This window comes from Falco rusticolus, chromosome 7, assembly GCF_015220075.1.
Source record: "Falco rusticolus isolate bFalRus1 chromosome 7, bFalRus1.pri, whole genome shotgun sequence".
Lineage (NCBI taxonomy): Eukaryota > Metazoa > Chordata > Aves > Falconiformes > Falconidae > Falco > Falco rusticolus.
The window spans coordinates 62055094-62199272 of NC_051193.1; the positions used below are offsets into that span (position 1 = coordinate 62055094).

At 40.8% G+C, this 144179-nt stretch overlaps 1 protein-coding gene and 3 long non-coding RNA genes across 6 annotated transcripts; 2 read left to right on the plus strand and 2 right to left on the minus strand.

Moving 5' to 3' along the window:
* The first annotated feature begins 5678 nt into the window (after positions 1-5678).
* LOC119151128 lies at positions 5679-61286 on the plus strand. The gene is made up of 3 exons (XR_005105316.1): positions 5679-6903; positions 59026-59312; positions 60991-61286. It is a non-coding gene; the product is annotated as an uncharacterized LOC119151128 (long non-coding RNA).
* LOC119151127 lies at positions 44660-56965 on the minus strand. Its single transcript, XR_005105315.1, has 2 exons — positions 52515-56965; positions 44660-46197 (listed from the first exon to the last, which is right to left on the minus strand). It is a non-coding gene; the product is annotated as an uncharacterized LOC119151127 (long non-coding RNA).
* A 54231-nt stretch (positions 61287-115517) lies between the features above and the next one.
* On the plus strand, positions 115518-119948 carry LOC119151171. The gene is made up of 3 exons (XR_005105330.1): positions 115518-115612; positions 115705-115807; positions 116445-119948. It is a non-coding gene; the product is annotated as an uncharacterized LOC119151171 (long non-coding RNA).
* On the minus strand, positions 119171-135214 carry LOC119151170 (MAP3K12 binding inhibitory protein 1). 3 transcript variants are annotated; one of them, XM_037394738.1, is made up of 9 exons: positions 135042-135214; positions 130737-130856; positions 128818-129039; positions 128620-128716; positions 127044-127109; positions 125201-125353; positions 122584-122681; positions 121195-121233; positions 119171-120053 (listed from the first exon to the last, which is right to left on the minus strand). In XM_037394738.1, the coding sequence occupies exons 1-9, from the start codon at positions 135159-135161 to the stop codon at positions 119946-119948; spliced, it is 1023 nt and encodes a 340-aa protein (XP_037250635.1). In that variant the 5' UTR covers positions 135162-135214; the 3' UTR covers positions 119171-119945. The 3 variants fall into 3 exon arrangements, with proteins under 3 accessions (XP_037250635.1, XP_037250634.1, XP_037250636.1); XM_037394737.1 differs by having other exon boundaries at positions 119171-120056; positions 135042-135213; XM_037394739.1 differs by lacking the exon at positions 135042-135214 and adding an exon at positions 131645-131743 and having other exon boundaries at positions 119171-120056.
* Positions 135215-144179: the final 8965 nt, after the last annotated feature.

Sequence of the window (144179 nt, forward strand, 5' to 3'; positions counted from 1 at the left end):
ATTAGAAGGGAAGTTGCTATATTAGAGGAAAACAAAATCATGAAATGGGGCTGCAATGGTAACAGGAACAGTGGTCTCATTTTCTTCATGCAGTGTGGAAATGGATGAAATATGAATAAGGTCAGTGTCGAATGTATTGCCGTGAATGAGAATCTAATGAAAATGAGGAGTCTAATCCCAGGAACAGGCAGTGTAAGTGAAGTACAGATGCTTTTATAGTGTACAGGATGGTGGATCTCTCAATCCTCCATAATCATACTTCTGACCTTAAGTGATGTATATGCATGGGCAAGCCTATGTGTACAAATGCACATGCGCAGTAGGGATGTGCATTGTCATAACTACTTGTTACAAAGCAAAAATTGCCATCCGATCATTTCGCACAACAGAATCTCCTGTGTCAATGGTAGCTCCTATGGATTTAATCGAGTCAGCAGGTTCTGCCTGTATTGCCCAAGGCATGATGGCAGCACCTGCCAGCAAAGCACCCCAGTGTCATTGCTCCTCGCACCCTCTCTTGTATCTGACCCTGGAACCTTTGATTTTGAAAGGACACTGTTTTCTGCCAGACTTGAGAAATTAGGATTGTACCACTTGCATGCTCCACCTTCCCTACAAATCCATTTTTTTCTTTTAGAATAGTTTGTTTTCAACTCTTTTTTGTCTAATGTTTACAGACATGGTGTGAGTATCTAACCGAGGATGCAGAGCTACATCATTATACTCCACTGTATCCAGCAAAACCAGTTCCCAATGCAACTTGGAAACCTGAAAAAACCAAACTGCTTTCCCTACCATACCCCAAGCTTCCAATGGTATGTCAAAAAATTCCAAACACTCAAACCTATCTGACATAAGACTGTGTAACTCTACTGCCTTAAGTCAAGCATATTTTAAAGTATATGATGACCTTGTGCTAGGACTCATAGCCTGAGCATGTAAGGACATCTGCCTTAATCAGATAAATATCAATGTTTTCAGTGGGTTTTGCACTGGTGGTAGCTCTAAAAATCTGCCTGTTGGTAAGCTGTCATAAAGAAATTCAGTATTTGCCCTGGTTCTTCAGTTACTTTGTTTAAAACCAGCCAACCAATCCACAAACCAATGACCAAAAAAAGCTGTCTCCCTTGATATGTTATTTTTTAATCCACATTTTGATTACATTATATCATTTTTCCTGCACAGAAAAAAATAGTGTAGGGAAGTTTTAGAACACCTGTGCTGATGTTAGCTAGACACGTAGGTATGTCTGTACCTGCTGCTCTAGATGGTTTGGCTCTATGTCTGTGTGCAACATGGGCTTTGACAGTATTTCTGTATTTATGTGTTATATTTGATCATGAGGCAGTAATTTATTAAGCAATGACAACAAGGGATATACCTGTATAAATAAAAGGATGAAAACAGAATCCCTAGATGACTGCAGAAACATACAGAGATACTCCGAGCTCTCTGCTCTTCCCATTGTCACTGACAGGAGATGGTGCTATGCTGGGGATTTGTTCTTAACCACAAAACCATAAAAAGAGTTACTAGACTTGTCATATAATCATTATATTGGATAAAAACATACAGGTAAATTCAATAAATAACAGCCATCTTCATTTTTTTTCAGTTTCCACTAATTCTTCTGTACAAATAGGTATTTAAATAACATAGGCTATAAAGCAGCAGCAACCAGCCAGAGTGTATGTGTATAGAAACTCTCCAATATAAATTAGTGCCTTTTAAAAATCACTGTAAACTCTGTTTTCTGTAATTATAACAAACACTAGAGTTTTACACATGTAATAGTAATTTTTTAGTGTCTTCACCATTATTTTCCTTTTGATTTATTTAACTAATCTAACTTGAGCAAACAATGTTAAGTGGGGAAACAGATGTGGTTAAATAGCCCATAATTATGCCTTTAGTCATCTGTTACCATCACAAGGCTCCTCCTGCTACTCTGACCAGAAAAAGTGACCTAACTGATTTCACCAGCAGCCTTGCCAGTGCCTGATGCAGAATAGATGGCCTTATTAAGCAATCAGAAAAAAAAAAATAAATAAAAATCAACCATTACAGTGGAATAGTAATCAGCAGTGTTTATACTAGCCCCACAATGCACAATCAGAACCATGAATTCTGCTAATTGGGTACCTTCTGCATCCAGAGGTGCCTGCAATAGGAAACAAAAGGGACTTGAAAATTAGTGTTTGTAGCAATTAGTTTCTGCCTAAAGGCTTAGCCCAGTTCATGGAAGCCATGATTCAAACAGGGATTATTATAGTAACTATGGTATTTAAATGTCCTCTGTCATTATTTAGCATCAAATTTAGCATAGCAAGACTAATTTGGATTTACTCTTTAAGACTAATTTGGATTTACTCTTTAAAATATGATTGTTGGGAATTTTTAAAGTCCCAAACTGCAAACCATTTATTTTATGCTTTTTTACATTTCCCACATCAGTTGTTTTCTTTTAAAGATTATGAGCCTGTTTCAGACTAACTGTAGAGGTGATTAAATGTGTTTGCTATTGAATGGCTGAGATTTAACAAATGGTATATTGGAGACTGTTGGACTATTGTTTTTCACAGAATGATCTGTGCTATATTGGCACGTTGAGGGATTTCATACTTCATATAAATGTAAAGACTGCAAGTTTATTGTTTGTAAACACAGCCACAAATTCACACCAGTGAGTAGCAGTATACAAATGTCTAAGAAGAGAAATTTAGGTATGCAATTTTCTGAGTAAACTGCTAGTGCATTTACAGATGGGCCTCGGTGAAAGCTCAGTGGATTATATTAAATTGGTTACAAAAAGCCTTTTGCCCTTTTCTTTCCTTTGAATCTTTAGCATTTCTGACGTAATAATCTGATAGACAAATGTCCGTGCTTCAGTTCTTACCATTATAGACTCCCTGCTGTAGGTGCTTAAAGGACAAATTAACAGTAGCACAATTCGAGTAACCTCTTCACCTTTTCTATCAAAGCATCAGCTGCATGTTCTTGCTTTGCTAAAGCTCTCCATATGGTTACAGCAGGACTGTGACAATAGTATACAAAAAAACCTTAGAATTCAGGGGGGAAAAAAACAACTCGGGAAGAAATAGGAAAAGGGAGGCAAAAAGTCTTTAAGTCAACCCTTAGTCTTAGCTCTGCTCTTTAAAGGTTACACTGAATAACAGAAATGTAGCATCTACAATTTATTAATAAGTTGCCATCCTCATTAGTTAACTGCTGTTTAATCAGTATGTGATTAACTGTGTGACCTTAAAAAGATTGTTATTAATACAAAACATTACATTACGAAACCATTAAGTTATAGGAAAATATTGGTACTTTGAAGACAATCAGAATGATAAGTGTGATAGTTTTTAGAGATACTGTACCAACATTTCCTCTGACTGATTGCATTACATATTGATATTAGCAAGTATCAGTATGTAGTGCAATCAGTCAGTGGAAAATGAGTGAAATGTGAACTAATGAGAGCTAATTGTCTCATATAATAGCAAGGACACAGAATTCTATCAATTAAATTAGTCTGAGTTGGAACAACTATCAGTGTAATAATGTTGATAATATCAACCAAATTAGATGTAATGAAATAAATGGTATGCTAAAGATCAAGGATACCCATCGGCCTCGACCCCCACCTCCTGCTAACTCGTGAGCAAGCCTCCTGACTTTGGGCTCAGTTTGCTCCGAGTTCTGCCTGACGCACAGCCTGAAACGTGCGGTTCTGCGTTGGGAGCACAGGTACAGCAGGCAGTTTTACAATTCTTGCAATTTGCATCTGGCAAATGGGGGAACCCCTCTGGGAAGGCGAGGCAGTGAGCAACAAGCAGTAGAGTTATGCCATTAAAGACTATTTCTAGCTTCGGCACAGCTCTTGGTGAAACCAGGGGATGTGTTGGGTGAGAAATGCTGGCTTGAGCACACCGGGTGTGGAGGCTTTTGTTTTTCCCTTTGGGAATTACAACAGAACATCTGCATTGCATGACCAGTAATGACTCATGGTGATCAGCACTGTTTTCTCTCTCCTTGCTTAGTCCCATTCCTTCCAGTTGCTGTTGGGCAAGGCTACTGAAGGTGTTCCACAGCTGTTCACAAACAGGTCCCAGACTCTAAATGCACACAGGACACTGAATGGCCATTTTCAGAGATGCTGAGCATACAGCAGCTCCCACTGAGGCAGAGGGAAGAACTGGGGCCATCAGTCTTTCAAGTCTTGGTATTCAGGAGTTCAAATGGACCTAGAAGCCTGACTTCACCAGCTTCTGAGGTTCCAGCCTCTGAAATTTCTGTTTATTGTGTATTTAAGCACTGTATACTGCTCTGTTTCACCCCCCCCACTGTCAGTCTTTCTAATTCTGTGATCACTATGACCAAGAGATGCACGTTGAAAGACCAAGTAATCTATCAGTCGCTCCTGTAACAGGGCTTGGGATTATTAACAACATGAATTCGCAAAAGGAATAGAGAACATTGATCTGGGTTTATGAAATGAGACAGAAAGACATTTAATTGATTTTAACAGTCCTAATCACCTGTTAACTGCAAATCCCTCCTCAGTTAACACCCTAGAAATGTATCCTGATAAAATAAAAAACAACTAAGGCCAGAAATTGGATATTCAATGGTCAGAGACATTTTCAAGTTTAAGATAAAGACCAGACCACCAGTTTTTGACTCACATAAAATTAGTTTCAAATTGTTATAACAGAGTCACAGCTTCTGGACTTTCTCAGAAACATGTGAAACAACTTGATGTCCAGACTGAGTGTGAGCACCATGAAGGGTTAAAAGGTGAAAATCCCAAATGAACTTTGTGTTGCAGTGAAAAATTATCTGTAAAGCCCACTTGCTGCTGCAAGGCCTTTGGACCACGCTATCATGCAAGTATTTGAGCTGGTGAGATATGGTTAAAAGTAACTCACATATAAAGAGCAGATACAGGACAGGGACCATAGAAGCAAGTGAGCTGGTAAAGGTTGGCAAAATAGGACAGAGAAAATGCATGCAACTTGTGAAGCGAAAAAGGGAGAAATAATAATAAAAAGGTCTGTGAGTCTAGACTTACCACAGCCTTTTTTTCTGGCTGAATATCGTAAAAGGTGAACGCTGGCACTGTTGCAGAATTCACTTTGCCAATCTGCATTCCTTCCTGGAGCTACTCTCAGTCTAGGATGGCAGAAACACGGAAAAAAGTCAGGGCCACACAGGCAATCAGTTCTACCAGGGATGTGATGCGTGCTTATCTGAAATTGCAGCTTGGGAAAGCATGATAGAGAGAGAATGCCCTAGCAAAATTGCAAGGTTTGTCCAATGACTGTTATGTTATCCTTTAAAAAACCTGCAGCTGTGTAGGAATGTTTAAAAATCAGCCATACAACTGGATGAAGGGAATTTTTCTAGCCATATCAAATGAAGTGGACGTAAGAGTGTTACAACTGAGCCATCTCACTGATATCCCTTTGAGGTAAAATTCACCTCCCTGTATTACAGGATCACAGGAGGCAAATGCTGGAAATGTCACCGTGCTACAGAAAGCTTGTGTCAGAGAAGGGTAAGGCACCTAATCCATGCGTGGTGCTGAAACCACATCACTGAAAAACATGACTGCCCACTAGCTGCATGTTTTATTTATTATTTATTATTTAGAAAGCATTTGACACCTTTCTACCTCAAAGGCTTAGAGGGATGCTGGCAGCTGTCAAGATTCAACAACACACCACTGAACTCACCACAGATCTCTGCTGTCAGTACCAAATCCCAGTGTGAAGAGCAACAGGTGAGACAGGTGAGATTGGGCTGGGCATAAACCCCCCACCATCTCAACAGGAATACTGAATTTATTTGGAAACTGCTGTGAAAGGATTTTGACATATAGAAGGAGCAGAAGTTTCCATTGGTGGGACTGTCCTAACTGATCTCTGACACACTAACAGCGTGATGACTGTACCACAATGACTGAACAGACGTGAACTGTCCTGAATATGTTGAAAAGATCAAGCACATACACTGACATAAGTTGTAAAGATACAATGCTTTTTAGTAGTAGAAATACGGTTAGAGAAAAAGGGACTCTGCCAAAAACTAGCTGATAATCTTACTTAAACTTTGTATGGATGGGAAAAAAAATCAGGAAAGGAATTACAGAAGCACTAAGGGTGGAAAGGCCTAGGGAAGGCTAGCCGACATGAAGATCAGATAGATGATGGATGGACTGGTGAGGCCACAAGGATACCAGTCTGACTAGAGAAGTACCTGGAAACTCTGCTACAATATCATCACAGGTCATGCGTGAACACACAGATGTATTTGTTGAAGTTATAACAATCAGTGAGTGAATAAATTTGTCAGCTAATTCTCTTAATACATAAGGATAAGTGAAATATTTAATGTAGAGTCTTACATGTGATTACCAATGGTTATTTTCAGTGGACCTTCCAGGTCCTTATTGTTCCTTCTACTTTTCATTTAGGAAGACTATTATCTCATCCATTTTTGAGTTGCCATTAATTTCACCCCCCTCATCTGTTAATGGACTTTCTTTCTCTTTTGTATTTACTTCCCTAGCCATAAAAGCCTTTTTAATCCTCCCGAGCCCCTTTTTATTCATTCTGGGATTGATTGTAATGCTACGCTGTGCCCTGGGTAAGTAGCTACATTGCCCCAGGAGCAGGCCAGAGAATTAACTAGGGCTTGGAGCTCTGGTCTCTCCCTGCGCTCTGCTCCTGAAGGCAGGGCTGGGTTGTGGCTATGCAACTTCCAATCTAACCAGTAACTTCGGCTGGCAAACCAGAGGGAAAAGCATTTTGCAGATACAGTGCCTTCTTTTGCTTGCAGGCGATGGGTCCTGCTCTCCATGCCAAACCTCTTGCTGCACAAGAGAGCAACACGCAGCCGGTAATGTAACACTTTTCTGTCTCTGTTAGTCTCAGCTTCAACATTTTAATTTTTCATACCCTTGAGCTAGACAAAGAAGTTGCGATGCTGTGCTGGTCAGCAGGCACACAGGTACTATTAAAAAGCCACAGTCGGGCAGCCTAGGTAGGGAAACAGCATCATGTCCTGGTGCATCGTTGGTGGGTAACGCCTCAAATAGTTCACCTTCTGCTTTTTGGCTCCCCATGTCAACTTTCTCTATTTAAGTCTGGATGTTTTAGATTGGTTTGCTAAATGGACCTTCTAGGATTTGACTGCATGTGTGTGTGTGCAATGTCTGTCTGCCTACCTTTTAGATATTCCTGTTCTCCCTTTCTCTCCTTCCCTCTCCTCTGTAGTTTGCCAGCCTTTCTTGCAAATCCATTCACACAGGAATCGAGAATCCAAAGGTGTTAGGGACACAGGTGATCAGGCCAGGACAAGAAATCCTGTGAATGCCATCTCTGAGGGAAGTGCTGCAGCCAGTGCTTCATTAGGCATGAGGGAATCCACTGCTTGGTGAAGTTCTACCTCCTGTATGGGTTGTCTGGTATCTAATCAAGGGAAACTTCTGTTTGAAGCTTTTCCCGTGGCTGGGCTGCCAGTAAGGGCTTGTGTATGTGCCTTCTCTAACGTCAAGTAAGCTCATGCTGTATGTTAACATTAACTCTGTCAAAAGAGCAGTTGGCCACAACACAAAAATCCATCAGCTTCATTAGTTTAGTTTAACTGTGGGCTGAACAACTGCTTTCTTTTCTACTTTTACAACTCTTTATAATCTCAGGTATATCAGCAATACTTCACAAAGGCAGTGTTTAGGTTTCATTTCCCCCTGCCCCCAATTTTCTTTTTCACAGGAGCTATCTGTGGTACATACATTAATTCAAACTTAATATTCACCTTTTTTGAGGGCTCCCTTGCCATCTTTAGTACGTTTGTTTTTATGAAATCAGATAGCTTTTAATTTATGTCTTACTGGTATGTTTTCAGATCGCTTCCGATGGCTGTTTCTTTTTCTCTAGGAATTAACGTGGTTTCTTGTTCTGGGTAATAAAAGTTTGTAACTTGAGAACCTCCTTAATACATGTGTGATTGTATTTGTTATCCAACAGAGAGATGGGAGGTCAGGATTTCTCCATAATGGTTTTTACAGGCTGGAGAAATAATTATCCTTCCTTGGCTCCGTGCGCTTTGTAGTAGGAGCTGTTCTTCCCTCCAGGTTTGCTCAGTGTGTGTCATTCCCCATGCTCAGTGGGGTAGGAGGGTTGCCATATGTGGCCACTAGTCTGCCTTGTATAAAATCCAGCCTGTTGCACTGCATTGCCATAAAAACCTGAAACGTTGTCTGTATAACTGCATGCAACTTGCAGGGGAAAACCAGTGGGACTAGTTAATCTGTAGAATGAAAGAGGAGAAACTGGTTGGGTATTTTCTCCGTAGTTATTAACGATCAAAAATGATGGTATGGAAATGTGTCACAATATTTATGAAAATGAAGGATAAAATTGCAGATAATCTTTACTTGGCTCTTTCTACATTTCTGCCTTTAGCCTTCTGTCCCGAATACTCTTGTGAAATACACAGCAGTTATGACATCTGAACATGATGGATTTAATGACCAAAAAAATATGCTATTGTTCACAACTGTAACTGCTTTCAAGTAACCTTCACATTTGGCTGCTGCTATGTTTTATCATGTATATTGTGAGTCTTTTTTTTCTCCCTTTGCTTTTGTATTGCTTTAAAAAGACAACAGAACATGCTGTGAGTTAATGTTTCACTTGTAAAAGGTTATGGATTAAGCTCAGCTGGTTTCTCAGGCTGACACAGGGTTCATGATTAGAAGAATGAAAACAAACATGAATTGAAAATGTCACTAACCTTTATTGGGCCCTGAAAATCCCTGAGCCTGCATGACAGGAGGCTTTCCTGTTTTCAACAGGATAAAGAAGATTGAAACAAAACAGCACGGATCTTGGCTATTTACATCTTTTAATGAATGCTCTTCACGTTTGGGTCCCTTTGTCAATCTCCCAGTTTTCAAGGGTTTAGCTGTGAAAAGTGCGGATGGTATCACATACTCTTATAAACCATGGAGTAGACATCTGTCTAGGATGCTTTTTCCTCCAAATTATGCTTAGTGTAAAGGACCACGTTTTAAGCTTCATTTACGACTATGCATGTATAAGGTAGCCAATTATCCAGTCTGAGTGTTCAATAGCAGAAAGGCTGAATAAAACCATCTTTAAATAATGCAGTGAATTTTATTTTATTAAATTAAACCAGAAAAAAAAAAAAGTATGAATTCTAGGTAGTAGTGCATTTCAAACTTTAAAACAGTTTGATGAAAAGAATACCCTTTCACTTAAAAAAACGAATCGGTCTTGCTCTAGCTGCTGTGGAAGAACTTGCCCTGCCTTAGCCAAGGTGGGAGGAACTCAAAGCCAACTCAAACTGGCCATAGTGGCATCCGAAAATGCCACTGACCTGGGGTGCTGTGTTTTATCAAGAGCACAGATTCTGGCCCAATGTCTTAGACCTGCAAACTGAAGGAGCCTATTGCACAGTATGACCGCCCTTCCCATGCATTAGGGAAGAATTAAGCATCACCCTTGGCCTTACAGACCCAGATATTCCCTGCTTCTTTATTACCTTACACTGCTCAGCTGACTTTTTTCCCAGTCAAATTACTGAAAACAAAAGAATTGTCAAGTGTTTTTTTCATCTAAGCTGTGAAGAAACAAAGTGTACATTTTTATTTGTTTTAAAATTTTTAGCTGCATGTTTTAGTAACAGCTGTGCCATTGCTTCACTGATTTCATAGGTAACCTGAGAAAATGCTTTATGGAGGAAGAACACCAGGGGATCCTGCAGCCAAATCTGTTTCCTTCTCCTGATCTATAAATGTCTGGTGGATATGGAATTTTTGCCTCACAAAATCACATTTACCTTTTTCACAAAGTGAAGTGAGGCAATATAGACCCACACTTAGTACATAATTATTTAACATATCCCACTATTTCATGGTGCAACTCTGACCTGTAACTGAGATTTAATGAAGTGCTTTGGCAAAGAATTAATATTAGGGGGAACATAAACCTGCAATTTTTTAGTCTCACTTCATCCAATTATAGTTTGTTCTTGCATTACATAATCTATTTTAGTTTTTGGTGTAGGGGCAGAGTGAGATCTTACAATACTTTAATGAGGACTAAGTTTTTTTATCTCTAGCTATTTCAGTCTTTTGCAAATATTGAGGAATGTCTTATCTGATAAAATTTCCTATGGTTTCTTAATGATATAGGACCCTAAACTACAGCTTCAAAATCAGCCCAGGCCTCAGTCTCTAAAGGTATGTGGACATGTGAGTCCTGTTTATTGAAAGTGATAAGCCAGATTGATTGAGTTAACTGAAAATTAAGGAAATGGCTATCAGGTGCTCAAAACCTAGGCTGTTAGCTCCTTAAATGGGCTTAGGTTGACAAAGGAGGTTTTGCAAGGCAACATCCAACTTTTAGGTGTCTTGCTATGCAGTGAACTTGCATCTATAACTTTGTGTTTTTTAAATATGTGGAGAAAGTAGGGAGCACAGCAGAGAGCTACCCAAATTACCTGTGGGAAGAAATACCAGCAAGTACTAAGGATGTGACTGCATCTTATGCTGCCAGGTGAGTACAATGCCTTGCCACCGACTGAATTTCCTCTCTTTCACCTCTTCAAAGTCAGCTTGGAGAGAAGGAGCGTGAGCCTCTTCTTTGTAACCCTGTAAATCCTGAATTGTGTATGAAGGGTGAGGTGTGCCTCTGACAGGCTTCTAGAGAACAGGACAGCTTGCTGCAGTTTGACAGTTAAGATGCTCACATGGAGAACAGGATTTTAAAGGGGTTTGACCCTGCATCCCAAGGAAACGCTTCTGATGGTACCAATGACTGGAATGAGATGGGTTGGAATGAAGGAATGGACGGCTTCTCCCCCTGGCTGTGTTTTGTCAGAGGCTAGACGTCCTCAGCATGTATCTGATGCGTCAGCTCTTGAAGATAAAGCAAGTGGTAGAAAGTCTTGTCTGGGAGCATCAGTGGGTTTAGGTGTGGGATAGACACCAAATTGCCAAGTGCTTTCAGGACCCAAGCACTTCTGCTTGTTCCTCATGCAGAAACTTAATCTCCTTGGAGATTTCTCTTGCAGAAACTTGAGAAAGTTTTGAGGGTCTGAATTTTTGATTTGGGTGCCTAAAGTGGTGTTAAGATGCTTGCGTTCTCCTCTTGAATCTAATTCATGGAGGCAACTTTTTTTAAAGATACACAGTGCGTAAAAGTACATGGAAGTGCTTTATTTTGATTTGTCAAAGGTGCATGGGCAATTCTCTTTAATTTTGGTGCTATTTGTCTGGAACACATGGGGATTTTCAGTAGAAATCAGTCAGAACTAGACGCTTGGGCCCTTCAGTATCCTTATCTCTCTATGTGCCTTAGTATATGTATAGGCACTGTATACATTTGTGAAATTAGCCATAAAAGCCCAATGGGCCAAGGCTCCAAAGGCACTTATGTGCCTTTGGAAAAAAATTTTATGGCATTTTACTGCTGCATTATCTGTTCTGTGGTAACACAAGATGCAGAAAAGAAAAGAGTAAGTGCTGGCTTTTTCATTTTGTCTCCAGCTATAATAGTTAAAATCATATGTTACTTCTCTGGGGAAAAAAGAAAAGAACCACGCTGAGAGCACTTGGAGCAATGTAAGATTGTTTAGTTTAATTTGCTAAGCTCTTGAGAGCAGTTTCACTTAATATATGGTGCTATATAATGTCTTGGCTTAGCTTGGACTGTGTGAGAGTGAAGCATGAACTCGGACATAACTCGGTAACTGTTGTTTTTAGTTTTGAAAATACATGGGCACACCTGATTTATAATCAAAGTGAAGAGCTGGTGATACTTGGCATGTGGAAATTGCCATTTAGCTTGCTGCCAGTTTCTGCTAAACTCTCCAATGTACTTTTGTCTTGGCCCCAGTACTTCTGACTGTTCAAGCAGAAAGGTTCCCTTCAGTGGAGAGCTCAGCCAACTGTTTAAAGGGTGTTTTTTTCCCTAATAAAACTTTACAGCATTTTTATGTGAATTTAGTGTTTGTGAAAGACTCTGCACTGACAGCCCAGGGAACAGAGGCCCTAAGTTCACTCGCGGACCATGCGCAGTGCAGGCAGGGGTGCCAGCAATGCTCCTGCCCTGCCATACTCACGTGCCCTTCGCAGCCCAAACACTATTGCCTGTGGTGGGTAAAAGGTTGATTTGGTCTCTGATGCTCTTCAGCCATCTGATTTTCAGCTGAGACTGTCACAGGGCTGCAGTCTGATTCCAACTGTGGAGAGGTTTTGTGGTGGGAACGTTTCCACGTTACCTTCCTCTTCACAAGGTGAACAATAGCTTTTACCGGGTAGTATTTTTTTTATTTTTTTTTTTACTTTAATACTGAAACCAGCTGCATTTGTACCAATTATTTGTAGTAAGTGGAACATCTTTCATTTAATAGTCCAGCTCTTTAGCTCAGTTGAAATGTGACAATTAAAACAGTGGAGGAAATGTCCTTATGCACTAGAATTAAAATAAAAATACTTATGTAGGCATCAGCAGTGCTGGCTCTAACACACAGTCTAGGGGTAAACTTGTATTAAAATGTATTGAAATCAGTATGCACCTCAGAAGCTGCTTTTGATGTATTCAAAGGCTATAACTCAAGCCAGCAAAGATGCTAGAGGCAAGGAGCCCTATCAGGTTTAGTTGGACTGCACATACACTGAAGCTTTGTTTGATGTACATATCCCCTTGCTTTAGCTGGACAGGCTGCCCCACTAAAGCCCCATTCTGATCCAAGGAGGTCACATCACTGCCTTCCTCTAAAATGAGAGGAGGATGCCTGCTGTTCATCGAGAGCCTGGCACTGGGAGTGATGCTCAGGAACTGGGGGAGAAAGGCGTTGCCACCACCACCGGTGTGGGAGGCATTGGGGACCGAGTGGAGCCTTGAGCATCTCAGGCAGGAAAATCAGTATGCAGGTGGTTCAGCAGAGGCATGGTACTTTTAGGTATCAGAAATGGTATGGCTCTGGGTATCTAGGGCACTTTTGCAGATACCTTGAAGCTTTATGCGTTGAGTACTGATGCAAATGATGGGTGAGTTTTGTGGACTGCTCTTAGGAAGTTAAGCAGAGAAATTGTGCCATTTCAGGCTTTGTTCTGTCTTCTCTTTGAGCAATTTTGAAATTACCCAAATTATGGTCTGTGAAACAGTTATGGTGAGGTAATTAATGTTTTCACTGGGGCTTTAAAATGTAGGAGGAATGAAACACTTAAGAATGGAAAATGCAGTTCTCCTGGTCTGGCATGGGCATTTACTGGAGCTCACAGGAATACTTTCTAAGGGGGTGTGGGATATATATAAAAAAAATCTTGTTCTTTGAGGGGGTGATATCACGATGACTGGTTCTCTTGGGGAACTATCTCATAGTGATCTGAGATTAAATGCCTCACTTCATGTTTCCCTGGCGAGTCAGCTCTGTGTCTTCATTAATAATTTCCCTTAAAGAATAATTAAAAACTATTAAAACTCAATTGATTTGAGGCTGAATTCAGTACAAGTGATTATTTAGAATTAAATGCAACAATACAAAGAACTTCTCTCACAACAGCGTTGCATTTTGTGATGATATTATTTCAGAGTATACACAAAAATATGGCTGATTATTTCCTTATTTTTTTCTATGCTATGTTTGTACTTCTCAAAGGCCTACTGGAATTGTATTAATTTTTATGCTTATTTTTGCATATATTGAGAGAAGCAGAAGAATTTGATAGAATTAATGTTATGTACCTCATTCAGCTGTCCACCAAAATCCCACCAATGAAGCATGCTTCCTAAATGGCACTGAAATCTCTGTGTTTCCAAGCTGCAGCTTGTCTTAGACAAGCTTATTTCATTGCATTTCATTTCATGGTTCCCTCCAAATGCCTTGTACATAGTACTCCTATATGTTTTCTCATTTAGAAAGACTTGCCAGAGAAGTTAAGATATTTCAAGTAATTCTGTTCGTGATCCACAGCAGGATTATTATAGATTGATGCGTGACGGTATCTTGGATTCCTAATGGAACAACGTCCTTAGGATATGAACCTGCATACGCACATAATACTGAGAGGCTAATTGTATTTGGTTTAACAACACTAATTTATTGAAACAGGCTTATTATCTGCCCTATAATTTACAACCTAAGTTTAATGAGTCCTTTTCTCTTTTATTTCTCTTTTCCCTCTCTCCTTTCTTTCCCTCTACCTCGCTCCCCCATTTTATTTCTCTCTCATCCCCTTGCCCCTGCCCTCTGTCTCCCCCTAAAAGCATGGACAAGCAGTAGAACCCTGAGCCACCATCATCCCTAGTCTGAAAGATGAGCCTGTGCAGATAACAGTCCCTTAAAGTTGTGTAGCATCATCAGTGGCTTTTGGAACCTCATTGTCCTTGGGACACTTCACTGAGATGACTGAGAACTCCTATAAATCTGGGCCACCTAAAAATAGGGCAGCTACTTGGTGACTAAGTGCTCACTGTGCTTTGCTGCCCATAAGGGGCGAGGCTTAAGTGCATTAAGGCCAGCAAAAAGTCCCTGTGCACTATTTACCAGCCTCAAAATAGAGCTCACACTGCACGTAAGTGGTTCCAAAGAGTTATCCTGGTCCTCTGTACTGGAATGACTGTCGTGCAGCACGTGTGCAGTGACTGCCTCCTGATGAGGAGTGCTGTCATCTGATGCTAAATGACAAGGGAGCAAACTGAACACAGGAAGGTCTTAGCTTGCTGCAACAGCTGCTTCTGCTGCTAATTGATGCTGTGTATCTGTGGCATCATCCCAGTGCCTATTTTAGGTTGTTTCCAGCTGTGAAGGTTTTTGTCTCACAGCTAGTGGTATCTCTGCAGCTGGCAGAGCAAGGTAAAAATAAACACAACTAATTCAGCAAAGCAATGAGGAAAATGTACAAAGAAATGTAAAAATAATATAAGCCAAGGTTATTTGGGAGAGAGATCTGAGTTTGTGTGAGGAAAGGCTGATGTGGCATGGAAAAGGGCTGATCACCTGCCAGTAACTACCAAGAAAAGGGAAATATTTTAGTGTGAATGTTGGGCTTATGAAGTGTGTTGGGTGCTGAAATTTTCTGGAGACCAAGGTCTGATGGCACTGTTGGCAGTTCCTCTACGATGTCCTATACATATATTTACTGAAAGGGAGGCGTTTTGAAGAATAGGAGTATAGTTATTAATTTGTCATTTTCTATAAACTCCCTGCCTCTTTCCTGAGCAATAGTTAACTACCACTAGTTAGAGGGCTTTCTGTTCCCTCTTAGTTTGAATGTTTCTCTTTCAGAAATGAAACTTGTACCACCAAACTCACCTTGGTTTCCTCGCATTTCTTCCAGTAGTGCCCACAAAACCCTGCTTAAATTCCTAACAGCTTTAGGGATGGCTGTACAGATATAAGGTAGCACCATCCCCGCTGAGACCCTAACCACGAGCTTCCCCTATCTACAAGGGAAGACAAAACCAACTGGCTTTGTTCTACGGTTTAATATATAACCTGTTTGAATCCAGCTCCTGTGAGGGTGATTTTAGATAAAAAAAGATCAAAGTGGATTTCCGACTAATCCTTCATAATATTTAGAGTTCCTAGCTGTTGTAAGAACTTTGACTTTGGAAAATTCTCTGAAAAGAGGAAATCTGAGACACAAATAACCTATGCCTCGGGTACTGTGTTTAGGTACTCTTAAGTGTCTTATCCATTGGTCAAAAAGCTATAAATACATGTAACCAGAATAATTTTAGACTTCATTAGACATTTTAATGTAGGCACTTCTGGCAATTTGTCTTGAATTTTAGTGACAAGAAGCATAAATCATTATAAATATTAAAAATAAATATATTCCAACAGTACCTGCCCTGGTGTAGGTCTCAGTTAAATCTAGGAAGTTTTCCTCTTTAAAATATGATTTGATCTATTTTATTTTGGTAAGTTTTCTCCAGATGTATTTGCATTTATTTGAAATACTTATAGTTGGCTACAGTTTTGTGAAAACTTGTGTAGGTCATGTGTGTGTTAATGCCAAAACCACCATGTCCTTTCTATAACTTAGGAAATTAATTTTAGGTTTTCCAAAGGAAAATTCTGACTACAACCCAAAATATTTTTAATTCTCTGGCTGAAGATCTGTTTTTTTCTTCCTTTGCTTCCATGTTTCTAAATATTTACTCCTACTGTTTTGCCTTGGTGTTTTGGATACAACATCATGAGCTGTGTATCTGTACTGTGGGTGGGGGGGACCCTACTGGAATGGTGCCACATTCTAGCCTGGAAATTCTAACCCCTGCTCATTTTTTAAAATCTAATAAATTTCTTCCTGCCTGAACTTGGGGAACTGGCATTCATGAGTCAGTCACATTACCTAGAATGCAAATATATTCTACTTGTAGTAGTGAGGCATGAACTAACAGAAAGTTAAAATAAATGAACCTTACTTGCTTTTATCAAGTTAGCTTGCTCAACTATTCTGTTTACAATGCAGTTAAGTGTTTCGTAATATGTTCTGAACTGTTCCGTTTCATAAGGACAAATGGTACCTAGAAACACAGAAACAAACATTGCAACAGAAATGAAGCAAGTTTGTAAAATAATATTTGGTTAATCTGCAAATATAGAGCAATTCCTACTTTGTCTCTGTTTCAGGATATCCATTTCTGAAAGTTTCCTGTAAATCTGGATCTTACTAGAGAGCCATATTAATACTGTTGAGCTATATTAAAGTTGTTACATGTCAGTAGAATATGTAATGAAGTCATATCTATTTATGTAAGCTGCAAATTGAAGCAGCCTGTCCATCGTCACCATGTTTGGTGAATTTTAGTATACAATACAATTTTTAAAATTTGCTAAAAATCAGTGAGTTTAATATTCTACCACAGTGTCCACTTTGAAATAGTATTGAGTAGGAAGGAAATTTGTCACATTTCACTCAAAAGAATATCTTAATGTTCTCATTTAGGAACAGCTCAGTTGTAGGTATGTGAGTAAATAAGTAGAAGCTATATAGTCACTCTTATTTCACATTCAAACATCTTCGGTTTAAGAAAAAACAAAGTCCTTTCTTACTTTTACAGAAAAGTATATGAGTAAAGCTGACTGTAAATGGATTTACACTGAATGAGCCCCAAACTGGTAAATGGGACTTTGTCTCTTGGGGAAACTGTGTGCAGTGGTTAAGCTTTCAAAAAACACTATTAAAATCATTACGTTGCTCTGGAATCTTTTTTTTTTTCAGTGCATGTTTTGTAATGCGTCCATTTCTTAAACCTGGACAATGTTCTTCCTCTTAGTGAAGCTTTCAAGAATACTTGTTTGCATAGCTGGAGGACAGATGACATCTCTGCCTCAAGGGGAGGTTTTGTCATTAGCTCCATCAAGACGAGTGTTTTATTCAGTGAGTTTGCATTTTGCTGGAGGTGGGAGTGTTGAGTTGAGGGCTCACATAACAATGCAGCTCCTGTAAAAGTCACTTGCTGCCTGCCAGGCTGCCGTTTTGTAGCCAGAGAGAAACACCATGGCCGATAGGAACAGAAAAGCATCAAAGTGTAATCTACATCACTCCTTAAATTCTGACTTCTGTTCTACAGTGCTTTCCAAATCCTGTATCTGATGGGGCTGTATCTCACCTGCTTGCGCCACGCCGCCAAAAGGCAGCAGAGAGATATCCACAGCCTTTTCTCACAAGCCTGAAATTGCTGCAGTGGAATCCTGCTGAATGAGAGGTCTCCCCATCGCTAAAACACTATCCTTAATGCATCCTGTCTCAAATAAATCACTCGGGAAGATTTCCATGGATGTCCTACCTAAAGGAACAGTGACCCAAGGGGGGAAAAAAAGCCTGATTGTTGGGGAGATGAAAAACTTTCTAGGATAAATAAGAAACAATGTGGGGTTTTTTATTTTTTTTATTTTTCTTAAAGCATCCCATTCCTTTTATCAAGCCACCTATGTAGATTCTTGAATCCACCTCCTGGAAAGGAGGCATAAACCTGCTGCCTGAGCTGTCTTAAGAGCTTGAACAAGCAGTGAGTTAAGTGTCTTTTACTACAAAGAAACTACAAGGTCAGAAGGGGAAAAAGTACTGACGAGATGATGATTATGAGCATTAATCATAATAATATCAAGGTCTTATATAGCACTTTTCATCAGGAGATTTTAAAGCGCTGTACAAGAGAGATGAGTCTCATTATCTTCATATTTTAGATCTAAAATGTGACCTCCAATGCCTTAAGGCTTGTTCTCTGAGGGGGGGGGGGGGGGGGAAGACTTCTGGAATCAACAATACTTATTCTCTGTTAAATTTCTAATCACCACAATGACAATTTTTTAAATCTACTTGTTCTGTGGGCTCTGTAATGGAATTTTAATTGCTTTACTAGCAGCTTGAGATATAATGAATGAATAAATGTAATTCTTATCAGGACGCTGCCATCAGCTGATTGAAGCAGTACATTGGCGTTTGCAGGGCATATTCAGACAATTACGTTAGCATGTTCAATTATGTTGCTGGTTCTTGCCTCATTTGTTGGGGAATGGTAATTGAATTTACAGCTGTTACAATGCACATTAAAATGGATCAGCTTAAACTACCTTCAGAATGGGCTTAAGACAGTCCTTCTCCTTTGCCTTTGCAAACAACTGATGCATAGATCTTTCAGAGCATCCTAAGATCTTGCAACTAACTAGCAACTCAGAGGTGTTTTTTTAATTAAAACAGGCTAGCGCTACCACAAACAGCTAACTATGCCCTGAATGCCCCACTAAATAGTTAATGCTGTGCAAAACAATTTTGTTCCTCTCTGGGGCCAAGAGTGAGTCTTAATGAGAAGAGAAATTTTTCAGAGTTGTGGGGAGTTTTATGTATCAGGAAGGAAAGTCAGACAAATAAAATTTCTCTGTGTTCAGACAAATGGCACTAGTGAGGCAGTATTTGGGAAGGTTTAAAAGCCACCCCATGGAAAATGCAGTTTTGAGACCTTTGCTCCTTAGCAATGTCATTTCACAAAATAGTTTCTTTTAAGAAAGTCAGTTTTGAACAATGATGTGCACGTGGGCTGTTAAAGCTGCTGCTTCTGATATAGGGCTTGTGCCATTTTTGTTTAAGCAAAGAAGATTTGAGATGTGAAGTACATGCGGAAGAAAAACTGCTGGGATATGCTACATTTCAGGGGATTACCTATCTTCTCCAAAGGGTGAGACCTTTTGTCTAGGAACTGAAACATTTGTATCTAATAGCGAGCTATCATGTATTCTCCTTTTGGCTAAAAATAACACTAATGACAGACACAAGGCCTGAAGTACCATCTGCTCATTTTTATTTAGAATTTCTCTTTTCATTTGGATGACTTTTGTTTGCAAGAATAAGGAATAAATAAGACTGATCACTTAAAGCTGTGTTCATCAGACTTGTCAGCTCTGTTGGAGCTGGTGATGGACCTTACAGATCCTGCACTGTGGCGAGGGTGGAAGGACAGAATGCAAGAAACAAGAATCAAAAATGGTGGGGCAAGTGCGGTGTTTTGTTAGCAAGAGTCATGGTTTAATCTGGCAGGTAACTAAATACCACACAGCTGCTTGCTTACTTGGTACATCAAGTGGGGTAGGGAAAAGAAATGCAGTGGAGGAGGAATTGAAATTCATGGGATGAGATAAAGACAGTTTAATAGGAAAGAAATAAGAGGAATAATAATAAAAGAATTAGAATATACAAAACAAGTGATGCACAATGCAGTCACTGACCTATGCCCAGCCAGTCCCCGAGCAGCTTTCCCCCTGGCTTACATCCTGAGCATGATGGCATATGGTATGGAATATCCCTTTGGCCAGTTTGGGTCAGCAGCCCTGGCTGTGTCTTCTCCTAACTTCTTGTGCCCTTCAGCCTACTCACTGGTGGGGTGGTGAGAGAAGCTGAGAAGTCCTTGACTTAGTATAAATACAGCTTAGCACCAACTGAAACATCAGTGTGTTATCAACATTGTTCTCATCCTAAATCCAAAACACAGCACTGCACTGTACCAGTTACTAGGAAGAAAATTAAATCTGTCCTAGCCAAAACCAGGATAGCAAGGCAAATGGAGTGTTAATGGTTCAACATTTTTTGTTTTGGTTAATAAAATAGGTAAGGACTGTATTACTGGTGGAAACTGGGAAATCACACACAGAATCGTGCAGAATGGTCAGGGTTGGAAGGCACCTCTGGTGATCATCTAGCCCAGCCCCTGCTAAAGCAGGTGCACCCAGAGCAGGCTGCACGGAATCACATCCCAGCAGGTTTTGAATGTCCCCAGAGAAGGAGACCCCACAGCCTCTCTGGACAGCCTGTCCCAGGGCTCGGTCACCCTCAGAGAAGTTTTTCCTCATATTCAGATGGAACCTCCTGAGTTGCAGTTTGTGCCCGTTGCCCCTTGTCCATCACTGGGCACCACTGAAACCAGCCTGGCTCCATCCTCTTGGCCCTTGCCCTTAAGATATTGGTAGGCAGTGACAAGATCCCCTCTCCATCTTCTCCAGGCTGAACAGGCCCAGCTCTCCCAGCCTTTCCTCATCAGGGAGATGCTCCAGTCCCCTCATCATCTCTGTAGCCTCTGCTGGACCCTTCCAGTAGTTCCCTGTCCCTGTTGAACTGGGGAGCCCAGCACTGGACACACAGCACTCCAGATGCACCTCCCCAGGGCAGAGCAGAGCAGAGGGGCAGGATCACCTCCCTCGACCTGCTGGCCACGGTCCTCCTAATGCCCCCCAGGGACCCGCTGGCCTTCTTGGCCACCAGGGCACACTGCTGGCTCGTGGGCAACTTGCTGCCCACCAGAGCTCCCAGGTCCTTCTCTGCAGAGGTGCCCCCCAGCAGGTTCCCCCCCAGCTTGTACTGGTGCATGGGGTTGTTTTCCAGGTGGGCAAGTCAGAAATTACTTAGCTGCAATTCTTGTTTTGGAAGCTGTTTGTTTAAGAAACCATGAAAACAAACCGTGAACATCCACATAGAGCAGAAATTTTGGTTTTCAGAGGACAAGGAAGAAAACACTGATTTCATTAGGAGCCCATGGCCCACAGATTTCGTGCTGTTATTGTCCCTTGAGGGCCAGGGTGCCACATCCCATGGCAGTGAAGTGACTCTGGAGAGGAATGAATCACAGCCTGTCACACCACAGGGTGACGAATGACATCAGACACCCTGTGCTGACTTAAGTGGACAGCACCAAGTGGAGCTGCCAGCTGTAACCGCTGAGGGTTTTACTGTCGATGGAGGCTGGCACTTTCCTGCTGAAGCTAAAGCCCAGCCTCTTTGAGCACTCCTTGGAGGATGACAGATAGTGTCTCTCATTTTGTATTACCTGTAGCTTGCTCTTTACCACCTCTCAGAGAGCACAATCCCTCTTGAGCAGCCTCTCAACTATTCCTTCTCCTGGTTGTCTCTTTGGAAAGCAGGTTTTGGGGACATCTGCTGTTTCCTCCTCCTATTATTATTCCATCTCTTTGCAGAGTCTTACAATGCACCATTAGTTACAGTTCGTAAGTGAATACATACGAAAACATTATATCTATCCTGGGAGGTCTCCATGCCGTTTATTTAAGCACAGTCAGTATTGACTTTGACCTTATTTCAATATGATATTATATCTCACTCAACCTGTGAGAATTTGCAGCTGTGAATATTTAACAACCGATTTTCCAAGCTGGTGATGTTGGTCATCAGGTCAGGATGCCATGGTGTCTTGATTAGTTTAGTGTGTCTCCCCTTTCTTTGTTTGATCTGAATGATGATTGCAGGGTAAGTACCCTGTTTTGTCACTGTCCCAGTACAGCAAATTATGTTCTTGTTATTTGTCATATTGCTAATTTTTGTGAATGGATGGCATTGATGAAAAACTACTTAGCGAACAAGACTTAATTTGTGAATGTAATAAGCTTATTCTGGAAGAAATCTACTTTTTTTCCCCCTGCTCATTGGATAAAATATGCTAAACAAAATTAATTCTGCTGTGGTGCAATACTTTGACAAATGCTGAACTCCTTATATCTAAGACAAAGGTACAGCTAGATTTGGACAAGTGAAATAAAAATGAACGTGCTCAGAGAATTAGGTCTTAAGGCCAGATTATTCACCTTCTAGACTCACATTCTTTTTGTTCAACCTATTTAATTACAGATTTAAAACACTGAACAGATGTGCAGTGCACATGCACCCCAGGTCAGACTCAACTCGTTAATAACTCTGAAAAAAATTAAATTTAGCTCTATATCTTCAAGGCTGAAAATGAAAGTTGGGCTCTTTTAGACCAGTGGTTTTGGATCTCTCTCACACATCCCCACAGGAATTCCTCCGTGGTTTGTTGTGCACCCAAAGACCTCTAGACCTGGTCAAGACTAGACATACTAGGCTGAAGATGTTAAGGAGAGGTATTGAAGCAATTGTAAATAATACAGCAACAGGTTGTGAGTAAAAAAGTAAAAAAAAATTAGAAATCGTTAGTGCATGTGTTGGAATCTCCTGAGTTGAAGTTTGAATTTCTGTTTCACAACAGCTTTTAAGTGGCTGGAATAGTTGGATGAAGTTTAGAAAAAAACCAAAACAAAACAAAAACAAAAAAAACCACATCACACCACTTTAAGAGAAACTTGGTCTAAGTTTCCTGCAGCATCCAAAATGGCTTTTCTACTATTTTTCTCTTTCTTTGTCAGGAAACCTGATGAACAATTAGGGCCATGTTTTCTTCCAAAAGTGTTTTGGAAAATTAGTTTTTTAAGACAAAATTTATGAGTTAAGTATATTTCTTGATACCGTACTAGTGCACATAAAAGATTTTTCTGGGTTTTTTCCTCCTGTTTCTGTGCTTTCCATGGTTCCCATCTCTCTTAGCAGGCAACAGACCGCTAAAACATCTGATTGCTTTGCTACTTTTGGGAAAATCAGGTAGATTGCTTTTCTGTGTGCTGAAGAAACGCAATGCAAGTTTTCACACCACTAAAACTCCTTCTGTGAGTCAATCCATTTCTTGAGAGTGTACCTGAGCATGCTGGTTAATTCACTCCAATTGCTACTACTCGCATTTTCCCTTTCTAGGTCTTCTCTCCAATTGTAATCAGCTGCTCTGAGATAATTTGTATCAAAGTGAAATGGATGTAGCATGATTTTTTCTCTTTTTTTTATTACTATTTATTTATTTATTTGTCCCTGTGTGTTACCATTCCAAACACCAGCAAAAAGCATGCCAGGGTCACAGAGACATTTTGGCAGTTCTTGGAAGGCAGAAGGAAGATACTAGGCTTTAGAAAATACGTTACGATAAGCCTTGCTAAAGGAGAAAAAAAACCCCAACAAACCCAAACTTTCTTCTTTCGACATTTTTCAATGATACATTTACCACCTAAAACAAATAACAGAAACCTACTTTATTGCAGAGCTGACCATATGAAAATAAAATATGTTTTAAATTGTTTAAAAAACTTAAGCTTATGGAAGGAAGTATAGTGTAGTGTGAAAATTATCAGGGAAAACCTGTCTGGGAGCAAATGTTTCCCTATATTCCAGCTGCACCAGAAAGCATTGTGTATTGAAGACGTAAAATCAGACCAGACAAGCCCTATCACACCAGGGAGGTTTTGTCATATAACACTAAAGGCATTACACTACTATGTTTCAAGAGCTTATAAGGAGGATCAAGACATCCCATCACCTTCTGTTCCATGGAACAATGGAACAGCACCTGAAAGAGAAAGCAATCTTATATGTGGGGGACTTGACAAGTTTGTTTCTGTGGTAGTCAGTCAATTTTCAGCCGTTCTCCAGCTTATCTCTGGTACCCTTCAATCTCTGATAGCATGAGAGACTCTTTATTCACTGAGGAGTTGTTGATTAATGAAATTATGCAAGGAGTTGTCTGAATTTCCTTCTTACAATTCAAATACTCTAATGCAATTATTCTGTGAAAAATATACATGCTCTCTCTGGTGCTGATCGCTGCTGTGGTTGATGTGCTCTGGTAAAGTCCAGTGTTTCTAGGAATATACTTGGATCTAAAGTAAGAGTTTTTTTAATGATCAGTGAAGACATGGAAGGTCATAGTCCTAATGCCAAGATTTTTTTGAAGATGATGCTAAAATGACTTAAGCTGTAATCGTGTTAAAAATTCTGGTATTTTTTGGAGTTTGCCCTCCAAAGTACTAATCCAGCCAGAAACCTGGAGTTGAACTAACCAAAGTGGTGCTACCTTTGGCTAGAGCGTGGCAGACCTGGAGAGGTACGGTGAAGGTCAGTTGACCAAAGAGTCACATAGTCCTAGAGAAGGTGCAGGCATCTCCTGCCGCTGCATCTGCCTGCCCTGGGATGCTTGGGCTCTGATGGGCTCTCAGCTGTGGGCTCTGACATTTAGGGAACTGGCTGGTGCCCTCAGTGCTCAGCAAGGTTTGTGGTCAGACCTTTGAATGCATAAATCTGCTTAAAATAAATGAGCAGCAGAAGATGGCCAAAATCTTCATTTGACTGCAGTTTTGCTTTGGTTAATTGGAGAAAATGAGCAGAAAGCAAAAATACAGAAAGTAAAGCACATGCAATGCTTGCTCTTTATATGCAGGTTTCCATTTTGCTCTTCTTACGAATGATGGTGCCATTCTGAATTTTTTCAATGCCAGAGAAAGAAATGTAAGTTTGGGGGGGTCTAGTCCTGGTAGAAAGAAAACATAATATAATAGTTTTGAATAACATTTGAATGCTACATATTTTAAGAAGAAACTTGCTTTCTTCTTTTTGGTGAGGTTTCTTACATTCATTTTTTTAGTGCAATATCAATAACTGAACCTTTTCTTCTTAATCTCCACAGTATGATTTCCTGTAAGTACTCTGTTGTGTTTATAAGATTAAAAATCAGATAAAAAAACCTTATCAGACTAGGTTTAGGAATAGAACTAGCCAAAAATGGGGAATTTGTACTCCATAAGAAATTCTGGTACTTTGAACATTTTTTTTTTGTTTATGAAAATACACAACACCAATACCCCAAAATTGATGTTGGTTTCTTTTGGATTAAATATTACTGTATGTTTTTCTGAGGTTTTCAAATGCTCACTGTGATCAGGTGGGGTGCTCAGAGCTGTACTTCTCTGGGCATCTCATGAAATGCAACCCAACAGTGGGGAGTCCCTCCACATAGGGATGCAGGGGCTATAAGGAACTGACCCATGCTTCCTGCAAAGCCCAGTGGTAACTTAAATAGATGCATATATGCATATTTCATATGAAACACAATGTTTGTTTGCAAAAAAACCCCTAACTCTTTTGACTGGAACCAGCTTGAGCCTCACAGAAATACTTTTCAGTGGAAAACAGAAAATGAAAACAGGACTGAAGTAATCGGGCTAATTCCAGTTCTGCAAAAAAGCCATTTTCCAAAATAATAGTATATGTAGGAAAGGGCCTGACCAGCTCTTCTTTGACTGTCTTCATGACATGACATATCTAAATTTTACAGAAGAATGGAACATTTCCCCCAAAACCTGCAGGGTTTTTGTTCTATGACAATCCTGAGAGGTGAGAAGCAACAGAGAGGAAAAAAAATACAAACCAAGATTAAAGCTGGAGGCTCAAATCTTGCCGTCAGTTTACGCACAGTGCAGGGCTGTGCAGAAAACACCCAAATACAATGGGCACAGGGAGAATCTCTTCCTTTAAAGTTCAACCCAGAGGCCACAAGAATCTCTATTAGATTTTAGCTCAGGCAAAACTGATGTAACTTTAACGAAGGGTAAGTCACTTGAGTGTATTTATATATCTATCCCCAAATACACTGAATGAAATTTAGAAGATGGAAAGAGGGAGAAACTGCAAACATGCATATGAAGAGTTTGCCTACTATCAGGTGAAATTCAAAGTTATAACTGTTTGACTTGGGAAATGTGATCTTTCTCTTTAAGTTCGTCCTTAAAATTTTAAAGCATAATTTGTTTTGATTTAATTTCTAATGTTAATTAGTGAGGCTTGCACAATTAAAGGCATCAAGGACATATAATTATGTTCCTTATAATTATACCATAATTGTTTTAGTACGTTAAATGATCTAATAGATTTTTTCCTGTTTCAACAGCAGCATTGCAGCAATCTCTGTTTTATGAAATAACTGGCAAACATTCAGTAGGTACTTCCAAGCATTTTAAGTAAAGTTTTGATGAGTATTCATCTACTAATGAAATATTCATGCATTATATTTTTCTCTATTACAAGTGACTTTCACTGAAGCCCCTTAATGCTTGGTTTGCGTAGACAGATATAACATTCAATCAAACTAATGGAAACTGTGGAGTACTGTTATACTGGATATTATTAAATCAAATGCGCTTGATAAATATTGAGTCTCTGATGTTAAAAAGCATTTCTAGCATGATGCATGGATAGTAAAACAATACTCTGGCCCCTTGTTAATAATGTTAATATTACAGCTGTCACCATTTGACAACTAATATGATTTCCTACATTCATAAATGCCTTATTCTTAAGAGCATTAAAATATACTGTCCATATGTTGTTTAAGATTTTCCACCTTGTGTACGCATTCACTCCCCATGCAGAGCAGTTGGGCAAGTTTGCATTACCAGCAAAATATGTATACTTTGTCTGCTTAAAATTTAATATTTCTTTAAATAGTATAACTTGCACCCACACCAATAGGAAGAGATCAGTTTTGGTAATTTCATAGGCAGGAAGCTAATGATCCTCTTACAAAACAATTGCTAAAGGCCTTTGGAGAATTGTTTGGGCATGTTGATGCTCTTTCTCCTACTTGTTCTCTGGATGCTAAATTTCATTACATGAAACTAAAATAGATCAAATGTTTTCCTGCAATACTTTTCCACATGAGTTCTTTTGATGATTTTTGCAAGAAAAACAGGGTGCAAATGTGAAGTGGTTGACAAAACAATGAATAAAACATGCTTCGTGCCAGGTTTTTAATGAATAAAATTAAAGATCAGAGCTTAATATTATGCTTAGTTTTACCACTTCTGCATATGTGAAAGTTGTGACTCCATCAACTTAATATATCCCCAGTCACCATGAACTCTGAGTTCATTTCTTTTTCGATGGCACTGTATTGGCTTCTTCCAGGGACCAGAAAGGACTCGTTAGAGTAAGAGCCAGCTCAGCTGGGAAAGTGGCAAGGGAATACTGGGAAAGAAGATGCAGAGAAGATCAGTAATGAAATTGCACTTTTTAATACCAGTTAAAGGAGTGACCAGACATGTAAAAATATTTCACCTGAGTCACCCAGAAGGTAGACACCTTAAGTGACACTGGCTATAAATACATACAATTCACAGGCCCTGGTGAAAAACCTGTCCTTTCTCCTCATGTGCCATGAAGGTGTATGGCTCTCTGCCTTCACAACAGATAACGTGGATGTCGTGCATACGCAGTGAGCCGTATTCTGGGATCGGGCAACCCCTGCTCAAAGTTACAAATAAGATCCAGATGTATTCTGAGGTCTGTATGAATGAGCTTGGAAAACTGCCTAAAGTCTAAGTTACCCTATTGAGTCACCAGCATGTGGCAGCCTCCTTTGCCACCCTGCAGGCTGGTGAAGCAGTGAAAAGGCGTCAAAACCAGGACTGAAACATATTCCTTCTTGTGGGCCCAATTCCGTCATTTTTACATTGAGTTATTTGATTTAAAATACTATTATACAGTACTTGGGGACCAGCTGAATAGTTCTTTTGAGATTGCTGGTTTATTTTTTTACATTTAATTTTAGAAAGGCAAAGCATGGTGCTAGGAAAATTAGGAAATGTGTATAAAATTACGGAGCAGTGACTCTGTAGGGAAAATGTTTACTCTGCAGGCTTTTCTCTTTAAAACACAACTGCTTTAAAGCATCACATTAAATTCTAATGTGTGTGTATTTAGAGAAGGTACAATATATGTGAGAAAAAAGCATATGAAGTGCGTGAGGTGAGGCTGCTGTGGCTAAGCACTCCTTGTAGCAGAATACTGCAGTGGTGCCATGAAATCCTACGTAAGTGGTCAGAACACAAGTAAGAGCTGCCTGTGGGTAGTCCCGACCTATTCACAAGCTCTTTTGAACAATTTTCCTACTTTTGTAAATACTGTTTTTGGCAAACATTTGACACTTGAAATACAAAATGCATGAGTCACCTACTGGGATAGGCCCAGTATGTGGTTTATTGAATTTAGCTAAATTGTGAGTCATCTATCAATAGTCTTCATAGTGAACATACTTGTAATAATTTCACACATTACAAACAAGAGTAGGTATGATTTTTCAAGATTTTTTCAATTATTTTTTATTTGGAGTTTTTACTCTCTTCACTGTGCTCCATTTGCTGCTGTAGAAAATTGTTAACTTTTTAGTGATGGAGGATAAAAAGAGAAGGTAGCTTAGTGCTCGTCAGTTTAAACAACAAAGACCAGAAATGCAAACCCTGACATAAGATAAAATACTGTCTCACAAAGCAGAGTCCTCAACGTGAGGTTGAATGAATACAAATTCTTCTCAAACAGCCATCGAGATGTACTCTTCTACCAGCATACCGATTTCTGTTGAGATCAATAGTTTTAAAATTCAGAGGCAGTGGTTCTGAGGGGGAGAGCTGCAAATTACGCCAGATTCTGACTTGCCAAAAACACATGGTAATTTTTGGTGTGGGTTTTTTTTGGTGTTTGTTTGTTTTGGGGGGGGCTGTTGCTTTTAAGGGAAAAACTAGTTGAGTAGAAGAGAAAGAGGCGAAAAGTATGTATGTACACAGTAGCATCGTAACTGTGGTCTGTTGGATATGGGGAATTTCATCTCTTTACCACAGAAAAACACGAACATTCAGGCATAAAAGCACAGAGGAGCTTTCCAAAGTCCTTAGAGGACCGGGAATTCGGCATCCCTGTGATACAAGCGATTGAGCGGTCAGCCCCCACAGCCCCTCCCTTCGGAGCCAGCCTGGGGTGAGGCCCTTCCCCTCGTGGGCACGGGTGGTCCCGGGGCAGCGGGGTGAGGGCTGGGGCTGCGAGCCTCTCGCTCAGGGCTTCTCTCCAGCCCCCGACTTCGCTCCTGGAAGACGGGGCGCCCGGCGCGCGCAGAGCCCTGCTGGCCGCGCACGACCCTCCGCGAAGGGGTCTGCCCTGCGGGGGGGGCTGCTCTGTTAGGGTAAACCCGCACCTTGCCATAAAATCCCTCCCGGAGTTACGTTTTTCCGTGGAGGGAGTATTTTTTTCTCCTGCCTTTGCCCTTGCGCTGCCGGCGGGGCTCTGCCCTGGGCCCCTCGCCTCTAGCGCGGCTCCTGTGGGGTTTTGCCCCGCGGCCGGGGCGCCGGGAGGGGAGGGAGGGCGGCGGCGCCCGCCGCAGCCGCCAGATGGCGCCCTTGCACAAGCCACGGCGCAGCGGGGGCGCGCAGCGGGGGCGCGCAGCGGGGGCGCGCAGCGGGGGCGCGCAGCGGGGGCGCGCAGCGGGGGCGCGCAGCGGGGGCGCGCAGCGGGGGCGCGCAGCGGGGGCGCGCAGCGGGGGCGCGCAGCGGGGGCGCGCAGCGGGGGCGCGCAGCGGGGGCGCGCAGCGGGGGCGCGCAGCGGGGGCGCGCAGCGGGGGCGCGCAGCGGGGGCGCGCAGCGGGGGCGCGCAGCGGGGGCGCGCAGCGGGGGCGCGCAGCGGGGGCGCGCAGCGGGGGCGCGCAGTCCCTGCGGTGCCCCCCGGGCCGGCGGCGGGGTGAAGACCCCCCCGCTTCTCTCGCGCGGCTTTATCACCCCGAAGCGCGCGCCCAGTCGGCTTTACGCAGCTCGGCTTTCACACCGCCTCCGCCGCTGCGCACCCGCCCTTTCCTTAGGAAACTGCAGGATGCTTACCAGTGTGGAGGAGGAGCGATTTGACAGAAGGGGGGGATGAGGCTGAAAATGAGGATGCAGGTCTATATTGAGCAAAGTGCGCTGGTGATCCATAAATGGGGAATGTAGGGAGGAAAAGGAGGGGCGAACCAAGCCAGGGGGATGCAAACATCAGGGTAGCACCTCTGCACAAACCCTCTGGCACGCTGGTCATGCAGTGCTTCTTGTTTTATTAATTAAACATATATATCTTCTTTTTTCTTGCAGTCACTGTTAAAGAAGATGTTGCTAACTATTAGTGCAATTTTCTGCCCAGAATGTTATTGCTGAATTGCTAGTGTTTTATGTTCTTTCTCTTTTTAACTCAGCTGTAGCTGGTTATCATAGGAGCCAAATAAATCCTTGTCTGGTTTATGTTGGGGTTTTTTTGCTTGTTTTGTTTTTAAGAATTAATAACTATTGAGTTACTAGAGTGAGTGAAAAGGCTGGTAGAATGGTTTGTGTGTATGCATAAATACCTGCGCACTTAAATCATAGAGAAACTCAAGCAAATGTGGCTACTCCTGCTGGTTCTGTAGCCATCGGCATTGAAACTTGAATGTAGTGTGAGTAGATAGAAGAAAAGCAACATGAACTTCTTCCCTTTTTTCCCTATTCAGCCTCATCTTTGACTCTTTTTAAATTTCCTGAATTTTTAGGCACAAATTGTCATGTGGGTAAAGCACTTTACCTTTGTTAAGCAGCATGGAGATCTCAGAGGAGGTGAAGATAGCGCAGGGACCTGGAGGACCACAGTTAGACAAGCTGTTTGAAAAACTGAATTATAAGAATCAGGTGAAGCTGGCTTTTACGTTTGTAAGCTTTACTCTTTGTATGTCTGTCTTATTTCATGCTGGGTTTGAGTTGCAATAAAGAATGCTTTAGGAGACAGAAAATGGTTTTCTGTTAAATGGCTAAGTCAAAACATAAAATGCAAATACTGTGGTGTTGAAGGTACAGGTCTCTGGTTAACTTGGGTGGGCTTCTGTCAGTAATTAAAATCCTGGCTGATAAAAGTTTTGGACTGTGTGCTGTAGAAAACAGGAGAGTTCAGACATGGGAACATTTAAGGAAACCATGGCAACAAATGGCTCAGTAGCTCTCTACAGGTAAGAAATGCATGAAATGTATTCATAAGAGAATGAGGCTTAGGAAAAGAAAACTCTGCAGCCATAGGGAACCAGGGAAGTAGCTGATACCTGACAGACAAGACCAAGAGAAAAAAAGATCACATCCCCTTAGGGTATTTCCTAAGAAGACTTCACACGCCATCTCTTTCCCAGTCAGGGTTTATATCTGCAGTGTCTTGGGTGTGCTGTGAAAGCACGCGTACATTGCCGGTCAGAACATCAGAGCAAAGAGGCTACAGATTCAGTACCAATGCTCCAGCCTTCCCCAGATCCGTGGGACAAGAAGAGTCTTGGAGGAGAAGTTATGCTGGGATTTGTTGCACAAACATGTGATTCACCTTCCTGGAGAAAATGTCCATTCTGAAGGACGCCTACAATGATCCTCTGACCTTTAACTTGTTCCTTAGCTGTGCTTAAGGGAACTTTGTAGCTCGGCAGGCCTTACAATTTGTCAACAATGTTTTAAACCGGAATATTCATGGCTTCGTGGCATAGATTTCAGGTTGTCTGGTGTGAATTGGTTTTGGACTCCATTTCCTGTTTTGAGGAATATATTGTCGTCTTTGAGTACTTATCAGTGTGGATCCAGGGGCAATGTATGCTTTGTGTATGAGAAATCAGACTTCTGAATAGCAGGGTCTTTTGAGAGCATGTATATAATCCCTGACTTTCATGTGTCCATGTGAGGCTATAAAGAACACAGAATTCATAGCTCTTCCTCAGCACTTTTAAGATGCAACCCAATGGCTGCTCAGCTCATCCTTTTTGAGAACTTTAAAACCTGTAAAACCTTTTTACAAAGGTGTGAAGAGCTTTTTTGCTTTCCTTATTTGAAATGGATATTTTTTTGAAAGGTTATTATCTGACAGCCCTGGCCAATAGGATTCAGTGTTTTCCATCCATGATGGTTTCTATGCCAAGTTCTAAACCTTTGGGATTCATGTATAGGCATGGTCTGTCCTCCCTGGAGAAAGTCAGGCCCCAGAGAAGTGTTCAGCATGTTTGTCTTCTGTCTGAGAATTCAAAACTTTGGGTGTTCTTGGCCTAATATCCTTAACACTAGTTATCTCAGTATTTTTTAAATGTAATTCTAACAACTGCTGTGCTGGTAGTGTCAGATCAATACCCAACCTCATGACACTGAGGTCTCCATGAGGTAACCTCTGGTGGAAAATAAACATCATTCCAAAAATCGTTGTGAGATTCTTCAGAAAGATGACTAAGAACATCATAATGCTCTGAAGCTAAAGACTCAGTGTCCTCTTTGTGACTTGCATGGAGACACATGCCAGGTGATGGGTGCAAAGGGAAGCTTGGTACCAATCCCAACCTCACGGTCCATACTGATAAACCAGCTATGGAGCAGAAGCCAAATAGATGATTTAACACCTTGTCCAACAGTGTCCTCCACAGTCAGTTGTGTCACTTTGTAAGCCCATACCTCATCAACCCCACTCAACTAATTGTTTTCAATTGTTTTCAAGTGAAAAATCTTCCCGCTTCTTTGTGGAAAGGAACCTCAAGGAATTTTCTGTGGATCCCACTGGAGTGATACTGGAGATGACCATTCTGGCTGCCAAGGATTCATAAGCATTATTATGCACAAAGGGTGTGATCCTACTCTAAGGTGCTACTCCAAGCACCTCCCTCCTTTGCGTGAGGCAGGTGAATTGTGTTTGTCAGGCATCTGCAGTGGGATCTACCCTGGCACGCACACAGAGAGGTCATTTATCCCATGGTGGTGCTTTGAGATGCTGCAGCCAGCCTGGACATCCACCCACATCACCATAAGTTTTGAAGGTTTCCAAGAACTTCCAGTACGACAACAGAGACGCTCCGAGCGCATCACCCACCCCAGTGAACGCAAGCCCTGGGAAGAGCCCATCATCCTGCACACCTACAAGGCTGAGAGTCCAAAGAGTGCCTGCTACGGCTGGGTAACTCGCTGCTCTACTAATGCTTTACCCTAGCTGCCTCTGTGCTGCCTAACCAATGTTTAGGGACTGAAAAGAAGAACTGGAAGGTGTTCAGCAGTTGCAATGGTGCCAGCGGAGGCTGATAGCTGTTGTCACAGATGCTGCGTGTAGGTCAGAAGCATGGCCTGAAAACCACAGAAAATGCAGGTGAAGTGACTGCAAACTTGGGCAGAGGAAAACAAGCTTAAACAAGCTAAAGGCTGCAAAACCACGGGGAAAAGAAAACATTACTTCTTGACACTGGATTCTAATCTGAATAAAAACAGAGTTCAAGGCTTGCTACAAAGGATCAAAGAGATCAGATGACTAACTGGCAAGAATGAAAATGAGGATTAGAAGTGGCAGACGGGAACCTGAACTGGAAAGCAAACCAAAGCTTTCTGCAGCTGAAGAGGCTTGGCAAAAAGGATCAAACCATCACGGAGAATGAAAGCTGCAGGCACAATGAAGATGAAATAATGCCTGCAAAATCCCAGGTTGTGATAAAGGAGACTGATTGCCTAAAACCATACCTAAAGTGCCTGTCTCTGCGCTTGGCTCTTTTGTGGAGTATTTTTGATGAATTAAGGTTTGGTTAGTATATAGCATTGAAATTTCAATGGTGAACTAGATAATACATTTTCTTGGAATTTGAATAATTTAAAAGATGCATATGCTAAAAGCAATTCCATCTATTACAGATACAGCATCTCCAGGGGGGCTGGTGGTTTTGAGGGGATGGAAACTGGGCAGGAAGACTAAGTGGGCCTGAGGCACACCTTCACGAACAGGTTATGTGCCGCTCTCTTTTCACAGTCGGTATAATCCAGCCAGCCTAGCGTGGGGGGACTGTGTTCTTGTTGGCTCCATTAATTCAGTTCCTCATTAGCCAGTTGGTGCTGCTGAATCGGTACTCACCCCTTAGCAGGGAGGCTGCTAAGGTATTTATCTTTGCAAGGATGTGTACGTATCCGATGGAGCCGGTCAGGGCGGGATGTGTACTTTGCCTGCTTTTGACAGCTCGGTGGTGCGCTGGGACTTGGGCTCTTTACAGCTCCTTTGCAAGTGCTGGTTGCTGCTTTGTCTTTCTGGTGTCATCCCCTCATGTTTTCTGGGATCTTGGGGGAAGCTTCCCCTGTTAGCCGGAGTCACAAATAAGCAGGAGAATGTGCCGTTACTGGGGACAGCAAGGAGGAAACTCACAGATCCCAGCACAGACTGGGAATCATGGAAACGCTCACAGTAACATCATGAGAAGGCTTGGGGACATCTCTGGTTGCACCAGTAGTAGCTGGACCGGCAGATACCTGTTTCCCTGCAGAAATAGCTTATCCTCAAGATGCCATTGTAGTGATCTGAGGATCAGAAGTCATAACAGTTAGCCCATTACAAAGAGAAACAGGAGCTTCTGATGTTTCAGTCACACCTTTGACCCTTTCTGCAGGATTTTATAGCATTTCTGGTCCCAGCTGTGGTTACCTTGCACGGGTTCTCTTCTTCCTGGCATCATTCTTCATTTGGCATGCTGTGGTGGGGAAAGGTGAGCTCAGACTGCTGCTTCGCCACAGTTGCCTGCTGTTGATGGGACAGCCTTCTGAGGCTCGTTGCAGATAAGCAATTCAGAAAAAAACTTCTCTAAATTGTCCTGACAACTGAACTAGCTCCTTGCTTTTTAGCGTGTGAGAGATGTGGATGGATAACAAGGGTGACAGAAAATTACCTTTTTCCCATCGCTTGATCTGGTCCTGAGTACAGCTGGGCTGTAACTGTGCAATAGAACTGCCGTTGGGATTGATTGCAAGTTATTACATGATCTTTCTGTAAAAATATTACTGAGCTGAGCCAGGTGTATTTCAGCAGGGAGGGAGGGAATGGCAGAAAGAGGTACTGTTTCTAGGGGGGGGATCCTTTTTATATTTAAAGTGTCTCTAAATACAGTTGCAGAGGTTGGTCCATGAATTCTGCAGTCAGGTGCAAATGTAAACCAGTGTGAATAACAGAGTGAATGGAAATAAGTATTTTTTACAAGGTTTGTTGAAAACTTTTGCTTGAAACAATTCTTCAGTGTCAGGTAAGATAGTCAATGATAAAATTATGATTATTTTTTTCCTTTTCATAATATTGTGTGCTTTCCTTAAAAATGTTGAGATGGCAAAACCCAAACCAGGGATTTGAAGTGGTGCTTTTTTTGGTGACTTGAAGTTGTCACGGCTGGAGTTGAACAACACTTCAAAGTAACTAGAGAATTTTAGTTTTGGTTGGACCAACACCTTAACTTACTACTAAAAGTATGCATCCAGGAATTCCCACCTGGAAACTGTGTGTTGTCCATCTGCTTTTCTCTCTGAGTTGGATTCCCCTATCTGGCTGGCTTTTGTAGGGCACACATTAATTATCAAGACTGGGAGTGATGGGTGTTTCAGCTGGAAGGGAAACTGCCTTGTACTGAGCCCAGGAAGCCTCGTCCCCAGTGGTGAGTGGCAACATGAATCACAACATGAATTTGGCAACATTTCCAAATCTGAATTTTCTGAATTTGGCCAAAAGTATTTAACTAAAATTTCTCATACTTTTCCACTGAAACTGAAAAAATACTCCAGGGAAAGTGCAGTTACACAAGTTGCTTTTTTTCATCCCAGTATTCCAGTGGATCTTCCCTCCCCTCAGCCTCTATCCAGGATTTCTGTACTCCTTGCAGCTAAAGTGTCTGTCCCCTTCCACTGAAAAGCAGAGAAGCGTGGAAATGCTGCCAGATGGTTGTGCTGTGCCCTGCTCTAGCAGCACACTGCAGCTGCAATGTGCCGATTACCTGGGAGCTGTGGAACCAGCAAGTCCTGGGTCAGTGGGATGCTGCAGCTGGGACCAGCAGGTACCACTGACCCAGTGCAAGTTTCCACAACCTGAGAACAGCTCTCTGGTAGCACGGTTAAAAATTACATAGAACCATAGAGAAATTTTGAAGAATTTGGCTTATACTGTTGTATTACTCCATGACCAAAGTTGTGAGGTGCGTCTTTCTCCTTACTGATTGTTGCTTGGCCTGTTTTTGAGCCTGGCTGGCCTTGCTTTTTGTTCTGAACAGCAGCCCAACTTTGTGGCAGGATCAGTGCCTCCTCAGATCTGGGAACCTCCTTGTGTGAGAGCGCCTTTTTGACTTCCTCCAAACATCGGTGCAAGGGTGCGCTCTCCTGCTTGAGGTATCTTTGGCTGTGTCATCCCTTGATATTTTTCAGTGACTTCTTGAGTTTTTGATGTCACCTTTTGGGTTTTGTTTGATTTTTGTTATATCCCAGATAAAATATGTAGCGTGGGAAGGGCTAAACTTCCAGTTTACGTTGTGATATATGGAAAGAATGTCTGTGCTTTTCAGAATGTCTGATTATGTTCAGATAGTTGACTTATAAACTGAATAGTGGCAGGGCATGCAAAAGGAGGAGGAGAAGGAAGAAATGTTTGCAGGTAAGCAGAGCCATAGTCTTATATGTTTCATGATTTGAATAGAGACAATGTGGTCTGATAACCCTAAGACTGGGACATTGGTTTCTTCGTTTGTTTTTCCTGCAGTTCTAACAGTGACTAACTATGTGCCCTTGGGTAAATTACTTTCTGAATTTCTTTCCCTTTCTACTTTGCATTTGCTATTTGGTTTGCAGACTCGCCAGGGAAATGGAGACATATTTGTACAGCACTGAACTCAATCGAACCTTGTTCTTAATTAGAGTGTTCAAATATGGATGTAATACAAGTAATAATAATAATTAATTAGGCATTTAATCATCATCAGTATTTACATAACATTGTCAGCATTTCATGTGATGTTCTATCCAAATATTTTGTGGGAGTTTTCCTATGTATTCTTATCTCAGTAGTGCTAGACATCTTCATAACGGAGAAACAATATTTAGGTTTTTATGGTTTTGAATCTTTCTCTCCCTCAACTAAAACGTAATATTCTTTCTGGCAGCTAATAACATTTTCCCAACCATTTAAAAAGACTCTCTTTTGTTGGGGGACATTGCACATGAGACCATAACTAAGCTGCCCCTCATGGCAGTTACTGTCCTCATGAAAGCTCTTCAAGTAACCTATAGGGTAGATTTCCACAAAGAATATATTGCAGGTGCTGGAATGCACAGATTTATCTAAATGTTCTTGGTATAGTTTGTTCAGCTGATTCTGTATAGCATGAACTTGATTATAACAAGCTGAGCATGGTGTTATTCCAAAAGATTAGCTAGCACATACTGTTCCTAATACTGGTGAAAAGAGTGTACAAAAGTGCCAGATCTCAGGCTGGTGGTCAAACTGGAAAATTATTCATGTGTATGACATTGCTTTGTGGCAGTTGAAAGAAAAAAAGACAAGATGGGAAGAAATAATGCCAGTACTGTAAATGACAAAGTCTCATGAAATGGCAAAGATATATATGGTGTATTGCTTGGGCAAAAGCAGTTTTGATTGTATCAATTTGACACTGATGGCCGTGTTAACTGCCTTGGCCTGAGGTCTATGTTACCACTGGATAGGATAGCAAACCAGAATCTGTTATTTCCAGCACAACATAGAAGAAACGTTGTCTTGGGCAGAAAAGCAACACGTTTAATTATTGCAATTTGAGTTTGAACCTGAAAACTGCCTAGCTGCCCAGCCACCAGAGCAGTGTGGCAGGAAAGCACACATAGGGAGCTACAAGGCTCTTTGCCCTCTCTCTGTGGCAAATTTACGTGTGGTCTGTAGGGAGTTCCCAACACCCTGGCACAGGATGAGTAGTCAAGGCCATCTTATCTGAAGGGCTGGAGCAAGGACTCATATTATAAATGCTGGTTGCAATGAGATTGCTGTGGCCTTCGAGCTGCCCTCTTCTGATGGAGGTGTCATTCTTAGCATACTGCCCTCCAGAAAACATGGTCAAAATATGCTGAGGCCTGGCTGGCGCTCTCATTTGGAGCTAACACAGGGTTTGTTAGCAAAGGCTAGATGGATATGTAGAAAAGACAAATATACATCTTAATTTGCATAATATCAAATCAGGGATTAATAAGATCACATCTGCTGTTTGCTCTGTGATAGCTGGCATATGATGTTTGCATTTCCTGTTTCATATGGTGGTTTGGGGGTTTGCTGGGAATGGTTATTTTCTATAAATTTGGTTCACTGGTCTTTATTACTCAGAAGGATAGTGAGACAGTGTCCCCTACCAGACCCATTAATCTGCTTCCACTCCTGCCACACATTTTTTCCTTCTCTGCAGACTAGAGCAATTTCCAGAATAAAACCCCCTGCACATTGGTTGTAGTTTTAACCACTGAATAGGAGTGATGTACATGATGAAGGGAGGAGAAAGAAGCTCTGTTTCCTCTCTCTTCTCCCTTTTTTCAGTGAGAAGCTGTTGAGAAAAAGGTCCGTACTGCTACAATCCCAGGCAGAGCTTCTCAAAGAATCTGGAAACATTGTAGTCAACAAAATACTGTCCCTCTCTCATTTTTCCAATGCTTGCCAGCAAGGCTTTGACAAACTTGGACAACAAAGTTTTTCTCTGCAAACCTAGGATTCACTTCTTGCAGGAGCATCAGACACCTTCTTGGAAATGTATGCACTCCCCGAGTGAATGAGGCACCCTGTGCTACTAGGTGGTCCTGCTTTATCACAACATTTAAGTTAAGAAAGTAATTTTGCTTCACTCCTTTAAGATAAGGAGTAAATAATACGAGATCTGCAATCACGGGAACAAATACAAAAGACAAGGGAACATAATTTTAGGTTTTTTGTTAAACGAGTTACTTTTTTTTTGCTGCTTCAGCCTCTCAGCTACCTTGAAAGACTGGCTCTTAGCTTCTCCATCCTACACCAGCAGGGTGCTAGGCGCTCCTAGGGCTACACCTTACCTCTATTTTCACTCTGCCAGGACATCTTTTCACTTTCCCTGCACTGGAATATCTGACTTCCAGAACGCCTCATAGTCACTAGCCAACATCACCAGTTATTGTGGTGGATTGACCTTTTGTCTTCCTCAAGTTTTCTCAAAGAAAGCTGCTATTGTGCTGCTTAATTTGAATGTCTTTCCTTGCCTGGCTGGCTTTTCTGGTTATAATTTCCTGCAAGCATTTGTGAAATTTCCTGAATTGTGTATCTTGAAAAATATCTTTTTTAGACTTACTTTGGTATAGGCTTCATTAGAAGATGAAACATGCTTCAAGCCACTGTGCCATGGATAAGAGGATATTTGGGCTAAGAAACAACTATGCACTGTTAATTAGGTGGGGATGAATCAGAGGTGTGTTCAGCAAGAGATCTCTATTCCGTATTCCACTTGGACAATGAACAGGTCTGTGGCATTGAAGGGGATGATTTCCAGCAAGCTTCTTTTTGGCAATCATGGCCAAGCTATTTGGCACACAGGTTCTCTCAATTCCAACTGAACAGAAAACACAGTAAGGCTCCTTTATGAAAGCAAACAATGAAATAAGACAAGCCTGTGCCCAAAGAAGAAAGTAATTAGAAATATTGCATAAAAACTATCTTTGAAAGACTAGGTGGTGGTTTTGCGGGGGTGGGGGGTGGGAGTGGATTAGCACTGTCTGGTAACACAGAGCAAGAGCAGTGGGTGGAACACAGCTTGTGGACGTTTGCTCTGGAAGCGGAAAGGTAAGAGCTGCAACAGGAGAGGCAGGAGCACTCGGAGCAGCATTGGCCTGAGAAGAAGCCAAGATCAAGCTTCTTTTGAGCTGCCTGGTGTTTGAAAATCCACGCTTGGAACTGGCCCAGATGAACTGTTTCTTGTCTGTTCCTGTTGCGCTTGGGGAAGCGGAATCATATGTACATTCTTTGTGTATAAAAAGGGTTGTAGCAAAGAAATACCTGACTTGTATCACAAGCCTTGCCACCTAACAGAAACAATTCAGCAAGTCCCAAACACTGTCTTACAACTAGAAGGGAAAACAAGAAATAGACGTAGGCAGGTATGGCTTTTCCATTAGAACTGTCTACTGCTGGAAAACACTGTTTCTAGTACATGAATAATTTTCATTAGAAATCCCTTCTTTGTCGATGTGTTTGCTTTAACTAAATGTTTTAATTAGGGTTGGTTTGATTCTAGGTAGAATGCTCTGTTTCAAGGTGGTTTGATAAAATATAAACCTCAATTTCCATGGCATGAATTGCCTCTAAGAGTAAATGTTCAAGTCCCCACCAGGTCTCTATTGCATCAGCTCCCTGGAGGACTACATCTCTCCTCAGCCTGTCTCCCTGTGAGTTGCATGGCTTTGGGTGCATGCATTCCTCCTGCTCCCTCCCTGTGCCCCGTGAGAAAAAAATCTTTGGAAAGTCTCATATATATTGTAAAATATATACAAACACTGCTCTTTTTGTGAGACTGAAATGCAATTTTTAGCTGATCCAGTTGTTGATCAAATATCAATCTTTTCTAAACAAGCATCTAACAGAATATGTTGCCATTATAAAAAAAACTGAATCCAGGCTGTTCCTATATCCCTCAGTTTTTATTTTTATAATTACTTCTTAAATTAACATTCATCATAGATATGGTGTTTTGTTCTATAAGGTTGTCAGTTGCTGCAAACTACTGAATTAGTCTCACAATATTGATATCAATCTTGTCTGTAATGTCCCACAAATCAGCATCCTAATTCCAACATGAAGCTGCAAGCTCCCCCAAAGTGCACAATAAACGAAGTAGTGAGCTTGTTTGTTTATTCCTCTATTCGTGACATTTGGTTAAGTGGCCCAGAGAACAATGTATTAAAAGCAATTTAGGTTGAGCTGATGCCCTAGGAAATGCTTTTTAGGCATTTTTAATGGATTTTCAAGACAGTGGAAATATCTTCCTTCAATTAGAAATTTCAAAATTTTTGTCATTTCAAAGCAGATATTTATTAGAGTTTCAACTTTGGAGAAAAAAATAATCATTCAAGATGGGTTGCCCTGAGCTCAGAAAAAAATCTCCCTCTTCCTTCAGGATGGTTGTTTCAAGTTGCAGTCAAAGTACTTCAGTTCTAACCATCCCCACCTCTGGTCTTCCCAACGCATCGTGTATATTCTTCGCTGGTTTGTCTGTAAGCCCTTCAGGGAAGGAAGCATAATTTTTCCTTAGCATCTTCTGAGGCACGGTTAGAGTTCTGACAATGGTAATGGTAAGAACAGTGCCATTATTCATCCATCTCCTACCTTCTCCCCCTTCTCCTCAGGCATTTTGTGTCATTTGACTTCTCTTTTAACCATGCTGAGGGGAGACATCTGTAAGTTTAAAGCTGATGAAGAAGGTTGTAGAGGGAGTCAGTCACTGTTGTCCAGCATTAACAAAAGCTGAATGCCAGGGAAGCAAAGGGCTTGTCTTCTTCACACATAGGCACTGACACTCACTCCAGATGGCAGGGACAGTTGCCTGTAGTTAACAACAGAGTTTCAAGTCCTGATGGAAATTCCTAAAGATGTATTCATAGCAGAGATGTCTCAAAAACTGCTGAGGCTGAGGACAGAAACGTGCAACTCCCATCACCAGGACAGTGACCTAACCACTGAGAAACACGGGGCTCTCCTTTTCCCTTTGTTGGAAGCTGTCTGCTGTGCTGAAATACATGCAAAATTCTTGGCATCTGAGAAAGCAGCAGCAAGAAGCTTGAGAGGCAGACAGTAAGGGAAGAGGCCTTTTTTTTTTTTTTTTTTTTTTTTGCTGCCATGCAAATTTTTTTATCTGGATTTTTGACCTCTAGACAGTCTGTCCATTTAGATGTGGCTGCTGTTCATTTAAACATAAAATAACACTGCAATGGCATAAGGAAATTCACAGTTCTGGGAAACACTTTCCCCCTATCCTGCATAGAGTTGTCTTCTGTATTAGCCTTTACTAGATCATTAAAATTGTTCAAGAAGGCATATTTTTGTGTAAAAGGAAGAACCACAGTGCTAAAAAAAAAAAAAAAAAAGTAAATCAGATCAAATCTGGTGCAAATTTTGGACCCCATAAAAACTGAGGGAGAAACTGAAATACCCCAGTATTTTCCAAGAAAGAATGTGACTTACCATTTTGAAATGGCTTTTGGATTTTGAAATTGGCACATTTTTAGAAATTCATTAAAAGGCATTGAATAGTCTGAAATATTAAAACAAAATTACTTGCCCATATGTTGCAACTTTGGATATCTTATTATACAACTTCTTTGCTCTTTGTCAAAAATATGTAATGTGTATTGAGACTTATTTCTTCTTCAGATCCAGATAAATTTTAAGCAATCCCCATTCACACAAAATCTTGTGTGCCCAAATCTGCCTCAAACACGTCTCACCTTTCTTCTGGGAACTTCAGCCAGGCAGAATTTTTTTCAGTGAACATTAGATTTGCTGAAAATGGAACATTAGTAATAGGAATAAATAAAAAAAATCTATAAAATTAGGTCAAGTTTGGTAATGAGTTTGGGCAAAAAGAAGGTGGAAAAGAAGTTGAAATTCTTTCAATATTTTCAGAAGTAAATAATTTGATGTCTCATTTTGAAACTGATTTTGAAGTCAGGCTGCTGAACCTGGAAGTGATTTTTTAAAATAGGCTAAAATAGGCAAGTTTTTGCAAACAGAAAAGTAACTAATTTCCCCTATCTTTCAGTTCGGCCATTGAACTGGACAAATAGAATTCATTTTGATGGTCCGAGTCCAGTTCTCCTGTCCCTGAAAGTGGCAGACAATCTCAGCAGGTATTTCTTACAGTCTGAAATGGCAAGCCTAATAATTTTAGGTGTATAATAATTATTCTTTCTGATATTCATCCCTCTAAACTCAATAGTAAGGCTTTACCTACACGGTGCTCAGCCTCTGCCGCCTTCACCAAACTGGCAGGAGCTTACTCAGAGCAGGTGATGTCTCGTTTTCCCTGCTCTCCAGCACCCAGGTGGGCATCATCCTGCCTGGGCCAAGGGTCTCCTTCCTTACCTTGGTACCTGCCTTCTGCTGTAGCCTAGGACTCCTTAATTTTCCCCAACCATTGGCTTTGGTTAATTGTTTTCTCCGCCTCCTTTCTTTAAAATAAAGCTGAAGCTGGTTCTTTAAGTGCTTCCAGCTATTACAAAAACATCTCCAGAACTATCTCTGTGATGTAGTGTAAGCAGTTGCTCTGAGGAAGCAGGTAAAGTTAAATTAGATCTTTTGTTTCAATCAGGTTAAAGATTTTGTTGTTTTGATGGGTTTAATATTCTCAGCAGCTGATTTAAAAGCTGTAAGCAATTAATAACTGGTTCTACTAAAACCTCTTGTATGCCTGCTAATGTTAAGTTCCTATTTCAGTTTGAGGTGAAAAGAACTTTGTGATGAAGTCCAGTTTTTATGCTGTTTAATGTAAGGTGGGCTTTGCTAGGGGTGATACATTTTACTAATGACACTGCCAGTCACTCCTTATGATCTGGAGTGATTTGTTTGTTCTAGAATGAGTAGACATGACAAGTATCTCCTTTTTTCCTAGTGGTTAACCTAAGACTTTGGTCTGAGAAAAATCCATTTAGAAGTAACAGTCAGGCTATCTTTATCCATTGCATCAGAGGAGATCCCAGACGTGATCATTTGGGAACAATTGTAAACGGCAGTAGAACTGGAAATGATTTGGAGGAATCCTTGCAGAAAAAGAAGCAGGCTCCGTTCTGAGAGGTGTTAATGGGAGCATCAGGTCACGGACCTGAGGGGTAGTTACTCCTGCTGAGTACTTTGTCCAGCTTTGGACATGGTGCTTCCAGAACAAAGCAAGTCACGGGACAGAGAGGCCACAGCAATGATGAAGAAGTCATATTTGCTAAACTGTTCGGAAAGCATGATGTGTCTGCATCAGTTTATGCTAAATGAAGGGAAACAGAAAAGGGAACAAGACAGTTCTTTCAGTGTGTCACAGGCGGTTATGAAGAGGATGACGATCAGTTATTTTTGATGTCTGCTACAGAGAGGACAAGGAATTTCAGGGTTTTCTTCAGATCGGTCACTGATAATCTCTGCATAAACCCACAAGGCTGAAGCATAGCTAGAACAATAACTGCCGTTGATTTACCTGCTTTTTCAGCTTCTGGTACTGTGTTAATCATATTACTTCATAGTCTTACTGTTTAATCTTCCTCACTTTCGTAACAACCTGTCCTATTCATAATTTCATTATTTGCATTGTTATTCATAATCTGAATATATTTCCTCACTCAGGAGATGTTGGAAAGTTTGATTAGACTCACCCAGATAGCTGGCAGCTGTGTCATCCTTCTCATTTTAGGGTGTTACTCATGGAGCTACTAAAAACGGCCACTACCACCGCATGGCGGACAGTGGTTTGTACCACCTGGACCAGAGCATCGTGGCACCACCATTCCCACTCCCTGAGCTCAGGTGGACGAAGGTGGGTGCTGGGCACCCTGCTGTGCAGAGCACAGGTGTTCAAGATGTACAGAGGACCCGTGACGTTCAGCAGGGTTCTTGGTTACACAGGGAGCGCTCAGTATCAGCCGCTGAGCAGGGGTAAAAATTGCGGGTTTTAAGTTTGGCACTTGGAGTTTGCCTGAGTTTTGAATGATGCTCTGGGTTCTGTCATAAGCTTAGTCCTACGTGTTGAGCAGTGAGAGATTTGATAAGGAAAAGGCTGTAATAAAATCACAGATTATGCTTTTGGGGACATCTCTGTGATGAGGTTATGAGCATTTATACCAAGAGTAAGATTTTATGTACTTTTTTATTTTATTAGAGGATCAGTCATATTTAACATTTTACAGAGTAACTTCCACACGATAATTCCATGCATTATGTCCATCTTAATTAAAATGAAAAAAAAAGGGGAAATTCTATTCACAAAATGAATATGAGAAAATTGAATTACAACTGATACTCTACCTGATTTTTTTATTTTTTTTTTAAAGATTATTAATTCCATTGACCAGGCTGAATATAGGCTGTACAAATAATACTGAACATTAAAGAACTCTGTTAAAAAGCCTAACATTTTTACAGAAAACACTGGAAACATGATGCACGGCATCACACACACACACACCGGCACAAAATTACTCCATTGCTGTCAATGAAAATCTTGTCATTCACTTCAGCGAAGCCAGGTTTTATCTGCCATTTCACCTCACATTATCTTATAATATGAAAATAAGTTTCTACTACCTAAATAACTAGAGAATTAGAGTACAAGATAATCCGCTCTGTAAAATGGCAGGCTTTTGTTCAAAATATCTACATTCATTGGTTTTATCTGCCTTATCATCTCTTTTTCCTCTCTGATGAATGCAAACTGTTTGGGTAATTTGCTTTGACCAGATCTGTGTCTGTGAGATCTTAAGTGGGAAAACTATTTGCATACTTAAGAATCCTGAGAACAGAGAGTGGCATTATAGTTTGGGATTTGGCTGGGGGGGGTTTATCCCCTGTGCTGGGCCAAGAGAGACACTTTACATTTATATGTAGCAATTACCATTCCTAATTTTTGTAATTAAACTGCCTTGTGAAAATGTAGCATGTAAAATGGAGGCTGCCAGGCTAAGCTTCCTTGCTGTTTGCCTCCTACATTTTTAATGTACCAGCCCGTAAAAGTTTGGGTTTCTGTTTCTCCTTTCTCTCCTCTTCTGACTTTTTGGAAAGAATCTTCTCTCAAAAAATGTGGTCTCTGTAGAAATGGTAGTTCACTGAAACTGATATGCAGAAATGCAAACGGGTTGCTTCCACTAGTTTTTCTAAATTAGTTCTAGAAGTTAAGTGTCTCACACATGTACACACCAACACACACACACACACCCCCCAACAGAATGGAAATTGCAGCTGCTACCTTTCATCATTTGTTGATTGAAAATGTCAGGACCACTAAAGAAGACTGTGAAAGAAGTTACTGGCAAAAAATAAATCTACACAAAAATCCATGCCATAACAGAACTTGCTGAACCGGCCAGATATGTGAGTATGTTTGACAAAATGCAGAAATTGGCTTGCAGGCAGGACCTTCATTCCAATGGCAAGAGTGATGTGCTGAATAAAGGTCACCACTGTGGCTGCATCAATACAGAGAAGTCCAAGGAAAGTGACCACCCTCCTTTTGCCTGTGAAAAGATTTATTAAAAAAACAAAACAAAAACCACCCAAAAAAACCACAAAAAAAATGTGCTATTAGGAAATTTTTTTCATTTCTATTTATTTATCCAAGTCAAATTCAGATGCTAGAACAGCAGCAATGTTACGTGGGAGTATTGTCTTCGCAAAACCTGCAAAGCAGAGAGTAATAAAATCAGACTGGAAGTGGCAGGATGTTTTTACTGATAATACTCATGCACATTTCATTGTCCTTTTTGGCCCCAGTGGATGACAAAATGTAAAACCTATCATTAAAAATATAGGTTTATTGGGGTTTTTTTATATTAAACAAATGTTATGGCTGCTGCTGCCAACTGAAACAGATACATTAGCTTCCACTAACAGGTTCCCACTTTTTAACAGGACCGCAGTCATCTTTAAAGTGTATGGGAATAAAACTCACATTTCTTTGTCTCCCATGGTTGTGTTTCAGGTTCTTTACAAACAAAGATAGTTAAATAATGCTTTGAACTTGTGTTATTACTCTTACTCGGGAGTGAGACACTGTACTTCTAGGGATTCTGCATTAGGATGTTTCAAATTGATTGCCAAATTTTTACATTCTAGCCTATAATTACATTTAATTAGAAACTCAGGTAGCATTTCTGTGATGTATAATATTTTATAATTACTTCCCATTATCAGTTACATAGCATGTGTAACTCCTTATGTAGATTTATGATGTTGATAATTTTGCAGATATTAATTTTACAGTCCTTTGATTTTGTGAATTTCAGTAAAAATGCCATATTCCGCATAAATTTTCAGGAGCATTAATTTTTTCATGTTGCTCAGACTCACAGGAAAGAATTTGCCTGCTGGTCCTATAAAACAGAGCTGGCTGTACCAGTGAGAAAACAAGATCTTGTGTCCAGATGCTTTATAATTTATATCTGGTTTTTAAACTATTGAAAAAGTGCAGCCTGTGGGCAGAGAAATCTCATTACTTACAATCTGCACTTCAAGAGAATTTAAAGTTGTACAAATGGATTTTAAGTTTGATAAGAAAATTGATTGGAGATTGTACATTGTGAATACATTAGGTTTATAAAGACAAAACATGCATGAAGTGCAATTACTGCTAGTGTTGCTATATTAGTATGAATGTTAATAGCATGTTTGTTTTTGAAATGGGTTATGCATTCTGGTAAATGTCTGCTTGAATCTAGTCATCTGTGTATCACTTGTCTAAGTACTCTCATTTAAGATGCCATATCCCTTCTTGTAGCAATAAAGGGGTAAAGCAACATTAATATTAAATAATTAGAAAAACAAAAGGGGAATGATTAAACATATTTACATAATTGAAATAACACTGAGTCGCAGTGGGAAATCGGGACAATGTTGTCTCCTTTCAAAGTAATTCATAATTCAGATTTTTAATTATGGCATATTCATTCATTTAAAGATGATTCTGGATGAGAGGGCCACTAATGAAATACAATCATTAGCATCTAAACAAAGTAATTTAGAAAGTCTCCTTTCGGGGAAAAGATTTCTAGAACATCATCAATCACACAAGATATGCAAAAACAAGCAATTAAACCACACACAAGAACTACAACAACCTTATATATTAGTAATGTACACATGAAAACATAACTGATTACAATGATTAGAGTAGGGTAGTGTGGTTAATTTGTATGTTATGTAGCAATTTCATGGAAGAATGTACTAGGACAGGCACATCACACAACAAATTAATGCTATGTCATTGATATATGTTTTAAATATATTAACATCGTTGCAGTCCATGCCAAGTTATCAGTAAAAAATAGAGCGATGAGAATCTGGAACCTTGTTCTTCAAAGGTGCATAACTCGCCTTGTATGAACCCCTGGGCTATGCTTTTGTTTTGGGGTTTTATTTGTTTGTTTCTTTTTTTTTTTCTTTTATTTGTATTGAATTTGATTTTGTTAAATTGGCAAAATACAGCCTTAGGAAGATATTTCATGAGAGAAGCAGGTGCTGCATTAGTTTCTCATTAATTACTCAAATCCTGCTTTGGGTTTATAGCAACAAAGTGCTCATAGACTTAAATGGGTCAGTGATTTACAGGGTCTTTCCGTGTGCACAATTACAATTCATTAAACACGTGGCAGCATTAAATGGCCGGAGTCATTCTGCACAACTTTTAATGTGTGTGCGCAGTGTCCTGTTCAAAGGACACAAAATAAGGCTGGGTTTAAATACCTTCCTCTTTGGGTTAAATTATAACCTGGGTGGAACCCCCTACCATTTCCCCCTCTCGTGTAAAGAAAAGGCAGAAGCAGCAGTGCGTGCGGGGAGCATCCCGCCGTGGTGAGGCAGGCGCGGCTGGTGTAGCTGTGCTGCCTTTGATAGCCACCAGGCTGAGAAGCCAAAATATGTTCTATTGGGTACTCAAAGGATAAAAATACTGGTTAATTTTCAACAGTGCTCCTTCATTTGACTTTACAATTTATAGCAGTGAACATTAATGCAAGAATAGCTTGGTCGAGGAGGAGTTTAAAATTAGAGCACCTCTTCTCATTAGCCCCAGCAGCCTGACCCAGGGTGAACTGAGAAGTAATTTGCTGCCAGATCCTCATTTTGCTTCTGTTATCACTCCTTGTAAATGAAGCGCAGCAATTTATTGTAGCACCTCAAGGAGTCAAGAACATAATGTGTAAAACACATACAAAAAAAATCTTTCTTCACATTCATTAACACCCAGCACATAGAGGCTGTTCACTTTTCACTCTAATGAAGGAGGGGGATCTTAAATCTAAAGCTTTCCAGCCTGTGAAGAAGGCCTCTTCAGGTCATTAGACAGAAGCCGAGTTGGACTGAAGAAAGGTCATTGACAAAAAAGGGAGAATGGCAATATGATGAAAAATAGAAAATGGATAAAAGAAGAGACTTTAGAAAGCTCGGAGAATGGAAAGTACATTTTTGGCATCAGTGATCAACCCTTCTTGTCTCTATGTTCATTTTCTGTTGTCAGTGAAGAAAAGAATATCTGGCTTTTTATTTAGCTGGGAATTGCTCTCGTGTTTGGTCAATTCTCATTTCATCACCCTTGATCTGACCTTGCAGGAAGCATTCACAGGCTTATTTTTAAGGCAGCTTTGTCTGCTGGCTATAAATTCAGCTCTTCATTTTGCTCTTTTTTATTAAAAACATGCAGTCTACTAGATTTTAATGTATTCTGATTATGTAACTGACCATTTCCCCTCCGGGAGATCTTTTGTCTCGCTAGTCTTGATTAACACTTTGGGTTTACAGCTGTATATTAACACCACATTCAGGAATATTAGGAAGCTCCTATATGCAAATTAACTTGTATTGGTAATAGAAATAGAGGAACTTAAAGAGGAGTTAGGAGCAGTCCTTGAACACGTGCTGAATGCAGAACATAACGTGTACTTAGGGGTGGAGAGTGCCTAAACCAAGAGGCATAGAAACTGATAGAAAAAGCCCTTTTGTTTTATTTACCCAGTCTCTAATGGCAGAAGGGTTGAATTCTGCAGTGCTGTCACAATTAAGTGATTTCTTTTTCCCCACAGTTGCATATAACTTGCACTGGTATAACCAGCTTTTGACATGTCCATGTATTGTGAGGATAAAGATACAGCAAAGTTAGTCTTTTTGTGTATGTTACTATTTTTGTCATTATAGACAGAGAGTATTCTTTTTCTCATAATACGGTTTCTTATGTTTGCCCACATCCCATTGCTGGATCTTCCCTTTGTACAAGCTAATCTCATAAATTAGAGTGTATATATTTTACAGTAAATGCTTTCCCATTTAGTTAACAGCATGAGACCATTATCTTGTGACAAAACTCTGTTCCAGTGAAGTCTCTTCATTAAATAAGTAATCATCCTTTACATACAATGGAAACTGGAATTATTAGTATATAAATCTACAATGTTGAAAAGCCGCCATTTGACAACATGACCTCCATCAAATTATGCCTTATTTTCCTAATCCTTCTGGAAACTAGTATGCAGTTACACCCTTTGGACAGTCTTAGACCAAAAAAAACCCCAACACAAATAAGCTGTATTCAGCGTATCAAAGAGAAGGTAGATTGTTTTGGAACTCCCACAAAGGTTTGCTTTTATTCTTCTATAAGAAGCACCCTCGTGAATTATGCATGTAAATAATGCTGCAAACTGCTTTATTTGCTGCTGAGCTGGAACAGCAGGTTGCCCAAAACTAATTCTTCACTGCACCCCCAGTTCTGTCAGCTTTGTTGGTCAGCTGCTGGCTTGCTAGAAGGTTGCGGTGTTGTTTTTAAGCCAGGTAGCTTGGCAGATAGAGGTTAGGGAAGGGTCTGGTGGGTGGTCAGGCAGGCAGAGCCTCTGGATTGCCAGCACTGAAAACCATCTTGAGGTGAAGAAGGCACAAAACCCCCCAAATCCGTTGATTAGCAGGTAGAACAATTTGTCTGCTTCTTTACGCTGTTAGTTTCACCTTACTGCTGATTATCGAGCAGAGTAGAACTAAAGGGGGTAGACATGGTGTCTTCCAAAAGCCTTGCACGTGGAGCAGATTTAAAGAGCATGGTGTAGCTCACACTGCTACTTCTCCTGTGCATCCCCCAGGTCTGTGAGCATTTCAGCACAGCTGTCTGTGGGCAGAAGCACCCTGGCCAAGGCTTTCAACAAAATTATGTCCATGCACAGGTATTTGGTGGGGTCAAATGGAGTGCTCCCTGGGGTACCAGTTGGGGTGTTTTTTCTTTGACGGTATTTTCCATGGAATATATATATATATTGTGCCTTTTTCAAACAGTGCTGCAATTATAGTTTTCTCTGGAAAACCTGTTACATCCCTTTGCTTGTCTGGGATTCAGCTGAACACATTGCCCTTTTGCTGAGGCCAAAGGAACATGCCCTCCAGGGCACCAGAGGACAGAGCTCAGCAGGCTGGAGGGAAGAGAGAGGACATTACCTCTATTCTATCTAAACGTCCAGAACAGCCAGCTTTAACTGGGAAATCATTGTTCCAAATGCTGTTTTTATGGCTCTGGATGTTTATATCACATCCTGTAAGGAGATAATGGTAGCACAACAGCAGCAGTACTGATATTTGTTCAGTGGTGCAACAGTACATTTACAAGATCATACGGCATAGAGCCATTACAGACCTTCCCAGGGGTTTGTAGAGTGAATTTAGAGCTGGGATATTTAGTGAAATACCTGCACATCCAGTCCCTCATGCTGGCTAACATTTAGTTTGAAAGAAAGTGAGGCTTTCCTCCATGACGGGAGGTCCCGTTTGCCCCATGGGTACTGGGGGATGGAGGAAAGAGGTCACACTGCATCTTCACACCAGGAGCCTGAAAGCATCACAAATTAATCTTTCACTCTGAAGGAAAATGTTTGTGTCTGGTGTAAATAGCATGACAAGTTAAGAGTCTAAGTTATTAAAAGCACCTCCAAACTAAAAATATTTCCCCCCCTGCTAAAAGGTACAAAAGTGAGTTGAGGTTATTCAGAGAACAGTACATAGCTACCATCTGTGTTTATCAATAGGCTTTTTTAAAATACCCAGCAAACGATCTGATCTGAGAGACCTTTAAAGAGATATAACATTTATTCATAACTCAGTAGGGCGAGGCTGCAGCATTCTTTTACCTGATCTCCGAACCCTTTTGTTTTACTTCCTTCAGCTACTTCCTACTTTCCTAAGAAACGGTAGTTACACCTCATGTAACTCGTAGCTGGGATTGTATATACCTCATTTCTATAGGTACAGGTGGACTGTAGCACCTCAGTCAGTAATTAATAATGTTGAATCGGGAACAGCAACATGTCACAGAATATTCACTTATTGAGCAGTACCTTAAACCCAAGCTAACAAAATGTTTGAGGAAAGAATGACTGACTAGTTTCAAAGTCCTGAAACCTTTGTTCAACAGGCCTCCAAACGAAAGATTTTTGCTTTTTTAAAAAACAATGCTCAAGAAAATGTCCCAAAACTTTGCTTGGAAAATTACTTGGTGATGTTTTGCTCTTTCCTTTCCTGTCTTTTTATTTGAAATTGGTGAAGAAAAAGGAAAAAGGGAGTTGGAAGGAAAAAAAAAAAAAAAAAAGACAAAACTTACCAACCACAGCCTCTATTTCTTCATAGTCCATATATATAAAAAGACAACATTTCCAAGGGCCAAATTATTTTCATGTGACAGTCTCAGTCTTTTTAAAGTCCAAAATACTTGTTACTGAAAACTGCCAGTGAAGTCCTGGAGACAGATCTTCCTTTTATCATCAGATCATCTGGGAGGACTGAGTGGTTGCAGGTATAAAAGCAATTATTTTGACAGTGTGTATTCTAACCATGTGTATGTATGTGCATGAAAACATGTATATACTTGTTTGAATTTCCTTGAACGATCCTTTCTCATCCTTGCCTCCATTCAAACCTCCTCTTCCTCCATCCTCTTTTCATGCAGCTCTGGTTTCCTATGTTTTTAACTCACCTTGAGGTTTAAAACAGTGAAGGCTGCCTTCTTTTTTTTACCGGAGAGCAGGATACAAAGAGCTTTTATGCTGATTGTCACCCCGTGTGGTAGGGAAGGAAGAGTGAACTGGGAGAGGTGAGCCAACCAAGGCACAGAATGGGGAAAAGGTCCAGCTCCTGCCCTCTGTAATTCACAGACTATTTTAGACACTAAAATTGTGACAGCTTGCTCTTGTGATAAAGATGTTAACAAGAAGAGAAAATGACATTAATTTAATCTATTCTTACAGGTCATGCTGAAATGAGACTGTGATGATACAAAATTATAATAATAAATATGGTAGTAATTTCACAATTCTTTATAGATACTGTTCACAATCCTTTCAGATGCAAATGTCCTATCCCGTCCTTCATGACAGTGATTTTTGGTGGCATCTAGACTCTAATTCAGCATGTTCTAATAGTTGATTCTGTAATTACTTTATATGGCAAGAACAATGTAAAATACTATCCCAGATTAGGAACTTGAGATGGCTTTACTTTTATTACTTGTCCCCCTGGGTCTCCAGGAACATTTCCAATTCAGACATTTTCCACGTTTTCAGAATTAAATTAGATCATCAGCATTCTTAGCAAACAGTATGTTAATAACCAGAGCCAAACAGTGTACAAAACACAAAGTACTATAAAAAAAAAAATTAAAAGATATTTTTGTATGAACGAAAGTGGTGACTTTGATTTGTTGGTATTTTTAGTAGCCAGACAAACCTGACACATTAATTCCCAAACCATGAAAAGTTTGTGGGCAAGTGATTATTTAAATCTGAAATGGATATAGTTATTTAAAATTCAGCATTTTTATAAGTTACTCGTTCAGTCAGAGAAATACCATCTCTTCTAAAGAGTAAGTCAAAGAGTGGTATTAAAATTATTGGGAAAAAAATTATAATCTAAAATTCTAGTTCTAATCTAATTCCAGAAATAAGAATTATGTCATCACAGTTTCTCTCCTTTTTCACATTAGTTTATCCCAGGATGATTTCTGCTAAGCAGTGGTTTTGGTTTACACTGGGCATGGCAGCATCTCTACTGAACAAAAGATGCTGAGCTGCACCTTGCAGGCAGGAGGAGCGTTAGTCTCGCTGGCGAGGAGCCCTGACAGTGTAACTTCAGCTGCAGCATCCCAGACGTGTTCTGTTGAGTTTACACCTTCTGTGTAATCTGGTAGATACAGAGGGTGGAGCCCAGCCTCTGCATTCTGGTTAATAGCCTCAATTACAGGTGGGAAAGCATACGGTATGTAAATCAGTACATACTAGATGCGCTATAATTGCAAGGTCAGTGTGGACAATGTTCTGCTGAAGTGCTGCTTTAAGTGAATAATTTCAATGATGAAAGTGTATTTTTTCATCTTTGAGAGCTAATGTACTGAACTGGTCTTTCAGAAACATTGCTCCACTTGCACTGTAATGTTAGACAGCAGAGAAATTTTAACAGCCAGATTTCCCCAGCTTCAGCGCTAAGCATGGATCTCAGTAGGTGACGTGACATGTAGCTACCTATAATGGTCCTAGGATTTGAAATACAGTGCTCTTAAACTTATTGTGGGGAGTCGTAGGAAAGGACGCTGGAGAGCTTTGACAGTTGTGAGCAAAGACAGCAAGGGAATAGTGTCTGTCCACCTGGGATACCGCAAGCATTGTAGAAAAGAGCTGAAGCACAGCACAGTCACTGTGCCCTGGCGTGTGTTCTTCCTGCAAGAGCAAAGTTTCAGGATGCCTATATGGATTTAGAAAAAGATAACTATGCTTTCCCATAAACAATGTTAAGTTGATTTGGACTATTACTGTAAGTTATACATAATGCATTCAATTTTGTTTTCAGCTAATCTCAGGATTTACTTCAGTTAACAACTTCCACTGACTTTTATTGAGTAACATCTCTTCTGGTATATTCAGGCAGAAATTGTCAAGATACTGAATTTAAAATGCTTTTAAACAAGGTTTACAGGAGAGTTGCAGAAAGGTCCCTTGCTCTTCTTTGAAGCACCAATTATTCCCATAAAACAATTAAGCATCAATTTGTTCTATCATATAAGTGTAAAAAAGGTGATTCAGTTGAAGAGTTGCTTACAGACTTGTATGCAGAAGTACTAACAATTTTAGCAGGATTACTCATGGGGAAGAAATACATATAATAACAAAGAACAGTAGCAGTCAAGAGTCATGACACAAAAAGAAAATCTGGCAAGATCATAACAAAAGCATAAACAGAGGACATTAACTGTATCTAAATAAAGCTGTGACCACGTGGCACATTTGAGAGCAACACATTTCATTATCTCCAGCTATCTGTCTTTTCCATCATTGCAATTTGTGGTGTGAAGACTCTGAGATAACTATTTAAATGAATTTACTGTATTTTCATACCTCTGATTTATTAAGGTATGTTTAATTAAGCTGATGATTACCCAATAGGTTCTGCTGAACACTGCAGTTAATCTTTTACTTAAGTTAATTTTGCATCCTGTTCCACGTAGATTATTTCTGATTTATTATGAAATTCAACAAAATAAGCATCTGGGTAACAAGCATGCAAGGACCTAATTTACTACACCTAAGTACCATTATTCATTATTACTCTCATTATAGTGCAAAAGACTTGAGTTACCCTTTCAAGTAACATCATTTGTAACTAGATGGGGAAGGTTAGGAAGAAATACAACTTATTTCTCTATTCAAACCAATGGTAGCAGGAACCATTCCTGGAGGGGAAGCAAAAAATGTGACCTGGGGTGGTTACCTTTCTTTCTCTCCCATCTCCATTTGTTCTTTGCTTTAGTGTAATGACTTTTGCCGATGCTCACCTGGCTGAGGGAGAAGAACAAACCCTGTAGGAAGCTCTATCAGACCTTGTGGTGTAGCTGCTGTTGAGAACGTGTTATGTGCGCTGTGATGAACATCATGGAACTAAATGAATTAGTTTCAGTTATAAAAAGTCTGTGGAAAGTTTCTGCTTTTACTGGAAATGTTGGGGGGGAGGAGGATTTTTAAAATATTATTTATTTTCTTTAAGTAAAGCACTCTTTGTTTTAATGCAAGACAAAATTTTTGAGATAAAGAAGAAACCCTTCTTTAATCAAAAGAGAAGAAATTGCTTTGTGTTTCAACTGTTTGGTCAGGAAATGAGCATATTACGCACTGTGTTTACAAACAAGAGCAGTGACATTGACAAAAGATAAAGCTAATTGAGCAAGAAGATTTTTTTACCCTATGGCGCAAGCAGTGCAAACAGCCACCCCCTTGAAAACATCCTGCTGGCATCGATATTCCCATCTGCCTGACGGAAAGACCCACTCTCTTCCCAGCTCAAGGAAGATGATGTTCTCTTTTAAACCCACACACCATTTTTTGTGCTAAATGCTTAAATGACAGTCATTTATGCAAAATAAAATCTATTTTCATGATCTGTTGTACATCACCAGAATCACTGGAAGAGACAGGGAGCAATCCAGAGACACTGGTGGCCATCGAGCAGACACATCATAGCTGCACAGACACAAAGGATGTGCCCACGGCTGGGAGAAAAATGTATGAAAGTAGCCCCTTGCACACTCTTACTGCATTACAGAGAGGAATACACCTGGGTGCTCATTTTATTAATGCATTTGGATGAATAAATTTCAAAAGATGTCTGTTCCCTTGTTGATACCAGCCTTCTCCAGACAGGAGAAAATAATTGTCTAAAATAACACCCAGTATTAGAACAAGAGTAAAACACATTCACCACATAAATTAAATAATTGTAATCAAAGAGTGAAGTTATCAGACTAAGAGGATTTCAGTGAATAGATGAATTCTGTGTATAACATAATCAAATTGTCAACATTGTTTAGTCCTACTTTTATTCATTTCCTAGATTTTCTGATTAATTTAAATCATGGTTAATTGAGTAGTGAAACATTTAGAAAAGTTCAGCTAAAAGAACAATTTGCTAGAGACAACTTGCACTTGTTCTTGTTAATACATGGTTCACTAGATCCAATATATTGGTGAAAACTCTGATAGACTGTTAGAAGAAAGCCGGTATTTTTGACTGAGCAATGCTGAAATTGTGAAGCTACTTTAAAGGTCTCAGCAACACCTAGTCCCAAAGCCCAAATAAGACTCGCTAAGTTATACAAGGAATAGAAACCTGGGGAATACCCAAGGGCTAGGAGAAAGAGGTACCTCGTTTATAAAACGCCTTTCCTTGCGATAATTTTATTTGCTGATATTGCTGAGTGACAGCGTGGAAAAGCCAGTAGTGAAGAAAAGTTTATTGTGTTCTCCTTGCCGTCAGCTTTTGTCTTCTCCAAGTTCAGCAATCGCATTTGGGGCCAGGGAATCTATTCATGTTCAATTAGGCTCAGCCCAGACTCGGGAAAAGAACCGATTCTTGCAGGCGGGGAAAGCGGCCAGTCGTGGTGGGGAGGGCAGCAACAAATATTGCAAAATGAGACAAAGAACATCTGTTTGTGCAGGGTGGGCAGGCACGTGTGCCCAGAAAGCTGCTGGCATCTGCGCAGCAGTTGTAAATGGACCCTGCAGTTCAGCAGGTTGATTAAGTTAACTCTTTGCTGGAAATATTGTTCTTGGTCATTAATCGTGATCTTACTTCTTGTCCAGTCTTTTTTTTTTTCTTTTTTTTTTTTTGTGAGAACTTAATCAGGCTTAAAGAATAGCCTTTCCACCTTTGCAGCTGCTTTTGCTTTATCTTACTATATATTCACAGACTGGTCTTAAGAATGCCGGCTATAAAGCGGACAGTATGAGACAATGTATTTAACCCGGCATTCTGATAAACTATACCATCAAAAAAAATATAATCCTTTGAAATGGAAGCTGATGAGGCGAAAATGGACAATCTAAATAACATCGCTCCAAATGGTAGAGGTGGACAAACGATGCTGGAGTACATTATTCCACTCCACTGGATGAAGTGACTTTCAAGGACTGATTAGCTCCATGTCTGAGAGGGTTAGCCCCCTGCCTGTTATAACAAGTGCCTATGAAAGGGAGAGCTGATCCGACAACTAGCTATGCCAACCGTGAAGTTATTTCAATACTTTCCCTGCTAACAAGTTGATTAATCCCATCATCATTTTGAAAACCTATTTTATACTGAATAAATCATTTTCTAATAAAGAGCAGTTAGGAGGTGTAAAACTTTGACTTCTCAATGATGCTATCAGCTCCTCTGCAGATTTTACCATTTCTGGCTCTCTGCAAGTTCTCTGTGCTAAAGATGATTTTTTTTTGTGCTGACTGAAAAGTTTTATCTCAGAAATGCAGCCTTTAATATCTTGGTGACAACGTCACATCATGAATCTTCTGCAGTGAGGATACATACTGATTTTACTGTAAACAACAATGTTAGATGTTGTTTCTATTCCTTCTCCTCCTTTTTCCCCTTGCTGCTGCTAAGCCAAACATGACAGAAACGAGTGACTGCTGCCTCTGGGGCCACATGACAAATACATCACTACGCACAAGGGAAAGCTCCAATATAATGTCTTGCATTTGCAACATCGCATAATTGTTTGGACTGTTTAAGAGATTGTAGACAGCCTGTGAGGAAGAAAAAGGGCTCCAATCAGTTAGGGAAAGTGCTCATCTATGCAAAGATTTGAAAAATACAGAACTTAACATTCAGTGGAATTGCAATAAGGCAAATTATAAACATCACAAGTATTTTGTTTTTGTAGAGCAGCTCCTATAACAACATAATGTTAAAAACCAGCCTGAAACATGGGGCAGGGACACACATACACACCCCAAAGAAAAAGATGAACCTATATTTTTTATAAGTCCAGGAGTTCACATATGTATAAATACAAATTGTTTTTTCGGGCAAGGCTGGTTTGTACTGAGAAGCTGTTAGGTTAATAATTTAGAGGAGATAAAACCAGGGGGGAAAAAGTAGCATCTCAGAGAGAAAAATGTACGTTAGTAACAATCAGAAAGGTTGAAATCCCTATATCGTACAGAACTGATAAAACCATATAAATCATATATGTGGGCTATTTATTGTTTTTCTAACATTCTTGCCAAGCACAGAAGGCGTTTTTACCTCACCTTCCAAAGGGACAATAGTCAGTCAGAGAGCAGTTTGGGTGACAATTTTGCAACTGCCTGTAGAGTATGTGGAGGGAACAAGTGGAGAAAGGGGAGATCTAAATTCTGAAGAACTCCCCAAGCACAATTCAAAGGTGTAGCTATAAAAGATGTCCCTCTTGCAGATAGGGCCTTTTCTTAAATATGCAGTGTGATGATAAGGAATGTGTCCTTGGACCAGAGTGGTTAAGTTGGTCCGTGCCACTTACCAGCCAGTTAGAGTGAGAGACGTATCTTTTTGGTGGGGTAATGGGGATGGAAGAAGTGGAGTAAGTGCATTTCTAACTTCCTCGCGAACCCCTGCACTTTTACAGCCCTTTGCGCTGTCTATTTTGGAGTTCATAAATAAATTATTGCATTTGTTTGTATTAACAGCACTTTCAAGGTGACTGGTGCCCCATTTCTGTTCCTGGTGATCTTTAAGATTGTGGTCCTGAGGCAGTTCTGAAGCACGTTGTTCCGAGCGATGCACCAAGTAATGAAGACACCTTCCCTAAGCTATGAGTACTACAGTGGTACTACAGGGGTGAAGGAACAGTCTTGTGGTGACCAAAAAGAGCCAGGAGAAGGTGTCCTGGCTGAGAGAGGTCGTGCTGTGTATTTGTGAACCCTGGGGACTCAAGATATTCCTCTGTAACGATTTCAGCTTTACCTTGGTCTGGGTAAGAGAGGTGTTGCTGAATTTCTGTTTTGCAGTAGTAACCAAGATTTTGCAGTACGAGCAAAGATTTTTTTTCTCTACCACGCATCCAAGGAGCTACGGCTCCAACATCCCCTGGTGTCAAATTCTGAATCTATGCCATGCTTTATGTTAAAGTCTACACAACCACACAGGCTCTGTGTGCCATAACCTTGGAACAAGGCTGGTGTCCTTTTCCCTCCCTTATTTCCCATAATTATCAGGAAAAGCCTGCTACATGTAGGCGTCACAAGCCACAGCCTGGACTCAGGTCTGTCCTCTGTCTAAGGGGATTCGAGCGCAGGTTTCTGACCTGCAGAGGTATCAGTCCATACAAGCAATGGGGCACAGCACAAGCTTTTTGCTTCTTCTGAGACATTCAGTTCTGTAGAAAGTTCTAAAGGTTCCCTGGGCTGGGGAGGGAAGAACAGAGAGAAAGGACAGTTCTTCAGCCCAGTGCTTGGGATGTCCACCTGCTAAAGAAAGGCTTCCCAATTTCACCCCTTGGTTGGGGACTTTTTCAGGATTTTGACTGTTTAACGTGTCTTTTGCATGCTGATGAAAAGAGCATTTGCCACTGCGGGTTTTTTGCAGCAATCTTTGCAAATAAGAAAGCAACTCCCTCAACTATTCCCCGTGCACCAGGGTCTGCCTCACACAACGTGATGACAGGGCAGGCTTTGCACTGGGACTATCAATAATTAGACATTTGTAACAGGGACTGAAATGCCCACATTTTTGACTCACACAGTGTATGGTATTGTGAAAATTGTTTTAGCTATTTAGGTTCTTATGATTTGTTTCTTTCCAGTTTTTCATGATAAGGTTATCAGTAACGCACAGGTAAAACACCTTTTTAATTGTTTGTATTGAAGAAGTGAACGGTAACACTGAACACTAAAATAGTAGAATAAATTTATGAATGTTTCTAAAAACTGAAAATTCCTATTCAAATATTGGACTTTCTTTTTCTTGTACAGAAATCTGTGTGTAAGGTATTTTTAAGGTATCTGATTAGTTAAGCAAGATGTTATTTACCTGGAACTCTGAAAATTTTTCTGGTGTGAATATGAAGACATTCCATTAAAGGCTATTTTGCATTTTTAAGATCTCATATTTTTAGCTAGCCTTTTTCAGGGCATGAGCACACCTAGTTAAATACACATCCAGAATTACAAATTTGTTTCATTTGCCCTATCTCGTTCTTAAACTAGAGAAAAGAAGCACTATCACAGTAATAGCGATGACTAGAAAAGATGAAAATAAAAGCTGAAAGTTCTAATCAAAACTGTAATCAGAAAGATGACAAATGGTGAAGATTATTAAATTTTCTTTGCTCCCTTGATGAATTTAATAAAGAACTAATCAAAGATCATTAGAAGGCTTTTGTGCTTGGTGTGCATTGTAACTGGATTGCAATCGGAATTTATGTTTTAGTGGTTATCTATGGTTGAATCGGACATGTAAATATAGAAAAGAGGTATTTTTAGCATTTTTCTTTGAAAATATTTATTTTAAAATGTCAAACCATTGTATGTTGCTTCTACAATTTACACAATAAAAGCAGAGCACCTTTCACTGTGTCACATTTTAAAATTAATACTGCTATTTTGTTTTAATTTTCTAATGATCTTTGATTATTTCTTCCTTTAATTTTGCAGGAAAATTAGAAAAGAGACATTTATTTCCCAGGCAATTATGTAAGTATTCCGATTGCTAGGACTACTGACAACTCACAGAGTACCATAATAATATGGAAATTCACCTTTTGCAAATCTTCAGGGTTAATTTAGTGTCCTTAAATTTTAAAGGGTGCTTTTTAATCTCATTTTCATATCCCCTATTTGGTGCTGCAGTAATGATACTTATTAGATGCAGTAAATGAAGGTGTTATAGTATGAGCCATCTTTTTTTTTTTTCCTCATGACTCCTGATATCTGCAGTCAGGGGTTGGATGATGAAAGAGATTGGGTACAGTATAACTAAAAGGATAGCTAATGCTGGAATATTCTGGAAGAACATGTACACCTCAAATACCTAATTTCTAGGTAACGAGAGTAACGGTACGAAAAAAAAATCTTCAAGCTCTTTTTAAAGTAACTTTTTTGGAGGGTCTAGTTAGCTTCTGATTTATAGCCAACTGGTTGGTTATGACAGGGTAGAGGAACTGATTATTGATTTCTTTCCACTTGCCCTTCATATCACCCAGGCAGTTTCTGTCTCCCTAGTCAGAGAGTACTTACAATAGTGTGCTTACAACACCTGACCTCAGCATCTGATTTGTCTGCTACTGATTAGAGTTTTGCTGTTACTATTGCTTTAGCATTTGGGGAGATTTCTTGCAGTAATGTGTAAATATTAAATTAACTAAAGTATTAAGGGTTGTGGATCTGGTGTTACAGAATAGTGTGGGATCTAAAGTGGCCTAATATGACACTTCATCATTTCTGTGGGAACAACATAGATATTTAAATTAAAATTATTAAGACTGTGAAGGACACACAAAAATTTATTAGGGCACTGGCAAAAAATAGCATAAGGCTATAACAAAAGCTGGAAGCATGTTCACTCCGATGGAATTTACCCCAAATCTAGAAATCCACATTAGAAATCCCTATTGTTATTACTAAATGAGATGTTACAGCTTGCGTTAGTGTTTTTTGAGTTAGGATGTAAGAATATCTATATGTGAAAGAAGAATTTTTAAAACTATTGATTTGCTACCCAAAAAAACAAAGGCTACTTTAAGCCTGAGCCAACTCCACTGAAAGGAATAGGATCCTCCCCTTGATCGTGGTGATGCACACAAGATTCTTAAAGTATTTATTATGACGTGATTATAGTCATTTTCGGGTTACCCGCTTTGCCTCTCATGCAGTGAGACCTATAGATATACATGCAGAAACAGATCAGCTGTTCAGGTACTCAGAGAGAAATAAGATTATCACCCAGTATCTAATGTAGAGGCACCTATATCCTGTTTGAATGTGTGGTGCCCAAAAGTATGAATAGGCTTTTTGATAGAAAAATTGTTAAAGAAAAATGGGATATTAGCCTCCAAAATAAGTGCATGATAGTTTCAGTAGTAGCTTTTTCTAGGACTAGTAAGACGTGGGATCAGGATCAGAAGGCAGAGTTAGCTTTGATTCCATATTATTGAGAGATTGAAAGCGAGAGAAAGCTTGGCCTCTGTGAATTAGCAGGGGATGTAAATTACTACCTGTGTAATGAACAGGTCAATAATTTCAAAGCTAATGTAACTGAACCACATCATCAAATCTACAGACCACTGGGAAATGTCAGATAATGGCGAAATCTTAGGAGAAACACCTTATTTGATCTGCATAAACTGTAATTGTCTGTCAAGCAATAAATCATTTCAGTCCTTTTAAGAGCAGATTTTCAAGTGCTACAAACTTCTCTTTGGATGCGAGGGACTGTTCAAGGACAGGGGCAGCCCCTGGCCCTTCAGCCATGGGTGCAGAGATGCTCTCACTCACGCTCCCTCCTCTGCCTCCCACTGGGAGCAGCCCCAGGCTTATTCTGCGTGGGGCACAGGCCATGCAGCTACCTGTCCTGTGGGCATTGCTTGGGTCTCGCCGTGGAAGGATGTGGGAGCTTTGCTGCAGAGGGCTCCATGAGCACACGGCGGGGGCTGCAGGGTGGTTAGCTGGGGGCACAGGAGAGACACAGGGAGTGGGTGACACAGTACAGACACAGTGCTCCTTGTCAGACTTCTCCCAGCTGCCTATAGAATGTTTCATCTGCCTCTCCATCCTGGCAGGGTGGTCTTTGAGAGACTCCCGCCATGACAGCTGTAGTGTGGAGATATCAGATCCATGTTGACAGTATTCAGAACAGTATGTGACCGTTTATGCTCGTTTGCAAATTATTTGCATGACTGTCCCCACCACATGGCACAATACTACAGAAAGTTTTAGAGAGGCAGCTTCTTCTAGGTTTTCTCTCCCATGTAGAAGGAACCCGCATCTGGAGACACGGTTCCTTCTGGCTTGTAGTCCATGAATCTAGGAGACATGGAGTGAAGTAGTTACACTGTGTATGCAGCTGCATCATGCCCCTGTGTCCTCCTATAATGTGCCAAGTGAAAAGGAGGTCTGTGGGGAGGGTGGGCCAGGCTGTCATGGTGGGACCTACAACATGAAACCCTGCCTGCATAGCGCAGAGCTGCTGTAGAGCCCCTCTGACTATGGCACCTAGCGGGAAACTGAGCATGTTCCCAAGAAAGGACAGTAAAATTGCTATCAAAACCGCTATCCTCAGCAAAGTGTTTCAGTGACTAATTAGCAGCATTATAAAAGGGCCATACCTCATTTCAAGCCTGAATTTGCCTTGGTCCTACTTCCAGCAGCTGGAGCCTGTTGTACCTTTCCTCAGCAGACTGCAGAGGCCTTCGTTACATTTTTGATTCCTACACAGACACTTGTAGACTGTGATGAAGTGACCCTTTAGTACCTACCCCTTGTAGTTAGCTAAATAAATGCAATGTATTTAGTTGTTTGCTTTTGGACATATTTGCCATCCTTTTTTTATTGCCAGACACCCACCCTTGGATCAGGTGAATGCAAATCTTTTATTTAAGGCCCAGGTCTTGCGTCCGCTCTTTTTCAGGTTGACTAGAAAATTCAGTAAGAATTGATTATTCATTTTTTACCATTTTATGAATTTTATCATTTATCTATTATTCACTTTTATTGGGGGATTTTCTAAGTGCATCTGAGTGTGCGGGCACTGCTGAGGACAAGGAATGAATGTACCCTGAATCTGAGATGTTAATAGATTGATTATTTTTTTTTTAACTCATTTTTCTAAGCCCATTGGGTTTCCTTTCCTCTTCAGATTGATATTTTTGTTTTAAACTCATTATTTTAAGCCCATTGGGTTTCCTTTCCTCTTCAAGTGGAGCAAAAGCCATTCCAACGCTCCCCAAGGAATGGAGGGCTTCCCAAGGAAACAAAGAGATGGGCCATGTAAAATAAGAAATCACCTTGCAGCACTGGGAGAGACTCGGTGTGTTTGCCTGTGGGTTGTATGTGCCCTCATGAACTGTGTGCGCTGCTTCTGCGGTGCTGCCCGCACCACCCGTGCACCCGGAGCGGTGCAGGGGGCAGAGGGACAGGGGATAGGAGCTGATGGCAGAGGAGGGGTAAAGCCTCTCCCTGCGGCTGTGGCAGGGACAAAACCACTGCCTTGGATCTGCACTCAGTGTCAGGTTTGCTTTTGCTGTGGCGGCGCTGGAGGGTGTATGCTGCCTTCAGCTCAGGCTGCTGTGTGAAACCAAACCTCTCAGCGGGGATACAGCCCCTCACTGTGGAAAGCATCCCGCACCCCCCCATCATGGTACCCCCTCTGTCATATAGGGTCCCCATCCCATTCCCCTTTTGCGTTAGGGCTTTGTCTTCCCCTGGAGAGTGCTGGAAAATATTCCTGCAGCAGCCACAGTACAGGGCTGTGCCTGGCTCTGTTACAGTGCCTTCTTCTTGGAAATCTTGGGATGCCTTACCAGGATCACCTTCCCAGGTCAAACCTAGATTTAACTGGCAGTAAAACCTCAGTTCTGACTTACTATTAGTTTTATGATTGGTGATGTTTATTTAACTTCTCATCTATCACTGGCGTGGGATTGCATTACGGTACAATAAGTATGAGCACAGCTATTTATACACGTAGCAGTCAAGGGATTTGTACCCACTCTGCATTTATTTCTAATTACTGCAACATTTTGAACTAGAGTGAATGGGGGAAAAAATACTAAAATTAGTTTTCTAGGTCTGTGCCATTACATCTAGGTAAAATAAGCCATGGCTGGGGAGAAAAGTCTATGTTCAGCTTTCCTCTAAAGCACGGAGAAAGCAGAGAGGTGTGAGCCAAGCCACAGGCAGCAGGTGTGGTGGTGTAGCTTACTGCGTACACTTGGGACACTGCCACTGCAGAAGAGATGTCTGTGCTGGACTTGAAGGTGCGATGGCAGCAGGAGGTGGAGCACAGACTTCTGCAGGGCCTGGCACTTGGGTCATCGGGCTCTGGGATGTACCCTGGTTGCCAGATTGCATACTTGCACTGCTTTCATTAGTTGGATTAAAGCTGGAGCGGGTGTATTTCCAGACACTACAACACCCCCTTCACACTGCTCTGCAGATACACAAGCACACACGTGTGTGCACACACTCACACGCGCAAGCACACATACACAGACAAAGCCTGGAATCACCCACCCCTGCCCGGTGCTCTCCTTTGTTGCTGCAGCCGGTGCTCCTTGCTTTTGCTAACGGCATTGCACGTATAGACTGAGCATCATACTCTGGCTGCCTCTTACACCCAGGCTGATCTTACCATGCAAGAATAGCTAGCTACACAACATGGGATGTATCATTAAAAAACACCCCCATATTAAAAATCATCACAGAATTCATTCGGCCACGAGTGTCTTCTGAACTCAGTTGTGGGTTTCGTAGACTGGTGCCTTGCATCATTTGTAACTGAGCAGAATTAGCGAAAGATGTTACTTTTTCTGGGTTATTTTAAAATATCTGTCTGCATGGAGAGGTGCCTTTCTTTTTCAGTTCTTCTCCAGCCTGTGTGCCTCCTGGTGCTACAAAGCAGTAAATAAGTGTCTGTTGTTCAGATGTTATTCACCTTTCCCTTTTGTTCTAGCCAATTTTGTTGATACAGTGTGAGAAATGTTCATTTCTGAGAGCCATAGCGAGCGTTACATTTGTACTTCTGGCTTGTTGTCTTTTATTGCATAATAAAAAGTGAAGTCAAGTACTTTGTTATATCAGTAGATACTACTTTTGCCCACAATTAACCCTTCAAGCAATATATAAAGTATATAAAGTGTAATCCATGGAGTTTTTCAAATTATTGAAGGCTTTGTAGTGCGACAGTTCCTATAGTTCTACAGCCCCAGCAAGCTGGTTGTAAAACACATCTTACTGCTTTTGTACTTTTGTCTGACTTTTCTTTACACAACGGTTTACGGATGCATAGCATGCTCAGCCTGCTCATAAATTAGGCAGCATAACTATAATAGAAATCATGATGAGGCTTGAGTCTTGAACTGAATGTTATCACTCTATGTGTCAATAATGACTTCAAAGCAGCTGACATTATTAGTGAGCATCTCATGGCCATTGACGGCATTTTTTCTTACTCTTCTTAAATATCGCAGTTAAATTATGTAGACGAAATTACGACCTAGCCCATTGCATAAGATCTGAAGAAATAATTAAGGAATTAAATTAAATATTCCTGTTGAACACAGAAAGGTTCATGGCTGCTTTTAATGTAGAATGTTTTCTCGTTTATGAATCTTGAGGGGGAAAAATAGAAAGCATTTTTTTTAATTTCTATCCTGTTGGCACATTTTTAGCATCGGGTACAACTAACGCAGCTCATCAGAGTAATTAGCTATTTACCATTTAAATTGTGGTGAAAGTATCTTAAAACTTCTTTTGTGCTCTTATTGCTTTTTTAAGGAGCACATTTGTACACAAATCGCTTGGCATCTCTGTATCAAGGCTTTGATCTCCTGCACTATCAATTGTTGGCTCAGGTACAAGAGACTGTAAAATATACAAAGCTGTCTGCTCTAGACTCCAGTTGAAATAAAGAAGGAGGCTGTTTATACACAGCCACTCATTAGCTAAGTCAGTCAATATTTACATGTTGCAAGTATAATGCCTTCTTTATGTTAGATAAATTATTTAATTCAACCTCTATGAAACTTCCTTTCAAGAGGCTAATATTTACAAATAAATAACTTTTTAGTTCCTTAACTATAATCATAGCCTGAATACAATCCTTTTCATCCTTTTCTTTTTTATCCCAACTACTTGCTCAGCTTTGATAAAATATTAAGGAGTGTTTTATGATTGATACATGAAGCCATTTAAATTTCCTTGCCATATAATGTATTTTTTTGAAAATGTCATCAAGCTGGGCAACTAGCTTTTGTGTTGTGTTACATATGTTTTCCAAGTTTGCTGCTAATACTGTATGCTATAGTTGTGGCACGCCATCGTCTGAGAATTAAAGTTCAAGCCTATAGGATCTGGCAGTTTCTAGCATTGCCAGCATGTGTTTTACTGACAGAAATGCACGTAATGCATTAGATGACATACATCTGTTGATGACTTGTTTCTTGATTAATGCTTTCCAGCAAATTAGGGCTAGAAGCAACAGAACCTTTCTCTATTCATGCCTCTCTTGCTGTGTTTGGACTTTTTACAAATCTCCAGCCCAGCTCCGTTCTGGCCCGTAAAGGCAGCTGTAAGTGGAGGAAGAGCTCAGAGCTTTGTATCTTGTTATTTTAGTACCTGAAATGGCACAAAAATGTCATGATTGCAGATTATTATAATAATAAACAAGACAGTAGCAGCATCTTTCGGAAAGAACAGGAATGAGGGGGAAAAGATTTCTGGCCTTATGTACATACAAGAAAATACAGATGTGTGTTCATGTGTTTTCAGATACAGAGGGTGTTAAATCCTAAGCTCGTTAGGTCTTCAGTGTTTAAAAAAAATAGTGTGGGTTTGTGGGTTTGGAGGTTTTTTTGCGTTCAGACCACTTTTAGCATGTGGCTCAGAAATATTTTTTCCCCCATTTGTATATGTACATAAAGAAAAATATTTTCCTGCTATTATGTGTTTATAGCTGGTTTTGTATAGTCCTATTGTCCATGAATTATGTTAGTGGCATTTTTGTGTAAGTGTTTCAAAATATGTTTCAGAGATGTAAGAATGCAAGCAATGTTATTTGCAGATGTCACCTCTGACCGTTTTAGAATTTTTATGAGTTTCTCCAGTGGCTCTAGTAATAACTGTTTTCTTCAGCATTATTGTACCCAATAGTTAATAGTATATAGCCATTATTTCCTCAGTGAAAGTCCTTAGCACTGTGATAGTAAAGCTGTGTATGTCCTAAATGGATAAATGAGGAGTGTTTTGTATGGGGAATGTAGATACGTGTTAGGTTTCCCAATGCAGACAGACATATTCCACAAAGAAGAATGGAACATAGAGCAGTATTTTTCATTTTTTATTCCTTAAAATAAAGCAGAAAAAATAGTTTTATTCTTCTTCCGCCCTGACTCTTCTATTTGTGGATATTCCTAGAAATTCCACTGGTGCCTGTGATTTACTGACACTTGAAAGATTTATGTTCCACCTACTTTTCATCTTCTGTTGCAATTCATCCACTTACTGATGTCAGAGCCCAGGATAGCTATATAAAATTAAATACTTGCAGGTAAAGTGTTAGAAGAAGGGATGTGACCAAAAAACCATGGTCCAATTGACTTGGTGTGCTCCTAAGCTGTCTGAGGGGCCAACGCAAACCCTCCCTCCCTCTCAAAGCCTTGCTGGCTCCCAGCAAGCGGAAGGCATCGCTCCCCTGGCCTGCAAAGACAGTGAGTCCTAATGGCTTGGTTATACCTTGGTCCCCCGGGGGGGTCAGGTCTCTGCTTTGGGTCCCCCTTCCAGCAGCTGCTGTCACCTCTCGCAGAGCCCAGGCAATTGCCGCAGGCGGTACATGGCTGTGGTTAAATGCCCTTCGCTCCCAGTGCAGCTTGGATGGGTGAGATCAGGCTGGGTGAGAGGTTTGGAGACCAAACGAAACAGGATAAACAAAAAAATTCTGATGTGTAAAGTGAGGGGAGAGAAGGGAGGGAGGAAGGGATGGGGGACAAGCAGATTATTTCCAGGCTATCTGTAAATCCACAGTGATTTGGTGTTTGAGGCTTATTTCCTATCAAAATTGTTGCTTGAGAATAGAAGGATACACTTTGCGTTGGTGTGCACGGCTACGCTTCTTGCTAGAGCCCAGGGCTTTCCCCAGCTTGGATCGCAATGCCGTGAGCATCTCATGAGCACCGTAGGCAGGGCTCCTTCTTCAACCACCTGAACTGCCCCCCTTCCTTTTGTTTTCTTTGTGGATACCGAGTGCCGATATTGAATTTCCGAGCAGCCTCGGTGCTGAGTGAGCCTGGCGGAGGCTGAGTGCAGGAAGCCTGAGCCGGCACGGGGCACTAAACCAGGACATACCTCTCCGCCACTTGAGAGGTCGGAGTGGTGGAGCTGACTCATACCTTGTAGCCATCAGGCTCCTGGGGACTGGAGATACTGTGGAGCCAGTGTACTTGATTTTAAAGTGGGAGAGAGCTGCAAGATCCTCTCTTCACACAGCATTTCCTTCTTGAAGTGGTATTACTGTTGGCTCTAAAGAAAACACGTTCTCATGCTAAAGATTACACTAAAACCCACCATGTATTATTTATAGAGTAGCTCCCAGGGAATATTTCCTAATTTGAAGGAAAATCTTACGGATTTTTGATGGCCAAAAGATTTTCTACTCATTTGACCACTCATTTTCTACTCGTATTTGACTACTGTAAAATGATTCCCTGTTATTAGCGTAAAAGAGAGCTTTTGTGTTATTACTCCTTCTGCCTTAAAGATATGAAAAATACAGGTTTAAGGTGTCTCATGAAGTAAAGCAAAACCACCCATTAAGGTCTTTACTATGATCCTGTGTGATTCAGACCTGTGCTGTATGATGAACTGTAATAATGCCCTTTATATTTTATTTATATGAAAAAATGTCACAACATTTCATGCATGACAGCTCCTTGGTAGCTGGTAGGTTTAGGTTATTTCTCACTAGCCATATGTACTGCATACGGTCTGTGAAAGCACAGGAGCATACTTTTAAATTGTGTGGACAGTATATCAGAGAATCTCCCCATGCTACCAATTAATCTCATAAAATGTTAATGTAATCCCTTCACAAATATGTAAATGCAGTGCCACTACGGGTCTGGCAAATAATAAACAATAGTTATCTTATCCTGGGCTTTTCCTTCATGTAATTCTCAGCAATAATTTAGTCCTTGTCTTCCACTCTGAAGGATTTAAATGGAATGACCTTAATTCTGGTTTTGTTTGCTCTCTATCTACTAAGCAGCTGCAGTGAAGACGAAGACAAACAGTAGATTAACAGTGGTACCTTTTATAAGGCTGATTAGTTCTTAAAATATGCTCAGTGGAAACAAAAGAGCATGAAATGAGGTCTGAGGGAGAGGTTTTTACTCTTTTCATTGAAACTGCTACATTTCCTTCAGTAACCCACAGATACTGACTTTTCCATGAAATATTTTCTTGGAGGGCGGTTGTTTTTGCCAGCACAGCCTGTGTAATATTTCAGAAGTGCAAGGTACGTACTTCTAAAATCGTTTTATCTCATTTATTTTTCTGGTTCAGATGAGAACTTTGTGGTGGATGAATTAAAAATATTTACTGATATCGCATATCGTCCATTTTTTGGTGATTATATATATATAATCAGCTGTTAAAACCAACACTAGAGTTGATATGGGCAATAGCTGTAATGGGTGCAGCTGGTATTCCTGCAATTTATAAGCACTTGTGAGAAATATATTTTTAATATATCCAAAGTGTGCAGGAGAGGAGTGACTGGAGACAACGGGCTGACAACACGGTTTGTGGGGTGGCTCAACAGCACCTGACAACACCCTGCAAATGTAGGAAACAGTTTACCCATCAGTCAGCAAGGCAAAATGCACCAACCTAAGCTGGCGTTGGTTAACGCCACTGCCTGATGAAAGGGTAAAATAATGCCTCCGTCGGGATTTCTGCTATTACTCCTATCTCCCCCAAAAGCTTACCCCTTCCACAACACCTGGTCTGCTCCGTTTGCTTGTTACCCAAGTGGAGGGGAAAGCAAGTTTGCTGATTTAGCCAGTTTGCTAAATCACCCACATCCCCTTCCTGAAGCACCTAGGCATTCCTTAGATGTCTCCTATCGAAATCCTGACCCGGCCTGACCCTGCTTATCAACCGCTTGTTGTTCTTTCAGCGAGTTGAAAGGATTACAGCAGATTAGCTAACACAGCTCCCTTCCCACATTGTTCTGTGTGACAGTCCGTTGTATAATAAACATAAAATAGCAATTTTAAAGCAAGTTTTAAGAGTGGGTGTACTGCTGATTTGCTGAATCTCATGTTTTGTTACAGTTGAATTAATTTCTGCCTTTTTTTTAATCTCTGTTCAGCAGCAGCTAGCTATTTTTTCCCCTGTTTTTTTCTGGATCTGATTTAGTTGTAATGAAATTCACCTCATGTCTAGTAAAATTCCATCCTCTGAGAAGACATTTTCCCACCTGATGTAAAATATATGTTTGTGTTTCATAGAAAGTATGCATAAATGCATTTTTCATCTTATTCTCATGTATGTTTTGATTTGTAAAATACAGTTGTTCATGTACCTAGCACCATCAAGAGTAGCCACACGTATTTGAGCATTAAAAAAATGGGTTCCCAGGAAGAACTTCACTTTGGAATTGTCATGAAATTACAGGAGCATGATGCTCACCCTGAATTTCTTGGAGAGGAGGTGAGAGGGTACAGCTGCTATAAAGCTGGGGCAAACGCATCATCAGAGGGAAATTCTAAGGGAAAGCCGAGCTCCTGAGTAAGTCACAAACCTGGATTACTGAGTTTGCAGTACTGTTGAGTTTAAAAGAAGACAGACAGTTTGGACAGTAACTTCAAAACCCTTTGGCCTGCAGGTCTGGCCTTATGGGAGACCCTGGGCCAGCGAGGACGCACCCAGAGAGCCAGGTTTTAGTCCTGCATCTCTTAAATTTGTGCAAACGGTTGTAACAAACTCTTGTCCTTTTGTATGCCAAAATCCATCCTCAGGGTTTTTTTTATAAGAAACCATCCTTTGAACTTCCTTTTCATCTCTCTAGTCAGAGAGCTCCACTTGCTTTGGAGAGCTGGCAAGCAGTCTTCATCCTCATCACCTTCAGCCCCACTGGTCACTGTGTTGTGTTTGCACGGCACGGAGCCATACGGAGCTATGGGCTCAGGATGCTGTGTGCTTTCTGCTTGCATTAGGAGAGATTTTAGGAATTCTGGAAGGGAAGCTGCTCTTATTTAGAAGCTGAACTGTGGCTCTGAGAGTGGAAATGTGAAATCACCTTTTGGGCTTGAGCAGTTGAATGGGAGCCAGCTGTTTGCCACCTACCTGGGTGAGTGTGCAAAGTTACACGTCACTTCTTGTGCACTTCAAGTTAAAGAGCTGTGAGACAGCCTTTATCTGGAAACTGCATAGCCATGGTAGCTGTGTCACTGGGGCTTGACCTAATAAGCCCTGCCAAGGTGCAGAAACAGCAGATTTTGCAGTTCTGTCACTTTTCTTGATCTCTGTCTGGAGCAAGTCCCTTTTCTCTCTCTGTCACTTGTTAGGTATGCAGAACAAACTCTTATTTTCTTTTTGTTGCCAAGTTATTAATTGATGTTCAGGAGAGGATGGGAGGAAAGACGCTTTGTCTGGCTCTGAAAAGCACCAGATGTGCTTTTTTGAATTGAGGAGAGGAATTAATTAAAATGAGGTAATAATATTAATCTGTCGACTGCAGTTAAGGTTGACTGTAACAGGAGGGGGAGCTCTCAGCGCATCAGGCAGGGAAAAGGGGGCTGGTGGGGAGCTCAGCTCTCCCAAACCAGAGAGGGGTTGGGGACCCTCCTGTGCTGTAGCAGGAATGGGGGAGGGATGTCTTGTCACTCCCTCCACTGAAATACCTGTGCGACCGCCGGGCTGCTGACACGCTCAACCCAAAGGCAGAAGCAGGAATGAATATTCAGTGATGAATGCGGGTGGAAATGCTGACGGGAGGAATGAAGTACAAATTAAGAAGCATTGGGATTCTTCTTAAAGTGTGTCTGTTTTGATTGCTATTTCTGTAGATTTTTGCTATGTATTATATTGTTTAACAGAGCAAAAGAAAAACAGAATACATGTTTACTGTGTACTAAGCTGTAAGTACCTTTTTCAGACATCAGTAATCATCCTTTCCAGCTGAGAAGGCAATACACTTGCAATAGAGCTCTCCAAAAAACAGCAATTGTCCTATTTTAATGTTTCTGAAGCTATCCCTTATGGAAAAGCTCTCCTGAATTTAATAAGGGTAAAACGAAGAGGGCTATATAGTAATTTCACAGAATTAGAAGAGAATTAGGAATTTAGCAAGAATTATACCTCTGCCGTAGATGAGGCTGGCATTAGCTGATGCGAGGCTGTGTGCAGACCTGCCTTGCTGTGTGAGTAAACAATCTGCGTGCGTGTGTGCGTGTGTGATAAATCCTGATTTACTGCCCCGTCTCGGAGGTTCTTGCCTGCACGTTCAGTGCCAGCAGTGCCAGGCGTGTGCCCGGAGGAGCGTGGCAGGGCAGGGCTGTGGCTGTGGCCAGATCCTGCTCTCGCAGGCGCTGGGGAAATGTGGGGCCAGCTGGAGTCCAAGGTGAACTTGAAGTTAGAGAGTCACTGTACCTCAGTGTTCCTCGGCAAATTGTATGAAGGCTACCAATTTCACCAGCTTTTAAAAGTAATTTCTGAGAAAATTAGAAATCTCTGAGAAAACTAGAAATGACAAGGGATTTGGGGATGTAATACCCATGAGAAGTAATTGTGGCACAGATGCCCAAGTAATTTTGTTATTTTGAAATCCCCACTCTTAAGCTTTAAAAGCACATGGACTCCATGGTAGGACAATCTTTTTTTCCCCAAAGGACAAACCATTTTTCTGTTACACATAATAGTTATTAAAAAGTTTCATATTTGTGGCAATTTTTTTTCATCTCCACCTAAATTATTTTTGCATTAGTCAAAGAGCTACTCCTTAGAATACCTGTTTGTATTGGTTCCCTGCAAGGAAATCAGTGTCTCCTACTATTTCTTTTTACGTTCCCAATGTGATACGTGGAGCAGCTGAGCACCTGAGAGGCAAAAACTTCTTTCAGGTGCTAAGTGTGTGCCACCAGTAGTCCCCAGTGCAGGAGTCACACAGGGCAGGGGATGGTCCCAGCCCTGCTGACCTCAATAAACAGTCCAGACAAAAAAAAAAAAAAAAGCTTACTAAATAAGGAGGAAAAGGGGAAACGTCATTCTCATTTTACAGATGCAAAGGGGGGAAATTTATGTCAACAGGTATTACAACCCCATTTAAGCCACTCTGCAGGTTTTCAATTGCCTGTGCCAGCAGCCAAAATCTCGCCTCGCTCCACATGTGGGATATTGGGCAGCTGAAAGCGGCAGCACATGAACCTCAGCGGCTTCGCTAAAGCATCCATTCGCGAGAGCATCCATATGCTGCTGGGTACAGGGTCTGGCCCTGCCAGCTGCACAGGTAAGCTGGGTTACCTGCAATACTAATTTTTGCTTGCTTTCTTTAAGACTCTTGAGTTTTATTGATAAATTGGTGCTGTTTCACCAGCAAACCCATGGAACTTTGGTGACATCCAGTGACAGGTTCTCCTGAAAGGTGGTTTTCCCCCTTGGAATGACAGGAGAGAAAGGCTGGTACCCTTCTGGTTTCCGCTAATGGGATCAGCAGATGAATTTGAGCACAGGCTGAAATTCAGAGACTCCCTCTCAAACCACACACTACTGATTGTTTTAAGGCAGTTGGGATTTACATTAGGTTTATCTTCAATCTTTAATGTGTAAATTGCTATTGAAAAGGTGATAATTAATCACAATGTAAAGGCAATATGTTGTCTGGTGATTCATTTAAATAAGCAAGACTGTTTGAAGAACTTTCTCAGGGCTTCTCCCATGATTTTCCTTGAGATGTTTCTTAAAGAAATTGACTGAACATCACAGTCAAACCTATGAATAGTCATGATGTTGTAATATTTTTCCAGATAGTTAAATTAACACTGGAGTAAAACCTCATTTCTTGGGGGGAAAAAAAAAATCGGTGATGACATACTCTGACAGTCATATAAAAAGTAATAAACTAACTGTGGTAGCTTACTTCAAAAGGCAGACATTCAGAGATTAAAATTTTGAAAACCAAATTACTGCGTTCACCTCCTAAAGTGTAGTGTTTGAAGCTAAACGGAATCTGGGGCTAAATGACATTGCAAGCTGGAGGGAAATCAATGAATATTTTAAAACTATACTCAAGCTAAATTGCCAAATGGTTAGCATTGTATAGTAACATTCAAATCACGGCAATTGTTCTTGTAATAAATATAATTTCTATAGCATTTCCTTAGATTATTCAGTTAATCGCCAGTGCTATTTTACCTCTTTATAATAATGTGCGCTTTCTTTTTTTTAAAAAAAAAAAAAAAAAAAAAAAAAGAACTTAGTTATTTCTTTGGTCAGGGCCTATTTGCTCCTTTTTTATGTGAGATTTTCAATCCTCGGCAATGATGCCGAGCAAAAAAGGTCCATCCACTTCACTTGTGATGCCTCGTGCATTACCTAAAGCACAACAGAACAATGCCAGACAACAGAGCCTTTCTCCCCGCTAACAATGCAGTCACCATGACAACCAGCAGAAGAACGTTTGGCCAGGAAAAGCTGGGAGCTTGGCGGACCAGCCTAATCAAAAAATGGAATAACATGACAACAATTACACTGATGAGTGAGAGGGAAGCTACAGATGCATTCAGACACCTATGGCACTGCCGGCTGGATGCATTCAGCATTTTTTTTTATTTTTTTTATTTTTTTTGTTTAGTGTCTTCTGTTTTTTAAGAGCCGGTAAATAGACAAGATCGAATTGTGTAACAGAATGTCAGTGCTCTAGTTAAATTGAAAATTCCTTTTCTTTTGCTGTGCTACTTCAAGCACACTGAAGAGGCTTTAGGAGAGATGAGGTTTTGAAGTGAAATATGTAATAGATACAATATGAGTGTCACAAGGCAACTTTATTTAGCTTTAAAAATGTAAACTCGGATTTTCAAATGCTCAGATGCAAATAAATGTCAGAGAATCGTGTTATGAATAATCGACCTCACCTTTCACTTTAATTTCAGAAAACTGGACTCGTGTCAAGCATTGATTAGAAGTGATGGCTTGTTGTTTTTAAACCAACCCCTTCTGCATATTAGTAGCCACTGTAAAATTTATTGCGGCGTTTTGTGCAGACCCCTCTTCCAGCTCCGGGAAACTTGAACTGCAACTGTACATGTGCCACAAATCAAGCAACAGACATAACAATGTACTTTGAAATATCCTAAATTTAGCATCGTGCCAATAGCCTTCTATTATAGCTCCCAATTGTACATTAGAAGTTCTGGTATTTTCTTTATAGGAAAGGAGTGAAGGGAATTTTCGCTGTTATTACTGAAAAATGTGTCTGCGATCTCTACTGTTGAGAATAATTTACGCATTTTAGGGAAGGCGATGGAGGAGGGAAGCTGCTGGTTTTAAATGGTGAGGTATTTGGGGATAGCCAGGAGGTGGTTTAGCAATTTGAAAACAGCGGTGGGTGCAGAACCCTGGCCATTTCTTTGTGTTTCTTTGACAATGGCATGCTGGAGCCATGCGGCCAGTCCTCTCCATACTACCCTCTGCCTTAGCCAAAACTGCCTCTATGCTCCCTCCTGCCCCCTTTCATGCCCTTGCTGGTTCCTGGGTAAATCTTGCAGCCAGCTTTAGATAAGATATCACATGGAATTATGAATTATTTAAATACATAATTAAAACCTCTATCTGAAAAAATGCTCAAGCAAACCCTTGACCCTGTTTGAGGCACTTTGAACCTGACTGATGGTGTAAAGCAACCTTCAGCCATTGCAAAAAGAAAGCCAGAGGGATTCTCCTACCAGGAGCAAATCTTCACCTGGCACAGCCACCAGCACTCATCACTGAGCCTCCGCCACATAGGACTGGGAGACTGCTGGGGTCCAGGGATGGGCCATGTACAGCTCAACAACCTGAGGGTGGGATGTAATCTCACAGCAAAGCCGAGCAGTGCTTTACATGCAGTGGTCATCACACACTGAGATCATCTCCTTATGTTAGCATCATAAGAGATTTTAGGCTGCTAACTTCTACTGCTCTACCACTCTACCACTAAATTCTGCTCTTCCACTTGCTCGCCAGATTCCTAGCACCAGCTCCACATCTGAATTCAGTAGTCAGCTAGAGAGCCCCACAGACATCCTTAACCCCATAAGATACTTGTTTTGTACATGTACAAAATGCTTTCCCTCTTGCCCTCTGAGATGTTTGCATTTCACTCATGCTCATCATCTCCTTTGTGCAGCCATCTAAAACCCACCATCCCCATTGAAAATGCCTTAAGCATAGTTGAGCTCAGGCTCTTTGGAAATAAAGTTCCCAGACCAACAACGAACTCACCTCTCAACATGAAAGCCCATCACATTCATCTTGGAGCTGGGGATATTGGTGCTATGAGGAGGGACAGAGGCAAATTAGGAGATGAATTCAGGCTGTTTGGTGGGCACCATTTAGATTAAATTAGATGAGGTGTTGGACAGATTAGATAGAATAGGTCTGGGTGACAATGGTGAAGTTTAGCAGAAACCTTAGGAATAAGATAGAAACGGGGGGGGGGGGGGGGGGGGGGGGGTGGTGGTGGTGGTGGGAACTGGAGAGATTAAGAGAACAGGGACTGTGCCGAAGACGAGTTCAGGTCAGCCATACCTAGGCTGGAGGGTGGGGGTGGAGGACACATGAATCCAGAGGAGGCTAGAACAAGGCTGGGGCCGTAACCATGGTTGTACAGCAAGCTACCATCCTTGCCCTGGCACCCTTTTGCCCTTGGGTCTGTCCCTTCCTCCTACACCATGCCTGTTGTTGCTGCACCTGGCCTTCTCCTGCTTGCCTAATGAGTTCTAAACGTTAGAAGACCTGGGTTTGTTCTTCTTTTCTTCTTTCTTTTTTTTTTTATCTTTCCACAGAAGGCCATGCCCCCTTGTTCTACTGCTGGCCCTCCACCCCGTAAAATACCCTCAAGGCATCCATGAAGGGAGGTACAGAAAGGAGATACATCACAGCAAAGCAGAAGTTACTTCTGTGAGAAGTGGGGCAGCAAAGCCTCCATCTGCCTATGAGTGCCCTGTGAGAGAACTTGAACAAGCTGATATATTCTTGAGGAAGGCTATTTTCCTTAAAAATCTCTTTCTGTAAGAGAACTGTAAAGGCAGAGGCAGGTGCCTGCTCAGGAGATGGTGGCTCTGGGGAAGAAGGCCTGTCAGGTTGTTACAACACCTCAAGAGAAAAAGACAAACTGCACTGGTGCGTCAAATCAGAAAAGTAAGAGAGATCTTGCAAATGTAAGAACTGGAGGCATGTAGAAGGAGCAAATTACAAGGAAACAGGGCTTACGGTTCCCTCGTAAACCCCTGAGAAAGCAGACTATAAATCAGAAGCTGATAGAAGTGGCTCCAGCCAGGCTGTTGCTCTTGTGCTGTGTGTGCCTGAGCACGGGGGGCCAACGCTGGGATACGTCTGCTCTCGAGGTGGAGTCACTCACTGGTCTTGCCTTCTCCTTCCCTGGCTGTCCCGGTGACGAAGGGAGCAGGGAGATGGTGGGCTGTGCAGGTGTGCCGTGATGGTTTGGTGTGCCACTTAGTCAAAAATTGTCTTTATTAGCTCTGCAGGGCATGACTGTTCCTTTGGACTTTTCACATCGTTAAAGGAAAGATTAAACGCAATCATTTGAAAGGCTAATTCTGGAGGGATTTTGTCAATAACTTGCAGCCAGCCCAAAAGCCTTCTTAAAAACCCAGCTCAATTTTTACTTTATCCAGTTCTTTATCCATCTTTCAGTTCTTGGACTATTCCTCCACTTATCCTAGTAAACTAACAATTTCTTATGCTCTGCCACATCAAAGGCTTTTGTAAAACCTTAATTCTACCATGTCTGTTATATACAGAAGAAAATCCTTTATAAAAAAAGAAGCCATGACCTATTTTTGATAAAGTAAAAACAACATTGCATTTTCAAATGTTTTCAAACTTCATACATCTAATTGTTTTTTGAAGGGTATAAACCATATATCAGATAACCATCAACCTTTAAAATTATCAAAAGGTAAGTGTCCAGGTAATGCAATCCCATAAAGTAACATGTTGGTTAATATATGTGAAAGTAGAGTATCAGCTGCTTTACTAAGAAAAAGGAAGAAGAGGAGAAGGCACCAGGATAAGTTCCTGGGTAGAAAACATCGATATGACAAGGGTGGGTCAGAGCATGGGAAAGACAGGAATAAGGAATGGGGAAGGAGTATCCCCAGAAGGGTCTAAAGAGGAGGTTTACTCCAGAAGTCTCTCTTCTGGATCTGAGCTGCCTGCTTACTTCAAGTAAACAAGCACTTTTATTGCTTGCACATGTACATGACCAAAGGGGATGCTCCATAGCAAAAAAAAAAAAAAAAGTGTATATAATTTATACACCTTGAAATGTGGTATTTGCTTCCCTTAAAGTGCACCAGAAAGCTTTACATGCTACTGAGGTCAGGCCACCCCTGGTCTGTACTAGCCCAGGGCATTTTTTTGCTGTTTTAAATACAGGTGCTATGCTTGGTCTTTTTCAGTCAGACAATATCAGTCTGACTTGACAGGTTTTTATTTTTACTGCTTTCTATAGTGCTCACAATTTCATGTGTCAATCCTTTCAGCCATCTGGGATGAAGGTACCTTCCTTGAGCACACTGAGCTCTTCAAATTCCTCTTCCACCTAAGATAGAAAATTTTCTTACCAGTTCTAGATACTTTTCCTATTAGCCAAGCTGCTTGTGTTCCCAGGTTCTACTTTGTTATCCTAACTGAAACCTAATTTAAAATAATAATTTAGTTTGGTGACCATATAGATATTATTTTTAACCTCATCCTCTTTTCTTTGTTCTTTCTTCTCTATTGTGGAGAGCAGAGAACATTTCAGTGGCTAGTTTCCACTTCCTTTGGAAAAACATTTTGGGTAAAATCCTGACCCTGGTCTTTCCATCACTTTAACATCATGAAAATGTTTGCTTTCCCTTTAATATATAGTAAATAAGAGGTGTTCAAAACGTGCTTCTTGATCATGCCTGATTTTGATAATCCTATAACTCTGTATAAAGGATCCATAAAAAAATTCATCTGTCTTTATGCTTAGAAGATATCTTAGTAATACAAATTAGAGTATTATTGCTCCAAATCTTTTACTGAAGTACCAGCGCGCACACTTTTTCATTGATAGCAATGAGAAAAAATGTGATGGATACAAAAGACAGAGGAAAACATCGGTACCAATGCTGTATATTGTACATAATGTACAATTGTATATCATTGTATTGTATAGAATGTACATTATAGTTTGCAGTATATATACAAGTTAGTTTAGATGTTGACCTTCATGAATATGAAAATAAAACTCCAGATAGCATTCTGTCCCAATTAATGGAAAAGTTGTGTGGCCAAGTTTTTGCATATAATATTGTTTCTATTAAATATGTAGAAATATTTTCCCCTTGCATGTCATTCCAATTATTTTTTTTTTTTTAAAGAAAGGAATGTATTTCTTAGCATAGTACAATCTGTAAATTGCTGTGGGGGCTTATAGAGTTCAAACACCTCATTTATTTTCATTTTTCTTCCCCTGGTATTTAAAAATCATGATAACTGATAAAAAAACCCTGAACTCCAGAAGAAACATGGGGTTTAAGTTAGAAGATTGCTTAGTGTGTTAGTGGAACCAAATGGTAATATTTACACAATATATTTATTCTTTCACTTGAGTTTTTTCCTTTCTGCTTTTTATGTTTATCCTTTCTATAGAGTAACCATTTTCTGATTGGAGTTGCTTTTTTGGGCTTCTGATGTTTGAATTTCCCATCCATAATTAATATTACTCTAATAAATTTAGGAATGACTTAAAGTACTACCCTTCACCGTGGGTTGTTTGGGGCTATTTTCAGAGACTAGTGCACTTTTAGCAAGGGAACAGCCTGTACTCAGAGCTACTTGGAGCACAGCAAAGCCCTTGCTGCTCCCCACTCTGCTCCCCTCTGTTCCCCATTCCCCACTGACAGCACAATGACCCAGGGAGGATTTTTCTTCTTTTGTACTGTCCTGGTCCATCTCCATCCCCAGGACAAACTTCAAGAACTCACCAGAGTGCAGCTAGCAGGGGTATTTGCAGGTTTCTGGAGCACAATGAGTCTCCATCCATCCATTGATAGTTCATTGAATATCTCACTGAATTTTCAGCATTGTAGGGCTTTCTTTTTGCTTCTTTTTTTCTTTCTGCTCCTTATTCTTCCTGTCCTGTCCTGTCCTGATCACTCATCTTCTTTTCCTTGTCCAAGGCCCCTCACTTTTCTTTCCATGGAGCCTCTTGTAACTAACATACCCATAAATAAAGTTGTACCCCTTGCAGCCTGACCCGGACAGTCTAGAGATGAAGTAAAATCCAGGCTGGTCTTACCTAAGGAGTTTGTTCTTTGTAAACAGTGAGAGATCTCTGTTCTCAAGGGGCAGTAGAAAAGCAGTCTATGTTCCTAAATACACAATAACTAGAATGCTAAAGAACGAACAACCACACTTGCAAATAAGGATCGTGTGTCAGTTTTCAAAGGCTTTGGGTAATTGTATCCAGAAGAAATTCACTATAGGTTCAGTGAATAAGCTTTCTGGAGGAAAAGCACGCCAATACTCCTAAATAGCACAGGGAATGCTGGCAAGCAAAGCACCCCTGAATCTGAGAAGAGGTTGAAATGCAACAGTAAGAATAACAAGCTGGGAACTCAATATAGCCTTTACCGTTTTCATTATATTTTTAAGTAAAAAGGGGAAAGTTGGATGATGTTCAGCTGACAGAATATCATCAACAGACACTGTTGCTGCTTCTCCTTGGACTAGAGGCAGCAAGTTGCACTCTTCTTTGAGCAGCCAGCAGCAGGAGCGGTTCCTCTGACACCTGCTCTGACAGGGTGGGCTCCTAGGAGGGGTCTGGCAGAGGTGAGGTCTGGGCTGTGGGGTGGATGGAAGCTAGAGACACACAGTCAGGAGATCTGCCTCAGCAGTGTCAAGTAAGTATTTCACCATAGAAAGGATCAGCTCAAGTCACAATGGTGATGCTGTGGTCCCCAAGACCCCACTGTGGGTCTCCAGGCTGGGTCAGTTTCTGGTAGGAGAAGCTCAGCAAGTATGTTGGACATTGAATAACAGACAGTCTAGCTCACACCTTCAGGCAAAAAGAAGCATGTCAGATGAGGACTCTGGGTCAGGTGTTGTTATATCTATGCTCTAGATCTAATTCCTGCAGAGTGTGTATGTGTGGTGACCCACAGTTATAAGCCTGCCTTCTTTTTTCGAGAGAATCATGGATCCAGTGAATCTGGAACAGACCGTGGTTGTTTTAGACACTGTTGTGTTTTACTTGAATAATAACAGAGCAGAAATTGCTTTCTTCCCTCTTATTTCATCCAAGATCCTTCTAACCTATCTTCAGTCCACATTACCTCACTAAAAGCTCACGTGACTTCTGCTTGGCCAAATCTCAGAAAACTGCATTACTGCCCTTTTTCTGCCATTAGCAATCGTCTCCTCCTTCAGCTCCAGCAGCTTCTAGATCTCCAGTAATTCACATGAAGAATTGTTCTCAGCCAGGTTTTTTTTTGTTGAGGTCTTGCAAAGCTTTGTCAGCGCCTTTTGCTTCTCTCTTCACATAAGTTTTCCCTGGCAGGCATTAAAGGTACATCTGTCACACCTACCTGCAAGCCCCTGTGGCTAAGAAATGCTAGGAAGGAGTGAGTCACAGAGTCACCAAATCAAGGTGACGCACAAACTCCTTCTAAACAGTACGTGGGGTCATTGTCATACCAAAAAAAAAAAAAAAAAAAAAGACAAAAAAAACCCCAACCAAACTTCTTTTTGTAGAAATTAACAATTAATAATCAATGTCTTGTCAAAATCAAATGAAATTTGGAGTTTTCTCTGTTTTTATTGAACTAAGTAACAAAATGCACTGACATCAATGGTTTTAAATCAGATTCTTACAAAAGATACCTTTTAATGCAGTGCAGAACCAGGCATATTTCTCTCCAAAAGACATAAAACCTTAAATAAAATCTAATACAACAAAACAGCAATTTGAGCGCTGAATTGTTTTCTAATATCTGGCTATGGAGACATATAATCACTGGTGCTGCATTCTTAAATTGAAGTTAAAAAAGATGGATAAAGAAATAATATCTAAATGGATATCAATGGAAAATAGGATTATTTAAGAAGACTCATCTCCTAGGTGGATAAAAATAAGATATTCAGGTAATTTTCAAAATGCAAAGCTATCTTATACAATGGAGACAGCTAAAAAGTACAGTTTGCTAGCCTGCAGTGAATGATTTGTAGTCATCAGGATCCTGCAGGTAATTGAGGATATCTGCATCGACATATTCTGCACTACTGCAAGAATATTATTGTAATGAACCAGCGCGCGTGTACGAGTGTAATTGCCCTCTAGTGCACAGCCTTGGAACTGATCCCAGCTGTGCCATAGGACCGCACTGCTCAAGAAAGGAAAAAGATACTGGGAAAAGGTCTGAGCCGGAGGGGAGCCAAATCCAAACCCCAGTGGCGTCAGGAGGCTCCGAGTAGCCACGGATGTGATAAGCGAGGGAATCCAGGTAACGCGTACCAAATCCGTCCTGTGGTCTGAACCAACACGCAGTAAGTGGAGATGACTGTGGAGTTTGCTTCAAAACTGCAGGGCTCCTCCAAACCCAAATGCTAACACAGACACGGCCATCAGGAGCCCAGATAACTGTGGGGCTCTTGTTCTGCATCCCCGCCAGCTGTTTACACAGGGTCATGTTTCACGACAGGCTCGGGGCAGGGGAGGGGGGGGAGTTCCATAACCTTGTAGCAAAATCTGGTATTTCTGTTAGCGTTGACCAAAACCACAGTGTTCTGAAGGTGCTAATTCTTTCCTCATATGTGCAAGAGAATGAGCCCTGTATTCCCCATGCAAATCACAGGTAAAATCCCCTCCATGCTGGTGAGCAAACATTGAACTAAAGTCCCTAAGTTGATAGCTCCAGCCTCCAAGTTGGATGTTTTCTTTGCATTACTTTTCACCGTGCAAGATGTCAGGATCTGTCAGTAAGGGAAAGGAATTTCTAGGCAAATCATCGCCCAGTGCAATATGTCCCTTTATGTGATGAAATTACTCGGTGACTTGTGTAGTTCACACACATGTCTCACTAGTAGTTTGGTCACAGATTTGAGTCCTCTGTTGGTCCTGGCACTGTGTCTGGTGTTCTAGTTAGTGTGGGTTACGTACGGTTATCTGTCTTCTCGCTGCTTTACTTGGTGTTACCTGACGGATGCCCCGTGGCCTACAAGGGACTGACCGTTAGCAGTATTTCAGCTCCTCGATTGCTGCGATAAGCTGCTATGGGTGAGGTAGAATAAAATAATGTAAAGACTAATTCAGTGCCTTCTAAATTTTCCCTTGGTTTGTTCTCTCCTCCATCCCTTGTGTTGCCACCTCACAACTTCTGAGCCCATTGGCCAGTTTCAACCATGTTTGTTGGAGTTTCCCACAAGAACGGTAAAAACTGGTGGTTGGGAAAAGGACAGGGAGGCCCAACGCTGAGCTTCTCCCAGGCTGAAGCTCCAACTTGAGCCCACCAAGGCCTGTTTTGCTCAGCCTGGGGGCTTGCCAGTCAGCAGCCACATGGCTTGAAGTGCCCCAGTAGTGTAGGCAGGAGACTGTAGGAGGTATCAGGGCCATGGAAGTGGTTTGTTTGCATAAGTGGCAAGTTGGAGATACAGCAGACAGGAGCGAGGTTACACAGCAGATGGGAGGTGCTGGTGTTCTGGCAGTGTGAAGATATAAGGGTGAGAACACAGATATATCGGTAACCAGCTTCACCCATTGGACTGCTTGTAGAATAGCCTGATGATGGTCAAAAGCAGAGCAAGGAGCTGAGTCCCTGCCATCCTCCCCAAGCAGGCAGAGCTTCTGCTAAAGCTGTGTTAGCACCAGCCTTATGGCAGCATCCCCCCACCATGCAGCACACAGCTGCAGCCCCTGCACCCTCCCCCAGCAGAACTGGCAGAAATAGAAGACGAAGAGTAAAGGGATCTTCAAAAAAAAAAATTAAATCTCCTAACATGGTTTTACTGCTCTTGTCTACTCTAGCTGCAAATTAACAGTCGCTATTGTTTTAATTAATCTGCCTTTTCTTGATTGCTTCAGTCCTAACTCTGGTTTGTAAGGTTGCGCTGCCCATTCTTTGCCCCTGACTACACTTCCATATAACAAGCTGGGTTCAAGTTGTTGACTCTCCTTAAGGTCTTTCCAGTATGGGATGAAGTCTGGATTCCTTCCAAGTTAGTGATAAAATTCCTACTGACCTTCACAGAATTTTGTCCGTAACGATCTCAGTATATCTCTTTATTATTTTATATAAGACCTCATCAAAGTTTTAAATCTGCTGAAGCTGTATCTGAGAGTTTGCACTCTTAAGAATATCTACATGTCTTTCAGTCATCAACTTAAAAGAAAAAAGTCAATTTCTGCTGATCATTTTCCTGGTTTTCACACCATTGCTCTTCCTTTCAGAAAGAATAAATACATTTCCTATGCAGTTAGATCCTTTTTATAATAGTACCTGAGAAATGGCCTCTGCTACTAGACATTTGCAGCAAAAACTGTGTTATTACATTTAAATTTCTGAGACTCAGTAGCCAGCAAGTTGCTAGAGTTCTATTATAGTTGTGATACATGAACTGCACATTGTTATGGTAATGACATTTTTTTTTCCTTCCCTTTGAAGTAGCAGTGTAAATACATAGAATATCACATTGGTCTGGGAATGACATCTCCTTTGCCTCCACTCTGTGTACTGCACAGTGATCAGAATTGCATAAGAAAAAATTAAAACGCAGTATTGCTCATTCAGTGCTCCTGCTAGCTTAACAAACATCAAAACTAAACCAAAGCATCCATAAGCGTTAACTTCAAAATAAGTGAAGGGAAATATAAATGATACTTTTGCTGGCCATCAGCCATGGCATCCAGTAAGCTGGGCTTCAGGTTCAAGGATGGCCTTAGGGCAGAATCCAGATCTACACCACTGCGCCCTGAAAGCATCATGGTGGTTTATAGTGGCGGTAAAAAAACCACATTGTTTCTTCACATAGTCATCATAAAATATTACAGCTGACCAGATGGTGGAGCAATTACATTTCCATAGTTCTAAATGGCTATTTAGCTTATCCACTTGTGAACTGTTAATTAAAATTGGAAAAGATATCATTCACGTTCAAAAGGAAGACATAACTTTACGGGACATGCTTAAACAGACTCAAAAACTTTATGAAACCACAGATTCATTTCCTTCACCTTCCCACCCACCCTACTAAGAAGAACAAACCAAAAAATCCTTGACAATAGGGCTGCGGTGTAAAAAGATGAAAGGCAGGAAATTCCGGGAGCTGAGCTGTCCTGAGAGCACATGTACGCAACGTATCAAGTTTGCTGCAAAGGAGCCGAACTGTCCAGCCGCGTGGGTGAACACATGCTGCACTGCAAGTCACTCGGACACACTGAGGGATGAGCTGCTGTGGGGATGTAACTCCCTCCCCCAGAACCAGGTAGCACTGACATTAACAACACCTTGGGCCATCAGGACGCTTTTGTGACAGTATTTGTCTTTAATTCAGCTGCAACACAGATAGCTTGTGTGTTCAGATTTATGCAATATCAATATGCTGTTAAATTCTGTTGCAAACTAAGGTTTAATTTACCCATACAGATATACAGTTCAAAATACTTCCCTATCAGGGTAATGATATGTTCCTATATAAAGTGAATTTTTGTGCCATTGCCTTAATACCGGTGCACAAGAGATAATTCATTAACAAACAAAGGAGTCTTGGGGCTGAAGTGAATAAGGTAAGTAAGGTTTTTATGAAGAAGCAATATCTTTTACTGGACAATCGAATTGAATTGGAAAAAGAACAGACAATACTTTATGACTGAAACAGATGAGAGCAGAGGGGTTTAATGTCGTTTAATGCGTTCACTTTAAACCTCTCTCTTTAGGTAGTTCAAGCTAACTTTCCCAGGGTGCTTCTGTGTAGACTAACCATCAGGCTTCTGAAGACAGAGCTGTGACGTGCCGGGAGCCCTCAGCTCCCACCCAGCCTCCGGACGAAGCCAATTGAGCCTCAGCCTTTCTGTGGCATCACTCCTTTGACAAGGTAAGGCACAGGCTCCCCACCACCACTGAGCACGGCCACCACGTGCCCTGTGGTACCAGTGTGCAAGGGGGACGGGCGTGCTCCCTGGGGTGGGCTGCACTGCGCCCTGTCTCCCTTTTCCATCCCTCCTGGGGAGTCACCATCCTAATTTCGCTGGAGGATCGCAACTGCTGCAAGCCCGTATGGGCTTCTCTCTGCCTGTGGGGCAGGAGAGCACAGTCTGCTCTTGTTGTCCATAAGGTCAAAAATACCCAAAATAGCTCAAACAAGAAAACATAAAGAAAAAAAAAACGAGGAAGGGAGACCTATGTCTCATCCACTGTACAATGACTCCAGGCACCAGCAGAGCTCCGCAGTCAACGCGACCTTGGTAACCTGGGTTCATTGAGAAAAAGCAGACCTCGGTAACTGAAGTGGAGTTTGATGTCATTTGGAAACAATTAACATGCTAAATGCTTTTATAGTTTACCTACTGGGGGTGCTCAATGCACATTGCTGATAATTTCTGCCCATTTGATTTGTCAGTCATTTTTAAGTCCTCCTCCTGTTAAATGTATAATGTTTGAGGGAGCCACAGGAGAAGTGACCCAGACACCCACACCACAGTAACTGCACTATTGCTGTTCCAGAAGAATCAGCCAAGAATATAATTCACAATTATTCCTCTTCAAAGGATTCCTGAAGTGTCTTCTGTTACAGTACCCTACAACAGTACCTTAACATATACGGAATTATATGTTAGACATAATATTCTGATCCATTATGCAAGATCTTTAACTTAAAGTGTTCTCCCATAGAGACCACACTTTAGGATTTGTCCCCTTTCCAAGGAGAAGCTCACAGCTTTGTGCCTGCCCTTACCCCAGACCCCCAGGCTCTGCTGCACCCTCCCTCTGGCTGAGCAGCCCCCTGCGCCTGGCCAGGGAGGAGATGGCTGCAAGGCTCTTCCCCATCCACGGAGCAAAAGCTGCTCTTGTAGAGGACAGGCATGATCCTTGACTTTCCTGGACAATCTCCAGGGCAGTAACTGGAGGTAAATAAAATGGCAAGCAATCAGCTAAGGCAGCCTGGTTTGTTTTTTTTCTTGCTGTGGCAATTTCTGAATGCAGACCCCGAGCAAGAGCTCCTTCTCACAGGCTCCTGGCTCCTCACTTAGGACCTCATTAAGGATCTTTCCTGATGATTCCTTAGACTTTCTTTGTCATTTCCTGGCTCCCATATCCCTTCCTTTTAATACTGCAGCTGTCCTACGAAAGTATCTCAGGTAGTTTAAACTCTGCCTTGGCTGGCACTATCAGCACGTAGCAAACCAGCACTCGTGTTCATATCCAGGGTCCAAGATAGACTTGTACACCCTGCCCTCAAGCCTGCTTTTACCTCCGTGGCTTCACTTCCACATCTGTGAGAGCTAGCAGATGATGTAAATGTGAAGAACTGGATTTCTTAAAGCATTAGAAGGCAAGGGCTTTCAACAAAAAAAAATGAGGACCAAAAGTAGAACTATCTGCTGCCTCTTTTTTGAGCCCTGTCTGTAACAGTCCATCAAAGGAAAAGAGTCTGAGCTCCAGGAACAGAGCCGGCTCAAGCCTTTGCACCTGGGAAGGCCAAGTGGTTCCGTTTCTATTTTTAACACTTTGTTTATAGTGAAAAGCAAGTGCATTGAGTCTAGCTGTATTTTACAGAAAAAGCATCTTTAAGTGGGAACTGCACAAAACATACAAGTCCTCAAAACCCCCAAATTTAGGAGAGCTATAATTAACATTGGATGGAAATGCTTAAGTGATGCAAATTGCAGGTACCATCCTCACTTTTCTGCATTCAGGGAATCCCAAGTTACTTCACAGGGAATTACTGTAGGAACATTTTCATGGCCGTTTTTTGTTCAGCAGTGTTTGTGTTCGTTCTGCATTTAGTGAAGTGGGATGGAGAATCCACATGACTGCGTGTGCTTTGAAGAGAACAACTGAAACCACCATACCAAGAGAGTCTGTGGGTATGACCTTTAGCAATATGTTAACAGTCCCACTTGCAAACTACTTGCAGGAATCAGTTTTCCTTTCCTTCACTTCAAAGTTGGATGCTGAATTATATGACTCTCCAATTCTTTTGACTGGTCTTTCTGTTCTCTGAAGATTGACTCATTTCCTGTATTTGAATAAGATAGTAAAAGTGGATATAAAATAATATTTTGCAATTGTAATCAGAATAGCTCTCAGTGCAGATATTAATAGTGAATTCTAAGGCTCTGCCCAATAACAGCTGAGTTTATGGTTTCATGGGCTAGATTCTGCTCTCATTTATTTCCCTGCAAACCCAGAGTAACTCTCCCAAGTCAGCGGACTTGCTCCGGATTTCTGCAAAGATAGCAGAGGTCTGCCTCTTGCTCCGTGTTTCTTCTGGGGGGTATGTGCATGTGCGTGTGTGTGTGTATGTGTGTGTGAGACACCGTCAGTCTGGATAGATAAATCAGGGCATAGATGAATCAGGCAAAATTAAAAGTGGTTCATTCTCTAAACTGAAACCTCTGCTTTGGGGATTCATTTTTATAAAGAGATCCATTACCTCACTGCTCCTCTGATCCAGGTAGATCCTATTTAAACTCTGTCACCTCCACCAGCTTTTACCTGTCATTTTTTTGCTGCAGTTTATACAATATTCTCCAGAACACTGAAGCATGAAAATTTGCAGAACTCAAAACAGAGGTACAGAAACAACAGGCAGAAATTAGGTATCTTTTATCAGCGAGGCATGTGGCTCTTAGTACTTTTAAGGAGAGGCTGTTGAGCAAGAGCTCTTTCAGAATGCAGTTTGGCTGTTAATTCTTGATTTTGCCAGCTGCTGTGTTGCCTCAGACTTTGCAGAAGTGTGTGCATATCCACATGTGCGTGTTTGAAGCTGTGTGGGAGGATCTCGTGCTGAATCTTGTTTTGCTGGTTGGAGTTCAGAGGCTCAACTGCAGAATGTAATTCTGCAATTTACTTCTCATTAATTCAGATCCGTAGCTTTCCTTTGGCCCGCCTGCCTTAAGCATACAGAGGAAAAACATCAAAACTGGTAACACAATGGAATTTCATGATCATCCCATGCCAGTTGTTTCATTTTTTGATGCAAACATCTATCATGTCTTTTTTTATTCAGCCTGAAGAAGTAAGAGAAAACATAAACCTGCCTTTGCTGAGACCAGGGCAAGTAGAGGAGAGTCTGCTCTGCCTGCAGGCTGGGGCAGCTGCTGCAGTGCACATTTTGAGTTACTCTTTGGTCTCAGAGGAGTTAGATGTCAAACACAGGGCTTCACATTGCTACATCAACCCCTTAATTCTGCGGTAAGTTAAAGATACCTTTGGTGTCTCTTTCATGGGGTACAGTGTGTGAAGTACATCGGTGGTCTGCTCGTTTCCTAGTGTGTATTGTTTTCCATGTTTCAAAGATTGCCACTTCACATTATAAATGGACCTTCCAGGAGAGCCGGTGTGAAAAAACACCCACAAAACCCAAATTGCTCTCTTATGACTAGACACATTAAAGCCAGTCCTTAAGTAACTTTTCTGAGCTCAGTATCTTACCCAGAAGTGTCATCCCAGATGCATGTTAAGAATACCGTTGGCCTTTTCTTTTTTTATGGTTCACAGGTTTGGAAGAGCATTCTGCAAGCTCCTGGTGAGGCTCAGTTTGTCCAATGTAACTACAGGAGTTAGGTTTAGCTGCAGTTCAAGTTTTCCATGTGTTCCTGGACATTGCAAAACAGCAGGTTTTGAAGCATGGTCACAGGCTGGTTGCTCAAGCTGGATTTTCAAGCAATGCTGTGAGAGGTCTGCACGTGTTGAACCTGGTGCTGTGCCCAGATCCAAATCATATCAGTCCTGTGATTAAACCAACAGGAAAAACTCGGTAATTTAGATACAGGTCACACATCCAAGGTTCTGCATATCCTACTCCCAGTGTCTGCATGCCAAATGGATTTCAGGAATCTGCAGCTTCAGAGGGAACAAGCTTTAGGGAAAATAAGAAAATTGCTGATCATATGGGCCAAGATTTAGAAACGTTACTTATGACTAAGTTTTGGGATAGGGAGGTGGGATGGAGGAAATGGTAGGAAAGAGGTTCACGGGCCTCTAGGGTTCACAGAGGTTCCTAATGAGGTGCCAGAGAGATGGGGCTGCCTGGGTACTCACAGCAAAGCAATGCCATGCCACAGTCCGATGACACCGTCTGAGGGAAAGGAAGGAAAGGCAGCCTGGTGTTGAGGTCCTGTTAGAGAGTCCACAAAGGTCAGGGAAGTTCAAGGTTGTCTCACACATCAGTCTGCGTGGATGACATACCATCTTCATGCCACCTCAGCTTCTCAGCTGGATATCTGCCTCCCAGGCCTTCTAGATGGTCCTGAAAGAATTATCAGCATGACCAATGCCAACATGACTGCCTCAGGTCCTTAGTCCAGTGCTAACCCCATTGCTTGCCCTTGCAGCCCTCACAGGCACTATTCATCTGGCCGAAGGCCCTGGTCCTCTTTGAGAGGAATTCTCCCTGGAACAACGAGTATGCACGACACATGCCAAATAATAATGAACTACTTGATTACCTAAATGGGACTGTGGGAGGTAGGGCTGATGGACCTAGCTGAATGCCAGATCACTATTAAAGCTGGGCTTAAAAATGGCACCATTTCAGTGTATCGTCTCTTGGCAGACTCTGCCTGCTCCGAGGACCCTTGCAAGGGATCTCACTGGGGTTGCTGTAGAGTGGAGAGCTGTCAATTCATGTGAGGAGGTCTACAAGCAGAAATATTTTATTAATGGAGTGTTTGGCTCTGGATTCTGTGGGAGAGCAAGGAGGCTTCCACACCGCTCCTCACCTTGTGTGAGACAGGGCAACTGGAAACGGTCCAGCGCCTGCAGGAGCTTACAGTCGTGGCAGACAGCAGTTAACGTGATGCTTTGCAATACAGCTTTAAGGGATGGGGAACTTTCTTGTCCAAAACAAATGATGGTGATGATGTGTTTCTTGGATGTCATATATGTATACCAAATAAACCTTAATTCAGGGAAAAGAAAAAAAGCGTGATAAGGTATGCTTGGCACATACCTTGGCAATAAAATGCATTGATGGACATAATCTGTCATGGAGTAAGTCAGGTGCTGCTATTTCTTAATATCTGTCTCCTTTGGGTTTGACTGTGAATGCGGTTATATTTCCAAATATGTACTTGCTGATGTTTTCATTTCTTCAGCACTGATGACATAAAAGATCTTTGCACTGGGTACGCTGCTTGCCGAGGAAAATTCCACTTGAACTCCAGAGGAATCTGAAGAATTCTGACAGAAAGTTTGAGGGGGCAGGATTTTACTTTGCACTTTCTCTTGACTTAGGTCTGCTCCCTTTGAAAACAGCCGTAAAGCTAACATTGATTTAAATGGAAGTGTAAGTAAATCGATCCCGATTGCTTTTGGAAGCCCTGCCCTGAAAATTTTGAGTTTGCAAAACTGATTCTATTCCTACTGCTACTTTGTGCCTTGCAGTTTAAAAAGAAAGGCCTGTCTACTTAGATTTTCATTAGTGCAAGTTAAACTCATTTATTATAATCTTTCTTGAGGAGCAGTGTTGTTTCCCTTAGATTTGTAAAGTCTGGAAAAACTAATGCTTTCAAGAGATTGCACCTAGGAAAAAGAAAGGAAACACTGCTACTGTCAAAACCACTTGTTTTAACATTTTGGAAAAGGTTTTGATCATTAATTTATATGTGCATTTTAAGAAGCAATCTGTAAATGGAAGCAATATTAATTTTACAATAAAAATTTGAATTAAGTATTTAAATTCTTTGAATAGATAAATTTTACCCAGCAGAGGTTTTCTCCATGAAACTTCATTTGCTGGCTAACTTAAAAAATATTTGCCATCTCTTTGAATTCCATTTTGGAATTTCCTGGAAAATAGAAAATGCAGTTTCTGACAGTTGTAATATGTGGAAAAAGTTTCACTTTGTATTGCAGAATGAAAGGTTTGTTATATTTACAGAGCTGTACTCTTTCTAATGACATTCGTTATAGCATGGTTGAATACAAGGTATTTTTTTCTTCTGGAAGAAGGAATGTTGCTCTTATTTTTAAGGAAGGGCCTTGCATTTTGGAAAAAATAGTTGAAATAATTGGGGCTAAAAATAATTGAATTCTTAGTGTGGGAGTTGGCAGCTGAGAAGTTTTTGGGTGGATCGATGGGGAAAAACGAAGTAGAAGCCAGAGTCCTCATATCAAGCATTAGTGAGCTTGCTACTGGCAGAAGAGCTTGCGTTTGTCCTTGAAAAAGGACCCTGACATAGGAAAGAGTTAAAAGAAAAAATCTGAGAATCTGTCTACAATAAGAAAGTTTATCTACAGTAGGAAGGTAAAGAGGTACCACCCTTTTCAGCTTCTCCGGAAGAAGATGAAGAGCAGTCTTGACCGTGGTCTGTAATTTCTACAGAGAAATGATTTCTGATAGCCCAGGGCTCTTGAACTTTGCAGACCAAGACACAAGTAGGCAAAGAAAATTCAGACTAAAAATAAGGCAGTTTTATGGTGATGCTAATTAACTTTCAGAACAACTTGCCAAGAGATGGAGTGGATTTGCTGTCATTTGAAATCTCTAAATCAGGATTATGATTTTTTTTTCACTATGTGTCTTCCTGCTCATCCCTGGGATATAGACAATGCACAGGAATTACCAGCTGGAAACCTCTGTCCCATGTCATGCAAGGGATTAAGATAGTCCCTTCTGGCTGTAAGTCTGTGCATATATATTTTAGATAGAAGTGACAAATAAAAGAGTAGAAAGAATAGGATAGAAAGGTGCAAAGGTTGATGGTAGAATTGTCTGGTTACTGCAGATATTATGCTTTAATATTCAATCTTTGATTCATTTCTCTCAGGCTCAATCTTGAAAGGCTCAAGTTTTAAAATTTAAACTAAATAAGAAAAGAATGTGGCTGGAGGGATCTGCCATGGGATGGGTTTTGTACGTGAGGCACAGCCAGAGGGGCTGGGGGTGGGGAGGGAAGGTGGAAAATATGTGAATTAAGAGCAGGCAGCCAACTTGCTTATCTTTGCTGTTGTTTTTAAATCTATAGATTCCAAAGGCAGTGGATTATATTTATATAGATGTATAGAAAGAGGCTTTTGCTCTAAACAGCTCCTAATGCAGGTGAAAACCATGTATTGATTACTTAAAGAAAGTTAAAATAAAAGCAATTTTTCCCCCATTTCCACACATTGCAGCTTTTGGCCTATCCACTCATAGCTAAAAAAGCATTCTTTCCTGATAATCAAGCTTCAGCTGTCTGAATTTCAGGCCGAGCCTCTCATCTTGAGCTTTGCTGAAGAGCTTCTTTAATTAACCATTATACCACAGATGTTATTGATTTCTTTTTTTTTTTTTTTTTTTCAAATCTGGTTGAAACATCATTGTGCTGGATCGTCGCCAAGACGAAGGCCTGAATTTTTTGTGCACTGCTTTTACTCCTTCTGCATACCTTATTAGTCTCCATGTCTGTTAAGTGCAACCCTTAGTATTGACTCAGAAAATCTAGCATTGATTTTTAGCCTTGCAGCCGTGATCTAAGGGCTCCTAATTTGGAATGTGGAAACCAGAGTTCTGCGAGAAGCTGTGTTACTGTACACTTCCTACAAGTAAGACCTTTCACTCTACCTTTTTTGCCAGACTTTTGATGTGGTTTAAACTTCTTGGAATTGTTTTGTTGCAAGAGGAACAGAGCAACATGTCCAAAGCATGTCTGCTTGCATGTAAATAAACATCTCTTTATAGATATTTAAAAAAAAAAACAAAACCAACAAACAAATGAGTAAATAAGGAGTCTGATTTGCAAAGGTGCTGTTCACCACAGTTTCTAATAATTTCAGCTGGGTTGTGGCAGCTCAGTTTCTCTGCAAACCTGTTTGCTCACCTTTAGCTGCGTAAGTGTAATTTGGGGAGCTAAATTTCGCTGCCCAGGTTTCAATATGTTGGTGGCAATTTTCTCTTTTATCCTGTCGTTGGGGTACTCGGGTCAGCATGGTGTAACACCTGGTAGAATTCATTCTTGAATTTAAGGACTTGTTAAACCAAGCCTGCACTGTCGGCGGGGGTGGGGAGAGGGGGTGCTATGCTTTGGGTTGGGGGCAAAGCGAAGCCCAAGCCTTGAGTGAATCTCAGCCTTCCTAACAACAGCACATTCCTTTCAAAATACGTCTTCCTCCGACGATGAATTCGAGAAGTAAAACAACGACAATAGGTTCTTAAATTCTGATAAGATTTCTCCGACTTTCGTGATACGTTATTTAAACATAATTTGAAGCCTTTAAAATACTGTAATGGCACCTCTTGACCTTTCCAAAATCACATGGAGCAAGAGATGGGGAAAAATGTTTATTTACTCAGTATTAGAAGCTAAATCCCTGTTCCTTCTTAGAACCGGTAGTTCTTTTATGCTGGGGAACTCATGCATGGCACTTCCATTCTTCAAACAAGAGCTAGACAGTCCTACTTGAACTGCAGAAACAATGACCTGCAGTCTATCCTATGCCTGAGTGATAAACAACAATGCAGCCCTCTTGACAAGCTCTGGCATCAAGCGTGGAGTCTTGCAGCTCAACATGTCTGCTGAACAGAAGTTAGAAAAAGAAAAGATCATCTTGTAAACAATTAATTAATGTTTGTCATGAATTATCATTTTTACTTCCTTCTCAAGAGGCTCAAAGGGAATAAAAAGGCATTTTTGCAGGTGGTGGCATTCAAAGTAAGGGCAATCAAATGTTTGAGAGCAGTGGCACAGCACTTTGAGTCTCTAAGGGTGAATGGTGCTAGGATTAGAGCACAGCAGGGGGTTGAGGGTTTCAGGTGTGAAGCTTAATGTTTGTGATCAGCAAAAAAAAGTCTTGAATTTATCTAAACTGCTCTTCTGCTAACAGTACTTCTAGCACATAAATGTTCTGAAAGTGACAAGTGTTCTCATTGCTCTTCTAATGCAAACATGATCTGCATTTGAAAGATGCATCCCTTTTGCCTAAATTAGAATGTGCATCACAAAGAGCGTAAGATGATGACCCAAAACCAGTTCTTTACACACACACTCTCTCTTTCTCTCTCTCCCTCTCCCTCCCTCTCTCTCTCTCTCTCTCTCTCTCTCTCTCTCTCGCGCACACACACACACACACACACACACACACACACACACAAACGCTTCAATTCAAGACACAGCCACAAAAATGCAAACTTCCACTCCTTTTTACACCGCTGCCGGAGCTGCCGCTCTGTCCATTATTCTGCCTGCACCGCAGGTTTGTAATTAGGATGCTTTACCACCGGTGCTTCAGTTCTTATCTAGCATCATTCACACAGAGTTTCGTGTCTTTGCAGCGCTGTGCACGAGTAGCTCAATTTTATTTCGGTCAAGCAGTTTTCCGGGATTTTATGCTGTGCCATCCTAATGCATGCACATTCCTCACCTCCTCCCTCTGCTTGTATTGCTGAGCACCACAGAGAAGATAGCATGACAGGAGTCCTAACAATAAGTTTAAGCTATTCTGAGGAAATTAATGGGTTTAGGATTTGTGTAGAATGCTTGCTATCCCTGGGAAAGAATAATAATAATAATAGTAATAATAAAGATTTTAGTAAATAAGACTAATAAATAGATTGCACAAATTAATTTCTGCCTCCCCTGGGACCACCTATTTTGCTTTTTTGAAAAATATTTTTCCTCTATTTAACTTTAAATAAAATCTCAGGAAGCAGCAGGAAAAATCCGTCCCTAAGGGGAAAAGCATTGGGCAACACAGGTTAGAAATGAAAACAGCAAGGGGAAAAGCCCTCAGATGTATGTACAAATGTAGGAAAACCTGCATGGATCCTCTGGTTTTCCTTCAGCTGTTTTCATGATGCTATATGCTGTTACAATTTGGTAGCCGGAGGGAGCGTGCTGTGTTCTAGAATTTGAAAACTATTGAGGCAGACAACGCAGGCTGCAGCCAGTAACCATAAAGGTAACTATACATATATATTCCTACGTCTTAATTGCACAATCAGAAGAAGGAGTCTTGTGTAATGATTTACTTCATGGGCCTGAGCTGGCCGTGTAAGATTGGGTGAATAACTTCAGCTTTCAGTTCATAAGCTCATCTATTTGTAAAATAAGATTTTTAATTGGCATAGAAGCCAATTATCTGGGAATTTTGACATGTGTCATTGTCATAAATTAATAAATTAATTTCATAAGATATTATGAGATAGAAGAGTGGTGAAGTAAAATAACTTCATTTTTTCCAGTCTTTTACACAAACTAATACGAACTGACAATAATTGATTAGTATATGTTTTCACCAGCTAACGCCTGAAGTTCAAGGACTGGATTTCTATTCACCCTAAGGTCCTTCCACCTCTCTTTGGCAGAGTGTCAGGGACTCCATGACGCAGCACTTTCTTGTCAGAAAAATCTCTCTTTGTCAAAACAAATTAGTTTTAATCTGCACTGCAGAAATATCTGTTTCTAGGCAGTGGTGGCAGGAGAAAGCGCCTCAGCTGTAGTTCAGCCCAGAGGGATGCTCTGCGGGAATAACCAATCTCCGGCTCACAGCTCGCACTCCACTTAATTTAGGCAGGGGTCTGGATGTGGTCTTTCCTACTCCAGTGAGTCTCTAATCCCCTTTTTCGAGTACCCATCATCAGGGCTGGAGGGAGTCTCTCTCAGTCTCTCTGTTTCGGAATTGTTTCTTTTGGGGTCACCCCTGAGCCTCACTCAAGCAAAGGCCTGATCACCCGGAGCCATCCATCTATTCTCACCCTTCCTGGCTGAGTCTTTCTTGTTTGCTTGCTTTTTGCAGAAATAACTAAGCAAGAAAGAAAAGTCTTCCTGAACCCCAGTGCGTAACGGGGAAAGGTTTGCAGCCCAGTAAAAGTTTTCTGCCTGGCTTACTGCAGTTCCCATGCCAAGACAATTTTGAATAGAGAACCCATGACTTGTGCCCCCACTTTAAGGACCCTTTTACTCTGCCAAAGTGGCTCAAGGGATCCTGGAAATGACAGGGATCTGGTCCAATATGTTTCCGCCTAAATTCCTGTTGCTGGCCGCTCATTAAGGTGGAGGCAGCAAATCACAAATATCAGGAGGTGCTGCGGGACTGTTTGTTTGTTTGTTTGTTTGCTTTCCCCCTCTCTCCCACTGCCTCTCCTTGCCTGATTTCAGATGTTACTGAAACAACTCACCCCACACACACCCCGTCTCGGAGGGGCCAATGTTTGGGGGAGACTGAGCTGGGACCTTTCCTCGCCGTCGGTCAGGCCCCGTGTCAAAACACTCCTGACTCCCGGGAAGTCGGCTCTGCTGAATCCCAAGGCTTGCCGGTGCCAGTCAGCTGCTGTTTGAACTAAGTCCTGACCGCAAAATCAAAAGTGGGTCCAAAGAAAGCTGTAAACAGTGTGCAATGAGCCATTTGAAGGCAGCTGATGCCTCATTTGGGGTGACATGTTGTGGCTGATGAGTGTGGATGATGTGGGGTTTTCGATAAGTGCCTCATCAGTATCCTCATCATGATCGTGTTGCTCAGCCACGGCGTGTGCCCTGACTTGATTGTAATTGCCTGAATCTGCTCCTGCTGCTCAGGAGCGCACAGTAATATGCAATAAAACAGCAAGAAGTGAATGTTAACCATCTGAGTTCTGACATGGCTGCTTGCAGTTCAAGTTTTCCATTAAGGACAAAAAAATCTATATCGACACACAAATATGGATATATAATTGCATGTTTAGAATAATTATTGTTTGTATATGCAATAAACGCGTTTTATAAATAATGCATGATGGTCATATACAGATACATAGAAAGATGTATCTATATACATCTTCCCCCTGACACCTGTATATACTGTATAAAAATGAACATCACATGCTCATGGTGTGTAGGTAAATAGTAGAGGGATGAAGAGCATCAGGACCATATTTGGATTCAAATTTTTAGGAATGTAGGTAGAACCGGTAGTTAAATCTATGCATAGTCTTCATAAATCTTAATAACACGTGTGCATACAGATAAGTAATTGATTTTAGATGCAGTTAATCTACTCACGTAAATGTGTGCGTGTGTGTGCTTGTGCAGGTGTTGGGGGGGGCGGGTAAGGTACACATGCATATGTGCTTCATACCGCTAAATTAGTCTTTGGAGAGAATACAACTTATTTTTGCAAGTTAGCCAATTTGGATTAATTTCATAGCATAGCTGGCTGGAAAAAAAACCCACCAAACTTTCTGAACCCTGTGCCTGTGGGTCTGACAATGCAAAGTACTGAGAACTTGTGCCGAGGGGAAGCTCTTCAGATCAGAGACTTTTTGTAAAGTGGGAGCTGTCATTGTCCTGTTGGGGTCCCGGTGCCTGAGAGGAGTTCCGAGGTGTTGTGCTCATGCCCAGCAGTGGCAACAGAAAGGGCAGGCTTGTTGGTGGCTTGTCAAAAAATTGAATGTAATCAGAACGTGGGCTACGCTCCTTTTTAATAAACAAGTGTCATGGATGGTGTCCTTGACTTTAAAAAATGTTCAGCTTTGGTTGCAGGTCAGAAAGGTAATAAAACAGTTTACAGCTGTATAATCGTAATCTGTGGTGTCTCAGAGCCCAATACGACACCCTTGCAGTCAACAGCTTTGGGGTTACTGTATGCAGCTGGCTTTTTGGCAGTTTGGGGGACATTTAAATAATAAAATTTACACAGGCAAGCTCTGTTTGCATTCAGTTAATGCTTGGTGGAATGAATATCTGAGTTTTCTTCATTTCCACTGTGTTATTTAAGCATTTAAGTCAAAGTGCAGAAAAATGTTTCGAAATTGTTTTATGCAGCGGCTGTTGCTACTGTGCATCATCCTGTGTGCTCCGTGCCTGTGTGCAGAGGCTACCGCTGTAAGGTACGGGTCCTGCTACACCAAGACAGAAAGATCAGTGTTAAAGTGAAGGTGGAGAAGAGAGAAATTGTTATTTGCAGACCAAAATCGCCAGGGCATAAGATTGTTCAAACCCTTTAAAAATATTTCTCTTTCCCCAATTCAATTGAAATTTGCATTGCCTTGGAAATGTCCTTAATATCTTCATTATAGAAAACAAATCTGTACAGATTAAACACTCTAAGTCTGACCATTTGAGAGGTAAGACAATCATTATAATTATAAATACTTCTGTTGCCATGTGTGATCAAGTGGATTCGCTGTTGTAGCTTAAATATATTAACTTTAACCCTTTTTAATTACAGATTTAGCACAATGCTGACCGAGTCCCTCCTAGAATCCTGCATTCACCCTGGGCCTCTCTTTATGCTCAAAATATGTAGACAAATAGAGAGGAATTCCAAGGAGGATAGAAAACATGACTGAGAAGTTGGAAGGATTTGTTTATGAGGAAAGATTAGAAGAATGAAATGGGGAGCTTTAGTTAAATGGGATTAAAAGCAACTAATCTGCGTAGCGTTTGTACTTCCAGCGCATGAAACTCATCGTTCCTATTAAATTAACTACGCTTCCTTCTCCAAACTTCTATCTTAGATATATGATTACTGCTTTGCTTATTAAAAAATAACTTTTGCTATTAACGATTCTGATTTTGCATCATGTTAAGAAAAGAGCCTGCATTTGTTCAGCAGAGCAAAGTGGTAACAAAGGGATGGGTTATAACCGGGTGCAAGCATACAGAGTGTTCAGACAAGGAATGGCATTTCTCGACTCGGTAAATATTGATTCTGACTATCAGCAGAGAGAATTTTTTAAAGGGAACGATAGCTGGGCAAAAGCCCAGATTTTCTCTCACTACCTACAGGTAGTAAAACGGTTTTTCCGAAGGGGGGCTAGGAGCTCCGTTGCAAGAAACACAGACTACCAGTCCGGATTAAGAACTGGGACAAAATTTAGCATTGAAAGCAAGCTGACAGCCCTGAGTTATACAGGTTTACTCTTGAATTAAGTCATTCTTGCACTTGGTATTTTTTCTTTTATCTTTTTTTTTTCTTTTAAAGTATGCATTGCTTTCCCATGCACAAACAACTTTGGATGTGATTCATTATTATCATTAGAAATCATCTTGAGAAAAAAATTCATTGTGATTTTTGCCAGGGACTTTCTAGACTTTCAAAAAGCAGTAGCATGTGTCTTGAAAACTTTTTATGCTCATTTAGATTAACTCAAAAGCAGAAGCTTTGTGCAAGCATAAATCAAAATTAATGCAGTGATAAATCAGGCCCCCCATCTTGGACCATTCTGAGTTCTAAATAATAAACCACAGAATCTCAAATACAAGGAAGGTGCAGCCTGGTGGAAACTGGCCTATTTGTTAACATTGCAGGATTAATGTGTCTTCAGAAGAAAAGTTTTCTTAAGAAATGAAGGATAGACAATTCTTTCAGATTGCAGTTCCTACTTAAAACGCATGACAAGAAAACTGTTTTTTCTCCTTGAAAGTTTGTGTAGCATCAGGATTCCTTTGCATAAAAGAAATACTACCTCATAATAAGATAAAAATGAGAATAAAAAAAAAAAACAAACCCAAAACAAAAACAAAAAATCAAACCAGGAAGAAAACCTAAAATTCAGCAAAAATCAATTGTAAAAATTATTTTTCTAGCCCTTGTGTTCATAAACAAATGCATTGGCTCAGATTTTTTGCTCTGTAATGTTTAAAACTCCTATCTAGTACTGTCTATGCTGGGATAACCAATTTGGTGTGTTTGGGTGCCACTTCTAATTCCAACCTGGTGCTCTGAGCCCCTCCAGTATAGAAATGTTAATGCAGCATTTCTTGACCAAATGATCAAAGAAATCCTGCCAGATCCAAGCTGGGCGGCAAATTTGTCCTTTCCTCCCCCCTTGTGACCCTCTGTTCCTGCAACACACGTGATATTACCCCCAGTCTTGCTTTCCTCTGCCCTAGCAGTATTCCCAGGAGGGTGGACGAAACCATCCCATAGGCTAGATGTGCTCACCAGGTTGCCATCCTTGAAACAAATGAAATTTTCTGAGATCTTGATTTTGCTCGAGCAACCATAGCAATGACCACATAAGGAGTTAAATGGCAGTAACGTGGGATTTAATGCTAGGTAGGAAGAATGACATCAGGTGAGAACGGGATTGTCCAATAGTGATGTTAGAAGTTATTCACATCTCCTTGCAAGTTGAAAAGGGTATTTGACTCAAAGAACTTTTTCTTTACAAGCTGTAAACTCAGAATTAAACTACACAAAAAAATGCTAAATTGCAGAAGGTGGTGGGGTTTGGAATTTGAGACGGTTCTGCACTTTTATTTACATTTCTTCATCTGCAAATACACTGACATGTGAATCGGCCTCTGCCCTCTGGTCAGTGGCTCTGGAGACACTTTCTGATCTTGAAGGCAACGGTGCAAAGGGGGAAAGAGTACATTTGGTTAAAACCCAGACTGGGAGGAGTTGATGGCAGTCCTGATGGCTGGCTCCCACAGCCAAGAGCTTTTACCAGACCTTGTGTGCTGGGAGCCCACGTTCCTTGGGACACCTGGTAGGGGTCAGAGCTGCCCACATGGAGCTGGATCCCAGCCAGCACCCTGTATGTGGCAGGGCGAAAGGAAAGGGCCTGTGCTATTACCACTGCTCCTGCCTCCCTGGGTGCGTTGGGATCGGGGAGGCTCATAACAGCTGTTGGAGCCAGTCCACCTGCATGCTGCTCCCCGGCGTGCTGGAGATGCCAGCAGATCTCCAGGGGAGTGGAGAAGGCTGAGCAGCTATTCCAAGAAACGACTGGAATCTCTTATCTGAAGAGAATTGCTGGTTCCGAGCAGCAGAACCATGCCTGTTGTCAGTACCTGTCAGTTATATGATTTTTGGCTACAAAAAAGGAATGGACAAGATGCGCTTTGTTCATTCATTTTGAACACGGCATTTCATTTAAATTCTGTGTTGTGCCATGCTGCATGCTAGGAAATGTACCCTAGGATATTTTTAAAGCTATAAAAGTTCAGTAAATGGAGACTTCCCTGCAGGACTCAGCTATTAAATCTTTGCTTGAAAGTGAGAGCCACGTCCATTAAAAAAAATCATATTCTGGTGAGACTAATCACATCTTTGTACTACTAAAGTATGCTTAAATTCAGATGTTAATCACATAAATATTTGGCAGTTTTATGTCCTGTAGAACAAACGCCGCAATTTGGCAGAGTTAAATAACTCCTTATCTCTGAAGTTATCTCGAGAACACGGAAATATGTGGGACGCCTTCAGGGCAAAGGCAGAACATTTGCCACGTTGAGGCAAGAAGAATCGCTTCCCTCGCCATCACCTGGCCTGGCGCAGCCCCTCTGTGCTCCCAGAAGGAGCTGGGTGTTGCCAGCGGGTATAGATGTGAGGTTTGGGCCTTTGTACAGCGAGTGTGCAAGGGGTGGCGAGAGCCCACCCAGCCCCACTGATACCCTGCAAGATGCCTTACGTGGTGGTGGCAAGGAGCCGGGTGCAGGTGTGCAGCAGGCTTGTGCTCCCAACAGAAAAACAAGGTCTGGTAGAAGGGAGAGCTAGGAACTCCTTTGGAGGAGATGGGTCATAAATCATCCTCCTGCCTGTTGGCTTTAGCAGAGTCGTTCCAGGGCAGGAGTAAAGCTGTACAAATGGTGTCCTGAGGTACGGCGTGGACCCATTTCATCCTCGCAGCCTTCACACATCCAGTGCAAAGGGCGTAATGCTGAATAACTAAGAATTTTAACCAAATGTACTTTTTCCCCCTTTGCACCGTTGCCTTCAAGATCAGAAAGTGTCTCCAGAGCCACCGACCAGAGGGTAGAGGCCGATTTGCATGTCAGTGTATTTGCAGGTGAGAAATGTAAATAAAAGTGCAGAACCGTCTCAAATTCCAAACCCCACCACCTTCTGCGATTTCTTCCCGTAGTCAGGTAAGCTACGTAACATAAACAAGTTGGTTGTTACTACGGGAAGAAAATCCAAACAAACCAGAATGTACGTAACATGTTTCATCCATAACGATGATGAGGACAGTCAGGGGCCAGCCCAATTGCTTTCCACGCACAACCAAGGGCTCAGACTACAAATCTGATATGAGTAGCTGGGTGTGCAATAACTGCAGAATCAGCATCTTGCGTTGAAAGGACTCCTGCAAATCCTGCAGGAACATTTCAGTACTAGATGGTGTTGCTATGGGCACCAGAAGGAAGCTTAATATAAGAGAAACTGTCTGAGGAATTCATGGGGGATGGGTGTAAACAGAAAACGTACATAGGAATCGGAATGTCCCTGGCACTAAAAAGCAAATGGCATTTTGGGGTTTTTAATGTTCTGCTAGTAACATTTCAGTGTACGTCTTTCCAGAAGGAAAATATGAGCTGATACCTTTTTTCAAGTTGCCTAAAGTGAAAGACGGGTAAATAGATCTGGCTCTGTACGGTGTATCTGCATCCCGTGTAGGAGATGCATAATGAAATCTGGATGCTCCAGACATAATTTTTCCATTAGGGCAGATGTTCAAAATGGGAACAGAAAATGAAGGAAACAGAAGAACTGCAGTTCCCTCTAGTACTCAGGAAAAAAGATCCCACTCTGCCTTTGAGGACAGTTCAAACTTTAGGAAAAAATCACATCGGCAAGGGACAGCCAGATGATTTAATTCATGGCTAGATTTCACCCGTTCTGGCTGCCTCTCTGCCGGTGTAGGCTGCCTAAGTGGATGAAAAGAAAGAAAAAGTAACCAGTGTAGAATAACTGTGAGTGTATCTCAAGACAGACAATGAGAATGCAAAATTAAATTCTTGATGTGAAAAGGATGGGACAATGAGCCTCTCTCCCTAAGATACCTTCAGAGAGGATTCCATTTCAGAGCTTTCTTTCTTGCTTGCTTGCATTATTTTTCATTGACGCGTCCCAAAGAAAGGCTGAAAGCCTTTTATTATTTCTTATTTTCTTTTTCTTTCTAGTATGTGGTATAAGTTCTTTTTTTATATATATATTATTTTCCTGCCAATGTTAAAGCAGTTCCCATTTTTCTAGTTTGTTTCTGACACCTAGCTGTGATCAACAATGCTTCCCACTGAATCACTTCTTTCGTCTATTCAGCTTCTGTTATTTCCCTTATCTCCTCTCCCCCCTTCACCAGCTTACCTCTCATTAACCCTCAGGGTTCCAAACATATTGTATCTCTCCCAAAGACACATACTTTTATTCAGACATAAGTCATTTTTGCTCGCTAGCCTCAGTTTCCATAATTCCCTAATAGAATAGCTGTGTGTAGTACATACTCTTTACGGCGCGGTGAACAATACACCCAGACGTTAATTTATACTCTTGCATTGTATGCTGTTCCACTTCACCTTTTTCCCCCTCTGAACTGATCGTCACACAAAACCTCATTCTTCTCTAACATAGGAAATATAGTTCAATGCACACATAAAAATCTGCTTGGCTAGCAATTTTGTTTGATCAACAAAACTATTATTTTCTAAGAGCGACTTTAACCCATGGCGATATATTTAAAATCATGTTTTAACTTTAAAAAGTGGTGGTAGTGATAGACTAAGCTACATTTCTGCTAGTATAGAATATACAGGAGGCTTCTAGGAAATAAGCTCTCTCTTATCCACGCCAGTATATTTATGGCTCATGTACAACTGCCTTTACTCTTCTGAGGACGAAAATGATGCAAAATCCAAGAGATTTTAATTCCTGACTGGTAGCTATAACTTTTGTGATTGAAACCGATGAAAACAGCTGGAAATACATCCAGCTATTCACGTAGACTTCCCTCTATGCTCTCCCTCCAGTTAACTGTGTAACCTAGCTCCTATCCTGAGGTCCTTTCCCAGCTAAAATTCATACAAAGGTTTTGGAAATGTGTGCTGTGTAGCAGGAGGTCAGAGTGTAAGTTCAGACGCACACAGAAGGGTCATTGCTCATCCTGGTAAACGGCGTACCTGTGTCAATAAGCTTACACAGGCATCTGTACTAAGAAAAAACAAGGTAATATACGGGAGATTATGTAAATAACTTCAGAATTCATCATGGATGTGAAAAGAAAACATGTTTTGGAAAACACGTTTGCTCCTTGCTACTTCAAGCATTATTAACACTGGCTCTTAAGAAAGGTTATTTAACACTCAGGGAAAGATTTGCTTTGTTCATACATTAATGGGCACGTTTATTGGAATCAGGTGGATGTTTTTATGTATCATGTTAAAGATACTGAACTGTGTGAATGGATTCATCTGTCTCAACTTAAAAACTAACAGTTTCATGAGCTGATGTTCATAAAACACAGATTATTTTTCTTTTTTAATTTGGGCAACAGTTCTCCCGATTGTATTAAGTAAAGCCTCGTTACCACTTGACTGTATGAAGCATCTTCTACCAAAAAAAAACAAAAAACAAACAAAAAAAAAAAACCACTTAGAAAAATGAATGCATCCTTCATATTTTTAAATGAAATGTTTATACTAATTTATGGTAAACTTTCTCAAAATTCAGTAAGATTCTAGCACAGTTCAGTGCTGTCTTTTGAGCAAAAGCAAATCACACCCAATAACATTCTTGCAGATGTTAAAAATAATTCTCATCACTAAAAATTTCAAGTTCATGCCAGGAGCAAAATAAATATTTAAGTTACATTTTGTGCAAGTAGCCCTTGCTAATTTAATCCTGAGAGATACTCAGTCCTTTATAACTTAATCTCTCCTTCATCTTATGTTTGTTACTTCAGAAGGTTAGTTTTCAATTACAGACGAACTTACTGCTGCGTCAAAGGTTTAATTGAGCTCCTTTTAAAGTATCACAATTGTCACTATAAAATCCTGCATCCGCAGTAAGTGCGTTTACAGAGAACTTACAGCTTTAAATTTCACTTGGAAAAAAAAAAGCCTTATACTTTCCTGCAGGTTTTGAATGCTGATTTACTATAAAATAAGTGAATAATAATACCGGGTTATTTTGGAAAGTGTTCTTTCATGCAATCCCTGCATTTAGCACAATCCCAAAATGGCAGCCCAACAGGTGGTCCTTTCACCGCCTTCAGCCCAAACAATCGGAACAAAAAGGGACACCAAGAATCGAATGTGCTTCAGGATTTAAAAAGCTGTTCACTTCCCTTTGTTCATTTTCAGATTTAGCCATGTTCATTATTGTTGAGCCACAAATGCAGGACATTCTTTTTCGACCATTGGCCATAAATAGACACTGACGGAGGCTGACTAGCCAGCTAGCTGCTTTGTCACATGCAAGCGGAAACCGCCTCACAAAGCCGATGCATTCCTGGTGCCTCAATGGCCCTGGCAAGCACCGGTTGTGACACGCTGCAAATCTGGCAAAGTCGAGCTTAACAAAAGTATGGGTGACAAAGGCTGGAGTTTCTCTTCCTATATTTGCCTCTGTGGTAAGTATTTCATTCTGGCTTAACGAATTTGCCTGGGTGTCACGTTGACAGGCTCTTGAATGTCTAAAAATATACTTCTGCATTGTGGGCGCTCTTTGGGGGGAGCCCTTCGTTAACCAGTAATGACGGGCGTCAGGGGAGAAACCGAAGGCCGAGTACTTGTTTCAGGGTACTTTAAAAGTTGTGAAAATTCCTTGTTACAGCGATCTCAGGCTCAACACGTGTAACAAAAGATGGGCCCGGTCCTATGAGTCTTTAATGATGCCGGGAGACTTTACAGCTGCCTTCGCCGCTCAGCGAGGGATTACTGGCACAAGGAACAGGGGCAGAGGCACCAACCAGCCCTTCTTCCCTCAGGGGTACGAATAAATGCATAAAACATACGTTTTGTAGAAAAGGCAGAGCTATAATGATACCTCACTGTCCAAGCAGAGTAAGTGAATTTGTCCTCAAAATTTCTAATTTACCAAGTCCTCTTCTGCTACTGTATGCATTAAACGTAGTACACACAAGTTTTTGTTTTCTCTTTTTTTTTTTTTTTTTTTGACATCTCCAGCCAAATTCAATACTTCCAGGCTCTTCCACTGCTATTACCTTGGGGATTTTCCAGTGTGAGTCCAGGGCTTCTGACGCCTGCCGCAATGTGGATGAGACCTGTGTCTGCAGGCAGTCCTGGTGTCCGGGATGAGGGTTTAAAACTAGACCCTCGTTAACTTGTTAGATTAAAATTAGACCCTGTTAACCTCTTACTTCCAGCATTTAATTGTTGGTGGAAAATGTGACTTGCTTCAAACCGTCTTATCAAAAGACACGTTGCGGATATAAATAAAAGATTAATGCATTTTAGTTCTAAAACAGCTATGTTCAGAATTGCTTACAACAGTAAAAAAAAGATCTTTGATCACTGCTGGTACCAGTTCCAGGTCATGCACAAGGAAGCACATGTCTCTCAAGCCCTACTGCTGCCAAAGGCAACAGCGTGGGCTGGAAGAAACCCACCCTCGGGCACAGAGCCTTGCCTATGTCGCTGCGGTAGCAGCTATGCCAAGCAGCGAGTTTTTCCTCTTCAGTTCAAAATGTTGAAACCAGTAATGAAAAAACTAGGCGCTGAATAGGTTGCTGAATGAAGCTGATGTTCTGTGCTGTTTGACAGCCAGGTATTTGTCTCATGGTGTACCTGAGCCCTTTGTGTGGGAGGAACCAGTTTATTAATGAATGAAAAGGCGAAAGCCAAGACCTGCCACTGAGATCCTGAAGATATTTGGGCGAATTCCTTCACTGCAGACCTCCCCTTCCAGGCTCCTGAACCCACTGGGGTGTTTTCCTTCCAAACCTTCAAGGAAGGCTGAGAGTCCTCATGGTGTTCCTCCAAAGTAGGAGGCTCCTGCCTTTTTTTTTTTTTTTTTTTTTTTTTTTTGTAGTAGCAAAAGTAAAATCGTTCAGCTTTTTAATACATGAATGTAAAATCCATAACCCTCATAGATTTCACAGGGAATCAGTTAGTAAAATGTTTAGGCAACGACCAGCCAAAATGATCATTGGGTGCTAAATGATGAATATGTGCTGTAAGAAGATTTTGGCTTATTTCAGCTACAAAGTACACACAGGCCAGAAAAGTCAGCTCGTGAAAAGAAGAGTACAATGACACAGAAATAGGACTTGATGCTCTTTCTAATCTCATCCTTATTTTTAGTTTCATACTAGTCTTATTATCATTCCAAAATGTCCTAAAAACTGTTTAAAATCAAGATATTTTTCGTAAAGAAAGTACTTACACAAAACTTCTGCATACTGCTTTGCAAACTCAAGTCCAAGTTTCAAGCTAAAACTCTGGGGAAAAAAATAATTCTGTTTGCGTGGCAGTGATGATTTAAGGGAAAAGAAGTAGGAGTCACAGGACACAGAGAAACTTCACCAGAATAAATCAAACAGCACTGAAAGTCAATTAATGCAGAGGTAGAAGCAGGGAAGCATCCAGCTTTACCTCTCTCCAGACAGCAATAAGTCTCTTGCAAATTTAGCTGTCAGAAATGATTGCTTTGTTTTCGACAAGTGGCATTACTTCCTCTTATACTGGAATTAAAATTGATTGAAATTGATTCACGACTTTTCAATATTTCCCACACCCCTTCATTCCTTTCAATTTGAAAACATTATTTCAGTGAAATAAACACAGATATAAACAGCATATATATATGTTATTCAGTTTGGGGGCTTTTTTACTTTGAGGCATCTAAGTATCAAGATGAGAGAATGCTATAACTAGTGGTTTTTGACTGGGTAGTAATTCATTCTCCATTAAGAAATGCTTTCAGAAATTATGTCCTCCTAAGGGAATGAGGCTTTAAATTTTTTTTTTACTGATTGTTCTGGGGGTGTGTGGAAAGAGGGAACAAAATAACCGTAAATTCTTACACAGCCAGACAGAAAAGTTCAAATCAGAATGAAAGTTTTGCTATGCTGCTTGGTTTCCTATTCGAAGTCTTGCTGCTGCTTTCGGACGGACCTGGATGAAGGGCAGCGAGCCAGCGGTGATGCCAAGCGGTGGAGCTGGCCCCGGTGCGTGGCCAAGGGGGATAAGGAGCCTGCGCCAAGAGAAAGCGGAGCCTGGCAAAAGTGTGCTGATCACTCCAGGAGCTCGTGATGGCTTTTCACGGTGAAACCACCTGCAGCGTGGTTCTGCCCAAACTTCTTTGGCTTCAGCAGCTGTAAAACTATGTTTGTTTGTATTCAGCTGCATGACCAGTTTACCTAAAGTCTTGCAGCAGCAGAATATGGTATAATTCAGGTATCTTTACTCTGCAGCATTATTAAAACAAGATCCTGTTAGAAAGTTTGCTTATTCTTGTCCCAAATACAATATGTGACAGCATTATTTTAAGTGCAGGACCCAAACACATCACAAAAATTTCTTGATATATCATGACAGCAACCTCACAAGACAGCCAGTCTTTATGATCCCCATTCACCTACAGGGAACTGAGGTATAAAGCAAGGAAAGATAAAATGATTTGCACAGTTTCACCAGTAACTTGTGGATGTGGCAGGCACTGGACCAGTCCCTGTGAAATCTTCACAGAGAGGACTGTACAATGAGAACATGCTTTCTCCCAGAACATAAAAGTTTGTATTTAGTCTAATTTAATTCTTTGTTTTTCAGTGTTTCTTGCCCCTTGTACTTCATGCCTTTGCTGACTTCTGGTCAGCTGCAGAACCCCACATGAAGCCAGGGCACCTTGCTTTAAGACAGAGACCTGCGTGTCCCCCCTACATAGACCCACGGGCAGCGGTGCAAGGACCTCCCTTACCCCAGTGGGCTTTCTCACATTTTCCAAGTAGCAAATAAGAAACTCACCAAAAGCACGGGCAGAAAAAGGGAGGATGAGGGCAGTAATCTGAGCAAGGGAGAGCAGGTGGGAAAGGTAGCAGTGATTGCACAGCTGAATTGTCAATTTAGTCAGGAGGGAGTGACTAAAGTAAATACAGAGCAGCTGGAGTCATGTGGAACATGCTGGGATACCGCGAGGAGTGCTGGGCTGTGGCAGGATTTCTTTTTTGCCATGAAGGTATGCTGTGTTCTTGGTGATTGGTACCTGGTAAATCTGTTTTTCTAACTCTTGCTGTAGTAAATCTATTCTCTCAGAAGGAGAGGAGCAGGTAAAATTCACTGTTGTCACATACCAGTCTCTGGGAGACTGATGAATTGAAAGGATATAACAAATATTTTGTAATTTATCAGGTTTGTGGAGTTACAAAAATGACCATAACAGTCTCCCTAAAATCCCGATGGTGAAGCTGGCTCCTTCCTTAGTTAATCCGCCCTGAACCCTGGTTACAAGCTGCAACATTGATGTTAACTGAGAGAAAAGTGTTGCCTGGAGCCATTGCAGGAAGAACTGTGGGGCTCTGCATCGCCAGGAGTCAGAAACACCTTTTGCACTGAGATGTTCTGATAATAGCCTGGTTTTCTTCTGCACAGAAAGAGCTCTCCTCTATGCAGTTAATGACCCGATACCCTTTAGACTTCTTGGTGTGTGTAGCCCTCAGCAGCGGCAGCTTGTCAGAGCCGCATAACCAGAACTGGTTCCTTCCTCTCCTGTCAAACTGCTTTTTCTTTGTTTTCATCTCCTCTGTGCTAACAACCCTTCTGTGTAGTGTCCTGCAAGGTCACTCTCTGACAGTCCTTTGGCCCATCTTGCGTCACCCTGGTCTCTTCTCTACCTTCGCAGCTATCTGTGCTGGGTAAGTGTTCTCTCTTCTGCCGCTCCACCACCTAGAACAACCTTATTTTTTCTCTTGTTGACTCTGTCTTGTTTCAAATTCCATTTGAAATAGCTTTTCACCTTTGTTGTACCTATTTTTCTCATTCTCTGCTGCTTGCTTGCCTTGTAATTGCATTAGAGGCACTCGGTGAAACACTTTGGCAAAGCTAAAAAACAAGTCTGTATTCACAAATGTTATTGTACTGTATTAAAGTGGAATTCACAGGCCAGAACAGTTTGCTGTTTGATATGTGTTATTGTTGTGAAACTAAAGCAGAGATGAAACACTCCTTGTAAGTGTTGGTTTGGAACTGATGCTTCCCTCAACCGGTTCTGGATAGTGTATCAGTACTGTTTCTCCATGTGTAAGAAACAATTAGCATCAGCAACTTGTAACATACTGATTTTTAAATACTCCAAAGTCTCACAGTATTTTTCCTCCTTTTCAGTTTGGGACATGTAATAAGGAAGAATTGCAAATGTTCACTTTAAAGAATCTTTCCTATTCCCATGATGTAAAATATGGTCTTGTCATGAGCTATTGCAACATGTCAGTGAAGATTTTTCCCTGCACTGAGGAATTCCAGTATCTGGCTGTCTCATGTTAAGCTGTGGTAGATAACTCGGGCAAGCATGATGTTTGCTGTCACACCCTCTATCTGGAGTTACTGGTGCTATAAACTGCTCAGCTGTGTCATCTGAACAGGTTGCCTTCCCACGATGGTAGTTTAGTCTGTCCTAAACAGAAGGTTCGCTCTGCCCTCCTCTCCCATTTTATGATGCTATTATTTGGTGACATCAAGTTCTGAAAAATTAATTTATACATGAAGGCAACAATCCATATATATTTTCTTTCCTTCACAAGTTTTGTGCAAAGGCTGTAGTTCAGGATTTTAGCCCGTTTGATAGTACCTACCCTCTTGGCCAGAGAAGCCAAGGTTAGTAAAACTCCTTGCTTGTTTTTCTTTAGATGTACTAGTGGTAAATTTGTGGACTGACCACAAAATTCATCCCCTGTGTGGTGGCCAAGCAAAGCAGCTGGCATGCTTAAGCAAACATCTACAGTACGATGCATACAAAATTACTGGCATGAAAGTGTACCTCTCATTACTGCAATAACTCTGCACACATCTTGCTTTCACTATACATACAAGTTACATACCCTTATACACACAGGTTACACATGTGAAGCTCCAACTACACTACACAGAGGTGGGATTACTATGTAATTAAGGGCACTCTGAATGATTTGGATGATTCGAGGTCTGGGGTTGATAACTGTTCTTCTGTATAAAGACAACTACAGTGCAGGTTATTCAAACTACTCCCTGTATACCCAGAAGACTCAGAAATTAAACCAAGCCAGATTGTTTACAGGCCAGCACTTGGTAAAGAATTGCTCATGCTACATGTTTTCACAGCAGGAGATTGATGAAGAACACCTAGCCGGCTTCTCTCCATTTTGACAGCCCAAAGGGAAGTGGGAATGTCTCCATCAAATGCAAAATTATGTATAAACCATGTATAAAATAATGTAGCATATGCATGTAGAGCTGTATGAGAGACTATGTATAGACTTACCACAGAACGAGCTCCAGAGGCACAGCTTCTATTCTCTCACAGGTGTTAGCAGGGGTGTAATTCTACTTTTGAGCCAAATGAGTTTGTGACAATCGATTTAGCCTGGCTGTAGCTACAAAACTTCATAACAGGGCATATTGCAGAACCGGTAAAATAGGTCATAATTAAGTAAGAAATGTTATTATATATATTTATGTATAAACAACTTATTTGTATTCATACTGGATTGTCTCCATAAATCTATTCTTGTCTCGGAGCCAGATAGAAATTTAATGTCATTGTTATGTTTAGGTGAACATCACAGTCTTATATTCCCCTCTTTGGCCTTGAATAAAAATCAGAGCAACAATAATATAAATGGTATGAAAGTAGTCATGAACAGTAGCCCATCTGTACTGGACAGAATTCTACAAATCAATTAGATGGTCATAAAAAGCTAAACAGATGTGGATGAATCGACTGTGGAAATAAAATGGATTGAACTCTTACGTTTATTGTTCATGTATAACCCTTTTCAATAACCAAGATGGGTAAATTACACTAATTAACCTTTAAAAATTTAGATGATTTCTAAATAATAGCTTCAAACAATGCCTATTCTTCCCATTGTTACTTCTAAGTGTTTTGTCCATGACAAGGCAGTTTCATTAGAAGATCTACAGAGGCAGTTGTTTAAATGTGCTTTTTCTTTTTTCTTATTTCTCAGTCATTAGACTTTCTACAGTACATACCCCCACCTCCCCCGGTCAGGTAGCGCTTGAAGTCAGAAGTCAAATCCATATATCCTAGGAAGCAATGGCAACAAAACTCATCTCCTGGAGACCACTTGATTTGGGTCTCGCTGCTCTTGGGTGGGATAGATTATCTGGCAGGACAGTAAATCCTATTCCCAGCCATAGGAGCGTGTTACCTGGGCTAGGGCAATGCTGGCAGCAAAGACAGTGTGTAGCCCAGCGCTTTTGGACAGGTAACCTGGATCCTCAGCCACCCACAGGGCTGCGGGTAGTTTGACCCGCTTTCTGCCATGCTTTTGTGGTAGCAAGCAATTGTGAGAGGATTATAGGGGTTCGCGTTAAAGCACAGCTCAAATCAAGGTAGAGAGATTCCTACAGCTATAGAAGCCTGAAGTACTCAGCAAGTCTTCAACAGGAAGGGTTAGGGAAAAGAAAACACTTGCTCTTATGGGGGAAGGGAAAAGGTATCTATAAGGGAATCTTTCTGGAGACCTTTTTTTTAATTCTTCAAAGCCTCCTCTCCATGTCTTCATTCAGAAGATGGTTCAGCATCTGTTGCAGTAGAAAATGTTGTTTGTTCTCACTGGTGCAAATGATTTGTAAACTCATCAATCAAAAATATATACTTAGTCTGTATTTTGACTACTTCAAATAATGTTTTTTGGCATTCTGGGGTTAAAATTTCTCAGTGGTGTTGCAAGGTCTTAATTAAAACAAGAGATAACTTCTGATGTATTTAAAAAAAAATTAAATATATCCAGCACCGATCACAATATATTGGATGGAATGGTGAATGGTTTGAGTTTCCTAAATTACTGATATTACCTGCTGATACGAGGGCTGTTCAAAAGGCCACTTCATTTTGGGGTTTATTTATTAAAATCCTGCACTCAACTGTAAGAAATTAGCCTCCTAGAGATGAATCGCTCCCTACTCAGGGAAGCCCAAAGCGAAGAAACCGATCATGCACATATTGCAGCACTGCACAATATGTGTAACACAAGCTCCCATGTTTTACTACATCTCTCGCACATGGTGCTAAACAGCAATGTCAAGCATTCCTAAGGAAGACAAATGTTCTTGGCTTAAAAGTGATGCTCTTAGACATCTTCCTCAAATAATTAATGCCAAATTTACAGTGCTGTATGATCTCCTTTTTTTTTTTATCTTGTAACTGGAAGCCCTTAGCCTGTGTTTTGCACTTCATCTCAGTTATTAGACTTGGGCAAAACCTGGAAAGATGTCTGGATCAGGTCCCAGGTAAGCACAAAAAAGGAGACAGAATATCTCATTTTATCTGTGAAATTTTACATATTGCAGCTGGTATACATGCCTGTCCTGGCTTCTTGCAGTGGACATCAAGCCATTTCAGTTCTTGGTTGGCTACGGAGATGTGAAGCATTTCCTTCAAAGCATGGTCCTTGAAAACATCAGGACAGAAGAGATGCAGCTCAGGTAAGAGCCTTGGCAGCCTGGAATGCTCTGCAATCTCTCTCCAGCAGGACATTCCCTCTTTTCCTTACAGTTTATATAGCACAATAAGCTTGTTGGTGTTGGTAACATGGAATAGCTGTACACTGGAACAAGGGTAAACCTGTTCTGGATAAGTTAATTAAGCAATACCATTCTTAATTGCCTGCAATTTTCATATATATAGATTGGACGTGTGTGGGAAAGGTTCACAGAATTTCATCTGAACCTTGTGGTATACCATCCTGCAATGGGTTGCAGTTATGTTCAGTGCAAGAGATCCTCAACAGGGAAACCTTCTACACAAAATTACCATTGTGTAGCCCACATCCAGGTGGTTTTTATCTGCTAGCAAGTCAGGGATTCACATCACCCTAAGAGAATTGCTTTTCTTACTCTTGTGTGACTCCAGTAACAAATCCCAGAATCCAGCTATGGCATTCATGCATGCCTGCTGTGACCAGGGTTTCTACTACTGACTGGGGGTGAGGGGTAGTGGCGCTGGGACCTCCTCTCAAATGTCCACACGTTGAAGATGAGATAAACTTTTAATGAACAGCACACTTGCTTGTGAGCCTAAATTAATGAAGAATCTGCTCTATGTTTATTGTTTTTATGGCAGTGTGTTTGATCACGGAGTGAGATACCATCTTACAAAAAAACAGAAGCAAATTTTCTCAACTTGCTGGCAAATGAAGGAGCTCTGGACTGACAGCCAGGCAGAACGCTTGTTGCCATACAATAGGTGTTCTCGCCACGCTGCAGACAAGCTGCAGGCGGAGATGTTTCCACAAAAACGCTGTCCTTTCACAGGCAAACCTTTGCTGGGATTACGTACGCTGGAGGATGGTGAACTGGATCACGTAAGTGACCTACAAAAATGATTCTGTGTAGTTTTATCGATCCAGTAAATTCTTCTCTGGAGGGAACCTGCACATCTAAACCACTCCCTTTGTCCAGTTCAGATCCAAACCTGGCCTTTTTCCAAGTGAGAAATGTTGCTGTAGTAAGCAGAAGCCACAGTAGTGCTTTGTGTTACAAAGGCTTCTGGATGCCTTTTGGATGCCAGGAGCAGGCTGAGAGGAAAATATTGTATGAGGAAAGGTACCCTCAGTGTTACATCGTACTGCTAGCTCTAGCTGCAAGTGGAGCAGAAAAGACCATTAACAGGGATAAAAAGTTCTCTTCTTCAGAACGCTTCTGTGTGTCCCTTGGGAGGTAAAGGAGTGTAGGTCAGCCCAACATCTGTAAAGAGGTCTTGGTCAAGGTGTTGAGACATGCCAACAAGATAGTAAAACACCTTCTCTGCTTTTGCTTTGTTTATGGTTACCTTTCAGACTTCAGCTACTGCAGCCCCAACTATCAGCAAGCATCGTAGTATTTCAGGTGCGGAGGAAAACCAGCATAACTGGTAGTTCTGGAAAATGTGTAGTCTAAGAGGTCTGTCCTGCATCACCGTTATTATGGGGGTGTGGTGGACTGGGTAGCTCACCTGCTTCTGCAGAAGCAGTCCTTATGGTGGAAGTTAGTTGTAGAAGGTAAAGCCCAAAGAGACCAAAGGCAAGCAAGGATGAACTGGTAAGGCCAATAGCGTTGAATACCAGAATGATGTCCTGTTCCCCCATCCCTCTGCGCATAAAAGTCATATAGCAGAGCCAGGGGAAGGGAAACTTCCAACTGCTTGGCAGCTCTCTGAAATCTCCAACTACTGTAAATGTGCAGCTCACAGCAGAGAGTATCTTTCCAATTAATTTTTACAGGACAGGCACACTGCCCTTAAGTGTACAAGAAATTAACAACTTGAAACCAAAGGATGGCAAAGGTCTAATAACAAAGCAAGATGAATACCTTGATATTTTTCAAGTGTATCTGTAGAATTAATTTGATAAAGTATATAGGGCTAATACATTACCATCCAGAGTACTTCTGCTGTTGTCTCCTTAGCTATTGTTTTGCTACAATGCACCTTCATTATGCTTTCAACCCTTAACTGCTATGTTGCTGCCATCTTGAGAAAGAGGAGGAGGAGAATCCCATGGCAAGAGATCTTTCAAGTAGCAGGCAATTCACTACAGAAAATGCCACTTTGAAACTGCTAATGCAGTCTTTTTGTAACCAGTCTCCCTTGAGGAAAGTGGCATTGTTTGCAATTTATTCCAAGAACTGCCCCCAGATGAGGACTGAAGTTAGTTGGTTGGGTTTTTTTTCTCTCTGTGTAAATATATATATATATATATATATACACACACACACACACACATATGCAGTTGTTTTAATGTAAACTAACAACAAATAATTTCATCCTAGACAAATCTTTCAGACCTAGGTATCTGCCCACAGGTTAATCTCTTCTAGGGCTTCACTCCAGAATCTTCCAGAGAAAACTGCATAGTGCAAATGCACTAGATCTAGTCAGCATGTCTTACCTGTACTTGAATTATGATGCACATTGAGTGGAGGCTACTGCTTCATAAAAGCTAAATCCCTGTGGTCACCCTTCCTGTCCCCAGTTGTAACGGCTACCTCCTACCCCTCTCTCAAGTACTACTGCATGAAGTGTGTAATGTGAGGCACAATTATATATCCATATTGTACTCTTTTGAGTTATGGTTCTTGGGATGCAGAACAAAAACAAACCAAAACCCAGTTCTGTAGACAGAAAGCAAAGCTTATCTACTTGAGGTAAAAGTTGCAGCTCACTGTACTGCTTCACCAATATAACTCTCATAATATGAACTGCTAGGATTTTCACCAATGGCAATAATTCATATAAGTAATCTCTGTAGGGTACTGTACTGATATGGCGCATACAATCTGAGTAACGGTCCTACGCATAGGCAGATCTCAGTCTTCAACTGCAAAAGTACCTCTTTGTATCCAATATCGTATTTGAAATACTCCTATGACTGCTTGGGTTAATCTCTTCCTGAGTAGACACTAAGCATCTGGGCAGCCATCATGGTGTCTTCTTACCTGGAGCTACGACCAGAGCTCAGGCAGCTTTGTCTCCCAGCTCTGCTGATTTACTTTCAGAGAAGCATTAGGTGCAGTTGCTACCACAGATGTTAACCTAGGTAACACAAAAATCACAGGAAATGCCAACTATTCTTCAAAGTGCAAGACTCTGTCTAGTAAGTACTCTTTGTAACACCTGTCACAGAGACCGATACAGGGACATTGATAGTATGACCGCTGTAAGCAGAGCAGTTAACACACAAGACTCCCTCTGTAACAGCTACTTTTCTTCTAAACTGGAATAAAGACAGAGACAGCAAATAAACTAAAGAACTGGTATCAATAGAAAATGGTTTAGTTAAAAAAAACAAACGAAACAAAATCACACTTCAGTGTGTGGCCAAAGATCTGACTTTAATTTAAGCTATGTACCCAGCATCCGCGCGTCAGAAGTCATGTAAGCATGCATATGGAAGGAAGGGAAGGGAAGCTGGTGCATGCTGGTATGCTCCTCAAAACCTCCCCTGCAGGGGTGTTTAAAATATACAAAGTTTGTTAGCAGAGTATGAAGTTTGAATTCCTATAGGACATTGAGGAAGTGAAGAACATGTGTCTCCACACATTGTATTTCTAAAAGATGGTTAGGGAGATCCTATTTGCTGCATTTCTAACAGCTGTGAAAACAGTGACAAATATGAAAAAGCCACAGGTAAGCACACATATTGCAAGTTTTTTGTGATTTTTTTTCTTTCCTAAGACAGTTTACTTATGAAGAAGTTATTTACTTTTATTTCACAACTCTATGCAAACTACTTACATGAAATGTGTTCAAAAGAGAGATCTTTTGAATACTCAGTCATCAGGAATTACATGTGAAATGTAGTTTTTGTATGTGGGTTAAGACATTCCACATACGAACAATGCAGCAATCCTCCTTTATAACAGAAGGGAATGGATTATTAGAATGCTATTCCTAAAACATTCTTCATTTTAAAGTAATTATTTCATTAATAAGACTGGTTTTAAATGAGTGCTGAAAGGAAGCTTTCAAGATCATCGAAAAGGAGCTTACATGCGTGCTTTGCTTTCATTGCTAGAGTCATTCCTGATGAATGCTACTCAGGTATGTGTAAAGCATGATGAGGATTCTGAAGACATTTTTTTTTTTTTATCGAAGAAGCCGCTCAGCCTCTTTGGACTTGCTTTCTTTCGTTTTCCTCAGTAATGCCTGTTTTATAGCATTGATCTTTTCATCAAGTTCAGCCAATGAATAGTTCTGCTAAAAGAACAAAATAAAACCCACAATCATTTACATCTTGTAATTGCTAGAGAAGTTACTGCATATTGCATTAAGTGATAGAAATACTTTTGCAGAATTGTCTGAATCTAGTCTATGGCTATTTAAACTTGAAAGAAAAAGACTGCAAACTTTGAAGAAACTGACAGTCCTAATCACAGATCAATACATCCGTGCTATTTCCATTAGATGCTTGTTTAACCTGTTCATAAAAAGCCAAAAATTCTTTGATGTTAAAACACTGGATGAGAGTATCTAGATGATGTGGAACCCAGCTTTACAACTGAAGGGTTTTTTCCTACTGCCCCAAACCAATCACCTCTGGGCCCACTTAAAAAGCTCTTTCTGTAAGAGGAGATAAAAAAAATGTAAGGTTATCATCCTTTTTATAAAATATTTCAACCTATGGAGGATTTTTTTCTTGTATAAACAAGTCTACTTCCTCAAGCCTCAGATGGCCCATATCCCGTTCTAAGCATTCTCCCCAGTCCATCTGTGTTAAAGTACACTGGCCAGTAGCAGAGTGTTCCAGCTACAGTCTCACTTGCACAGAGGAGAAATTCTCTCTTGTGGCCTAAGGTACATGGGTAATGCCTTCCCTTATACGATGGTGTTGTGAAAATGGCAAGTTTTACTGACTTAGGTTAATATCTGCTATACTGTCATGTCTTTCTGCAATGCTTTTGCCGAGCCAGCCATTTCTACTTTTATTGTCTCTCCATGAACCAATAAAGTGAATGCAAAAAAAAAAAAAATTAAAAAATATCCCTAAAACCATCGAGCCATAAAGCAACCCCAGATGACGTTACTAGGAGGTTGATCAGAATTCACATATTGCCTGTTACCCCCAGCTTGATTATCATCATTACAGATTTATTTTATTCTATAATCCTTCTAAGTGGTGAAAACACTAACTAACCTACCCTAGTACAGACACTCAGAAGACTCATTTCATTGTGACACCTGTTAACTTTCTGTCTCCTTCCCTCTCTTTGCCAGAAAGCTATCCAATACTTATGCAGCTATTTCTGAGAAGTGAAGTATTTGTTTGGTAGAACTACTACTACTTTACAGTCAGAACATCCTAAACTTAAGGTAAACAAAAGTTAACAGTACTTACGTGGGGAGGTTGAACCTTTCTCCTCTTGCCAGAACAGCTCTAAAGAAAAGACATAATCAACACAGACTTAATGTTGCACTGACAGAGGACCACAAGTAATTCTGTAACAACAGTGACAAGAATCTTTGAAGTACAGAAAGAACACTGACTGCCATTCCACAGACTAAAGAAATCTTCTCTATAATTAAGTACTTTGGGTCATGAGAAATACTGCTGGAGTGCAGTCAGAAGCTGTTGAAGCTTCTTGATGCTGGCAGCTAACAACTATCAACTTAACCGAAGCTTTCTTCAGACAAAACCAAGATCAATATCCAGCTTTTGAAACTGTCAATATTTTTCTCCCTAAAATTTTCCTGCATCCTCACCGATATTCATGCAAAACTCAGGACAAAAAAAAAAGTTAATTACTGCACAACACTATTGCCCTCATCACAAGTTTTTTACCAGATTCCCATTCCTCAAAGATCCTAAAGCACTTTCCATGGAAATTGTACGTTTTAACTTCTGGTTGCCAACAACTTGAAGGAATAGCCTCACAAATAAAGGACTTTACTGGTCTCCAACACAAACAAAGAAATGAAACAAAAATTGATAATATTGTTATTGATTTCTAATTACTGACTCTTCTTTGGCTGGTCTCAAGGGAGAAGAGAAAAATTAAAATACGATCAACAGTAAAAGAGACATTCTTACTGTTATGTGGGGAAAGAAGAACAAAATAACAGACAAGAAATTTCCCCAGCCAAGCAGAGACTGATGTAGTAACAACTAGTATTCTCTCTGTCCTAATCTCCTTCTGTGAAGGACAAGTTTTACTATTCAGAAAGAGACAGAACTCTGCCTGAAGACTAGTAACAAAGAAACCACAGTCATAGAATCACACAAAACAAATTTTAAAGGCTTCACTCTCTCAGCCTATTGGAAGTCATTCTACATAGCTGATCTTTAGCAATCAGACCATGTACAGAAGCCCAATGAATTTCAGCTGATTTAAGCCATTAATGATTTGTATTGAGATCAAAACTTTAGTCAATTTTCTTGTCATAAGAAACGCTTCAGATTTGAATGTGGGGTGGGTGAGGAGGGTAAGGAGAGAAATCCAACCTCTATAATAGATTTCTTGCAAACTAGTTTAGCTTGGGTGACTGGAATTCCACCCCCCTGCCCCCCCCACCCCACTCAATACTATTTTCTTTCAAATGAGAAATCAGGTAGAAACATGAACTTACATAGATGGTCAACATGAAATATAACCATTACACCAAGCCAGAGTTGTCTATCAGAAGTGTCTGCCCTTTGATACAGGTTTTTGCCTGTACATCAAAGATTCAAGCACAAAAGTCCTGAATGCATTTAGATATGCTAAAAGAAGTTGAGAGAATTACTTACTACAGAATGAAAATATTCAGGAGACAGTCCTTCCAGCTCAAGGATTTTATCTTCAAGCTTCTTAATTCTCTGATAAATGTCTCTTGGTACAGGACCACCTAATTACACCAGTACAAATACAAAGAAATCAGGAAAAGCACTTAAATAACTTTTATAACTAAAGACTGCAAGTTTTACAGGTGAATTCTTTGAGTCCAGCTATCAACCAGCAGCTAAAACAAAATGAGCAAATAGGATAATAAAAAGGAAGGGTAATTAATATGATTCAGGGTAAAACCTGGTTAATAAGCCAGTGCAGTCAGTGAAGACAATAGACAACTTTATCCAGGTGCTTGAAATACGTCTGACAAGGTCCCTGGAACAAGTAATGATCACTCTTACAATACATTGGTCACACACCAATGTTAGCACTTCAAAACAGACAGCATCATCAGGAGGGAGCAGATGGGATGGCAGACCACACATGAATTCAGCATTGATACCTAAGCTTGTTCTGAAGGAAACCTATCTCCACTGAGCCACAGAGGTTAGAGGGCAGGTATGAGTTGCACTTGACAAAGAACAGCGTTTCCCTGGCCATAGACAGGAGAAGCAGGAGCGGGAAATGCGTGTATGGAATGGAATAACACAGCTTTGGAAAAAAAACACAACCAAACAAAAAAAGCCCAACACCCCCTCCCAAAAAAACACAATAAAACACACAAACACCACAAAATCAACAGCAACAGAAAAACCCACCTCAACCCATTTGCTGTTTGCAGCTATAGTACAGCAGCTTGGGCTCAGTTCCCCATGTAAGAACAGTGCTGATGAAAAGATCAGCCTTAGAAAGCACTGTATTTATGCTACATAGTACTCTACAACTGAAATCCCTGTTTATCCCAACTAACTACTGACTATCCCAATTAAAATGATCATCTGGTTCTGAACAGTACTGACAACCAAAGCCTTAGCAAGCTTCTACTTCTCTTGCCACTCATTTCCATTTATTTCTAGGTCTGTTAGGTAAGACAGTTCTTTTCCACAAACTACTGAAATAAGCACTAATGTTGGGGTTTTTGCCATTCACCTATTTCCTCACTTCAGACAGGCAATTTTACGGGTAGCTTCCCTCCTTCAGTTCTGCTCTCTACTCATCACTCAGCAGCTGCTAATTAAATCGGCTCACCTCTCACTCTTCTTAATATTGCTGCCTTAATGCAAAGGGAAAAGAGCAGTGGTAGCACTAGAAAAAGCTGTTCCAAAAAACAGCAGGTGAGAATAGAACAACTCCTTCAGTCATCAGAAACAAAAAACTGGCGAGCAGGTAGCTGAGGCAGGTTACCTGCTCAGATAAATACTTATTGCACAGCTGCTTAGGTAAGTAGCAAATGATCTTGAGATCTTCTGATCCATGACTTCTGATTCAGACAGAAGTTGAGCTTGAATTGCACACTTTCATCCTCTTCCCCTATACTGTAGTTCAGCTGACCTCTTCCTTCAAACAAAATTATGTCACCTACTATAGGCACAACCTGGAAGGCAGGGCCCCTCCATTAGCTACCCCCAGTCACTATCCCTGATACAATCTGTAGTAGCTTTGGAGTTTATATGTAACCTTAAAGCTGGCCAGACACTTGCAAATTCTATTTCCATGCACAAAACTCACCTGACTTTTGAGACAGCTATACAGGCAAGTGTCAACCTCTGAATGCTGCCTCAGCAGTATCTAGGAGTATTCTGCTCTCCTTGCTGCCAGAGGACTTTGATCCATTATGCATTCACAGGCATCTAGTAATCCAGTCAATGTTTACCCTGTTCTTAGAGAATGGCTTGACATCTCTTCAGTCTTCAAAAGACCAAAAACGTCAGTGTGTGTCTGCAGTGTGATGCGTAGAACATTCACTTTATTAGGTGATGATCTGGGCTTCTATTCTGTTTTGTAAACATTTTTCAGGAAAAATGCAGATTCCCCCTTGGTAAGTGCCTCATTGATTTACATTCTAGAAAACTGGGGCTGGGGTGAGGAAAGCAACTACTTAAAAAACAGTCAGTAGCCTGGTGGCTATGACTTTGATTTTAGTGAAAGGTGTGGCACTCATTTTTGCAAGCCAAGGTGAAGTATTGACAATGGAGCTTCCCACATTTTGGAAAGTAAGCTTCTCACCTAACAGCATTTCAAGAATCATACACCTTTAGGAAAAGGTTTCAGGTTGCCTTTTTTTGGGTTCATCCTATCCCCAGCCCACAAGGTGTCCACAAAGCAGGACTGAGTCCTAACCTCAGCTTTTCCTGTTCAGTGGGTCAAGGCAGAAGGACTCCACTGGCTGAGAACGCCTACTTCTAAATATTCCAGACTGTTTTAAATCCCATTCTCAAGTGCATCTCCATCATTTGCCACCACATCAAGTGTAGATTTACTAAATGAGCATCCTAATTTGGGCATAAATCGGGGTTCCATATTGGCCATCAGGACCTAAACGTTAGATTGCAGTACATGGGGTAAGTAAACACTTCGGTGGACCTACCCACTGTTTTCACAGTCACAGTTTTTATAGACTTGCCCAATTTTACTACAGTAGTGATAACCACAGTACAAACTGGCACACTGATACCAAAATTAAAACATGATACAAACCTGTTTGTAACCGTAAGTGTGCTTCAATGTTTTGCAATCTCTCCTCAACAGCTTGGTTTCCACAATCATGAATAGGTACACTGGCTTTGAGACTGGACCCATGCGCTCCTTCAGATCTAGTCTGAGGTCCATACGTATTTACTACCCTGGAAACTAGGTAAAGAAAACACAAATTTAACATATATGCACATGAAACACAAAGTACATCTAAATAAACCAATTAAAATATTAAAAAATGAAAACCTGTGTTAAATCAATTTCACACCACTTTCCAGGTCCCATAGACAATATGATTAAAGGCTCAGGTAAAAATATTTTCCTGTTTTTGCATGAGTAACTAAACTGAACAAAAACCTAGGACTTTACATATGCAAAGTAAAAGAATTACTCATACATTCATGTAGAATGGTGGTATCAAGAATTTGTCATCAGCTGCTGATAAATAGCAGAAAACCCGATATCTATGTCAGCAGTTGCACATGTGAGCTGTTGTGAATGAAGAGAAGAGGCCAGACCTAAAGTTACAGGAAGCATCATAAATACACGAAGACGAGGGGAGGTAAACAACTAGAAGAATCGCTATGAATCCCAGCAAGGAAGTTCTAATTTTTGTTACTCAGGTGACAGCTTTAATGACTCTTCAGCTGCTTCTGGGTCCATCTTTTTCCCCCTGCTGAACCATGTTTTCTTCAGAAGATTTTGGTCACTCCTCTTTAAATCACAGTCATTTCTCAAGTCTTTCCTGATAGGACTACTGTGGTGTACTTAAAGACGTAAAAGACTATGTTGGCAACTCCAGACACTGAAGCACACGCCTTCTTACTCTGTACTTCATGAAGGCTACATATTACATTCTTGCTTCAGTTTATGCTGATTTTACTTCCAATTACTTTTTAAGAGTTACTAATGTTTCATTTATGAACTGTGGGCTTTAGTTACTTAGATGCAAACTTTTCTTTTTTCCTGTGGTACTCCACCATCCCTGTTACAAACTAGCACTCAGTTTAAAAAAGTGACTACTGAAAGGGGTTCTTAGTGAAAGATTATAAACTCAACCTCACTACCCCATCTCCCTCGTAGCTCACCAGACCTTTAAACGCCTAGACCTATCATCACGCCTCACAGTAGTGTTCTGAATTCTAAAATTCAGAATAACTAGTTGGTTTAGAACCAACATCAAGTGGATAACTGAATACTACCACTCTTAAAAGTGGAAGAGAGGGTTACTTACTCTCATTTTGGAGATTTTGTTTGTTTTTAAACACAGAGTAACTTGTGTACACCTAGAGAGCAACAGATGGACAAGCAGCCTTTTACAGGTAACTTCTGTTGGACAATCACTTTTACACTATGTAATCCTTTCCAAAAGGTAGTGCAGTGGCAAGCTTGTTCCCCAGCTTGTCATTCCCATAAGTCTATGTCTCAGAACTTCCACTGTGTCCCAAAGCTATTTCTAATTCAATATACTTACACTGACTAATGAAAAACAGGAGATAATTTTATTTAAAGTCAATTCCTTAACTGGACTGCTGACTTCACCTTACAAGAAAAACAAAGAACTGTTCAACTTCTCTGTCCTGCTTTATCTTTTGCATCTTTCCTTTCAGACAATGAAAATAGGCTACTTTGTTTTAGTCTTCGGTGCATAACCATCAGCTTAGTGAAGCAGTTATGGGATTGAAAACCTTGGAGAAGTAAGCAAAGATGATGTACTCACTAAAGTCAAAAATCAACATGTTAAGTTTGTAGTTTTTGAACATCCTATAAAAGTTTTAAAGTCAAAAATTCATCAATGCTGTTCCATCTGGACACTAAATAAATGGGTATTAAAATAACTGCTTACCCTTTATATGGCTTTTAAATCCAGGATATGGTGTAAAAATTGCATCTGTTCTGGCACAGCTATTTTCTAAATAAATAATAATAATATAAAAAGTGAGGTCCTAATTACATATTTAAAATTTAAAATATTCTAACCATTATCAGCTTTTAGGCTTTTAACAAATCTAATTAAAATTTTTCATACAACAGAAATACTTAATTCATTCTATAAATAGAATACTTTAACTATAGTTAACTAATACTTAACTATAGTTAATACTTTCACACACTTGCACGGACCTACTCGTTTTAATTGAATAAATCACTTCTATAAATGTATGCACACATGTATATCAAAGTTTATTTGATCAGGTCAAATTTCTTCCAATTTACATTTTATTTGGTTCTTACTTTTCACTGCGTTTCTCTGTAACTTACTTCTTTCTTCCTATACAGTGTTTTCCCTGCTTACCACTGTTATTCTGGTTTTATGTCCTATTTTGAAACTGTTCTCCTATTTTCAGACTGGTCTAGTTTATTCATCAACATTCTTTTCTCACTTTCCTGCATTTATTCTGATGCCTGTGACTTCTCTCATTTGTCTAACCACAAAAACCTACAGTACAGACCGTCTTAGTTTATTCTAATGTTTATATTTTAATCTCTGCCCATATACACTAAGGCTTTACGTATATTTTATTATGCCTGAACATACAAAGGAAGGTCTTATCATCATTTCTTCTGTATGTAATTAACAATTTTAGGAATCTGTATTTTACTATCTAGTATATTCTACTAGACTTCAGATGTCATTTTCATTCCAACTAATACTTTCAAGGAGTTAAACTCTCTCGCTATAAAGCTTACGGAACAATAAGCTTTGATCTCTAAAAGCGTAAGTACACCACAGAGACAATGCACACCTGGCTTCATAGGTACTTAGAAAATGCCTCTGTACTACTTATGTATATAAAAGTGCCTTCTCTTTTAAGACACATTCAGTTACACAGTTACTGATAGTGCTAATGGGATCCAGCCTACTGGATGAATTTAAGATTGTTTGGTTATAGATACAGCAAATTGTGCCAGCTGGTGCATTAAAAACACCAATAGCATAAGTAATGTTGGAAGAAAAAAGTAATTCTAAGTAGCTAGTAATTCAAATTGATTGCAAAAAAATACTTCTTTGTAATTTGTTGTAATTTAACTAGCATTAAATTAACTTCAATTTGAATATGCAATTCACAAGACATTTCTGAATTGCAATTTTGTTGACTTTGGAAGGAACATCTAGCTAAAACATAAGAAACAATAGCTACAAAATCATCTGATTTAAGATAGCAGTTCTTAAAGCGAACACAGTAATAACTATAATCTTTCTGTATGGGATGCATTAAACACTGTCATCCAGTGACTACTTTCTTTTTTTTGTCTCTCTGACAACATCTGCAGTGCACATGCAAGTTCGTAACTTTAAACGGAAGTTACTCTTAAAATAAAGTTCCGCTTTAAATATAAAATAGTGCTTTTGAAAAATAAAAAAATAACAAAACCCAACTTAAATTGCTATGAAGATTAAAGTCTGGCTAGCCAGTTACCTTGATTACAATCAATAACATTGCAAAATTCCCTGACATTATTTTCATTGATCTCAGCTTGTTTCCTCTCGATGAAGGCTGATATCCGCCTGTCAATCTGCAGGTAATAAACATGATGGCATATATCTATTTCATTCTTTAAATTCAAAATTTAGAAAGGTCTTTTTTTTTTTTTTTTAATTTAGGTACATCACTTACTTCTGCTTTTCCAGCTTTTATTTGGACCACCTCTGGATCAAAATGAACATGAGCATCCTTCTGATCTCTCAAGTCATAACTTGCATACTTTTCTTCAATCTGACAGTTACCATCATAAGCATCTAAACTTGTTTCACAAGTTTGGCCTTCTGTTTTACCTGCAGGTTCAATATGGCCTATATTTTCTTCTTTAATCAATGACTGGAGTTTTTCTAAAAGAGGCTGAACAAAGCAAACAGTATGTTAGGGTAAAAAAGAAAAAAAAGCCAAAAAATCCACAAAACAAAAAGCCAAGTATTATTACAATTTCTAAAACAGACCAACTGAAATAATTTTAGGAATCACATCTGCCTCTGATGGAACACAGTAATAAAAGAATAAAAAAAAAAGGAGAAAAAAAAGTTCCAAATATTGTGCACACCATGATTCTGGCCTTTTTGACCTATGCTTTTCAGAGGTTTGTATAAGACAAATTTCTGCAAAAATCTGCCTGCTACTCATCTGTTACTAGCTAAATCAAAGCTTCAATCATTGGCACCAATGCCACTTAATTAAAATGTCATTCAAATGCCTACTCAGAAGAGTAAGGCTTAGTATTTTTCCTCCTTAACATGAAAGCCAATGCTTTCACACTGTAAAGCCATTACTTTATCAGCACCGCACTACATTCTCCACTTGAAACCGCAGTTGCCCAAGTGAATGAGAGAACACAGACATAAAATATATAGGCGTTATCCTGAACACATGCTTTTTTTGACACGGTTGATTATCTACTTAGGTCATGAAATTAAATGAGAGAATGCACTGACATCTGTAGCAGCAAAAATAAAATGCTTGTCCTACCACAATAACTCTTACACAACATGTATCGACAAAACCTCAGTACATATGTATGTCACACTTCCTTTTTTAATTTTTCATATTTCACCATTTATTTTTCCCTCTATAAATTATTTATTTTTATTTTAAGACAACATGATTTTTACTGGTCACATTTTCTGAAACAGAATCAAATTCCTGCATGCAACGTTCTTACAGTTGGATATGATTTTTACTTGCTTTTGTCTTGCATATTTTCTTTTTTTGTTTATTACACCAACGATTTGGTGGATGCCTGGAAAATATAAAGGGTCTTTATTTTACCTATAGATAAGCAAATACAGGAACTTCCTTTTTTGCCCTCTCAGTACTACACACTTGAAATAATTCATTGACTAGCTGAAGCAAAAAACTGGTATTCAAATCCCCACCTTTTATAGATGAACTACCAAGGTCAAAAGACTGCTCAGTTACCAGCTGACAAACTGCTCACCCTCCCTGCCATGCAACTAAATTACACATACTTTTGGCAGGGTCGGAAAGTTTCAAATAGTTAAAAGAAATGACAGTAATGGTGACTGGCTACTTGGTAAGATGAGACATTAATGTCAAAGAAATTACTCTTTTTAAAAAAAAACCTACGCTGAAAATATATTTAATTGCAGTAAGACACTCCAGGATGTGTCATGCTGGGATAATGCCACTTCTTGAACCACTGAAAGCACTCCATGAGCCTCAAAACTCACCCAACGCATGGAATCATTATCATAGCATGACACACACCTGCCGTGTCTTATTGCTTAATTACAACCCACCATAGATGGAAATGTATCACATTTACAATGCAAGTCTAGAAATCAATGAGGCTGCATTTATTCAGCCTGCTCACCTCCAGTGGCTATTCACACCACTAATCTGAAAAATCCATGAGTACCTATGAAGCACAGTGGAATCCCAAGCGTATAGTACTTTTGCATTCTTCTTTGTTGGACACAGGAATGTAAGATCAAAATGACTGAAATTTTACAGTTTAGATAATACAACTATATTCAGCTGTTGATGACTTCTGTCAAGTCAAACATGTCCAACGAAATATTTACCTGCAAACATAAAATATGCTGTTGAAGTGCACTAAAGAGCAACGCTGGCTGAAGTGCTGATGTGCTTTGAAGTTTGCTCCAATCGATTACAACTTTCACGATATCGTCTCCAAGGTTAAGCTTCAAGGGGGCAAAACAAACACAACAAGAAATTACGTTATGAAGTATACAAGACTTCTACAGGACAACAATTATGCTCAGTCTCATACAGACACCATTTTTATATGAGGATAGGTTTGACATTAATTATAACTCAAGCTGCTGTCATTTTCAAAGAAAGATAGTAGAGTTAAAAATTCCTTACTATCTCATCACACTTTCATTGTATTAATGTAGTCTTTAACTTTAGTCAACTCTCAATTCAATTAACTATCGTATGAAAACATACTGTTCACTTTAATTGCTTAAATCTTTTAACAGATGATAGAACCACCAGTAGGAAGAAACATGCACCCAAGATCGTAGCCTCCTGTAAATTCATGCATTTTATTCTGAGATTTGCAAGGGTATCTATGCCTGTATGACCAAGGTCTTGATACTGCACCATACCACACTTGAAATTTTTACTTGCTCGTAATCCAAAGGAAGTTTTATATGAAAAATGTTTCAAAAAATGAATCGTTAAAAAATCTCAATGTTAAAGAAACTCTTGACTATACAGCTTCACTATCAAACCCATTTCCAAATCACACTGCTCCCCTTCATATGCATTCAGATTAAAACAATTGCCATAGTCTGTTCTCTTTGCCAAGGAATTGCAGTATTTTACTCCCAAAACAATAAAGAGAAATACACATCATAAGTTTTATTTAAAGGAACTATGTATCTTCTACAAGCTAAAAATAAACTTTCACTTTCTAATAAAGTTGATTGTTAATCACTGATGAACTACACCCTTTCACACCCACCTCTGCCATTTTTGTTACACTAAAGCTCTTCTCAAAGTCTCGAAGCAACGAGCAGTTTCATTTCCCAAGGCCAAGTAGCTTGCTCTCCGACCAAAAAACCCCGTAAGTGATCCCCCAGATTCTAAATACAGATAAAACTCTTGTTTAAAATCAAGAGGACCTACAGGTACTCTGAGACACAGAAATACCAAGTCATGTGCATATGACAGAGACAGACAGACAGACCAACTGACCGAGCTCAGGCAGATGTCAAAAGTGACATACGGTCTAGAGATATCTAACTTCTAATGGCACCAAATATTATGAGCAAGAACATAGAATCCATATACACTCGTTTCCTGAATCCCCCATACATTGTATGAGGAAACAATGAGAACTTACACATCACCCTGAAGGCAAAGCCACGGATAATAAATTGTTCTACATTAGTTTTAAATGCCAGCATTATCGTAATTTTGTATGTAAAGAACTACAAGCCGAAGCCTTCCTTCTTTAGTCAATGAACAGCCTTGTAAAATCCAGTATTAGATTCCAAATTACACTGCAAAGGAGATGGTCTGAGTAGATACATAATGTATTTTAGATAATTTTCAAACAAATGGTTGTTCCTGTTTAGTACTTAAACTACGCAGGATGTAAGAAAAGTAATGTTTTAGGAAACAGGTGTTTTGAACACCTTAGAAAATCAAGAATGTATTTAGAATTTAGTAAGAACAAAACTTCAACAACTAAGCCACTGTGCATATGTGATCATGAGGCATATATTTCTTCCCAAAGTTTCTAAAGTAACATCTGCTATATGCTATTTTACAGCCCACTGACAAGGTAAAAAAAGGCATAGATATAAGTCATCATAATGAAACAAAACAGGAGTCCTACTGCAATTTCTTAATAAGCCTCCTTTTTCAAACAGACTCAGCTGATGTGTGCCTTCATATGTGATGCCTGTGACTCCTGTCCAGGTGGTTCAACGAATGTACAAAAACAGTAGCACTTCTGACTTAGCATAATTTAGAGGCCAGTTATATTTTAAACTCATAAACAATGTTTTTAAATATAAGGAATAAACTCCTCCTGCATCCAAATATGTTTGTTGTAAAATAAATTTCTTTTTCTCAGTGTTTCCCATTCGTCTACCTGTAAGAACTGTGACAAGCAAGTTTATAAATTCTGTGATTTGGTAACTTCAAAGCCTTTGTACATTTACAAGTCCACAGTCTATTCTGTAGCAATTTACAGGATCATAAGTCATTTCAGGCCTTTGAAATCGTTTTATGGAAGACATTGATTGTCACTTGGGGCTTAAAGAACTTTTCAGGATCAGTCATATTGGTTTTAAGTGTTTTTATCCCCAGATGTCTTCCTTAAAATATTCCTGTGCCAGAAATAGTCCTGTTTACAGTCCAACCTGCTAGCATAAATCCAACTTAAACTACTATGATGGATCACAAACTGCAGCAGCTAACGATCTGGCACATGTTCACTAATGTCTATAAAAGGGAAATGGGGAATCAGTATTTTCAGTCAAAAATGCAAGATGGATTGCTTGTCAGTAAGCTGGTAAAGCGCCACAGTTAAATCTACCAGAACAGAAGTGCCAGCAGACAAGAGCGTAACTCAACAACTGGAAGCAATCATGACTGAGCAACTAAAAGGGCCTCCTCAGCTAAGATGGAGCAACCAGACCCCTACTCATAGTTCAGTGCAATGCACCATAAAATGAGTTTGTTGTCATCAAAAGACTACACTCCAAACACCAACAAAACCAATTTTACTCTGCACCATAAACTACTGTAACTACTGAGGGAATGTAGCTACTCTAAACTGGTTTCTTGCAATTGTCTGTGCACACCCAAGTAGTGTTAAAAATCACTAAGCTCTCTGCAGTGACATGCCAGGCATAAAGCAAACTCTGGAGAACAAGCAAGCTACTGAAGAGGAGAAAGAAACTACAGTCTTTCATGTGGTTTTGAAAACAATTAATTGAACTTGTGACAAGTACCCTATTTAAGAGCTTAGGAAACTTTTCCTTTATTATTCTTTGTTTTCTCCATCCATACCAGAGTTCAATTTTTCACTCGGGCAAGACTGTAAGAACAGTATGAATGACAGTATCACATCTAGGTAAACAGACAGTCACTAGTCCTTCCCCGATTACATTGAGAACTTTCACCAGGAAGAATTATGGGATATTTCATCCTTGACACATAGGCAGTTTTCCTGTCTCAGTAACGCTAAGAAGCTGCAGTGTATGATGATCAAGTTGTTTAGCACTGCACTCCTGTTCAAAAGCTAGGGGAGTTTTTAATCACTTTTGAAGACAGAAAAACTGAGACTCTTACTAGTCAGCACTTGAATTTTCAGGCACTTAAATTCTGGATGACTTTGGTTTGAAAAGGGAGACAACTACTAGCAGACTTTGAGATGAGAAGCAAATATAATACACAATTCTGTTCTGATGACAGGTGAAAAGCTCTAAAAAATAATTTCATGTCAGTCAGCAGCGACTACTAAACAGCCTCTGTATCTAAGAGTGTCTGTTTCTGAGTATTTTTGTAACATGAACACATGTTAAGTTATATTACCTCCCACAGATGTCACCCATCATCTGGCCTCAAACCTTCAAACTGCTAATTTCAGAAGCAAGAGTGTGCTGCTTCTGCCTTCCCAGAACTACATGTATGCTTCCACAGGGGAAAAGAAACTAATCTGTAAATTATTTATGGTAATAATTAAGTTGTTACTAAAACCTTCTCCTGATAAGGGCCTCCCACCACTACCATAACACCTGTTAAATAATTCATAGCCATTACTAAACCTAAAGTAGGTAGTTCAACTGAAGTACCGCAGAACAAAGCTGCTTTACAAATCCTGACCCACTGAGATGCACTGTGTGTTTCGCACCGAGGCAAGGCTAACTCCAAGCTCCCGATCATTTCTTTTGATTTAATACACAGTAAGCTTTTCAATTCCGAATCATTAATTGCTAAAATAGCGCAACTAGGCAAACTGCCGTTTCCCATGGGAAGGATCATCCGTGGAAGTACCAGATGACACGCAACACCCGGTCACTACGAGGTGACCGGGCGAGGGCGGGCAGGGCAGGGCAGGGCGGCGATGCCGCTGCAGGCCGCGCTCTGCCCGCCACCACAGCCCCGACCGTGGCCCGCCGCTCCCGCCAGCAGCCGTGAGCAACGCGCAGCGGCGAGCCCGCTCCCCGGCCTGCGGCGGCCTTCGCTTCCCTCCGGCGCCGCACCTGGTCCCCGGAGGCCGGGCGGGCCCCGCAGGCCGCAAGAGGGGCAGGGGCGCGCCCTGCTCGGGCCCCCAGGGCGGGGGGAGCCGCTGCAGTGCCGGGCCCGCGGCGCCCGGGCCGCCCCGCCGCCCTGCCCGCACTCACCTGCCCCGCCAGCCCGGCCAGGCAGCGCAGGGCGCTGCTCGCCACCTCCGAGGCCGCAGGGTCGGCGCCGATCTCCAGAGCGTGGCCGCCGGGCTGGAGAGGGCTGGGGGCCGCCGCCATGACACCGGGCCGAGCCGCGGCCGCCAGCAACGTCCCCGGCGTCGCTCCGCGATGACGAACCCTCGGGTGGCAGTGCCCGGTGGCCCCGCCCCCGCAGGCTGATGGACAGGCGCGGCAGCCAATGGCGGGCGGCGCGGGGGACGCGGCCGGGCGCTACCGGCAGCGCGGGGGCTCCGCGGGCCGGGCTGCGGGGCTCGGCCGGGGGCTGCCCTGCCTTGCCCTGCCCTGCCTTGCCCTGCCCTGCCCTGCGCGTAGCCGCGGCAGCTCGGGCGGCTTCCCCCTGGCAGCAGGGCTGGGGCCGCGGGGGCAGCCTCAGGCCTGGCTGTCCCGGGCAGGGTCTGCCCGACCTCCGCCGGCCCGCTGGGTTTCCGTGCCGTGGTGCGCGGGGACCCTCTGCTGCGGTACCTCTCCTGAGTGGCGAGCAGCCCCGGTTCCCGAGCGTGAGGAAGCATCTTCTGCACCTTCCTCAGCCCCCTCTGGGGCCCTGAAGCTCTTCTCAGCTCAGGCCCATTGCAGCCGTCAGGTGGAAGCCCACCGCAGTGGCTGCGGAGCCAGGGTGTTGGCCCAGGGGCGCAGGCCACCCCTGTGTGCTGCTATGGCACCTCCGGTGGCACCGGGCTACGAACCCCGGGCTGCAGCAGCTCCTGCGGGACATCCTCCCCCGCGAGGTCACCGCACTCCCTCGCCCTTTGCTTTGCCTCTTGGCTCCTTCCTCTCCTCCCGCAGCCCCCACAGAGCCATGGGCACGGGCAGGTGTCGGGCACGCTTATAGGGTGACCTATACACCGACGGCTCGTTCGCAGAGGGAAGGACGACGCGTGTTTTAAGTAAATCAGGTTACTACGCTTGTTGAATCCGTGCTTCTCTGGTTGTACCTTCACTTTTTTAAATCCATACGTCCTTCTCTTCAAAGCCTTGACTCTTCTGGTGGTTTTCTCATCAGACCGCAAGGAGCGGGCTTGTCAGAGTACTCTGATTATGGGGATTGCAAGACTTTTCCCTTTAAGATGGTGCACTTGATTTCTTTCCAGGGACAGTATGAATGCTGAGAAAGATTTTTTTTTTTCTACCTGATGTTTCCTCTTACACCTTAAGGTTGATCCCTTAACCTTCATACCCCTTCCTGTTCTGGCCCCCACCCCCCAGTATTTTTTTTTCCATTGGGAAATAGTGAGTGCTGTTGTATATACAAACATTAAAGCATTCTTAAATAAAACCATTCATTGAAATTAATGTATTTGACTGATATTTTCAGAGTTATTTTAAACACATTTCTCTCTAAAGTATCCAGATAAAATTTGCCATAATTTAGTGAAAATAAATCCCACTAAACTGAAGACATGCTATTCTGTGTGTCTGTTCAGCAACCAACTTAGATACTTGAGAAGACTCAAGTATAGAAAGCCCTTCTGAGCTCCAGAGAAAAATTAGTTCCAAAGAGGACTTCACTGCTAATGGTTACAAATATATTTCATGGAGAGATGCATTTTGCAAGAATATCTTAGCCAAGGTGAGCTAGATGGCATTTGGCTGGATTTAGATGATGAGAATCACTCTGTATTCAGAAATGCTCACTGCAGAGCATGTTCCTTATTTGGAAGCTCTGAAATATAGAGAAAGTTACTTAATTCCTGCAAAGACACTGGTTTTGCCAAATGACGGTATCTTGAACAAATATACAGAACATGATAGTCAGTTAGGAAAGAGTGTGAAAATTTCTTTTGCAGTTCTGTCCAACAATGCTAATTCCAGCTCATGGTCAAGGACAGGCTGCTTCAGCATACCCTGCCTGTTGCAGTTTTTATCTCTGAACAGACAGCTGAAGCAACTCTGCAAAACGTAGTCATCTCATCTGGATCAAACCATGAAGCTTTCAAGAACAGAGGAAAATAAAATTTCCTTCCCCCTTCCCCCACCACCACTATAACGCTGAATAAACATGTAAGTAATTTGTTGGCCGCAACAGAATATGGAGCACAGATGTAGCATTCTGGCACTGATTTTTGCTTCTCAGTGTCAGAGGAGGCAAGCTGCCCTGATTGAATCTCCAGTGACCTGCAAAGATAGATCAAGTCCAGACATCTGAACCAAGTTTTAACTTCCAAGCGATGCATGCTCAGCTACCTGATAAACTCCACTTCTGAAAAATGCAGCTTTCCTGGAGTGATGGAGCAGGTGCATGCCTACTTTAGCAGTGGTTAGATGTAGCTTTATTAGTTGAGAGACCTGAGCTCTTTCCTTTGCTTTTGAGCATACTATCTTTACCTCTAGAAAGAGGTTGGTTTGGGGCGCAAAGCATTTCAAATGAAAAACAAAGAGATAAGTACATACATGTCAGAAAGATACTGGAAGTTACATTGCCATATACATGGAAATACAAGGGAGGATGAGTGAATGTGGAGGATATCAAGAGATGGTGGAGGTGGTGTACTATTATTTACTCAGTAGTCATTACAAGAAAAGTAGGCAAAAGACCATGAAGCAGCCTGTAGAGTTGCTGATGTCTGCCCTATTGTTTACTAATCAGAAACTGGATCTTGGCCTTCTTCCTGTTGATGGCAAGTGTCTTCTCTTAGAGAAACACTAATGATTCCTATGGGTAAAGAAGGTACAGATTTTCTTCCTACTTTCACTGTCTCAGTAGGCCTTGGTCCATGTTGCAGCTGCTAGCTGAATAAATTTGGTATAATCTGAAATTTCACAGATTAAATTATGTAATGCATTATGCAAGCATGAACAGAACAGAAATAATCCAAAGTGATTTAAGAGAATAGAAAAGTGAGAGCATGTGAGAAAATGGGAACAGGGAAGAACCACGCAAATACAGCTAAGACAAAGTATGTTAAACATTCGCATCTAACAGAAGAGACAGACCAGAGTGGAACAGTTCCAAAAGATGATTATATGCTCACTGCTTGTAGTGCACAGTAAAAATGAATACACTTGCAATCGCCTTTGGCAGTAAAGTCTGGCCACAGCAAACCCAGGCCTCCCATAAAGACAGAGGAAATTACATGGCATGCACGCTAAAGCTGGTGAAACAATAAAATATTGGAAGCTCTCATTGCTGGAAAGATACTGGTAATTTGGCGGGAATTTGTAGAAAACTGGCAAGAAGTGGATTGCCAAGATAGAGATACTAGTTTAAAAAGAGGGATCAGAAGATTTAAATATATGTAACTTGGCAGGAATGTCCTCTTTCAGATATTTCAATAATGTGACTACCAAGGGAGGGAATAATCTGGAATTGCTTTCAACATTCAGGGATAGAGTTTCCATGATAATATTAAATCTGCTGCAGCTTTGGTCCCTGAAATGGATCCCTGAGGTGCATAAAAGCCTCTTCCATCAAAACCACCCTGAAAAATTATAAACACAAAACCACTAAGTTCTTCAAAAGCAAATATAATTGTTTGAGTGAAAATTATTTTGAAATGGAAAAGAATTTTCTTTTGGTTTTGGACTGTTGCTCCTTGATAAAGACATACACCTCTTTCCAACTCTAGGTACCTTTAAACACCTTAAAATCACAGTAAACTTTTAATAAATTCTATTTTCTGGTCACCACTGTCATAATTACTTGCACTGTTTCTTCTGCTGAATGTTATATTAACATAATTTCTGAACTCTCGCTTTAATTTTGCCCCTAACTAACACCCAAAGAAAGGTGGGTGCTTTGCAGAATGTACCAGTGGTTGAGGTTTGTTGTGCTAAAGAGTGCAGCGCTGACTTAAGGAGCCTGTGTAATGTATGAGCAGATTCTTCTCCTGAATTGCAAAGCTCATACTGTGTGCTTCTGCTTATGTTAGCTGTATCTCATAGAAAGGCAAAAGAGACAACACTTCAGAAAAAAATTAAACTGAAATCATTTGGAGTTTCAAAACAATACCCTGGATTCCGCCCAGAGCCCCAGGCAAGTGGCGCAGCTTGGCACTGACTGCTGTAAATGTAGTTTTCCTTAGTATTTAGATTATCAGCACTGCTCTAAATATTCTTAGTTTATAAATAGAAAATTCATAGTATCCTACCTGTTGGATTAAAATAGAATAGGACATAACAAAGTCCCCTCCAGAATAAAAGTTTCGATTTATTTTTCCAAGCATTAATTTCAAAGAAGAGCAGTTCTATTGCTACCTGGGTACCCAGGAAAAGGCATCACTCCAACTGAGGTTATGGATCCTGATTCAACAAGATGCTTAAGCTGGTGTCTAATTTTGAGTGCTACCCCAGCTGAAAAGACTCAGCCTGCTTCCCTAAAATGTAGCCATGTGCTTATTAACTTCATCAAATAAAGACTCTGAATTGCAAATCTAATTCTCCAATAGGAGCTGCATTTCTTCAAAGCAAATGTCTTTGCTGACCTTTTGGTGTTTCTCTCACTCTATCAAAATTTAGAAAGCCCTGTTCAGACAGGATTGGAGTGGGATTTGTATGAAGTGTCCTGTGGGAAATACAGCTGTGATGTCTTTGCTTTTAAAGGAAAAAAACCCCACCCTGTAAGTACCTTATATTTATGACTTGCAATAGTTTCATCATTCTGAACTAAATGCAAAATCTTCATGAAGCTGTTGCCTGCTTTCTGTTTCATGTCCTTATCCTGACATGCACGTAGACCCAATGGCCCTTCCTTTCTGAATTTTTTCACCCTTGAGTTTTTCTAATACTGCTCCATGCTCTGCCTTACTTTGGTCATTATTTTTCATGTCTTTGTTTAGTAATTTTACACCATATTTAAGTTTTTATCTACCTGCCTGCCCACTTTTTCTTGCTGCTGTCTGCAAATAACATTAGCAATCTGCACAAAATTCTTCAGTTCAGTTATTTAATTTGGGATCAAGAACTGACCTCTGCAAGGCCTAGCTCAACAGCTCTTCTTAGAAGTCATTGAACTATTATTATAATTATTCTGTGTTCACAAAATTTTAGACTTCTGTAGTTACTTTGAAAGGTTTGATTATAAACCTCCTTCCTATAATTTCCTTTTGAGACTGTCACATGAAAATGTCGGTGTCTTGTGGAGTAGGTGTCTATGCTCAGTGTTCCCCTTGCCTGTAAACTGTTAGTAAATTGACACAAGCATTGTGAAATTAAGCACTCATACCTGAAGATAGTCTAAAAATTAATAATTTTCCACTGCATTAATATGTACATGCTGCACATATTATATATTTAACTCAGGTTTAATGGGATACTTGAAAATCTATATTTAACAAGGAAACAGGAATATAGCACATTTACTTCAGAGAAACTTTAACTTTTGGGATTCCTTGATTGCCGAGTGCTTGATTTTAAAAGCTGTAGCTTGCATCTTTATTAGTATAATTTGACTATTATTTAAAAAGAAATAATAGTGATGGATGCTTGGGAATATTTAAAATAGTGTTCTTCAGCTGTGCTGTGTACAAGCTTTTCACACAGCTTAGCTGGGAGCCAAGTCCTTTTCTAAACATACAGTATTCCTAGCCTTTTTTCTGGAACTCTTAAGTTGCTCAAATTTAAATTTACCTCCTGCTTCAGCAGTTTAGCTTTTAAATTTCTATACCCCAGCAGCCAGACATTTATCATCTAATAGACCACATCTGTCATTATTGGTCCGATCAATCATTCAGTATCCTAGCAGGCTCCTCCATTGACTTCAGGAACCAGATCCAGATCTGCTTTAGATATGAGATTCACGGACTGGCAGTTGAAATTATAGAGCTATATTTATGTAGTTGAGCTGAGCCTCGGCCTTAAGGAATTGATATATCCATATTACAATGTAAGATAGGCACCTAAATTCTCTCAGATCCCCTGGATATATCACTCTGTGTTCATACCACCTGCAGTATTCTTCAACTTCTACATCTGTACCAGTAAATATATAATGCCCTTTTTGGATATAAAGTAACTATGAAGTTATTTGAATTATCTGAGTTGTATTATAGTAAACAGACAAAACAAAAGATCACACTCATCGTTACACTGTCAGTATTTTTCTAATGCAGAAGAGGCATTTGTTAATAGGGAATATGGAGTCTGACATTTTGGGTCCCAATCCTTCAGTGAAGCTAGTCATGCACCTGCTTACTTTGTGCACAAACCATTCTAATGAATTCTAAAGGACTATTCATGTGCATAGAGCTAAGCCTGTGTGTAAAAGCCTTTGCAAGACTGGGCCTAGGTTGTAAGTTTGATAATGACCTGAGGCTGATTCAACAGAGAACAAGCAGTCCTTTTTAAATCTTGAGAATTGTAACTCCAGCTCAGCTGCACAGGTATGTATGGGCAGTGCTAAGAGACCTCGTAGCACTTGGAACACTCAAAATTGAGCAAGAAGAAATGACGAGGGGTATCAGATATTTTTTCACTTACATTTTATAATAATGCATTTTACCTTAATCTTTTTAATTATTGGCTTCAGCTTAATTTCATTATGGCTATGAAATTCCATTTGAATTACTTTATTGCAGGAGCTCAGAGACTTTCCTCTTTTAAATTCATATAGATAAGATGTATAGATATCCTGTATGAAAGAGTACATCTGCTTAGAGAATGGTAATTGTAAGAAATCGTAACTGCTCTTTGGAACATTTTTTCTTGAGGAGAAGGCATCAGCACTGTTTCATAAAGCGTACAGAGGAGTTTTCCATACTTATTTGTTCATACCATTCCATATTCTGGCTTCTGCTGCAAGCGCTTTGTGCTGCGCTGCAGCAGTTTGTGTTCTCAGAGACAGCGCATCACCCACAGGAACCTCCCAACAACATCAGGGCAATTCCAGCGGTTGCAACACATCTCCTGAAACCTTTTTCTCAATATTGCTTCTGTGAGTTGCTTCCATCCAGAACTTCCATAGAATTTGATAAAGTTTTTTTCATGTGTTTGACTTTAAACACGTGGACAGTGCTACTAAAATCACCGTGAGAAATCGATAAGATCACTTAAATGTAATCTGAATTCCTGCTTGGGGCTATAGATTTTGGCATTTAATCTGCTGAGTGTATGAAATAGGCATGTTTATTCATAATCACAGAAGAGAAATGTTTTCTTTTGGCGGTAAAGCTTACTGTCGTCTTATCATGATCTATTCACTGCTAAATGATCGCTCTACCTAGCGGCCTTTAGGTAACATCAGCTATGAAATGCACTTGTTTGTTAGTTAGTTAGTTAGGCTCACTAAGGTAAAGTTGGTAAACAAGAGGGAAGGAGTCTTTTTCCTGTAGCTCAATCAACTTTTAGTTACACTAGACTGGTCCATCACAAAATTCCAGTTTCCTCAGTTAAAGGACGAATTTAATAATCTCAACTGGGTGAAGTGAGCAGATTAGGCATGGCAAAAACCATTCCAACGCTGCAGTGAGTGAAGGTGATAGTCCTGGGACCACCACTGCTGGCTTTGTTCTAGCTGTTGGCTTTGGGAACATGACAGATCTTTTGCTAGGTTTGATGCAGGAAAAAAAATGAAGAAGGTACCTCTTACAAGGCATGGTGCTCCTTTACTAACCTTTTTAATTATTATTTAAATGAAGATTAAAATTATGGAGTTGGAGAGTATTTTGCTGTTTTATAATTTAGCAGTTCAGGCTGAAGTTTCCTTTATGTTCTTTCTGTTTTTATGCAGGCAGCCTAGAAGATGGACATTTGACAGGCCACAATAGACTGCTCCTTTCCCAGGTATCTCCTGCTTGTTTCCTTTATCTGTGAATAGGAAATGGCTTAAAGGCACCTGTGTTATGAAGGTCCCAGGGGCAGCTGCCTGACTAGTGAATGCCTGATTATGTGTTAACGTGCTTTGTCAGATATTGGCAGAATCTGTTCTCTTCTTTTGCCTTTTCAGCAAGGGTACCATTGACAGACTGGCTACCCATTTATAGAAATGTTGTCCATCAAACTGTGAGGAAGGACAATGGTGTTTTTCTGTGGCCAGTGACTGTGGGAAACTTTTCTTTGGCTATTCAGGCAATTTTTGTAGCTTGCTCTGAAGAGGAGAGACTGATGAGTGCAAAAAGTACAATTAAGCAAAGCCAGACTTCAATTGAAGGCTGTAGTGTAGTCTGCTGTTCTCATTTTTTTATTTGGAAAAAAAATCTATGGTTTTCACGTTGCTGTGTGGCATTCAGCGGGGGCTATTACAATCCTAAATTTTTTTCTAGACCACTAATGCTAAGTAAAAATTAAATGTAATGAGAGCCACTTGGAGTTCTGAATATTTTAAAGCATAATTCCCACAGAAGGGATTCGACCTAAACTGTGGAGAGCATCAGTTGGCTAATTATAGCTGCATTTTATATTACAGCAGGTGTCAGATGCAGTCATCTCAATAAAGTCCACATAATACTCTGGAAAATAACAAAAGCTTTTCTTTGAATGTGGGTACTAATTTCTGCTAGGTGTCATATGAGCCTTGATACTTCTTATTGGGCATTAACAAGACGCACGGCAGCACTCAACATGCCTTTTGCTTAGGATGAATTGATACTGTAAAGCACTTACTAGTCAGCCCTGGCAGATGTCAGTAGTTAATACTAGTGTTGCAGAGGTTGGTATATAATGCAAAGAGTCTTATGTAAATACTTTTAGATGATGGGCTGGTTTTGAGAATGTGAGCTGTGCACCAACTTACTTAATGAAAGCTAAATAGACAACAGCAGGATAACCGCATTTCCTTTAGCTTCTATCTTATTTTAGAGTCCTCTGCAAGTAAAGAGCAGATGGGAAGGCACTAAACTAGGTGAATGAAAACATTAAACTTAATAAGCACTTCATGCTTTCATGTCAGTTTTCCAATTCAATGGAAGCAGCAAGTTTAGGAAGGAGAAAGGTCCTTCCTAAGCCTTGAAACCAAGATTCCTGAAAGACTGTGTCTTCAGAACAGCATGCATGCAATGAAACCACGATCTATAGGCATTTGATGATCACCTGAGGTTTTAATTAAAAGATGGGATTCTACAGTTCCAAGAGGAATGTGTTTTAAAATATTAGTGAATCAGTAAAATAAATACTGAAGTGGGTAGCTTGCACGGAAGCCCTTGAATC

Excerpts from the sequence above, each read along its gene's own strand:
- LOC119151170 (XM_037394737.1), bottom strand. The coding sequence starts at position 135,161 with ATGGCGGCGGCCCCCAGCCCTCTCCAGCCCGGCGGCCACGCTCTGGAG. Across the intron at positions 130,857-135,041 it reads TGGCCGGGCTGGCGGGGCAG|CTTAACCTTGGAGACGATAT; the intron begins GTGAGTGCGGGC and ends GCCCCCTTGAAG. Across the intron at positions 129,040-130,736 it reads AGCATATTTTATGTTTGCAG|CCTCTTTTAGAAAAACTCCA; the intron begins GTAAATATTTCG and ends TGCTTTGTTCAG.